We start from the raw sequence: 144,179 nt of genomic DNA on the forward strand, positions 1-144,179 counted from the left end.
TGGACTTGAGATTTATGAATTTTGGTTCCTTAGTGAGCTTCTCAAAAGTATTTTTAAGCCTCAGAATCCTCTCTCCTAAAACCTTCCCTTTTTTATAGACTTGCATTGTCGCAATGGCTCTGTTACTTGTATTCCAGGCTCGTCTAGGTCTTGGAGATCTGAGATCGGTGTCCAGGAATGGGTTAGGGTGGGACTTTGCCGACTATACGCACCTGCAATTTTTCTTATGAAGCTCCCGTTGTCATTAGTGGGGTGAGGACTCATTCACCCTGTCAAATTCCACAAACATACTGAATTTTGCCATAGATTTGAAGGTTTATCTTAGTCTTATAGGTTTTTTTAAGACAGTCTGAATTTCTGATTGATGTTGTGTAAAATTAGTTTTCTGTTTATCTGTGAGTACGAACATGAGTATGTTCTATTACTGCCTCTCTGGATGTTTCTGGTTAATGATGCTAACTCCCTTTTACTTGATTAGGGACTTAGTGTTATCTAAACAGTCATGCAGATTTTATTACAGTTGTACAGAGATGCTGTTTCATTCTATTCCTTGGACAGATTAATAGTTTTTGACACAAATCTATGCGAACACCTTTATTCCTCATTATTTTCTAAAGAGGCTACCCAGTGAGCTATTTTGGTGGAAGGGGGGGAAAAAAAGTGTTTACGTGTACCTAGGGAGGATGATTTGATGTAACAATAATAATAAAATATGCTGATGCGATCAAAATATCATTTTCATTGCATGCGGGTGGAAACTGAAACTTCTGTTACTGATGAGATACTGATGATGAATAATCAGCTTCACATCTTAGAGAGGTAAACACAATCTGTGTCTGAATGTATATCAAGGGAAATCCTTCATGTATTTTCATGAGTCTTCGTGCACCGATGATATTCTTAGCATCTTTTTCAGGATAATTATTTCTTCGTTCAGCCCACACATTTTAATTACAGCGGTTGTGTTGGAGCATCCCTTGCCATGCACAGCCCTGGTTTCACTGCTGGTCGTGAAGCTCAAAAAGAGGGAAGGTACAGGAGCAGAATCAGATGCAAAGGGGAAAATAACTGCAGAATTTCACAGTGGGGAGAGATGTAGCAAAGAGATATCCCAGCAGAGGTCATGGAGAGGCAGCTCTGCCCAGGCTGGCAAGGAACAGATACAGAAATAACGTTTGCAGCTCAATTTTTAATATTAAGAAAGCGACGTTGTGGAACTGGGCACTCAACTTCCACTTTACCCAGAAAAAGATGAGTGGCTGTAATGATGCAGATACAGGTTAAGCATCATGTCATCCCAATTTCCAACACAGGCATATTTGTGGAAAAATGGTACATCATTAATGAAACATCTTGCCATCTGATATTTTTCAATACTAACTGTTGCACTAAGCATTTAATAAATAAGGCAACTTATCTCTTTATCTCACACCTTAATATGTGCCTGAATTTTATCACTTGTGTGTAATAAATGAAATTATGTCATATTGTAGCATTACACAACAAGGTAGTATGTGTAAATAGGTATTCTGAGAACATGATAAAAGCAGTTTGAATGGTAGAAGTGAAACCTTATATAACTTTATTTTTTCCTCTCTGACTTTCTTGTGTAGGTCTTACCTTGTGTTTACCAAGCAAATCTCTCATTTTACTAGAAATCCCTAAATGAGATTTGTTGGGTTTACAGTTGGTTTATAAAAGATACCAGAAAGACAGAAGACAGACTTGAGAGTATCTCCCAAGTAAGGAGCCTACTGCTAAATCCTGCCATCAATATAGCAACTGGATTAAGTTACAATGATGTGCAAGTTAACGATGAGAAACAGAAGTCTCATAGAGCCTTACCTGGTATTGGAGAATCAGTTCTTCCAAAAGGGATTGCTCATTTTAAACCATAAGTCTCTTTCAGTTCTAGTTTAGGGATTATTAGACAGAGCTACACTGGCTTCGGAGAAAAGTAGGTCAGAATCTTAGTCACAAAAATGCTGAAAAACTGCCAAGAAATTCATATGTTAGTTTAATTTTCTGTTTCATTCTCTACCTGATAGTCCTAAGGTGCTTTTTTTATTTCAGGGCTACTATTATGCAAATAAGCATGCACTCTTTTAGTTCAAATTCATCTATATTTCTAGTATGGGAGAACTATGGAGTAATAAAAAATAAAGAGAATTATTGAGTTGTTGGTGCTGTGGGCTTCTGATTGGACTCTGGAGTTGTTGATTCCAAACAAGATTTTCTGTTTCAAATCAGTTCAGGTTTTCCTAGGTGATTGTGATATTTTCTATTTGAATTATGTATTTAACAATAACAACTTTACTTGTTGACTTACTGTAGCAATATTTGCAGCTAATAGTATTGATGCTGAAGAAATTTCTCGTGCTTTTTATCTAGTTGTTATCACAGTGTTTTGAATGTAAGTAATTAAAATGTTTATGGATTTATTTGTTTGCTTTCAGTTATCTGAAAAAATATTGAAATTTGGCCATTTTATTCTGATGCTGTTGCATAGGTTGGCTTAGAAATGAAAAAAACCCCAACTTTTACAATTATCACAGGTTTCTTTCTTGAATTACGTATTAATAAGTTAACCTCACTTGACTCGAAGACAAGGTTCTAGCACCAAGGTTGCAAAAGGACAATAGTTGAAATAAGTACTAGAATTAAGAAGATGTCAAGGATGTGTTCAGATGGTTAGTAATGGATAATTAGTGGTGTATGGGGACATTTGGAAGATACCAGATAATAAAAAGTTACTTTATTTCTTTGCCACATTGTGATTCACCATAGTCAGGATATTTTTGGGGGGTAGAGGCCAAATTCTGCAGACCTATAACTTTTAGATATATCTTGCATGAAGTTAAGCTGATAAAAGCAGCTTCACAAGGAAAACTGATATCAAGTAATTCTTCCCTTTGACAATGAGTTTTAATTTTTTGCTGGAAAAGCACAATATTATCTGGTTTTGTTTGTTTGTTTTTTAATGTACTGTGATTTCCCAAGAAAATTTAAAAATGTCATTAAAACTTTAACAAGGGCATCTGTGATATATACAACAAGTAGAGTCAACCAGTGGCGGATGACAATACTCAACAATTTCTGTAGAGCAGCTTTACCCCCAGTGATACCTCCTCCAGAAGGCAAACTGTGATCATGGAAGAGTTTGTGGTGAATGTTCATTTTCAGGCTGGCTAACAGATGGTATTTGGCTACCTATGACTAATATAGATAATTTTTTTTCTTATTGATACTGTGAGTACAACATATTCAAGAAAACCATTTTGTGTAAGAAAGTATCTGTGTTGCACGGAGAAGATGGTTTTCTGCAGACCACCAAGCAGCTGGTATGTATTGAGTACTCTGCTTTAATCTCTTTTCCAAATTATATTAATTGGTGTTTGAATCTGGCATGACTTGTTCCTCTGTCTAAAACACCTCCCTGATCATGGAGAGTCTCCCACAGCACATCCAGTTCAGCTGTGCTCAGATTTTTTAATAATAGTCAAATGAAAAATGCCACCATTAAATCCATTCACACTCATTCCTAAAAGTCAGAAAACACACCTTGAAATTGTTTTCTGATATTATTTGAGATGGTAAGTACCAACAGTGATGCTCCATATGTCTCTGTGGTGGGAAGATATGTCAGTGGATGGTGGGTGAATTTGGTTTTAACGACTTCGCAAAAAGCAAAAGGGTCATTGTTTTGGTTTAGGGAATGTCAGTGTAGGGTGTGAAACAAAATCTTCCTAACTGGAACTTCTGGGTTGATCCTTCAGGTCTACAAATGTCAAAACTGTAAAAAACTAGAATGAAATTCATAAAGGCATGAGGTCACCCTAAGCACAAAAGATTTCCTGTATTTCTAGCCAAGAATAAATGTATGCCTTACACTAAATATTAAATCTTCCACAATTGCTACAAAACTTTAGTACAGAAACAGTAGCGGACAAAAGTCATGCTGAGAAAGGAGAATCTAAAAAGTTATATTAAACCTTCAAAACTTTATCTTTTGTGCTATTGTTTGTTATCAAAATTGTTTTGAAAGGCAGAGGCTTGCAATTCACATTGTAAAAAGACCTCATTCTCCTCTTAGTGATTCTACAGCCTGGGATGGTATTGTAATGTGAGCAAAGAATTCTGTCAATACAGGATTTTTGCTCTCTTTTTTTATCCTCACTTTGTGTTTCTTTCATCAGCTTTTTTATTATTATTATTCCAGAAATAGGATTTCTGTGGAATACAGTTTGTGATTTTTTTATGGAGAGGGACATTGAGAGCTGCTTTGTTTTGGTTTTATCTTATTTACAGTTCTCAGTACAATTAAACTTTGACCAGCGAATGGGCACGCCATAAGGATATAAAAAGTTTTATTGTTAACTGCTGTTCTAACAAGGAGCAGTAACAATTGCTTCATAACAGAGTGAAAGGAGTGGGGGAGGACAGAGAATGCTTCCTACAGTAACTGCTTTAAAATGTGAGGATAATTGGCTGGAAAATGGGTAAGAAATTAAAAACAACAAAGTAGAGAAACATCCAGTTGTTGAGATCTAATAGCCAATATGCTTGAATGAGGCAATCTGTTGCCTTTTAATGGCTTCTCCTGGAGGTTCACCATTAACAGCTGGAACTCCTACCAGCCACCTGAAAAATAAAACAGGAAAATATGGAGAATTTAGATATTTGCCTCCTAGGATGGCTGCTCGTCTCTGCGGGTATTGTCCCAGTTCTTCCCATATGAGATGACTCTGTGGCCGGTGTCACCAGCCAACATCTTATCTCCCGTGTGCTCCCATGATGCCTGAAGGTGTCATAGGGTCCCTGGAACAGCCTCTGGCCGACGTGTTCTGGTCCTGCTGAAGTTAAACACTGCTCAGCTGCATTTAAGAATTATCTTCTTCATTAAATTCCTTTCCTAATTTGATCTGTAATCTCAGCTTAAAAACCTCCTGGTAAAAGCTCACAGTTGCTATCAGCTGTGAAATTACAGAATCCTTAGTTTGAATTCATTAAATAGGTATGTGGAAAGAGGAGCGAGCCATCTGTAATAAGCTAAAATTGCTGACACAGTACTCATAATAGGTTCTTTCCCAGAGGTTTTTATTGCAGTTATATAAGAAATCATTGACTTATGAAGTTCAAAGAAACTTTCAAAATAGATTTTTTTCGTTACATTTTCCAGCAATGTAGCGGGAGACCATGAAGATATTGCTCATAATAATTAGAGCTGTGAAACCTTGGGAAAACATGCCTAGGGACAAGGGAAACTTTTTTATTTACAGAAACTTTGAAGAACACTTTAAGATAGAGGAAAGCATTTAAAATCTGAGTTAAAGTAGTCACTCACTCTGGAAATCACTGTGGTTGGGTACACGCCTTTTCTTTTAACTTCTTTAATTCATGGAGTTTAACATGCAGACCTCAGCATTGAAATCCTGATGCACCTGTGAAATGCAATCTAGATTTTGGGTCCTTTCTCACATTTCTGTCATACAACAGTAGGTAAGTCTGGGATGAAACCGATGGGATTTATGATGTGGGTAACTCCAGGTTGGAAGTAAAGCACACGGAGTGGCCATCTGGGCCAGGAGTTGGCTTCCACTTCCTAGTAAATAACACAGATGACAGTTCCTCACATGTTGGAACAACAGAATTATTGTGTTTGCCATGGCTGTGAAAAAGAAATCTGGGCACAGAAGCAGCCTGGAGGGTTTATTCAAGTTCTTTCAACTCGAGATAGAGGGGAACGTTTGAAATGAGCTGGGGAAATTAGCCGTTTTCATAATTCTTTCACCTTTCTTAGGGAGCCAGCCACAGAAAAAATTCCACTCTGGGGACTTGGTGTACTTTGTTTCATTATTCTTGTTACAACAAACATTTAAATAATGTCTGTTTTTAGTTCAGCTACCTCCCTGACTTCAGGTGAGTGTTGCTTTATATTCCAGTCTGTACTTTCTAACCTCTTGCTCATACATCTATTAATATTCACACTGGACCAACGCTACAATTCAATGTGAATAAATGCACTGAGAAATTATTTCTTCCAGTCTGCACAGTACACTACAAATGACATTCTGACCTCGAGAGCCACAGATTCATTAATTTTGGCAGAAAATCGCAATTTCTACTTTGAAACTATTGATTTCCCAAGAAAACCCTGAAATGCCTTGTCATTAACACCTATTTAGACAACTATAGCAATGGTACAGCAAGGTCATTTATACAAGATTAACTAATTAATGTTGGGGTTTTATTGGTAAGAGGAGGCCCCGTGAACACATACACAAATAACCACTGAACATCATTTTTTTGTTGTTGTGGGGTTGTTGTTGTGGTTTTTTTTTTCCATAGTCATTTACCATTGCAATGTTTGAGAGGATTTAACACAGATATGTTTGTTTTTTCAGATTGGCCACTGACTTGCTGGTACCATCACCTCTGGGCAGACTCACCACAGGAGTGGCCGAGCTCCTATCAGTGCCACGTCCGTCCCATCTCCCGGCTGATGTAACCACCAACTTCAGTCTTCAAAATCAAATCACTTGGTACGTGCATCTTTTTTATCATGCTCTTTTTCACTGTCTACCACTGCAGGTTTTTAATCTGGTGTACACGTTGCCAAACTTAACAAGAATGCAGAGGCATGATGGATTTAGTCAAAAGCTGTAAACTGTTTCTACTACAAGCAGTAATGCTCAGTATTTACTATTCTGTATCAATGCATTAGTTACAGTTCCTTTCTTTCTGTAACAAAGGTGTAGGTAACTTGATTTTAACTATATTTTTTTTTTTCTTTCCCTCACCAGTTTTAGTTAGTCTTAGTCTTATCTAGTTCTAGTTAAGAAGTTAAAATTTTCAATTTTATACAATTCTGGTGTTTATGAAGTTTCGAATGTGTCATCGTTTAACCATTAGGTGATAAAGGGTGAAACCTCTGGACACATGTGCTTGTTGATTTATAATGGCATTTGTATTAAGAGTTCAATTTTAAAATTCACACAGTTGTAATCAGTGCCACAAAAATAACTTCTTTTCAATATTTTGTGTCAGTCAGTATCAAGTGCTGGAATGATTATTCTGTAGATTAAAAATTTTTGACATAAACTTTGGGACATGCTGAAGATCCAGAGATGTTAATCAGCTTGATGGTTAAGTTATGTTAGCTCTAGGCTTGCATTATTCTTAAATTAGAAAAGAAAACTATTGACGTCAGTGGGATTCTTCACAGTGCTTGACATTTGAAGAGGTGAAAAAGTCTTTGAATAATTGGAATTGCAGCTAGCAATAATGTGCATGTCCTGTCACACTTATTGATGAGCAAAAATTTGAAGGACAGTTTTCTTATCTGTGACTCCAAGGTTTATAAAGAAACTGCCATTTATTCTTTCCTTACCAACCTCTGATATTTTGGGAGACAGGGAAAGCTCTTTTTATTCCACCTGTCCCAACTCCACAGTGAGACTACTCACATATATGAAATTAGCCATGGGTTAGTTTGTCTTTCTCAGTCCTCGTACACTATTTGTACCAACTTCCCTCCTCTACAACTCAGACTTGTAAAACTGGAATGGCCACGGTGGGGATGCACAGGATTTTGAAGCACCAAAAAAATATCTGAGTCTATCTATATTAAGGCATTGCACAGTGTAGTAATTTTAGTCCTTCCCACAAGAATCTACAAGGTGTATAAAGATAACATAAAACTTCCCAAACTTACTACAGTTCTGCAAAGCAAATGTGAGAGGTCAGCAGGTCTGACTGCTGGGGAGTGTCCTACATGGCGAGGGGCAAGTGACATGATGTGAAGCATCCTTTTAATCAGAATTCAAGGGTCTTCATAATCCATCCTAACAAAGACGATCTGAATTGAGACTTTCTTGAAGAGTCATTCTAGAGAAAACTGCACCACACACTAACGTCTTTCTTTTAGCAACATATTTTTTCGAAGAGATATTTTAGGAATACTGAAGGGATTTAAATCTACTTTAGGTACCTGTGCTAACTATGTTTAACTGCCTCTGCTTGTTAAATTTCATTTCTGACAGAATGTGGAAGATAGGGGAAAAAAAGGGAAAGGATCCGTTAATTCCGTAGCACAGCTTGTGGGGAAAAAAAAAAGAACCTTTTTCATAGGCATTTCAAATTACTGAGAAAAATGTTGTCAATTTCAATATTTTTAAAAAGTTTTGGCAAAATATCCAAGAACTACCCAAAGACTGAGTGTCCTTTGTAAACTGAGAATGATATAGGTGGGAGGTCCAGTATATAAACTTGTTGGAGATGGTCAGACAAAACACAATCTGAACCTCACCAGCATCAACAGCACCAAAATATCTCCATGTGATAGAGGTCAGTAAAATCCAGCAAAATCACTTCATCATAATTTTTCTTATCTACTTTATAATCTTGACAATCTTGCTAGATCTAAAGTATTAGGAAAGAGAGATATCCCTGTTTAAGGGCTGCATAACGTAGTCTCTATGCAGGTATATAGTTATAGTATTAATGTAAAATATACTTAATGCCATTAGTTCAATTTCATCTAAATATAGTGTATTTATGCTAAAAAAAATGTGAATTCAAACAGGAATGTGTAAAGTGATAGGGAAAACAAGGAACTTTACATACCAAAATGAAAGGTAGAAAGGGGTAAAACTTTTATCTGAAAATATCTCAGGGGGTTAAGAGTTGGGAGAAAATAATGCAAGATGCTTCCACTGTCACAAGAACCAAGGGGTCACAAATAAATGATGACTGAAAAGAAGATGAATTTTAATTGCCTAAGGAGATAGATGTTGTATCTGTCTCCCAATTATTGTGCTATTGTAAAGGTCTCCATATTTTAACTGATATATTTCACAAGCTTTTGAAAGCTGTTATGTTTTGTCGGTGTAAAGCTTATGTGGGGTTGTAGATGCTGATGAGCAGTAGGCAGGTCACACCATTTGGCGAGGTGTGGAGTTTTATTTCGCATCCTGACAGCAGAAACAACCAAGTAATGGAGTGCTTATAGAAAGTCCAGCTTCTCCTGTAGTGTGTTCATAGCAGACTGAGAAGCCCAAGTCATCTGAAGAGCCACCTCAGAGAGAGCCATGTGGTGGTAGGAGCAGGCCCACATGGTCCTGGTGGGACCACTGGCCCATGGCCATTTCTTTATAGTCTTGACCTTTAGATGCATGAAAAGATTTCAGGTTTGCTGTGTTGAGCAGTTCTGTTTCTATAGGACCAGTTTCTGAATGAGCCAAGTGGGTCATCTACTCATATTCCTGGATGGTCCAGATCCTACTGCAGGTAATAGCTGTCTCAGTGCTGCAGTGACATCTTGATGCTCTATCAATCTAGAAAAAAAGATATGGCTTTATCCAGTTAGTATGGGACAATCTCTCTAAAACTGTTGTCATCTACATGGTTATCACCACTGACAATACCCCTCCTGTGGTGTCTCTTCCCTCACAGAAATATGACTTTTGCATTTTACAGGACTTGGTTTTCCATGAGGCTTTGGTATGGAAAGTGAGTCACCAAGTTCCTGGTGCGGATATGGCAGCAGTCGGCATGTAGCTGAAAAGACTGAAGCATCAGAGTGAAATAGCAGTTTCGTGCTCAAAAAATGGCTGTGCAAAAATAAAAATAGTGTCACAGCATTCTGTATGCTACTTTTTCACCACAAATGCGACCACTTTATAAATTGAAAGAGCTATTTCCCTCAGACCAGCCCTGCTAAATCAAGCTCAGATCTTTAGCTCACACTTGAATCTGAAAGTCAGAGGCTTTGCTTTCTGGTGTCCTGTCATCAGTAATAAATGTTTTGCAGCCCCTAACTTGCACCTTTTGTGGCCTCATTGCCTTCAGTGGGTTGATCAGATGTAATTAATTCACTCTGGAGTTGTTTAATGATGCATAAGAAGGAATAGATTCTAGCTCAGTCTCTGAAATCTGACAGTATTGAAGCACCATTAAAAAAAAAATCCAAATAGTTTTGCGAGCAATAAGCTAATGAAGCCAGAATTCCTATGGATTTGTGCCTCTTGATTGATTGACTGTTTAACTGATTTATATGAAGATTATGTAATCTCTGCACATACCTATAATCCCTTTCTGCTGAATATTTTGACAGTGACATGCTGGTTGCTGTAGAAATTCGCCCAGCAGTTATTAGGACACAATAATTCAAAACCTGCTCTCTATTTTTACACCTATTTTTACAAAATTGGAACAATTTAATTTTTTCTTTGCATCTTTTGCTGCTATGTTTTGTTAGGAAAAATCATGGAGATATAGTCATGAGTTTGATAAACCATGATAACATGAAATAAATAAATAAGACCAAAAAACGAGTATGGTCTTCAATATAATTTACAGGACTGTGAGAATAACAAGAAACAATCCAGACATGTCTCACACAGTGATCTTGAACACTATCAAAAGGTTGACAGTATTAGAAGAAAATGCTTATGACTAAGATAAATAAAATTGTTGGAAGTCCGATCAAGAGGTTGGGATACAAAATCACGCTTTGTTTTCCAGTTGTAAAAGTAATGTGTGTGTAATTCAGGAATATAACAAATCCTATTTTAAATTTCATTCCACTTACTACTCACTAAGTTTTAGAAAACTCCAGCTACAGCAGTTCATAACTTTTCAAACTATTATAATTTATGAAAACCGAGAAACAGGGAAGCCAGGGAAAAGTCCAATACCTGGGAATGAAGTTACTCAATTTTTCACAGTCCAGAAAAAGAATAGCAATCCTGTGTGTTCATTACAGCCTCTCTAAAAATTCTGTATATTTTTACCTTGTTAAAAGGTTTTGAGATTTTTCTGAATTTTTATTATACTTCTTAAAATAGTCCTATGCAACACTTTTCATATCTAAGAATCCCAGTTTCTGCATATTCCATAACTCACTAAAAGAGGCTCTCTAAGTGTAACCATAACTATAAAATTAATCATATTAGAATAATGTAGTTTATCGTGTATGGCATGGATATAGCTGCTGCATTGCAGTAACAGCAATCCATGCATTCAGAGTATGTACATCTGATGTAATTTGGGGAATATTACTTTTGCAATCACAGCTGATGTTAAAACAGACAACACACATTAAATTCAAAGTCATTTGTCCATTTTGCTGCTTCTGATTCTTCACTACAGGAGAAGTTTAGATTGCAGTAATGTGCTTTTTGTTCAGCTAGAGGAAAATTCGTTACAAAAGAATTCAATAGAAATGGGTAATTTTAATCGACTTGCTGTATTTCTCCTAGTCTACTGCATTATGAATCAATAGTAGTATATCCATAGTTAAGACTATAACTTGCAAATCATTACATAGGCATCCAATGACTTCTGTGTCTCAGGGTCTTGAAGAAAAATTCAGAGAAAAAGTAATGAAAGTTTAATGTCTGAAATCCTTTACATGAAAAGATATTTTCTATTTCTTTTCAAAATCTGTGATTAACACAGAAATGCTATATAGAATTTTTTACTTTAAATATTCAATGTAATTAATTTATTTATTCCTCCCTGATTAATTCTCTGCCTCTGTTTTGGTTGGCCCTTCCATGATGCAGAATAAAATGAATAGAATGTAGTGGCAGAATTCATGGACTGGAGGTGGAAGGTGACATGACTGTGAAAGGTGGTTGTATAGCTATGAATTCATGTCCTTTATCTCCCCTGCCTTGGGAAGCTGTTCATTTGGGAAGAGCAATGGGTTTCCCTGCCAGACAGAGGAGGATTTGGAGGCATCTTGCAAGATAAATGTAAATATGTAAAATGAAACATTTTATTTTATCTCCATGAGATGACTTCTGAGAGAACAAGTTGCACATATTTCTTTGGTTGATGAGAAGAATGAAACCTAAGGTGAAACTAGGAGAACAGAACTGGACTAAAATGCATCACTTCCAGAGAATTTCCCTAATTAAATTGAAAAGTTGGCACATTTGTCAGTCTTAAACGTTAAAAAGGGAATAATTTATGAATCATGGCAATCCCTGTTTAATGTTACACATTTCAGACAAAGCATTTCCTAGACTGTTTGAGACCAGCTCTCAAAAAGTAGAACTTGAAATTCTTAAAAAAAGGTAACACAAAGTTATTTTAAGGTTTGCGGCATTTAACGATGAAGATCAGGCGGTTACAAGACAGATGATTTACGTTCCGTTTGTGTCCAGGAAGCACTGGGTGATTTGGATTCATTGCTTATTGATCATGTCTTTTCCTGTGCAGATTTATACTAGTAGCTGCATTCAAGGCTGTCCTGAAAATATAGGAGAACCAGGTTTTGTATACTTTCCATACAAATAATCAAAGATAATTGTATAATGTAGAACATCCTCTAGTTTAATCCATGTACTGATTTTATTTAAAATAGAGAGAACACATGCACATGTCAGGTAGTTTAGGATTTTCTTTACTCAATTCCTTGACAATGAAGGCCAAAAGAATCGTTCTACATTTTGGTTTTGGAATAAACCTCAAAACAATTCATAGACAATAGCAGAAACTTGCTCTTGTTTCTAATTAATGAGTTCACTCAAGAGAGTGTCAAAATCAGAAGTTACTGCTGATAATTAGAAAAATAGAATAAAGAAACGTAGCGGGGGGGTGGGGGGGGTGGAGAGAGAGCAGGAAGAGGCAAAAAATAATCAAATTGAATCAATTAGACAATTGCAGTGACACTGATTTTGGTGTTACTGACTTAACTGTTTAACCAGCTTTGAGAGGAGGCACCAAAGAATCTGTCCAATCTTAAGATGAGACACTTGTTTTTCAATAGCTGGCTAATATTTATCATTGAGATTAAAATTTTGCCTTCTCGGGAGGTGAAAAAATCTTAATAGATTCAAAGATCTATCTCCCTTTGAATCCATAAAAAATAGAAAATGTTAGCTTCTCTTCTTCACCATCTATGAAAAATGTATAATCCTGGACATGAAGCTGAATTGCAGGAATAGAAATATTACTTGGCAGCTCATGGAGAAGGAAATGGTTTTGGTCCTTATTAGTGTGTCTAAATATTGTTAAAATCTTGCTTGTATTATTAACACAGTACGGAACAGGACATGTTTCTCCATAGCTGAAAGAGTAGATAATATGGGTTATCCTGAAATTATTTTTATTGAAGGCAGGGTGGTCCCACACCAAAGAATCAGATACCACCACAGCTTCAGTGTTCATCCCATCCTTTAACAAAGCCTCACTGGCCAAGATAAATTAAGACAGGCAATATTGTTTTCAGCCTAGTAAATCATTTGTGGACAAAAATGTCGAGCTCACAATTTATCAGCAGAATTAGGTAATAACACAAGTACCTACTGGTAAGTTTATCAAACGCCAAGTAATTGGAAGGAGCAGTGGTTTGATAGGTGGGTGGCAATATTTCACAGTGTCTTTGATACAAACTCAATTCTGCTGCTCGAGTGGTAGCGATTTTTGCAAGGTTTTAATAAGGAGAACATCTGTGAATGTAGCGTTAGTAGAGTTCACGTCCTTTATAGCATTAATAACTTAGGATAATTTAATGGAGAGCTGCAGAATATAAAACAATCCTAGTGGAAGATGACTTTATTGAAACCATCTTCCACGGCTGAAGATTCTTTTAAGTATCTAGTTTCAATAAAACACTAAATACATGTCCTTTATACTTTTATTATTGAGTAAGAAAGAAAGCAAGCTTGCTCAACACTCAGTGAAGGGAGTTATTACATTTCACTTGGTTTAGTGTGAAGAGAACGGTTTCTCTGGTCTGCTTCTGAAAAATTGCTATTATGACTTGAAGAGAAAAGCATTTAATAATTCACATAATATCTGTTTTAAAACGTGTGCCTAAAGAAACAGCCTGTATGTTGGTCACATAGTGTTCAGTAAAATACACAGACCCAGTTTGAATCTGGATCGCATCCTCCGTCCTCCTAAAGACACCAGAATACTCTTAGTGATTTTAATAGGATACGTTTTACAGGGCTAGAATTTGGAGCATAATCTGCCTTATCGGACAGATACAACTGAGCAAATGACATGACCGGAGGGGCAGCCTCTATATTTGAATGTCAGAATTGCTGAAAACAATGTTGAAACACCATACCTGGTTTTATCCTGCTTTCTGAAGACTTATCCAACCATTCTTTATAATTATTTGTCTCTACTTGTCTGCATGTTGACTCCCTGCCTTGAACAGTTTTGAATCTGCTTATCAATCTTGTCTCAAAGAGAGATGTATCAGTATTTCTAAAAAATAAAATCCAGATAGAGGAGTGAATTCCTTTTATAGATGTCATTATGTGAAGGCTGTGGTTGTGTTCACCCTGTATTGTCCATCAGATAAACTACATGGGGGTTCATCCTCCGACAAATGCTTGGGGAATAATTTGGTGTTATTTCTTCAGCTCTTTGCTTTACAAGTCTCTTAATTACTAGGTTTTGTGGGTTTGTTTGTTTCTTTGTTTTTTAAGAGTAATACGAGAAAACAAATAGCGAGCAAAATGTTTCCTATGGTCATATCATTCTTAGTTATTTGACTATGTTCTAATCTGCTTTGGATCTTAATCAACTTAGACAATAATTCAATTGTCTCTAGACTCTGAACCATTCTTTTGGTGTTGATTCCCTCTGAAGTCTACTGACTTTGGCTTGGGAATTCTGAAAGTTATAAACCCATCTCTGGCCTCCTGGAAATCATTCCATTATCATTGTTGTTGCAAGACTTTTTCTACTTTACCATTACATAAGTTAAATTAAGAACATATGTCTAGTCATAGTCATAATCAATTTTCTGATTATGTAGAGAAGGAAAAAATGCTGGAGCATTAACAATTTTTAAAAGTACATTTAAATCATTATTCATTTATAGGGTTGCATTAATTTCTGAATAATGCAGCACTGGAGATGGATGATTCACAGCGATGTAAAGTCTTTTGTAGTCATTTAGAGCCTCATTATATGAATCTATCACTCACTGTTTCCACCCACGGACATTTCTTGATCTGATGAGGCAAAATCATTATCATGCAGATAAAAGGGAGAGCCTGACAAAACAAATACAACAACAACTTTAATTAGGCTAATGTTTTAAAATTCCCACAAGGTTATAAAAGTACACTTCCAGCTGCTTCAAACGCAAATGGATCAGGGCTCGACTCTTCCCAGTTGGAATAAGGGACGGCATCCAACTGCGGCACCCAGTGCTGGTCACGACTCTTCCCAAAGTGGGTCAGCGGGAAAAATGGCATATCCAGGTTGACTGAAGAACATGCTGATTTAGCACAGAAGCCTGCAATAAGTCTTTAGCCACGGAAAGACATCAAAATGAAAAAAAATGAACCCAAGACCGCAAACCGCAGAGAGATGGAGATTTGGCTCCAAACTGCTGACTCTCACATTACGTTGCTTTATTTCTGTTTGATTAGCGGAAAAGTATTTTTTGTTTACTTCCTCGAATAGTGTCACTTATGCATTGATTTTTTTTTTTTCTTTGTTTTCTCTTTTGAAAATATAATCTTTTGTGAGAGGTAGGGTTGTGTTATTAATGGGAAGATGAGCCTGTTGAGGGAGGCTAAAATGCTTCATCAACCAGAAACAATGTGTTTGGTTTCATTTACCTCCCCACGGATAAGATTAGAGAGATGAACAAGTTCAGGTGAAGTACAACCAAGGTCTTTGATGAAAAGAAAGAAAAAAATGTGCTAAATTTAAGACGAACATCTTTGAGATCTTTATGAGTTATTTTATGAGCCATTTATTAAACTTATTAATTTTTGTGCAGTTATCAATTTTCACATTGAAACTATAGAAAAAAGGATTTTCTATGCAACTACCTTCAGGCAGTTCTTGTTTGGAAATAAATTTTATATTTCAGACAGATTTATTTTTTTCACATTTGTATGCATTTGCTTAATAAGTGGAAAATCTAATTCTTATTTCTGAGTTAACAATTCACGATGTCTTTGTTTCCATTTGGAATCTCTTGATGCTCAGAATCTGTCGTAGTCTCTATGGTTAGTGCTTGTTTTGTAGCTGTGATATAGCCCCTATAATTACTGGTCTGCAAGTACCTTCTGCACTTTCTCTCGAAATGGCCTTTTAAAGTACAGAAGTGCAACTGTCCTTTTTCCTTTGTTCTCCCCACAGAGAACTGAAGGATGGGAGATGCTGGTGATCAGAAGTTGTTGGGTCCCCAACCACTGAGATGAAGAGATGGGTGTGAAGAGACAGATTCTGCCAGTGCAGGTAAGGACAGAAACGTGTGTGTGTTTGTTTAAAATATTTACAGTAGCAATGAACACAAATGGTCTTGTCTGTATCTGTTGGGTATGAAAATGAATCAGATCTCTTGCTTTGAAAGTGTGTTTGTAGCTAAAGCTGCAGTCCGTGGCCAGAAGTGTAGCATTAAAGGAAATCTGATACTCTGACCATGTTCTAAAGCCTTTTCCATGTCAGGAAATGCGATGGCAATTGTGTAACTAAGGTTTCACAGCATAAATTCCTCTCTGGATCAACCTTTGCCAAACAGAAGGTCTTTCAGTGCTGTGCACTTCAGCACCTCTCTCCATTCAAAGCCTGCTTGGAGCCATAGCTTCTTAGATGAAGTCTTTGCTCCATGTATTCTCTCCAAAGGACAAAAAAAGGATACACAGTAAAGCAATATGGCAATTTGTGGCTCCTCCAAATGACTGCAAATTTACCCAAAAACCTGTTCCACAAATAGCCTGAGAACCTGCTTTACATCTGCTTGAAGTGATTACTGGAAGGACCGACTCCCATGTCCTTGGACAGTCATGAAAGGCAATGAAAGGACACATGGGTGATGTTGCACTTGCTATTAGTGTTTTGGGAAAATAAGCCCTTTGAGCCCTGCTTGCTTGATACGGTGACCTTTTAAGATCAGGAGAGATCAAGTCCACCATGTGACTATAAGATATGCAGAAGCAAACAGAGCAGGCTGACTGGAAATAGCTATTGATGCATTGCTTCTTAATGTTCTACATACAAAAAGTCCATGCTGTTTATTAATTTATTTGCTTTAGGTAACTCTGCACAAATATGGAAAGGCTGCATTTAAAGTCTTACAGTCTGGGAAGCATCAGCAGTGCTGCTGAGATCAGCACCATGTATTAATTCAGAGGTTCTCAGCAATAAATTCCCTGTATTTTTATACTTTTCCCTGGAAGTTGGATTTTTTTTAGAAAGGCAAAGAGACTTTTGATGGCTGGACCGAAATTAATATAGCACAGTTAATACGTTCAGGAGCAGAGTTGAACACTTTGTGTAATGCTGGGCAGAGCCTCCTCTTCCTTCCTAGGGTTACACCCCCAGAGTGACATTTTGGACCCCAGACAAAAAAGACAAACCCTTCTTTTTTGGCCCAAACCTTGCTGTAGCATGTCCTGTAATTCAGAGTGAGCGGGTTATTTGCTTCATCAGCAAGACTGAATGAAGAGATTACCAGCTGCTTTGCAGATCGATGTAGACCACAGAAATGCTCTCTGCTAATAACTGGGTTGGACTGGATGATCTCCAGAGGTCTCTTCCAACCCCAACCATTCCGTAATTCCTGTCCGTTAGTATCCATTAGTATCCATATATACCATTTTTTTCAGTTCAGAGCAGGAAGGGACAAGCAGTCCATATGCAAACTGACCAATTTATCATGTTTTAGCCCAAAATGGTCACTGAGTGCTACAACCTTGACATTCCTCGTTGAGATCAGGGCATATGAAGCACTTTGCAATTGCCTGTCTCTACCAATGGTCTCTCTCCTTGCTGTCATCATCTTTTAAACATTTTTTCTGGGTGGTTTATGAAATAATACTGCAGGGAGTAGCATGGCTGATAAGGTCTGTGTGGTGCTTGTACCGGTTACCTCAGATTATTGAATTTGGTCAATGTCAGTTACCATGTAAATGAGATCATTATTGCTCCTCCAAAAATAATAAAGTGTGCGCAAGTCAGAAGCGATACATGAATATGTAAATGATGCAGAAGGCCATTAATATAATAAAATTTTGCAACTTAGCGCTTTGCTTGGAAACCACAGTGGTTTTATTTTGTATGTATCCAAATGCAGGCAGCAGATCGGTTTCCCCAAGGAAAGGCAGGCTATGGAGAAGTTATATTTCTATTACCCAGCATTTGCATATAAATGATTGTTTCCTATGGGGCTTGATGTAGAAAAAGAGCAAGAGAAAGAGGAAGTGCAATGGTAAAACACCATGATACCGTGATTATTTTTTAAACTTAGAAAGGAGGACTTGTTATACCCACTTGTAGTGGTAATGATGGTATCAGTATGAGGTTCCTTTAAAGATGTAATCACCTTGAAGTAATGCATGTTGTTTGTCTGCCACTTACTAAGAACTAATAATGGCTAGTGATATATTTTAAAACAAAACAAACAAACCCCCCAAAAAACCCAAACAAACAAAATGATATTTTCTAGTTCTTATGGAAAACCCAATTTACTTTTACCTCCTCGCTGAAATGTGCAGTAGAGAAGCCAAGAACCAGGTAGGACACTCTCACACTCAAGAGCCACTTTTCTCCTGGACGTATTTTGAGATACATTAGTAAGAAAATGCTGGGTAGCTTTAAAAATGCTGCTTTTCATGTGGAATTGAAATAATGAGGCACATTTCTAACAAGGGTCGTTAAGTACAGAAATGCCATCTGGGACTGGGGACATCCTTAGTGGGACAAGGAGGCTGCAAAGTCACTTTTGGTGACTTTGTGGGCAGCCAAGCGCCCCCTTGGTGACAGCCAGAGCTGTGTCCCAGCACATCCTATCCCCGGCTCTGCGAAGGGATGGGACTGAGCTCCGGGGACCTTTGTCCAAGGGCGATCTGGGGTTTGGAGTGTTACAGAGGAAAGATAAAATCATGTTCTTCTGGTGGTTTTGTTAATGAGAATGCTTTTAATGGTGGATTTAAAAATCTCATCATTTAGATAGGCTTGCTTAGCTTTTATTTGTAATTGTCCATGCTTCTTTCCTAATTACTCCTTGCCCACTAGAGAATTTGGATGAACATTTTACAAACCAAGTGGGAAACAGGAGTGATGGCCGAGGGCAGCTGGATGATTCAGCACAGTTGTTGTAATGGAGACATGACAAGCAAAGCAATCGATCATGCGAATTTTTTGAAATGTATAATGTGCAAGCATGAATTGAATCCTTCATGGTCCTGGTACAAAAGCGTATTTTCCCTCATTGAAGAGATTTTAAAGAAGAGGAGAATATTCTCATGATAATTTTAGTCATGAGGACAGATTGCTTTCTCTTCTTTCATTCTCGTTAAAACCTCTGTCAAAAAAAGCCGGTTGGAATGCTTTATATTTCTTGTAATTCACGATGTTTAGGCTGTAAGAATCTGACCTTTCCACTAGGCTGTGATTTGACTGGCTGATTACCTCTTCTTCAAGTTACCACCCATTTTTTTTCCATATTACAAAGAGAGGTAATTAAGGAAGATTTACATGTCTGTTCATCATTTCTCTCTGTGCTGTAGGTCAGACACGTCCCATTGTTGCGTTGAAGTTAAGAGACATTAATCACTTTAGGTGAACTTACAAAGCATGCATTCCTTTTTTTTTTTCTTTGGCATTAATTGTTCTCAGGTATTCCAAATGAGAATAAAATATGCAGAACTGCTTTCTCACATGAAAAGTAACAATCAAGACAGAAATTCACTATAGCAGAGACTTTGCATGGAGCCTGGGTGTTGGCTGAGATTTCAAAATAGCTGTTTTCAACAACTTAATGATCTTTCCACTCCAACAACAGATTCCTTTTATTTGCTGAATAATTCACAGAGAAATTTAATGCATTTTATAAGAATCTTCTAAGGGAGTTTTCGTTTTATTAAAGTTGCATTTCACGATTCTCTGTTGCGGGTGTTTATATTGCCATTGTACTGGCATTAACAAAGCATCTTTGTTGACATATTGTCCCAACCTTTAAATATTGCTAAGGTGAAACCCTCTCCCTACCTGACATTTATATTAAACTATTTGCAGCATGCATTCCTGAATAAAAGTCCTGAATAAATCTATTTCTGTTTAGCTATATATTGTCTGCTTTGGAAAACACAGTATCCTAATAAAAACATATATCTAGAAAGGAGATTATCTTTTACATGCACCTATTTTTGAGCATTGTTAGATCTAAGTGCTGTAAGCTAATGTAAAACACTACCAAGAGTCTGTGCAGACAGAATTTTTATTACTATGGAGAAAAATTTATTGTGAAGCTTAGTTCAGGTGGCATTTGTCTGATATTTTGTCTCTCCAGTGCTTTTTGCTTGATAAACACTTGTTTAAAAGGGGTTCTCCTCTGTTTGAACTGCCTGCTTTCCTAGTTCACTGGCCAAAGGTATTTTAATTGCTTTCTTAGGAAGTTATGATTCTGTTAAAATCTATATAACAGAAGCAAAAGTAAGCAGAATGGTGGCATCTCTGACACCAGAAGAGGGAGAAAGCCCTGTTTACTGTTCAGCCCCAAGGCTGAGTATCAGAGCAACCTTCCCTGGTAATTACATGGGAAATGTTGGTGTGTGGGCTAGTAAATATGTCTAAAGCCATTCCAGATTTTAAAAAATAACTAAAAAAATTTGCTATAAAACTCTTGCAAGGCAACTTCTTCATATGCAGAAGTAGGAAATTCTTGTCTTCCTTCTGTAGGATCCTGATAGTTTATAAAAAGTCTGATAAAGATGAAGCTACATTTCAGTGCACTTCAGAAAGCTGCAGTTGTGACATGACATTTCTTTTTCCCTTGACAATCATTGTCACAAAAATAGCGATGTGTTATCTGCAGAGACTCACAGGGGGCATTTTCTCATGGCTGGCTGGTGACATTTTTACAGACAAAAGGTTTAATGGAGCTCGTGCCGGGTGTACACTTGGGTGGAAAAATTAATCGAATAATCATTGCGGTTTATGGACCAAATTCCTAAATGTGTCCATGTCAAGAAGGAGTCTAAACAGAAGCAGCTTTTAACTCAAGCTTTCCACTCATCGTAGAATAGTTTGGGCTGGAAGGGACCTCCAAAGATTGTCTCGTCCAAACCCCAAATCCCCTTGTGCATATGAGATGTCAGCTCCCATTTTCATTGACAGGTGTGAACTCATTCTCACCGGCACACAACCATTTTTACAGTCACCTGTTTTGCCCTCTAATGCTAAAATAATCTAAATTTAGGTCTGCTTAAATATAAAAGGAAGGGGTATAGTTAGGCATTTGTTTTGAAATTTAAATTGGTTCTTTTTTAATGTAACTTTTGTATCGCTCTGCTCTGAAACGCACAAGTAATGGCACTTCAACACCACGTGATGCTCACATCTCTACTGGTAATAGTTAGAAAAAAAGGTGAAGTGTTAAAATTTGGTCTTAAAACTGAAGATTTCTAATTGCGATCAGTTTATCTTCTGGATTTATTTCACTCTGTAACTTCTCTTCAAAATTCAGTGGAGAAGCTCTGAGACAGATAACAAGAATGATCCATCAGTTTGTCAGGTTGGGAATGAAAATACTGTTTGGGAAGCAAAAACACATTGTATATTGAGGAGAACAAATCAGAAATTATTCAAGAAACTCATGGACTTTTGTTACTGAAATGCTAAAATCCAGAAGTACTAAAAACCCAATGTTTCAACCAAAATTTTGTTTGCCTAATTTTCTCTCTGATTGTTCAGCTTCGATGATAAAATCCCTCTCTGTGTTGCCCTACTAAGTATAATAACTTGGAAGTCTAGATCATTGTATCATCTGAAAACTCAAGAAGCATTCACACAAGTGAGATATCTTGCTTCTGCATTTGCTCAGGAAATTCCCAATGAAATCTGGCTGGGGCAGGTTTGTCACCTGCACTTGTACTTAATCTTCCTGATAATGTGAGAAGCGTCAAGAGAGTTGACTTATCATTTTCATCTAAGTCTCCTGAGCATCTGAAGACTTCAGATTAAACTGCAGGGGGAAAACTCTGCTATAGGCAAGGGAAAAGCAGGAAATAGTACCTGGGAAAGGTGAATCTTTTGGCAGATGGAGGTTCAGACACTTATGAAATAGAACTGAGATTAAACTTTTGTGTAAGATCAGGTACAATATGTGCTATTCAACTCCTGCCTTGATGTAGCAGTAACTTTCTGAAAAATGAGATAAGATTTAGTGTCTTCATTGTTTTACTTGCATGTTAAAAGCAATTTATTGTTTAAATGACTATTACGTACATCTTTTCTCCTCTTGCTGATATAACTTTCTTAAATTGCTGGGTGTTTTTGGAAGTCTGTGCGTTCACATTTTTCTTTAAAGTTTGTATTTCCAATCTGCGTAGAAAATTACCTATGAACTAAAGATATTTTCTCTGGAACTTGCAAACTTGTGTCTTGCTTCCTGGAAGCAACAGCAAAGACTGTTTCCCATTTAAATGAATGAGAGAAGTCATGGTAGAAGATTTATTACTTTTGCCTCATTTTTCTTATTTATTCCCAGCATTCTGCCCATTTGCCATGAGCTTCTTCACATTTTAGAAACAGCCAGTCTTCAGCGAGAACAAATTGTGCTATTTACTTCTGTCCTCAGAGGAAACTAATGGTTTAGTGGGTGAAATGTCCAGGACAATAAGGAGAACTGGTGCTGTGTATTCCCAGCCGAAGAAATATATCTTAAGTAAATTGCTCTCAGCAGAAATCATGGGATGTCATGGAAGTAGGAACTGATTTGTATTCTGCTCTTTGTGTTTCTGAAGCATCAGAGCCTGCCCATGGGGAGGCAAAGATTGGCCTGGGCAACGCTATGCCAATAATTTGCTTTTATTTCGGGGTGGGGGGAAGAAAATGGCAAATAGATTTTTATTACATTTTTCAAATGCAATGTTTACCCTTCATCTTTAAGAGGATATATCTCTATAATGAACCAAGTGGGAAACAGCAAATTTAAAAGGTAAAAAACCAGGGTTGTTTGAAATTGCACATATGTCTGTCCTGTCAAAGGCTTAACTCCCTGGTTTGGTCCCAAGCCCCAATCCTCCACACTTATCTGCTAATATTTGTGATTTTGCTCAGAAAGGCTTGGCTTGTTTCAAAGTAAAATAAGATGCAGGTTTTTTTCCCTTCTATATTTTTATTGCCTGACTCCGGGCAGTGCTCCAAAGCTGTCCCGAGGCTCCTTGACACTTGATGCTGTTCAACCAGCATTCTGAGCCCAACTGCAGCCCAGTCCCCTTGTTTCTGGTGTATATCAAGCTGAAAAATCACAGATCCTTTTCTTAGAAACGCAAAGGAAATACATGAGCCCTAGAAATGGCCCAAGTCAGAGGCTGTGATATAGCAGATGGCTTCAAAAAAGACCTCTGAGCCCTGCTGCCTGCCCGGAGCAGAAACCTGTGCATTTGTAATGCCCATAGACATGTCACTGCTCCTATTTTAAATAGAAAATAAGGTAATAAATGGATGATGAGGCATGAATCCTAAAGGTACATGTCATATCCCAGCCTAAGAAATGTCTGTGCCGGGAACCAGTGTAATGTTGGGGTGCAGGTGGATTTGTAGAAATTCCAGTTCTGCCTCTTTTTTTAGGACTGGTCTGAAGGCAGCTGAAGGTGGAGGAGATCTCCTGTAAATGCTACTTTAATCCTGAAAAGGCAGAGATGTCATTGCTCCTCGGAGTTCATTCCACACCTCCAGAAGGGTATGTTGAGATTTACATCATTTACCCATCATTTCCAAGGCAGGTAGGTGCAGCGAGGCACTTCTCACCACGTTTCAGTAGTGCTAAAAAGGCATTTTTACAAACCTCATTAGGCACCTCCAGGCCTTTGAAATTCAGGCTTTTAGTATTGCTTTGTGCATTTAACATGATTAGTAATGTCTGCCAAATGATCTTTCCCTGCATGTACTTTGCACATTGCATAATCTCATTTGACACTTTGTTGACAGTCCCTGGTATGATCTCACACTGAGCAGGTGAATCCTGATCAGAAATTTGCCATTTCCTTTGCAAATATTCACATCTGTATGCCAACATAAAATGACTCCTGACGTCACCGATACATAAAGAATCTGATGATCAGGAAAACTGTTTCCACCATGGACAGAGTCTCCTTTTTAATTTTTTTAAACGTTTTTCTAATTGTAAGAATAAGTTTTGGAGAGACCATAGCTATGGAGGCTTTTCTTTTGAACAAATTTTATTACTTTCTATTTCCTTCAACTTGCCTTGCAAGAGGAATAACCTGTGTGGTAAAGTATAATTCTGTGCTTTCCACAGAGCAGATACCCCGTAAGCTTGATGTGGATTGCATGGATTTGAGGACAGTCTAGGCAAAATTCATTTCCTAAATCCAAATAGACTTCTGGATGACTTGTGGTATCACACTGTATCTTTGAGAGAAGTTTAAAAGTCATGGGGTTGAGTTTTGCAGCAAAAATTCAACTCACTTGCCTGGGTGGGTATTGAAAAGGGAAAAATTCCTCGGAGTTCTGCACAAAAGTGTGATTTGCTGCCAAGGCAGCGAAGCAGGAGGTTTCAGTAAATGGCTTCTGTGCAATCCGTGGTCTAGATTTTCAGTACAAGTTCTCCCATGACTTAAAGAAACTTACAGAAAACACAAATAGCAAATTCAAGTATGTTTTTTAGATTTCTATAGTGGTGTAAATCACAGGAGTTCATTACATCAGGTGCTACACTTTCCCCCCAATATTTAAAAAAGAAAAGGCTCCTCAAAAGCATCAAAACCAGAGCCTTTTAATTAAAGTTGTGAACAGTGTAATTATTTCAGTTCTCACGACATTTGGGGAGAGAGCTGAAGTGTGATATTTATACATATATATAGATACACATACACACACTCACAGATATATGATCTAGCCTCCTCAATTTTTGGGATAATTTGTCTGCATCATATGATATAAAATAGTAAAAATACCCTTCTTTAACTGATCCTGGTCTGTTTAGAAAACTGGTGGGAAACCTCCTCTGACCCAGCCAAGGTTCGTGCTCGCAGAGAAAAAAGCTTCCTACCGTGGTAGTATTGGGGTCCTGAATTCCCACCCCCACAAAGTTTGTTCTGACTTATGCACCCTGTTGGTGAGGTCCATGTTTTCCAGAAGTGCCTCTTAGGCAGTTGATAAATGGTTGGGAAGTGGTGGAGTCACCATCCCTGGAGGGGGTTTAGAAGATGAGGTTCTTAGGGACATGGTTTAGTGGTGGACTTGGCGATGCTGGGTTAACGGTTAGACTCGATGATTTTAAAGTTCTTTTCCAACCTACGTGATTCTCTGATTCTATTCTATGGTATTTTCAGTGCTCTCACTCACTGTTTTAAATATTGGAGGATGGGATACCTGATTAAGCAAAGAGGTCTCCTCTGTTACACAAACATTTCAGGGCACAGAACACCCCTCCAGGCTCTGGCTTTGCCATCCAGAGGGATGGCTGAGTCTGCTTCATTCTAGGTACGTTCAACTGATAAACCACAAAAAGAATATTCTGGTTTTTTCTACAGTGGAACCTGATTCCAGAAGGGGCAATTCTGGGATTTCAGCAAGACCCTTTTCTGTCCATCCCACTCTTGGATATCCCTGAAAGCTCCACAGCTCCACCTGCCCCATCCACTTCCATAGCTGGTGGGAATAAGGTGAAGCTTGCGGATTTTCTGGATTTTTTTTTTTAATCATCTGAGGCTTAAATGCACAATCAGATGTGCAGAGTTAGTTCTCTGTTATCTATTTGCTGCAGCTACCTCTATGTAAAGTGGCTGTAAGGAAGGGAAAGGGATCGCTTTGTTAAGCTGCCAAACCCATACTCAACACCCTCAGTTTAATCTTTTGCTCAACTGAAATATTTTTTGCCACTTTTAGGATAAGAAAAGAGCAATTCTAGTTTTTCATCACTTTTTTTATTCCCTTTCTGTTCAAATTACAAACTATTTGGAAGAAAGACTGTCATTTGTTACATGTTTGAACAGTTGTTCCTGTAATAGAGTCCGTGAACATTTTTGGGGGCTATTTAGAACATAAATCATAATAATGCATTAGGTAGAGGGAAGAGAAGGTTTTATTTAATTTTGATCATCCACAGATCTATAAAATTAAACAGATTAGAAAACAAAACCAGCGCAAGCCTTCTTGTGATGTTCCGAAGCAGTAACCGTGCCATCTGTTACCCGGCGCTCTTCTGTCTGCTCGAGTCCCACAGCAGTTTAGAAAAATGCTCTTTGTGAGACCCTCAGAGAAATCTGTCCCAGCGACTTGAGAAATTGAATCAGAATCACATCAGAATGTGAAGATTCCGCGATGGAAATCCAATTATGATCTGTTAGAGGATTTATTGTGTTGCCTCGAGAAGTCAGTAGCTCTATGGAAACACGTCCTGTCCAGGGAGCTCTTCTTGGCCTGGTTTCCTGTTCTTGATGTAAATAGAATTGAGAGTTTCAGTTTTATTTCTTTTTTTCTTTTTTGGTTGATGTGCTGATTTTCCCAGTGAGCTTTAAGGAACTCTCCATACATATGCCTGAAGTATGGTTTGAGGCTTCGATCTGTTGTAAAGACCGTGTTACTTTTTTAAGGTCTAATTCACCCATTGGACTGAATCTTACAAGCTTGCAGGAAAGTCTGCTGCTTAATTTTTTTTCCTCTCTAGTGCACTCTACTGTGAATTTTGGCTTTATTTCATTTTATGTTTTAGAGGTAATGATAGCACTCTGGAGTTTGTTTTCTCTTTTCTAGATTTGATGAGATATTTATGTATTTCTTAGGTTTTCGAGGATTTTGTTGTTGTTGGTTTGGAGTTTTGTGTGTGTGTGGGTTTGTTTGTTTGTTTGTTTGTTTTCTGGGATGGGGTTCTTCCTCCTTAACACATTTATCCTTCCTCTACCGCTGAGAAGCAGGAATGCTTTTTTCTCCCTGTTTGACTTGTGGCCAATAAAAAGAAGAGTTTGTTACAAAAAGTTGCTATTAAATCCTAATCCAGCACTGAAAACACATAAGAATCCTTTGGAGATGGTTTGGTTCTTGGGCTTTTTTCAAAGAATGTGTATGCTAAGGGACTTTTTGAGGTGGTTGAATTTTCAACCTGACCTGGGAGAAGATGTCTCTGCTCATGCAAGGGACTGGATGAGCTTTGAGGGTTGCTTCCAAACCATACTATTCTATGAATCTGTCTAATCATGTTTCCTATAATTTTGGAACACCTAGCTCTTGATAACCGAGGTTTTCCATTGCTTTTTCAATAGCTTTTCCATTGATTGCTAATTAAAGTGCAAGCAAAGCAACCTCCTCTTCCAGATTTTGTCCCAGAGCTTTACAGGGTTTGTGAGCTCTTCAAAACAAATTCCAGGTGTCGAAATTGTTGTAGGTAGTACCCTATGACATTGCTTGAGAAATTCTCTTAACGCAGATGACCGATTGAATGGTTTGTTTCTCTTATGTGAAATATAGTCATGCTGAAATCTGATATCTTTCCCAAGTATTTTTGTTTTGTGGTGCATGGCTTAAAAGTAGAGAATGACGGGATTTGTACCTCCAGGGGAAATGTTTAGAAATGACACAAAATAGAGTTTCTCATGTGCTGTCCAGCTGGGGAAAATGGTTTTACCTCCTATGACTATGGCTTTGTCCAAGTCAGACGGGTAAGCTCTTTCCTTAGCAAATAGGTCACAGAATCTTAAAAGGAGAAAAAAATATATAAAAGAAAGGAAATGAAAAAAAGAAGCAAATTCCATTTCAGCTTCAAAAATGTATAGTCATTCTCAGTAGTTTAGTGTCTTTGTATAAAAATGCTTGTGTGAAGTACATGTAAATATATACGTAATTATAGTACACATACATAATAAGAAATATGCGATAGGCATATGTATGCATATCATAGCCACATATAAATAATATACACAAGCACATCAGAAGCTCTGAATTTTCAGAATGTGCCATCAGGCTGTTGTTTGCATGGAGTCCTGTTGACCTGAGTTATTTTATATCAACTCTGTAAAAAATTAGGAAAACAAAACTTTATTAAAAGTATACTTTGACAAATGGGAAGTCACACATTATAATACAATGTGACCATTTTAATGTTTTATATTTATCAAGTGATGAGAGATAATTTCTCATAGTTTCTTATTTCTATTGAATTGTGACATTCTGAAATGAGATGATAAACTGATATTTGGTTCACGAGTGAACCAAAACCACCTCAGACAGCTACTGGCTTGTTTTATGTTAATCTAAACTATTTTCATTAGCTTCTCTAACAAAACAAAAATCTTAAAAATGTCTTTATGTTTTACTCTTGCAAAAAGAAGTACTTTGAAATGAAACTTTGAAAGCAAAAAATAGAAACTATTTTGCTTTGAAATGTTGAAACAAAATAAAACACTTTGATGTCTATTAAAACTTTTTTCCTCAGATGAGACAATCTCCCTCAGATGAGACAATCTTATGAATTAGATATAAATAGTTCTGTTGACCTGAATCTGCATTTTTCTATAAATACATCCTTAGACCAACACTTTGTCCATCATTAGCAATGTTAAGTTACCTTCTAGCCCAGAGGGAATTGCATGTAAGCTTATAAGACCCTTCATATTACTGTTGAAAGATCAAATCTTTTTATATTTGTTATTCTAAATATAGCTGAACCACTAAATCGTCATGATAACTGCTAATGAATTGGTTTGCTACCATTTCTTTGTTAGATATTAGAAGTTATTAGGATGACATGTCAGCAGGCAAATAGAATCCTGAAAACTTCTGTATGTCCAAAAGGACATCATCATTCCCAACATCAATGTTGAAAGCAAATCCATTTTTCCATTAGTTTTTCATTAACGCAAGCAAACTGTTGGATTTCTAATACAATGCTTCCAAGAGAATTATTTTCCATCATATTTCGTGCCCAAATATTTCCTTCTAACTGCAAGTCATTTCCTTTCTTGCCTGATTCTGTTGAATTCTTGCAAAGCCACCCACCAAGCTCTAATAGCAATTCTTCGTGAATTTATGCTGAAACACCTCACATGCTTGTAGTTGTATTATTCACTCATCATTAGTTGATTGTTAGATTGAATTTGGAAAATTGAATTTGGAATTTGGATTTGATTTGGATTTGATTGAATTTGGAAAAATTGTTTTTAGATGTGCAGTTTGAAATGTTCAGTTTTAATTGAAAAATATGGCAGGAAGACATGAAAACCTTTGTGGGTTTTTGTTTGTGTATTTGTTTTTAGGTTTGTTTGTTTGGGTTTGTTGGTTGGTTGTTGTTTTGTGTGTGTGTTTGTTTGCTCGTTTGTTTTTTAATTCCTGGATCCCCTAGATTAGGACTGTAGTTGAAATTAAAGGTGTTACAGCTCTGTGTGTTCTTACCAATATGGTAAAAATTTCTTCCACTTAAAAGCTGCACTAATTCAAATAGGTTTAAAAATTAATTTAGATGGATATAGAAATAAGTTTATGGGAAAAAATTATCAGATAGTGAACAAACTCATTTTGGCATGGTCTCTTCAGGCAATACTTAGTGCAGAATTGATGGCTTTTTGATTTTTTTAATTTGTTTTTTAAATAGCATATATAAATATATTGCTGCAAACAAGTCTCCACGTGTTCTGCAAAAGCAATTGCCGCTGCAGACAGTAGTTCCGTGCAGCAAAACTATTCACAGTATCACAGTATCACAGTATGTTTGGGATTGGAAGGGACCTCAAAAGATCATCTAGTCCAATCCCCCTGCTGGAGCAGGAACACCTAGGTGAGGTCGCACAGGAACATGTCCAGGCGGGTTTTGAATGTCTCCAGAGAAGGAGACTCCACTACTTCCCTGGGCAGCCTGTTCCAGTGCTCTGTCACCCTCACTGTGAAGAAGTTTCTTCTCAAATTTAAGTGGAACCTCTTGTGTTCCAGCTTGATCCCATTACCCCTTGTCCTATCATTGTTTGCCACTGAGAAGAGTCTGGCTCCATCCTCATGGCACTCACCCTTTATATATTTATAAACATTAATAAGGTCCCCCCTTAGTCTCCTCTTCTCCAAACTAAAGAGACCCAGCTCCCTCAGCCTTTCTTCATAAGGGAGGTGCTCCACTCCCTTAATCATCTTCGTTGCCCTACGCTGGACCCTCTCCAGCAGTTCCCTGTCCTTCTTAAACTGAGGGGCCCAGAACTGGACACAATATTCCAGATGTGGTCTCACCAGGGCAGAGTAGAGGGGAAGGAGGACCTCTCTCGATCTACTAACCACCCCCCTTCTAATACACCCCAGGATGCCATTGGCCTTCCTGGCCACAAGGGCACAGTGCTGGCTCATGGTCATCCTGTTGTCCACCAGGACCCCCAGGTCCCTTTCCCCTACACTGCTCTCTAATATGTAATCTCCCAACCTATACTGGAACCTGGGGTTGTTCCTGCCCAGATGCAGGACTCTACACTTGTCCTTGTTAAATTTCATCAGGTTATTCCCTGCCCAGCTCTCCAGCCTGTCCAGGTCCCGCTGGATGGCAGCACAGCCCTCCGGCGTGTCAGCCACTCCTCCTAGCTTGGTGTCATCAGCAAACTTGCTGATAGTACACTCAATTCCCTCGTCCAAGTCGTTAATGAATATATTGAATAATATTGGCCCCAGCACTGACCCTTGGGGCACTCCACTAGATACTGGCCTCCAACTAGACTCCGCACCATTGACTACCACTCTCTGGCTTCTCTCCCTAAGCCAGTTTGCAACCCACCTCACTACTCTATTGTCTAGACCACACCTCCTCAACTTAGCTGTGAGGATGCTGTGGGAGACTGTGTCAAAGGCTTTACTGAAGTCAAGGTAGACAACATCCACCGCTCTGCCACCATCCATCCACCTTGTTACATTCTCATAAAAGGCTATGAGGTTGGTCAAGCATGACCTACCCTTGGTAAAGCCATGCTGACTGCCCCTAATAACCCTCTTATCCTTGATATGCCTTGAGATGGCACCAAGGACAAGCTGTTCCATTACTTTCCCAGGGACAGAGGTGAGGCTGACCGGTCTATAATTACCTGGGTCCTCCTTCTTGCCCTTTTTGAAGACTGGAGTGACATTTGCTTTCCTCCAATCCTCGGGCACCTCTCCCGTTTCCCAAGACTTGGCAAAGATGATGGAGAGCGGTCCAGCAATGACTTCAGCCAGCTCCCTCAGCACCCGCGGATGCATCCCATCTGGACCCATGGATTTATGAATGTCCAGACTATTTAATTGCTCCCTAACCCAGTCCTCATCGACTAAAGCAAACTCCTCCATTGACCTGGCTTCATCCGGGGTCTCAGGGGTACAGGGCTCCCCAGGACAGCCTCCGGCAGAGTAGACAGAGACAAAGAAGGCATTCAGTAATTCTGCCTTCTCTGTATCTTCTGCCACCAGGGCACCCACCCCATTCATCAGTGGGCCTACATTGCCTCTGGTGTTAGTTTTATCTGCTATGTATTTGAAAAAGTTCTTTTTGCTGTCCTTGACCCCTCTCGCCAGCTGTAATTCTAAGGAGGCCTTGGCTATCCTAGCTGCCTTCCTATATCCTCTAGCAGCAGCCTTATATTCCTCCCAAGTGGCCAGCCCCTGCTTCCATGACCTGTAAACTCTCCTCTTCTGCTTGAGCATACCCAACAGCTCCCTATCCAACCACGCAGGCCTCCTGGCTCCCTTCCTTGACTTCCTACGTGTGGGGATGCTCTGATCCTGAGCGTGGAAGAAGCAATCTCTGAATGCCACCCAGCTATCTTGGGCCCCTTTTCCTTCAAGCAGTCTTGCCCATGGGATTTCCCCCAGCAATTGCTTGAAAAGGCCAAAGTTAGCCCTGCTGAAGTCCAGGGTTGCAATTCTACTTGCTATTCTGTTCCTGCCACATGAGATGCTGAACTCCACCATCTCGTGGTCACTGCAACCCAGGCAGCCTTCAACCTTTACTGCTTCGACCAGACCCTCCTTGTTAGTGAGGATGAGATCCAGCAGTGCACCTCTCCTAGTCGGCTCCTCCACCATCTGCATGAGGAAGTTATCATCAATGCACTGGAGGAACCTCCTGGACTGTGGCTGGCTGGCTGAATGGTCCTTCCAGCGAACATCAGGGAAGTTAAAATCACCCACAACAACCATGGCCTGTGACTGTGAGGCCACTCTCAGCTGCCCATAGAAGGCCTCATCAACTTCCTCAGCCTGATCTGGCGGCCTGTAGCAGACGCCCACAACAGTGTCAGCCCTGCCAGCCTGCCCCTTGATCCTGATCCATACACTCTCAACTCGCTCGTCATCCACTCCTGGGCAGAATTTAGTACATTGTAGTTGCTGTCTCACATAGAGAGCAACTCCACCACCACGCCTGGCTGGCCTGTCTTTCCTGAAAAGGGCATAGCCATCCATGACCACATTCCAGTCATGTGAACTGTCCCACCATGTTTCTGTAATTGCCACCAGATCATAATCTCCCGACCGAACATAGGATTCTAGCTCCTCCTGCTTATTCCCCATGCTGCGCGCATTGGTATACAGGCATTTCAGGGAGCGAGCAGAGCACACCAGTTTCTCCCTAGGGGCATAGGAGGCCACCCGGTCCTCATCAGTTTTAGATTGCAGCCCCACTGGGACAAGCCCAGCTACAACCCCATCCCCCTTCGAGCCTAGTTTAAAGCTCTCCAAATGAGCCCAGCTAATTCCTGCCCCAGCATCCTTTTGCCCCTACGAGATAAACCTTTCCCACGTGACAGTGTCCGGACTGGTGTCTTGTAAAACCAACCATTATCAAAAAATCCAAAGCCCTGCCTGTAGCACCAGTCTTGGAGCCAACCATTTAGAGAGTGAATTTTCCTATTCCATCCCACATCATCACTTGAAGATGGAAGGAGTGAAGAGAAGATCACTTGAGCCCCTGAGTCTTTCACCATCCTTCCCAAGACCTTGAAATCATTCTTCATCCCCCTCAGACTACGGGAAGCAGCTTCCTCCCCATCTGTCTGGAAGACCAGCAGCGGGTAGTAGTCCGTCGGGTGCACCAGTTTGGGGAGCTCTCTAGCGATGTCCTTGATCCGGGCTCCAGGGAGACTACAAACTTCCCTAAGATGAGGGTCAACTCTGCATATTGGGCCCTCTGTTCCTTTCAGAAGGGAGTTTCCTATTACAATCACCCTTCTTTCTTTCTTATCAGAGGCAGTCTTAAGTTGTGAGGTCGACTGCCTCTTCCTACGTGATCTTGTAGGCTTGTTGGCTTGTAGGCTTGGCACCACCTCCTCACCTACCTCTTCTTCAAGATCCAGGGCCTCAAACCTATTACGGAGGGGCACCTGGGGAGGCAAAGCAGGCAGGGAGGGGGGCTGCCCGCGACGCCGAACCGGAATACGCTTCCAACCCTTGTCGTCCTTTCGGTCCCCTACCTCTGCCCGAGAGCAACAAGGGTGGGGCCGTCTCAGGACTTCTGCCTCTGTCCGAGAGGGCAGGAGGTCCATCTCCTTTTGGGAGGTACCTCCCTGTGACCTTTCCGACTGGCACGTCAGGGTGTTACTCCACCAGTCGATCTCCCTTTCACACTCCCTGATGGTCCTCAGCGTCTCAACCTCCTCCTTAAGTTTGACGACCATGTCGAGCAGATCTTGCACCTGCTCACACCTGACACAGGTGGAGTGCTGGCCTCCCTGCCCCGGCAGCAGCAGGCTCTGGCACTCTCTGCAGCCGGAGACCTGAACAGCCACCGTTTGGGACAGAGCCTCAGTCTGTGTAGCCACAGTCTGTTTGAGGCAAGCTCTCCTTCTGGAGGCGACCATGGTTGTCAGCAGTCTGGGGCGCTGGCAGTAAGCTAGAAGGGCTGACAAGCAACAAGTGCTCTCTGCACCCTGCTGCACGAGCTACCACACCCGCTGCTACAGCACAGTGTGGGTGGGACTCACCCGCTACACAAGCTGGTTGCTCCTCCCTACACCAGGTGACTAGTCGCTGCCCTCCCAAAGGCTTTTTCAAGGTAAGGGGAAGGGGTGTGGTCGCCGTCACCGTGGGAACGCCCCCCGCCACGTCAGCCGCTCTCTCGCAATGGCTGCCGGGGCTTTGGCGATCGGGACCCGCCGGGAATCAGGCTGTCCCTGTACGTTTCCCTCTGAGCTTCCTAATCTCGGCTGAACCTCGTGGTCTGCTGAACCCCGCCGGCTCCGGCTCTCGCTGGGCTGGCTCCGATCAGCTGACTGAATTCAGATGTACATTGTGATCTATATTGACAGATCCTCTGTAGTTTTTGAAAAATCCTGTACCTATACAGCTAATTAAGGATACATATGCCATGATAAAAGAATCACTTGTATTTATGTATATGAAAGAGAATCTCTTCTTTCAAAGCAAGATATTTGCTTGCTTTCTATTTTTGATTTATTTATTTTCTTCTATTTTTAATACCCTTTTCTTTTGGTTTTATATAATGTATGTATCCGACAACACACTCTGGCTGAGTCTAATTTAGTGGGAAAGGCAGACATTTTTATTTTTAGATAGTTGATTTGAGTAAATGTTGAAAAATGTACCGTAGCCCAAAGTTTTCTTTTCTCTTAAAGGATTTCTATTCTTGTGCTATTTCGTAAGGTTTTTGCTTTCCTTGCTTGTTGTGAAGTCAACACACCTGGACATTTTGACATCTTATGGGGTTTTGTTGTTAAGGGGGACACCAAATGACAAAACAACACACTTAGATCTATCCTCTACTCACTCTCTATTAACCTCACAAAGCATATTTTAAATCTGTCACCTATTGTATCAGAAGATTTTGATCTGTTGGGTTGTTTTTTTCTATATGCAAAAAGATTTAAAAAACAGGTTCATCAAAATAACAAAAGCCATGCATAGCTATGCATAAAAATCTTGATTTGAACTGACAAAAGGCAAGGGATCCCAGTTAAAGCAGCTACAGATTTTCCCATTTTGTAGCACATCTGTTTCTGCAGCCATCACGTGTTTCTGGCCCCGGAATACCTGTCCCAAATTGGATAAACATAAGGTAGAATGACAGTTTTGCACAAGTGAATCCAAATGGTAAAATCTTAGTTCAGCTGAGGCCACATATTGCAACAGCTTTGAGGAATCAAATTTTGTGGAATCCTACTATGTTATCCAAGTAGTAGAGTTATTTAAAAAGATTTCCATTTACTATTTCTGTTGATATTTTTTTATACTTTCAGGGTCTTCAGCAAAACACATCTGACACTTTTTGTTGAAAAGAAGAGCAGATCATTAATATTATATACGACTTTCTATGTGCAAAAAGTTTAATTCACAACTACTTGTAAGGAGTGGACAAAAATTCTGCTGCTTTATCCAGTAACACGTTTGGTTGTTTTGGTTATTTTGGCGACTGTCATCCTATTATCCTCTTTTTCAGAATTTATAATAGAAAAGGCATCTTAAATCCATTTCAGCCCATGTCAGTGTGAACTACTCAACATCACACATTTTAGTACAAAAGTGCAGGGAAAAAGAATAAATGGGATTCCTTACCTCTATTCCTTTCTCTTACAAGTTTTTTTTTCATATGATTTTATTCAGAATATTATATAAAATTTAACAAATTGCATCCAGGCTAGATCCAGCCTATACGTTCTGCTGCTGGAGAAGCGGTGGGATGGTCTCTGAGGGATGTGGACAAGACAAGTCACCAACAAAGATTGGGCTCCATGTTATGTTTAGCTCATGATTAGTTCTAGATTCTAAAATTCTCATCGTACATGTACATGCACGGATGTACAGCATTCATGTTACTTTGTATTTGCTTTTATTTGTACAGATGTAGGTTACATGAAATAAATACATCTTTTCATATATTTAAATGAGCCATCTAATCCCAGGATTCAGCTTTTCAAGCACTTGCTGGAAAAGTTACTGGCTATGTTTTTAATTTCCTTGAAATGTCCTTTTTCCCTAACAGCAAGAATGTGCTAAAATGTTTATTAAGTCTTGCTTTTTTCCCTGAGAAACTCAAAGTATAATTACATTTCATAATTATCCGCCTTTGCCTTATAACAGTATTGTTCACCCTCTGGACCTGTTGTTCTGTTGCTATTCTGCCTTGTGCAGGGAAATTCTCTTCAGCTTACTTAAACAATATTAATCACATCAAAAGTAACTCATAATGTCATCAGCCATGACATGGTGCTCTCCAAATTTTTTTATTATGCAGTGGTGTAATGTCCTCTTAGGTGTAATTAAATCATGTCAAGAGGATTTTCTTAATGTGAATAGAAAGAGAACATTTAGATACAAGACTAAGTTTAATTTCAGCCTTGACTGCTGCCTTTAGGTGACTGTCCATCTTCACTCTGTTGTTCAGTGTCTTATGGTGGTTCTCTCCTCTTTCATTTGAAGGTGCCAATGGCTGGGACAAGGTGTCAGGACAGGGAGCAGCAGCTGGAGCCTTTTCTCACGGGGACGGAGCTGCCCCAGCTCCTGTGGGACCTGTTGTGCTCATGGAACATCGGTGCAGCCTTCCTAGAGACCTTGCCTGTCTGTTCCCATTCACAAAATCAGGTATTCTGCACAAAGGGGAAGAAGAGCATTAGGGCTTGTGTTTGGCTTTAATGGTCCAAAGTTTGACGTTGTTTTATTTACAGGAGTAGCCCCACTGATTCAGTGGGAGAACATCACCCAGTGCAACCAACAGTGTGAGTAAAAACCATAATTTGGTCATAATTTTGTTAGTATACTAAATAATATTGCAGTAACCTGTTATTTATGTAGTACTGAGGGCATTAACTGCGAGATATGTTGTGTCTAGTTGCCTCATTATCTATTTAAGATATAAAGCAAACCATTATGTTTGTTGTTATCATCTTCAAACTTGATTACTTTTGTAGTTGGCAAGAGCTTTAAATGTGTTACGCCATGTCATCTTTAGCCATAATTCTTCATGTTTTTTTCTAGTCATCTACTTTTTTTGAAATGCTGTGGAAGCATAATAGCAGCAATAGCTGCATGTACTAAACCATGAATTTGATATAAAGTATTATAGAAGGAATGTCTTCATTTTAACAAAGTCTTTGTCTTTTTACCTGTAGGCAGCTTTTGTTTAAAAGCATTTCAGAACAGAAATACTTACACATTTAGGAGAAATTAGATTTGTTTAAACTTGAGGCACTGCCAATGAAAGATGTCTTGTGCTGGTTGGCTTTAGGTGCCTCTGCTTAAACAAACGAGGCCATGAAGCCTAGATGCAATCTTGATAGATATATCCAGAATTTCAGGTGAATCTGGAGGTTGATTTCCTTCCCATCCATGTTACAGTTACTCCTTGTAAGTGAAATGAGTCTGTACCCAATGCGTTCACCTTCCCAAAGTCAACCATGATTTCTGCTGTGGGAACAAGTTTTTGAATTTGCAATGAAGGCAAATGAAAGTTCTCAGTGTGTGATAGACTGTGTCCATCTACTTTTTGAAAGAGCGTTTTTTATGCACCTAAAGTATTCAAGATCTGCCTGCACTTCTGTGGGTGGCATTTAAAAACAATGTACTCCAACCTGAAGTCAGCTTTCATCATTAATTGCCTCCCACAGAAGTTCAAGTGGGTTTTGAATTGTGTGAAGAAGGTACAAGAATATCTGAAGTGTTCTGGTATTTTAAAAAAAATATGATTGACAAATTGCATTTGTGCATCGAGAGCCCTAACATTTCTTCATCAATCATGCAGACTTGCTCTCTATTGTGCTTTTCAGAAATGGAACTTAGTTTTCAACTGCAAGTGTAATATTGCTTCATCATCTAAGACAATTCATAATTCTTTCCTTTCAGAATAGTTTATTAGAATGATGGAAAAACAGTCAAACACTTTGCATATTATGACTATGAATAGGGAGAAACTATTAATAGTTAATGATAATATTTCTGCAGTAGACCAAACAAAATTCTCTTCAAAGTGAAATAAAATGTATAATAACTGAGCCTGTAAAGGAAATGCCCTGAAGTCAGTATGCAATTGTCTTATTTTTAATAATTTGTTAAATTGTGTGATCACTATAGCAAATAATGTACATGGCAAATTTCAAAGCTCCATACATCATTTTTGGATGCAAAATATATGATCCCGTGGCCATTTTCTTAAAGGTATAAAATCATCAAAACTACTTAGGGCAGCTGTGGGCTACAGAGGTCACTGGCACAACAAGAATGTGTCGGCTTTCCCATAAATTAGGTGTATTTTATAGCATTTCTACCATAGCCATAAGGGTTGATTGTAGCTTGAGACTTAGCACCAAGTTTCCATCAGTGTATTTTGGTTTTTGTTGTTGTCTTCAAAGGTGGTAAGTTCATGTAGGATTGATTTTATGGTAGAGAGAAAGAGAAGTGGGGTAAAAAAAACCAAACATCAGATCAGTGTCGTTTCATGCAAAAGGGACATTTTTTAAGAGATCTCTCAAAAAAATAGACAAGATATTCCTGTTAATTTCAAAGGAAACAAACAGAAAAGCACAAGGACACTTGATATTTCTCCACTCGGAGTAATATACATTGAACCTTTGTCCAGAAGGAGTTACTTCAGCCGTCAGCAAACACTCCCCATTTGCCAAGTGGTTGATGATCTCATGGCAGAAACAAGTCCGGCAGCAAAGCACGACCACAAAAGTGTCCCTGTGAAGCAATCTGGTGACAGGTTTTCTGTAGCATAGATAAAAATTCAAATTTACTGATAAAAAAATTATTAGTTTCTCCCAGATTTAGTTTCCCCAGATGGTCCCCTCTTCCTTCCATCTCTTTTCTCATTATTATTTGAGAATATCTAGTAAGAGACTGCTTGTAATCTTAAATTTCTTGTAATCTGATTTGTAGTCATTTTAGCCAAAATTTGTAGCATAGCATATAAAATCTAAGGCTGTACCCTGATTGCATACAGAATGTATTCAAAGATGGTTAATAACGCTGATATTTTTCTGACTTTGTGTCATTTAGAGAAGACAAAAACTTTTGGCAGATATAATAGTGAAATTATTAAAGAGCGCTATAGCAAGCATATTAAAAAAATGCTGATTTCACAATATTGAGAAAAATAAAAAAAATATATAAATCACAATATTTAGGAGAAAAGCAGTAGGTTTTATTACTAACAAAACCAATGAGTTAGAATAATAACCCTGCACAGATCTCTTGATCACATAACCCAATGTCCCCACATTTCTTCTCGTGACGCTACTTCAAACTGTAAGTTCAACCTTTTTGTGAGATTGAATTCGGGTTTATGTTAGGAATTTGTAGACTGATTTTCTAACCCACTCAAATCTCTTGGCCGATGTCTTGCCCTTCACCGACAGGCCGGGAGAACCGCACAACTCTTGGGATCACTAACAGCCTGGGAAGCGTTTCTGCAAGAGTCACGGGGAGCTGATGGAGGATCCTCCTCACTCTGAGTGATGTTTTATCAATATTTACCTGCACATGTTAGAAACACCTGAGGACAGAGTGATGGATTTTGCTAGAGAGGCTAAGTGCAGCTCCTCTCCTGTGTGCATAAGGGATTTGAAGTTGTTCTGCAATAAGACGTGAAAGCTGTTGGGGTTTGATGTTGTTTGGTGGGCTTATGTGTGGCTCTTTTTTTTCTTCCTGTTTTTAGTCATCACAGATATTTGCAGTTATTTATTAACTCTACAGAAGATATTTGGGGAAAAATAAAGCCAGGAAGGGCTAGAGTATCTCAGGGCAGGTTACTGCTTAGCCAGTGGTCAGGAGTTATTAAAGGACGGTGCTGGAATATTTTTTTCCTCCCTCTTTGCCAGTGGAAAATACCATTAAACTAAAAGTGGAAAATTCCCACAAGAGAGAAAAGGAAGTTGTTTGAAAAAGGCTGATGGAGACAGAGGGATGTGTTGTATATAGATAGAAGCTAAACCAACTCATCGCCATCCAGCACACATGGTTTTCAGCCATTTCTGTAGAAAGCTTCATCTCTGCTCTTAAATTAGACAATCATTTTATTGTGAAACATCGTGTTAGATTGTCTTCTTTGAGCTTTTTAAAGGGTCTTATATTGTTTTCCTTCTTTCTCATTTCTGTCTTGTAGTAATAATTGATTTGTTTTGTTAATAAGTTCCAAAGTGTCAGATTTATTACATTCTTTCCCATTTTCCCTAACTTCTTAATTTTTTTATCTTTCAAAATGGGTGCAGTGCGAGGACTTGCTGAGCTGGTAGAGCTTCTTACGGTAAAACTGCTCACAATAAATGTGTTGGCTGGGGTTGATAACATTCAAAATACATGAGTTCTCACGGTTTGGGGTAGGCTTGCACCTAACATCAGCAGCACTCCATTACCTCTGATGCTGGATGGCAATTTTGGGAGACAATTTGGGAGATTCCCAGCTCTTCATTTCAACAGCCAAGAGGATATTATTTATTTTCCAATTAACAGAAATCTTTTCCTGTATTTTCTTCTAGAAGATGTCCAGCACATCCCAGCTACTCTCTGCTTTAAACATCCTTGTGCAGTGGATGTCACCGTTGTTTCGGTAAGATGAGGAAACAATTTATTGAAACTTCGCTGGGTCTAAAATGCTTGACCTCAAATGCTGGATTTCTGGATTTTTCTCCAAACACAACTCTTGGAGGTGGTTTCTGTTCTAAATTACATTGTCCTGAATCCACTGATTTGAGTGGCTGCCTGATGCTTTTAACATATTATTCTCCCAACTTCCCGTTTTATTTCCAACTTGCCTGTAATATATGCAGCCCTGCTAAGCTGTTAAATAAGAAAGAAGCTGCAGAGCACTAAAAATATTTAAATTGCTGCCTTTTCAGATTCTCTCACTGCTGTCTAATGGGCCTTCAAATGCGCCTTCATTGTTTTTCGGAGCACATTGTGCTGCGAGCCCCTTGCAGATGGATTTCTGCTGCTTCCCGAGCTCATCTCTGTGCCCTGCCTGAGATCAAAATGAACGCGTATTTCAAACTAATAAACAGGCCGCATTTTCTGACAGCCTGTATTCACTAGAGTAATATCATAATGTATTTCTTTTGATGTGTTTGTTTCCCAAGTTGTCAATTAGCTGGAGAGAAAGTGTCACTCTCCCCACCATCTTTATTTCTGTGACCAGATCTTTTTTGCTACATCGTTTGTCAAAATGTCAGCCATGTAAGCTTGCTGGGGGTTTTTATGCATCTGAAAATATTCTTAAAATATGTTCTTTCATTATCTAGTGTACGTTTAAACTAAATGCTTTTGAAGCAATGTTGTTAGGCTCTGGAAACTTCTGAAGTTGACAACAAAATAGATGACGGGGACATTGAAATTCTTTGGTTTCAACATTTATTTTTTTTTCCTCTTGTTAAAAAATGTGACTTGGAATGGATCAAAGTTTTCTTGTTTTGTTTTCTTTTGTTTTCCACAGCACTGAATGCAAACTATCCCCCCCCTGTTTGCAGCTATGGGGTGCAGGGCAGTGCTGCTCCCGTTGGGGGATGTTGGGTGCCCCTGGGATTTCGGGAAGCTCCACCTGGGATGAACCTCCTCATCTCGTATATGTTATTGTGTCCATGCTCTCCAGTAGGATGGCAATAAAAGCTTTTAATTGTACCTGGAAGTTGAACCAGGTAACCGCTTGGTTACCTTGTACTAAAAGCTTGTTTTATTCCACGGGTCCTGTTCAAATTAAATATTTATAAGGTACCTATAAAGTAACTAAGAATAAAAGCATGATACTTGCAGGGACGGGACTGAAGTTTCTCAGCAGCATTTTCTCAGCGTGTTTGGAAAGTGCTGGGGATTTGCTGCAATCCAACTGTATTTGCATTTGCAGCAGGTACCCAACACTATCTCCAGTGAACGCCTGAGCATGATGCTGATATTCTCATCCTTATTTTGTGATAAGTGCACAGCTGCTGCTTTTTACTTTTAGGTGATAGAAAAAAAATCCTTCTGTTTGTTTCACTATTTTATTAAAAAAAAAAAAAATTCAAAAGTGTTTTAAAAAATGATAAAATATCAAGCTATAGGAAATCAAGTATTTATTTTGAAGAGAATTACCAAAATATTAAGACTATACTAGTTTAAGCCGTCCTTCTAAAGATGTACTGATTTATTTAATTTCAGGGTTATTTAAAATTACCTCAAAAGCCACAGGAAGCACATCGCTTATATCCATACATCTGCATGGAAAGATCTGTATGTGAATACAGGGCATAGAGAGACCCACCCAAAAGATATGTACAAGCTCTTGAACATGTTAACTTCTTACAGAGTCACTGTACTATGAAAATAATACCCTTTATAGATGCTGGAAAGCACATTACAATATATATTTTTATTATGTGCACTATATATTAAAAAAGAGAAAAAATGGCATATCTTGTCAAGTAACTACATATTTTCCTGTTGACATAATCAGTTCTGCATAATATGTAGATGCCTGCATGTGTGTGTAAATATTTATCAGAATAGATGCATTCTGTATAGATATGTACTATATATGAATGTGAAAGCCGCATTTCCAGCAGCTGAAAATATTTCCTCTCTGGGTTGTTGTTTCTACACAACACAACAAAAAGAATATTATGATTCATTACCCAATATGTAAAGGAACTTTGATTCAATCAGTGTTGGAAATATATAGCATAAAAGTTTAAAATTTCCCATGCATAGTCATAGCTTCCTTGGGCTTTATTCCCCCTTTATTTAAGGAAAAAATAATTTCCTTTTTGACCCATCTATGTATTTGTATTCTCATAAATATGCTTTATGGTACAGTGGAAAGTATATTCCCTATCTAACATCTATTAGTAATAAATAAAAAACAATCTCATAGGAATTATCTAGCAGTAGGAAAAGAATTTCAGCTTCTATTCTCTTGCAAGAAAATATTGAATAGAAGGAAAGTATGAATTACTTCTTCAGAACTGTAATGGAAGACTCAATAAGAAATGCATTAAAATGCATTATGAGAGGCAAAAAAAAATCCTGATCCAAAATTCTTCTCATAAGATATTAATGAATGGTTCTATTTTCTAGGTACTGAGAGAGTATTTAAATAATGACTCTGGTCATGCATGTGGTGCTGCCAGAGGAAGTCTGCACTGGCTCAGGGCAAGATTCATTTTCTGAAAGTCACAAAAGCATAAAAATGTCTGAAGAAATATCAAAAACTTGAACTTGGTGCAAGGGCACAAGAAACATCGAGTAAGGGGAATGCTCATCTGAAAAGTGTTTTCAGTATACATGAGAAATAACAAACTTAGAGAAACAGTCAGAACAGTCCACTGTGAGAAAAGACACAGGCGTCTTCTTCTGGGTGGGTTTTCTCAGTGTAATTTCAGCAATTTCAATGAAATCCTATCTGACTTATACCCTACGAGAAAAACACAAGTCCTAAAAAGGTTGAGAAAATGCAGAGATATTTTTATTGATCCTATGAAATACATGTTTTTAGCTGGTCTTATATTAAAACCAGAGAAAGAACTTGCTGAGGCTTTGGGGTATCACTTTGGGTGCATTTTTGCTATATTTCCCACTGACCTTTCCCAACTCTGTGTTGCAGCCCCGGGTTCTGCCGCTTCCTTTGCCAGTGCAGACACAAGGCAAACTATTTCCACAACATTCAGTCATTTACCGTGGCAACAGGTACGTTGTATCATTGTGAAATACTTGTGTGAAGTAATAATAGTGATATATTTGCATATCAGTGTGGAATATATGTGTGTGTATATATTCATAGTATTTAAATCGTTATTTGTGTAACCACACGTTCTTTTGAGTGATACTATTAATTTGGGAGGATATGATGATACATTTGGAAGTATATGTATTCTGAAATTGAATTAATATTTGTTAACTCAAGCTCTCTGTAAGTGCCAGATGGGTAGTTTAGGGTTGATACCTACTACAACTGTTATGTGACTAAATGACAAAATAAATTGCATGTTGCCTTACTCCAGCAGTTCTGTTTAACCCTGGTTGTCATAGACATGTTGACTTTTCAGATGTAATTTGGAACAGCAATATATGATTCAGGACTTGTATATTCTTTTTCATAATACTGACTGTCATTTAAAACTCTACAGCACTATAACCCAGATATCAGTTCTGATTATATTCAAAAACAAAAGGACAAACAGAGTGACTGAAATTGTCTCTTTTTTTTTCAAAAAAAAAAAAAAGAAGTTATTTCACCTAAAAGAATTCTATTTTCATTTACAGGATGCAGTTACACAAGAGTTACAGGAGAAATGGGCCAAGGATAACAAGAATGGAGTATTTATCCAGGAGTTCAAAGGTAAGTAGCTGATCAAAGGTTAAACACAAGAAAAGGAATTATTCTATTCAAGTTAAAGATAGGACATTGTAACCTAAATAAATGTTTAGCTTCAATTAAAACTCTTGGAAAAGCCTTTTGTGCTGTGGGTAAGTTCCCAAAGTCAGGCAAACTTTTATTTTTTTAATGCTTGAAATGTTGCATGGAAAAAGAGAGCGAGATTAGGCTCTCACTGAGGGACAGGATATCTCAATTTTCATGTGAAAATGTTTCTGGTTATAAAAGGTAGAGGACAGAACTGATTAGATCCATTTAAAGCTGCAGTCTTTAGAGGTGGCATGAAAATACTTTGTTTTCTAAAGTTGCAGATGGAATAGGTAGAAGTCGTAACAGCATTTTCTAGAGGCTGATAGCAGCACAGGGCGCTGAGCAGAAGGTAGAGCCTGGCAGGGAAAATGAGCAAAGGAGGAGCCGAGGGAGAGATTAGCTCAATTGTGAGAGGTATTTCATTAAAGGAATCAGATGGAAACTTGTAGAGGAAGCAAGAGCTGCCTGGTATGAAAAATAACAAAACATGCTTTCCGAGCGTCCCTGCCTGCTTCAACGGAAAATGAATCTGGAATATTGAACAGCAACAAATTAATCTGAGAGCTTGTATATGCAGTGCAGGAAATTCCATTTTCTTTTCATTCATTATTTAATATGAGGGAAATGTATAATTTTGAAACACCAGGCAAACCTTTGACTGACACCCTGCTGTGAGAAAGACTTTACCTGTGGATGTCAGTCCTTCTGCCAACCCAGGGATGGGGTTGCCTGGTGTATAAGGCATCTGCTGACCCCATGTTTCTCAGGCTCTGCAGAGATGGGGGAGCTGGGGATGTCACAGCCCTGGGGATGAGGGATAGGCAGCTGGACCACCAGGAATGGGGATGAGGAGTCAGGAGGGGTGAGATAGCACAAGGGGGAAGGAGGGAGCTCTCCCATGGCTTGCCAGTAATGGGTCTCTGGTCAGAGTGGCCCATGGATGGTTTTCCTTTTTTAAAAGAGTGAATCATCAGTAGGTGACAGAAAAATATCCACCTTTGCAGCCCTGTGACGTGGTTTGGTGGAATTCAAATTCTGCTGCTGTCTGAAGCAAACAACCAGAAATTGTCTTAAACCAAGAGGCAGAAAACCCAGGAGTGCTGCAGGCAGTGTCCTCTTCACAGAGACGGGGGACAAGAAATGGCAAAAAAATGTGTAGATCAGAAGTAATTTCTGAACTCTTTGTGAGTTGTTGGAGAGCCATTTTGAGGGTTACTGTTCCTATGTTTCTATTCTATGCAAACATTTTTATAAAGTTATTACCCAAGGAGGTATTATCTAGTGTTCTTAATATAGAGGAAAACCTTTCCCTTTACCTACTCTGATGAGCTTTTCCCTCCGGTCATGTCTGGAGCAGCTAATTCTGGCCAAGTTCCTTTTCAGCATCGCTGGTCCCCAGTATATGGGGACAGAGAGGGACTGGAGTGTGTTAATCCCAGCTCAGTGGATCGTAGTGTCACAGCAAACCTGACTGTGTTTCCTAACAGATCTTCCTGGAGCTGTTTTTCCTGTCTGTTCTAATCCAAACATCCCAGCACAAATGATAAGATATAGATGTCGGGATGATGCGATAAATTGCATGGATCAAATAGGAGACAACAGAGAGGAGAAAAGAGATTACAGCTGTTATTGTGCAATCTTTTCAGAGGAGGCAGAAAGTTTTATTACAGAGAACATTTATTAAATCTATATCTGACAGTGTAAATATCATTAAGAAATGCTACTTATTTTCTCATTAATCCGTTAAAAATAATAACCAATAGAATTAAATAAGTTTGTGAAAGTAATAATAAAATGCATGAAGCAAAATGGTTGGGCTTGAGAAAGAGCCCAACTCTTTCTCAAATTTCCATTTGCTGGCTTCATGTTGAACATCACTACACTCAAAAGTCACAGTGTGTTACTCTCCATTAAGTTCCCATTCATGAGAAAATAACACAAGCCAGCAAAGGGCTATAATTTTTAGGTAGCTGTTCTAATGGAACTTCCCATACCAGCAAAGAAAATCACGGACCCAGAGGGACTCATCTAGACCAGGTTCTTTGCTCTCTCCTCCATCCCCATGGCATTTTTAAGAAGCAATTTATGGCAAATAATGTTTTTAACAAATACTTTTTTGGCCATCCTACATGAATGTCACTTTTATTTGCCTTTCCTGCACCAAGTGCTCAAAGCAAATTGCTTCAATTTTTAAAAATAGCTGGAATATATTAGTATCAGCTGCTTTATGGCCTGACCCTGAATATAGGGTTTATATCAGTGGGAGTAAATGGGGCATTATATCCGCCTGAAAGGTCTCATGAGATTATTGAAAGGGAACCACTGGTCAGAGAGCATTTCTAAATTGCTTATTACATAATTATTATAATATGCATAATGCCTCATATGCATTAAAAATTCAACTGAAATGACTCTGATTTTGAAAATAACCATATAGTAAGTAAAACCCCCCATACTTTAAATAGTAGAATTTAGAATATTAATAATTTAAAGTGTATATATAATGTGTGTCTGTATATACACTCACTTACGAATTATATATATGCAGGCTGTACCAAATGTGTATTTAAACACTTAACCTTTCCACATAGAATAATTTCAAGTGTTATGTCCCATTGGATTATTTTTTAAAGTTTCAATTTCAAAATTTTAATTATAATTCAAAAATTCATAGCAATTCATATTGCAACATATTCGTATTACTAATAGCAGCAAAACCACCATCAAACTTGGCTTAATTCTCAGAACAATATGAGATTAGTATTTTCAGCCTATGTGAAGAGGAATGTATGAACTCTTCATTACTGGTGTGGCTTCTTACCAAAATTTCCTGGTTGAGCTAAAGAAAACCCAAAAAGTTCATCAAATGATGATAGTACAAAAACCCCTTGCATTTTTATAAAATAGAATTAAAATATTGCTTGCCTATCACTGGATTTGGGAGAAGCTTTAAGGTGTATGACCATGCTAGTTTGCTCACCTCACGATAAATGGAATGGAAGGAAGAAAGAACGAACTTATGGTCCCAAAGGGGGGTAGAGTTGAGCTCTCTTACTTTTCAGAAGCCAGATCACGCTCCCGCTGTGTTGCCAGATGTTGCCATCCAGCTGTTACTTCCAGGCTCCAAGGAAAAATCCAATTAAGTGCACACGTGTGGCAGCTTCATTAGAACAGGCGCAGCCAAGTGTGACACGGTTTTGTCTTTTACATTGGCGAAACAGCAATTTCAGGGCCATCACTGTCTCTTTAGCACAAGGATATCTGCTCCTGTTCAACAGAGATACTCTACCCTAGACAGCCTGTCCACTCCATTGTGTACATTGTACCTGAGAAAAGCCCTTTGGAGTATGTAAGTCCATAATTTAGAAATCCTTTGGAGCCATAGTGAAGGCAAAAGTGAGTTGATTCTTTATAATTTCCTTCCCAAACCAATTAGTGGTGATTTTCCTGTGAGCTGGCATAAGTGGATGCTTCGTTTTAGCAGTGAAAGATCTGCTATCAAAATGCAATAGTTTCATGGAGGAAGATCTAAGCAAAGAGAGATGATCTTGAACTGAACACCTGGCTGGTAGTATCCTTCAGCCACAACATGAGATACAAGGAAGAACAATCAGATGGCATCATCTTCCAAAAGGCAAAAATGTGAGCATCCTGACTACATTCTAGTCCAGGAAAGCCAGAAATATATATAAAATCTACTATTTATGTAGCATATGTTATAACAAAGCTATTGCTGGAATCTGTACCTTCTGTCATATTCCTAGATAGCAGTAATATCAGGTGTGATGCCACAGGAATGAACCCTTCTGCTTGAAGCCCTGATTTCCTGACCCCAAAGCACCCTGGAAACACCCGTATTTCATTATTGTTTCCATAGGGTTTGAGTCAGAATCTGTTTAAGGTAAGTCAGCCTCTGGTTATTACAGGGTTCTCCTCTGAAAATGTCCTCCGGCTACTCATCCGGCAAGGATGTAATTTCCAGAGCTGTCACCTCGATAGTGCTCATCACGTTATTGTTACTAGAAAGAAAGCTCCCAGCTATATTTCCAGCCTCGTGCTGCGTGTGTTTTATTATTGAAGGATTCTTGGATCCTTCTACTTTCCAAGCATGAGAAAAATAATTAGATTCAAATACTACACATTTCTATAGCCACATAACCATATTTAAAATACAAAGATAAGCTACCAAACTGTGCAGGAGATGGCAGAGAGGTCTTCTATACTTACTGTTTGAGAAATAGGAAAAGGAGTGAAATGAAAACCCAACTAAGACCAAAAGGAGAGTTTTCTTAGCGGAGGACACAGATGCCAAGGTTAGAGCTACTGGAACACTAAAGTTTTTGTTTGATTGCAGCTCCTAATTACACAGCTAGGAGAGACAGTTTCATAAAGTTCATTAACCTGTTACTTGACCTTGATTTAATCTCCAGGCTGTGTTCTTAGTCTGCAACAACAGATCCAAAGGCCATTTTTGCTCTGGTAAATTAAGCTTTACCTGTGCTGGGACCTGTGCTGGGGCAGGAGATACAGGTTTTAAAAACCAAACCTAATCTTGTTAAACTATTTTACAAGTAATTTTTTTAAGTGCTAGAAAGTCAAACCACGCAGAGAGACACAGTAAGAAAAAATCCTGTCCTCAACATAAGTAGCAAGTTTGTTGCTGCTAACTTAATTCTATTGAAAACTGTCCCATTACTCTGTACAGTTTATGGACTTGAATGGCTTTTGGTGCAGCAGGAGATGTTTCACAACGTGTGTAAATATCTGACCCAAAGAGAAACATTGTATAAAGTGCTACTACCTACCTGAAAGAAATGCATGTAGCTTCTTTGGTCTCCAGCTGAGAACCTGTCCTGGTGATGCTGCCCAGATACCAACAGTGAAGTGTGGGCCAGGCTCTGCTGGGCTGCACATCTGTACCAGCTGCAGGAAGGGATGATTATTTTCTGGGTCCTTTGGAGGAGACACGGCAGGGAGCAGCTCCCGAAGGTGGCCAGTACATGTTTGAAGCTGTGATTTCTCAGTCTGTGTGAATTCCTCATGAATTATTATCTTGAGGACTTGGTAAAAGCTGTGGCTGAAGTGCAGGTAGTCCAGCTGACGTGCTGTGCCTCTCTGAGAGAAAATAGAAGAATGAGGTTCCTCAAACAAATAATAAGAAGAAAAATAATGAAAATGAACTCTTGGAAGCGTTTGTTTGTACCTAATGTTTCACACATCAGCCAGGTGAGTGCAAAACCAGAAGACATAATGTGAGAGGGAATGGGTTGAAGGCTCAGTAAGCTGCAGCGATGGGGCACATCCGTACCTCTGCTTACCCACACCATTGGTCATCACTGGCTCTGGAAAAATAGTGTAGTTCATTCCTTGAGACAAAAATATTTGTCAAAACAGCAACTTTAGTCCTAAATGATCATTTTCCCTGGATTGCCAATTTTGTTACTACTTTACAGGGAAGTTTCAGTGAACTCAGCACTATAATTACACTGATCTACCTATGAGATGTTGGCTACTTAGCTGGTTTACTACAAAATTTTAAAGCAGAGTGGAATCCTTTAAATTAATTTTAAGCACAGTCACTAGAGATTACTACTACCTCTGACAGAAGTTTATTCCTATCAAATTTAATTGTAAACATGCTTTACCAATCTGTTTAGATCGTATGCTGCACTCTTGGGATACAAAGAGTCTTTAACGTGAATTACTATTATAGTAAACATACAACAACATTTCCTTCAGTGAAATGAACACTCAGAGACCAACATTCATTAGTTAAACTTGAAAACTCAGGTTTAATTTTACAAGTTCGGATCAAAACAGTGGGGAACATAAATGTCTGGCTAAAGTAATTAAAAACAAACAAAAAAACCCCAAACAACAAAAACAAACCACCTTCATGACTTTAAGAAGTACCTTAGTATTTTATAGATTAACAACTTGGAACATCATTTCACACTTAATCAGTAATCCGAAACCTCTTACTTTGTCTAGCCTTAAATACTTCTCCATAGACTTACACAGGCATAATTAAATTAAGATGAAAGTTAAACATAGGCAGAATTATGGCCTCATATCCGTGCAAGTAACACCAACCGTGTCTTTTTTACAAAATCTGGCACGCACGAAGACAGCCAGAAATCATACTGTGAGAACACACAGAATGACAAAGTTACACTGAGGTGCCATTCTGTTTAAAATACAGATTTTTGTACCACATGGAGACATTGTAACCTTCTACAATACTGAAACACCTTCCTACGAAGGTACACATAAAACCTTCATATGAACTGACTGTACTCTTGCAATTTTATAGTAAAAAGTATTCTAAGATGATAAAGAAAATTGAAAGATAGCTCTGAAACAGTGAGAAAATTCAGTGATGTGCCCAGTGATGCTTTGCAGGCATTTTAGCTCCATTGCAAGGTGTAGTCTTGGCCTAATTGAAGTTGGAGTCTGGTGATTGTCAGGAGCTGTGGAAAAACAGACAAAATGAACAATTAGTAACTACTGTGAAGAACCACTCGGTTGTCTGTGTTCAACAGAGAACATAGAGGCTTCTCATTTAAGGTTATAAGAATTAATTCCTCTTCCTTTTCTTTTGTGTTTGTAGCACTATAAACATAGTTTAACCAGCATAGATTTTTGGATTTCTGATCATGAGGCTCTGATCCCTTCCCTTCATTCAGAGGTATTTTGGAACTGAGGTTACTTTTATTAAAAAAAAGAAAGGAAATTTTTAAAGGCAGCGAAACTTAGAAGACATCGTAATTCAACTGTGCATATGAATTCCTTTTTTTTCCATCAAAAATTCAACAGCAGAATGAGATACTTCCATCCTCTTTTAAATTTTTAACTCATCTTTTGGGTTATATACAAAACTTGTGTAGTTCTGGCTTTCTGTGAAACTATGACTTAACAGAATACTGAATTTCAAAGGCAGTAAGATTCCCAGTAACAGAAGAGTTTGGGCAATCTTCCTCTACCAAAAAACTGGCAATACAGAACGTCTCAGCAGTTCTATTCATATTTGAAAGATGCTCTACAGGAGTTCTGGCTTGAATGGCAATTCAGTTATACACATTTATTTCAGCTGCCTTTCGGAGGACTTGATTTTATTGTCCAGAAAGGCAGGAGGGGGGAAACACCCTGGACAGACACAACCCAGGCAGATGGAAAAACCTGGTGCTCTGAAGTTGGTGGAAGGAATGCCAATAATTTTAGAAGTGAGATTTGACTTATACATGTAGGAACCCCGTGTTGCAACACCTACAGCCTAAAGATGACATGACAAAAGAAGAAATGGAAATAGGCAAACAGGGCTGGGAAATTAAAATGTTGTCAGACAAGACTGACAAGTACAGGGTCAGGTAGAGACTATGAAAATGCTTGTAGCAGCTTTTCCTCCTTCAAATCTCACAGGTTGCAAGTAAGCTATTCAGGAGAGAGGAAACCAAACACAACTGAAAATCTACCACTTTTCCAGTCAGAAGTATTTTGAGTTCTTTGACAGTAATTTCTATGCTTTAAAGCTCTATCACACTTACTGTACAATATTTACTATACGTTAAACAATGTATTACAGAATCACAGAATGGGTGGGGTTGGAAGGGTCCTTTGGGGATGATCCAGTCCAACTGACCTGCTAAAGCAGGTTCGCCAGAGCAGATCACACAGGAATGTGTTCAGGAAGGTTTCAATGTCTCCAGCGAAGGAGACTCCACAACCTCTCTGGACAGCCTGTCCCAGGGCTCTGGCACCCTTACAGTAAAGAAGTTGCTCCTCATATTCAGACGGAACCTTTTGTGCTTCAGTCTGTGCCCATTACCCCTCATGCTGTCACTGGGCACCACTGAACAGAGTCTGGTCCATCCTCTTGACACCATCCTGAGATATTTATAAACATTGATGACATCCCCTCTCAGTTTCTCTTCTCCAGGCTGAACAGACCCAGCACAATTATATAATCATTACCTGATGGCAGTTTATATATCTTGCTGCAATATATTTTAAATACAGTATTGCAGCTGAATCTGCAAAGGTTTAAGTGCACATATGGGGTTGCGAAGGTGGCATTACCCTGCAAATGGCATCTCACCTGCTTGCTGGCGGTGTATTCCATGGTGTGGGGCGATGCGATGGTCACGCCGTTCTGCTGGACGGTCACCTGGCTAACGCTGCCGGGCACACCCAGGACTTTAATGTCAGTGAACATTAAGTTGTTTGGATCAGTGTAACCGCGATGCAAAACCTTGATATCTAAAACAGTCTGAAAGGAAAAGGAAAAAAAATAATATTAGAGGTTGTTATTAGACTGGTACAAATCCACCTGAGCTTTTCATCTGCTTTCCTGCCCTCCCAGAACAGCTTCTCTGCCCCATCATCTCCCTCAGCCCTCACAGGTCCCCTCTCTCATCTGCAGTTGCTGGGATTTTAAGTAGATTCTGGGCACACGGTTTCTTTGGGGCATAACCAGGTCCCGCAAGTCTCCAAAAATCAAAAGCCACGTTAAACAACCAGGGATGGTGCCAGCTGGTTCACAGCCCAAGTGTGATCCTGTGTAAATGTGCTATGATATAATTCTGCTTATTTAGTGCTCAGAGGTTATTACTATTAGTGTGAGTATTTTCCACTGTTGGCTGATTCAAGACATCTTTAATTAGTCTTTTCCTTAGCTACTTTTTCTAAGAGCAGGAAAAGGTACATTTCTTTTCTAATCTCCTTGCAACTGCAAATACTGAATATTAGCAAAACAAACTTCTCTTTCTTAACAATTAACATCCAATTATTTGATAAAGACAATTAAATGAGAAGAAAGTACAGTGTGAGTAAAATTAGAAGACATTCTGGCACCCTGGAAAACTAATGAAATAAGCATTTCTTTTAAACCAAAAATCCATATAATTACAGTGTAATTTAATTCCAGATATTCAATTGGCTACGAGGAAAAATAAAACCCAACATCCTAGAAATGGCAGTACTTAAAATAAACACTCCTGTTCACTGACTTTGTTACCTAGGCATGTATGCCAGATTCTGCTGCTTCCCCCCAGAACTAGGATTGCATACAATACATCTATTCTATGGTGAATAGGAGCAGAAATATCCTCCTTCTGAACCTGTGAACTTTTACATTTTGGAGCAGCAACATAGCTTGCACAACAAGGTAAAGAACAGCAAGGAGACGCTGAACTTGAAAGATGAACCTCCAGCTCCCTTCTCACCAGCAAGGGCTGGTTTTCCTGGTGTGTCTGTTCTGACCCATCGACGTGCTCCAGATGTTCTGCTGTGATATGTGCTTTCACTTCACAGAAACGTTTATGAAATTAACTTATGCTTTCAGAATGATAATTACAGTGCCATAAATGTACACTCTGTTCAACAATATACTATAATTGATAACGTCTGAATCATTCTGAAATTTGTTCTTATCACAGTCTAATCATATTATTGTAGTCTATTCAATCATGAGCACAACATAATGTTAGGGTGGGATAGATATTAGATATTAGGAAGCCCCAAATTAAAATACCTACAGTTAATAATACAATAATAATAACCTAAAGTGATTATTCAGAAAATGTGAGATATTGTGACTTACCTGATTAGCAGTAAATGATGTAAGCAGATATACACCATCTTCATATGCATCTGTTAAAAATTAAAAAGAAAATAAAATATATTTGCTATTCATCTTCTTATTTAATACTTTATCAAAATTTCAGTTCAAAAACTGTGTCCATGTACTATATACAAATATAAGGTATGTCTACCTATACATAAATAAATGTTTTGTATTTCCAGAAGACCTATGTTTTTATACATACTTTATTGTTGGACTGCATGCTATTAATATGAGGCAAAAATAAGAGCATTTTAGAGGTGAGATACAAAAGAAGGCAAATAAATGGCATTAGGAAGATCAGGGGTCTTAAGATCAGCAAGACATAAATGTTTCTTGAAGGAATGGGGGTTGTTTCCCACACCCACTTCTATTCACTGTGCAATTCCACATGACCACGACAGACATTGATGTTTCTTTGAAATCAGTGTTGGGTAATTTATCAATCCTATTATTAAGCACTAAATGAACTCATAGTAGTGCTGATAATCACGGGCATTGTAGGTTTTTGCCTTTCTGCATGACTGAAAACAGATCCCAAGCATCCTGGTGAGATGCACCTTGTACATCTATGCTAATTTCATTTATCATCAGACTGCCATAAAAACAACCATCATTTCTAAATTCCAGTGCTAACAGGCAATGATATATGTGAAGTACTTCAAAATACACTGACACCATCCTGCAAATTTCCCTACAAAATAACACCATTTTCTGCATTACTTGCAGTAATCTCAGGTGATAGCTTCTTGCTATTACAAGGGCAATACCCTCTGGATGGAAAGGATAAATTACATTTAGTATCTCTTACCTGAAGACAATTCAAATTTACTAGTGTCTAAGAAATTAATTAAAGCTTCCCACATATTCTATGGTTATGGTTCTTACAGGTTTAAGAACAAATCTTTGTTAATGCACATGGCCTTAGGTCCAGGGCACAATTTCATTTATACACCATATTAATTCTATAAATTATAACATTATTCTGTTTCAATCAGGAAAAATCATTTTGCTACAATGCTTATCTGGAGGTTTAATTTCAGTTTTGTGTCTGAAGGCATGTTCAGATATGTTCTCCAGAAATATGGTTGCTTTGGCCAGACTCCCATCATTTCCATCTGCTCCTAATGCTCCCCCTCCAACACCCCACACTACACTGAGAACTTATAGGGCAGAAGCAACCACCAGCACTTCTCCAAAGCAATACAGAGCTACACAGCCTCTCTGGACAACCTGCTGCAGTGTTTGACCATCCTCAAAGCAAAAAAAAAAGGCTTTTATGAAGGCGAGACGCATCATACATACCAATGCGAACCCCATCATCCCAATAGAGCTGTCCTTCTGCAAACAGAGCCTCACTCAAAGCAACAGTGAGTCCCATCGTGTTTTTTCGGCTATGGGAAACAAAATAATGTTTACTCAATTTCCTCAGCTAGTCACAATTCGTATTTATCAAATATTAGAAAAAAATTTTGAAATACTTTATGCCACTCAATTGGTCTCCCATAGTCATCATTCTAGAGCCCATCCTATTAAATTTAAAGGAGGTCATTAAGAGGAAACCAAAACAAAAAACAGCTATAAAGATCCAGTGCTACCATACATGTAGCTTCTCTGAGGACTGATAGTATTTCTATGTAATTGTGCAAAACTAAATTCTTAATTTTCAATTAATCTTACCTGTAAAAAGTTGAATTAGCAGGTCTCTGCCAAGGGAGGATGTGTCCACCTCGGATATGCAGGTTGATGTGTTCCAAAGGAGCTGTTAAATCTCTGAATTCTCCCCTAGCACCAATATTCTCATCCTATTTATGAAAAAATAAAGAAGACTTTTACTGAATTGCCCTTATTTTAGAGCATTTTTCGAATTAAATTATTTGCTATACAGATTAATTAGGAGTTGTTACTGCAGGATTAGCTATATAACGCTTTTAAGAGAAACTCTGAAATTTCATATCTATAAAAGACTGTAGCTGATGGCAGCTGAACTGATGGGGTCAGCAGGTGATTTTTGATGCCTGTTCTTCCTACTACAAAATCTTTTCTTATTTTCTGTGAATAAGATGATGTGGCTAAACCTGTTGTGCCTTTCTCCATTCTAGCATTCCTTAACAAAAAAAAACAAACCCCTCATTTGAGGTTAAAGTCAATAGAAAGACTTCAAATTAAAGGCATTATTTCACTTTAATACATCCTAACTGGGATCATGTTATACATTATTATACAGGAATTATTATCAGCTAAGTGATGTTATTTTGCTAAGAACTGATACTTAATGCAAGTTTGTAAAAGAGCAAGAGTGTCCACACCTCACCAACGCTCAGCACATCCTGCTGCTGTCTGAACAGCACTATGAAGAAGACATATAACATATAATTTTAAAAACTACTTACTGTGTGGTAATCATACCAGCGGGCATCGGGGAAGTATGCTTTCACCGTTCGAGCATCCTGGAATTGAACATACACATTTTAGGTCAGTTAAATCAAGAAGCAAAGTTTAGCTAGAGTGACTTTGATATTTTCCTAAAAGTGCTTAAGAATGTACCTCTTGCATCACAGGGCTGATGAGCAGCGCAGGTCCCCAGAGGAACTGCTCATATATTTCCCAGGTTGTTCTGTCTTCCACAAACCTGCAAGTTAATAGAATAACGATTAGATATTGGGTGCTGAATGTTTCCAAAGTGTTCCTTCTGCAAGACATTTTTGTCAGTAATTGAATCAACTATTGCTAGTATCTACTATTTCCTCGTCTTTATTCTAGTATTAATAATTCATTGATCAATTAGTTCTTGCCAAGAATGCATGGAGATCATTATATGAAACTTATTAGAGAAATGCAAGCTGTTATTTAGCTTGCTTTTTTTTTTTTTTTTTTTTTTTTCCCCAATTTCTTTGCATTTGCTTTTCACTGTATTTAGATCACAAAACTCAGGTCTGTTGTGCTTGGCCAGCACTAGTAATACCATTAGCTAGTGGACAGACTGGGAACCACTTTCTAATTTATGCCACTATTTTCTTAGACACTTGCTTTAAAAAACAGCAAGTCAATGCATGCAAACAAATCAATGTTTCTCTGCCAAGACATACATGTGGACTCTAGACCACATCTGAATTGTCCCCTAAAGCAAATATCTTCATGCTATTTATGAAAAAAATAAAGAAGTCTTCAACAGAATTGCCCTCAGTTTTTCTTTTTAAAATTAAATGGTTATTTTTTCTACAACTCCACAACAGAAGGAGTTAAAGCTTTTGTAGGTACTGCCCCACCTGACAAGGAACAAAGGTGGGTTTATTATTATTATTATTATTATTATTATTATTATTATTATTATTATTATTATTATTTTATTTTGGGGGAGTTTCTTTTGGGTTTTTGTTGGTTTTGGGTTTTTTGTTTGTGTTTATTTTAATCTACTATATCAGCTTGGACAGGTCCCCCCAAAAAAGCCACTTCTACCTGCAAAACTCTCATGGCTTGCAGCAGAATTCCTTCTTTTTTCCTTGAAGATTTTGTCCAGCTGTTTTTGCAACATTTGTTCTTTTGATTCTCTATAAGCCTGAAGAGGCTAAAGGTGAGCTTTAACATTTAAATATTACTCCTAGAGAAGCAAATGTTCAATTTTGCATAGTAAAAAATGGAGAACTAGTGTTGTTTAAATGAGACTTCATATTGAAAGCTCATATTCTCAATCTCTTTCTTTTTTTTTCTTAAATAAATTTTTTCTCTTAGATATAGCAATTTTTATTTTAAGGACTGTCCTAACTACAGAATTTCTAGTGGAAAGTCCTGCTGAGTAGAGCAAAGGAGTCGCACTTACTCATGGAGTACGGGGCGAATCACGGTGCTGCCATGGGCATGGGCATCATACATCAATGTATACAAGTAGGGTAACAGGGTGTATCTTATATTTAGCACATGCCTGGAAATCTCCACAAATGTTGAGTTCCAGGAAACAGGATCTTGCCTCTGAAAGAGAAGAGGCCATCATTAGTCAAGCTGGATTTTTTTTGTTCAGAAAACCTAAAACAAAAAAATTCAACATAGCAAGACAAAGCCGAGGAAATTGCTCTGCTCAACTAAAGCACCTTCATTTATTGATCCTTCAATTAAGGAGTAAGTGACACTAAAATCAACAGGTATCACTCTCAGCACTAAGAGGGGAACTGGAGAGAAGGAAGGTGAGAAAAACACGGGAGGGGTGCTGTTTAATGCAAAGTGTCCCAAAGACGCGACACCTCCCAGTGTGTATAATTTATTATCCCTCTTTTCTACAGGGCACCACTCAGGACTTGCAAGAAGAGACCCAAGCGCTAATGACTGACGTCAGGGAGCACTTCCCATCTTTATTAAATGGACTGAACAATAACTTGGCAAATTGGGTAAGACTGGAAGCAACACGATAACCCTGAATCTACATTTTTAAAGGCTTTAAAAGTCCTATCGAAAGGTGTGCCGCTGCAAGATAAAGCACACAGGTTTTGAAAAGGAGACTTTAATCCATTAGATATATGCCATAAAAATAGCTTTACTCTGCTAGACATGAAGCTTTCAGTGGAATAGAAGTGCTGTTTCCATTTTTCCTTGATTTTTCCAGTTATCTTGTTTTACAGCTCTCTACAATATAGTCCTTAGCCAGCACAGGCCAACATTTAGGCAATTATTTTCCTTTACTCTTAAAAGAAATACAATATCTGATGGCGGCAAATGTGCAAAGCACTGAAATTGCCGAGCCTGACTCCAGAATCTTATTACACTGTCCCATTCTCTCATTTCTTCCATAATTATGGACAATTAGGGCTGAGAGCACCAAGGTCAGCTTAGCTCCTTTAAGTGTGTTTGCCATAAAAGTGCTCTATTTTAATCTTGCTGGTGTGGTGTGTTTAAAAAAATGTGTTTAAAAATGGCATGCAGGGAAAAAACAAGTCAGAATTTGATTCAGTAAAGGAAACTTGGAATATTCTTCTTTCAAATGGCCCAAATCCCAGAGCAGCCGCTCTGTGGGTATAAATTCTCCCAGGTGAGAGGGAGGCTTACAGCAGATTGAGTGCATAAATAAAGACAATTTTTATTTGATAATGAGCCAAATATGTTATTGTCTTGTCCGTTTTGCTTGGAATGTACTTTTTTTTGTTGGCAGACCAGTTTGTGTGATGTCCTGGCTGGTCTCTACATGTTCATTACAAAAGACCAGTTATTAGCAACCATTAAAAAATTGCAACTCACCCGTGTTCCTTTCTCATTGTGATTCCTTGAATATGGATAAAATGCACCCAGCTGCATCCAGCGAACACACAGCTCGTACTGCGAGTCTCTGAAGAAGCCACAGATATCAGCTCCTGTCTGGAAGTTTAAAAATAATCCTATTGGAGTACAACAAATTCATGTACATCATCAAGATAATCAAATGTAAGGTAATAAGTCATTAGCTTACGTAAGATATTCCAAAGAGACTGAACTCCATCATACCTGAAAGGAAGAATAATTCAAAATTATTAACTGGTTGGTTTTTTTTTCCCTTTCTTTGGTATGCTATTGGTTACACAGGTAATACCCACAGTAATACTGAATGAGAAGGAAAAAGAACAAAACCAAAACACAAACCCCATGATTTCTCTAATGTGTCATGTTTTTCTCATACAGAAAGAGATGGGAGCTTGTTGGTCAAGAGTAAGCAAACAGGGTGGGAAGGTGGCTGGTCCCAAGGGAATAAAAGAGTTCTCAGTACCCGGTGCAGAAGTGAAGGAGTATAAAAGGAATTGAGTATGAATTCTGTTTGCTGAACTGGGGGGTTCAGCTAAAACAACATGAATACTAATAGCAAGTATATGAAGGAAAAAAAAGAACTGCTGTGGTGGGGTGACCTTGGCTGGACGTCAGCCAAGCTCTGTCACTCCCTCCTCAGCAGGACTGGGGGGGAGAAATTAAGATGGAATAAAATCTCATGGGTCAAGATGCAGTTAAATAAAGCAAAAGCTGCACACAGAAGCAATGGAAAACAGAAGATTCATTCTCTACTTCACATCAGCAGATGATGACCAGCCACTTCCCAGGAAATAAGGCTTCAGTACATGTAGCAGTCGCTCCAGATGACAAATGTTCTAATAACAAATGCTCCCCCTCCTTCTACTTTGGTCAGTTGGGGTCAGCTGTCCTGGCTGTGGTCCCTCCAAAAATCTTGCCCATCCCCAGAGTACTGGTGAGGGGGCATGTTGGAGAGACAGCCTTGGTGCAGCCGCCAAACCATTGGTGTGTTACCAACACCAGGACCATGAGGCCTATTAACCAGAAAATGAACTATCTCAGCCATACCTGAAACAACTGCACACAGAATATTTTCCTTTTACGTACCAATAATAGATTTAGCCAGCTGATCCCAAGCCGCAGTGTTATCGCCGAGCCAGTGTCCTGCCCATTTTCCACTACTGGGATACGTGGAACGGGTGATAACAATCCCACGCTCGTTGGTGGCGCTCTGCAAACCCCTGATATTGAAAATAGACAAAAACAAAACAAAATATTGAGAAATATTACATGGGAAATATTACATAAGATCCTCCTTGAAAATAAACAGTAGGGCTTATATTTTCATAGCGTAAGGCAGCGTTGTTGTGTGCATGAATATGCACACATCCAATCCAGATGTGGTTTTTGTGGCAATTTGCTGTGATTCATGCAAAACACAGCAGTGTCAGCCAACCTGCAGCTGGAAAGAGAAGTGGCAAAACAAGGAGGTGCTGAAAGGAGATTTCTTGCTCGGGTGGGAAAATATGAATGTAGCCCAATTTGCTCGTTTTCTAAGGGCTCCACGATGTATTCCAGGGCACATCATTCCTTTCTTAAAGTACCTGAAAACTTGCAGCAACATAGTTTAAAAATAATTTAACGGAGCTCATACCAAAAAGGTAATAAGGGGAAAAAAAAATAGAAGTGCTGGGAATATTGGACCTGTCACTATATCTCTAGTTGACAAAAAGAGATTGGAACAGAAAAAAATAAAAGTCATGGATCTGTAGTCACTTCAGAAGCACCCAAGGTGACATGATATCAATATAAGATGACCACCATGGCTTTGTCTAGAAGCAAACATTAAACCCGTGTGTTTCTGCTTGGGGCTGGTAACAGGTCTTACAGCTGAGGAGTGATTCCCAATGTGTGCAACCACCTTGGCCATAGCTGGCCTATTGGTCTGATCACATTTGGCTTCCTCATAAGCAGAAATTTCGACCAGAGGTTAGAAACCTTTTGAGGATGGTGTGACTTATTTCCCTTTCCCAAACTAGAGGTACAAGCCTACGGGGCAGGAAAGTTACAAGCACTTGACTTTAGGGCACAGAAGGAACCATCACACTGGGCAAGGACTGTCACGGACTTCTCAGGGTGCTCCAGCACTGCAACCTTGTGGCCTTGCTCAGGGTCATTACTACGGGGAGACTGTGGCTTGAAATGACTCCAGAGACAAGCTCCTGAGTCTCCTGGGGTGTGAGTGTGAACCAGCTGAATGGAGAACCGATGCACCAATTAACTTCATTATCTCAAATAATTTCAAAAGAAAAATCAAATCAAATAAAGCCTTGGTCATTGCCACACTGTACCTCCAAAGGTACCCAAGAAAGCTTTAGCAAAAGAAATTAAAATTGCTGCGTTAATGGGAATTTAGGCTTCCTAGTTGCTCCGCCAAGGATCCATACAACTTTCTCTGCAGCGCAAGCTGTTGGTCTTTGCTATGTGACCATCACAGATGCATCACTGCTCCCCTTCCTCAGAACAATTCCTCTATAGCCGTGCACACATGCTGGGACTCATTACAGCAAATCACTAAACCGCAATACTAGTGAGAAAGCTGCCCTGATTAAATGGCGCTGCTCTCCAATGCCAGCACCACAATAATTGCCTAAACAGCTACTTCAATAAGGCACTATTTATTTATTTTTGTACAGAATTTGCAGCTTCAGTGACACTATAATTACAGCAAAAATACACAAGTCACTTAAATTACCGTAGTAATTAAACTAAACTAATGTGCTGTAATTATTTCTTCCAAGACAAACAGTAAGTTTTCTAGTATCTTTTATTTCTTTGCAATGTACTATCAAACATTTTCAGCCTCTGCTTGGCTTACCCTACTTCAACAATGCTTTGGAAACTGCAGTTAAATTGCAAATGTAAAGCAAGTGTACGTTGCACACAGAACTGCTCAAGGATGAGCACGGCCGAGTGTTTTGCTGACTCGAGGTGCCAGCTCTGTGCTCCAGGACCGAGCGAAAGCTTCTCCATGAAAAGCAATTTCTCATATCACAAAGCCCAAATTTACCTCCAACCCATTACTGTATTCACTAGTGAGGGTTCTGGTTTCCAAGTCTACGCAAAACCCTCATCATGAAAGAAGAGTGTTAAGCCAGTATCCAGGAGCTCTCTCTGTCTAATGGCTGGAGAACTAAAATGACACTGATATATAAAGAAACTGCTGTTCACTTTTAAATTATAGGCTTTTGTGAGTTTTGTGTGTGAGCTATCGTCTTGTTTGAATGGTTTAGCGTCAGAATAAATTACTATTACAACATGCCTTCAGTTGCACAATTATTCCTTCAGTTAGTACCAAAGACCAAATTGGAAACTGAGAGCTGACATACAGACAAATATTTAATTTAAAAAACAAAACAAAACAACCCCCACAAACATAACCTCACATTTTTCTGTTAATTTGAAGTGCAGGAACATCTGTATAAACTGTGTAATTTATTGCAGTCGTTTCTGTAGTCCTCAAAATAGAAGAAAATAATATTTCACAACATTTCGGTTCTTACTTGAAACAAAGGAAGGATTGTAAAGTTCCTCTTACTGTTCAATTATTGTCTGTTTACAATGTCCAAATCACCTGTGGCTTGGCCGACAGCAGGGGATCAGACGTTCCTTTCTGTCCTGTCAGCAGTTTCTCTCCTGCCTTGACTGGCAGTGCTGCACTGGCTGCCTGAGCCAGCAGTCAAAAATTCCAGCAGCCTTTACATTTGCTTGCGTTATGGTAAAATCAAAGTTACCAAGGGCTTTAAGGTCGTTAAGACCTATAAAGAAACATTGTTCCTTGCTTACTCCTTGAATTGGAAATGAAACAACACAGCTATATTATCACTAGATCAGACGTTATCTCAAGCAGGCTGGGGTGCTATTCAGAAACGAACTGATAACGACGACTGCCTTGAAGTGAGAAAATAAATTCTTAAAAGTAAAGCCTCACGCACACACTTTGCATTTTAAAAGTCACTCTTTCCTCTTTTCATTACTACTCAATTTGTTTTTAATAGAGGACGTTATTGAGCCCTTCTCAAAGTAACATTGTTAAAAAACTATATTAATTTTCTCTTACTAGAAATATAGTGCAAGGAAAAAAAAAACTATCAACCCCAGGAGTGAACCAGGCTGTCCTAGCAAAACCTAGAAACAAAAAGTATTTTCTATTTAAATTACGTTAATTATGTGAGACTATCACTGAGTAATTACTGTTCCAACAGCTGATGACAATGTTCAGTCCTGTTTCCTGTTCTACCTCTGCTGGAAAGGCAACTGTTGCATTTAAATGTGTTGGGACAAAGAAATGCTCCATGTCAAGTAATTATATCCAAATTAAATTATATGAGAAACTGCACCATGGCCATCTTATTTCATAATACAGGTCAGCAATTCAGCTCACACAACACAACATCTCTGTGGATGAAGCCATCAGAACTGGAATACAAAGAATTCCTCCCCAGTGAGGTGAGCAATAAGTTTCTTTAGTATTAGACATGGGTAAACTGTCTTTAAAACGTACCTTGAAAATTGTGTCTGCTCGGGATCAGTGATTTTAAAGCTGCTAAGCTCAAAGACTTTGCCTGCTCTGCCCAAGACAGCGATGCAGCTGCAGGTCTTCACATGCTTAAGCAGGTGGTTGGGTTGTTCTCTTTTATCTCACCCCAGGTGCAGAAGGTGTTTATCACAGTGAAACCATATTATGGAGACAACAAAAAAATATGGAAAATTCACTTACTCTAGGGTAGGCTCTGTTTGTGACCATCCATAAAGACTGTGGACATCGTAATGTCTGACTGGGGTACCGTCCGGAAGATATTGTTGACCTTCCATGCATGGAGTTTTCACAATTAATCCGTCTGACCGAAATCCCAAATCTAATGGAAAGGCAACAAAAATATTTTTTTTAATAATCAACATTCAATAATGATTCAATTTACTTTGCTTTAATTTTCCTAATCTCTTAGGCATTCAGTCTCTTTTAGGCAGATGTACTGTCATTTATTTATTTATAATTATAAAAATAGCATTTTCAAAATGGAATATTTCTAAAATTTCTGATCAGGCATCTAGGATTGTAAATGTTTTAATGGCTTAATTGCAGATGCTCTTGCTGAAGGGGATAAAAGAGTAAACAGAATATACCCAAATGCAAAAGATACTGCAAATCTTTGTAAAACACTTTCAAATCAGCCATATAAACAGAAAAATGGGTGTAGTGGAGGGTATGGTCAGTGTCTGAATATTAACTTCTTGACAATTCCTGAGGAACCATTCATAATAACTGAAGACAACACTAAGCAACAGGAGTATGCTAATAAATCATTAATAAATAATTACTAATTAGTAGCTCTTTATACCAGTATTTAAGTAAAGCCAAGCTAAGAAAGATAAAGATTTCAAGTATTTGACTGTATAGATAGATGGCAATGACAAGAGACACAAGGACATTTGTTCTAAAATCTTAATTAATTGCATTATTCATCTGAGAAAAGGGCAAAACAGAGCACTACATTCTCTACCATGCCTAAAGCCAAGCACCTAGACATGAAACAGGTATCAAAACCCACATGCAGGCAAGTAGCTGAAAATAACTTTATTTTTAAAAAGTGCCATGCAGTTACTGCTCTCACTGAAATAGATGGGGTGGACGTGTGCCCACAATCTCAGAAATAAAGGGCCAGTTTCAATTAGGATTTACAATTTTATACACCTGACTTTAGGCGTTTACACCACATATACCGTATAAGAAATTATATAGTAACCAGAATGACCTAAAAGTGTTTTAAGGAATGATCAAACTTACGAGGTATATATGGAGGCATATTTAGCAGTTCATTTCTACAGCCGCCAATGGCGCCATTCATAAAAGCTGCTGGTTCATTCATATCCTAAAAACACAGAGCAAAACCTGATTGTATTTGCTTTAAAGCTACAAAACACAATAAATTCTAAGTTACAAACAAGCAGCATTGTAGAAATCCTTTATTTTAACTAATGGTATTTTAATGCCAGATACCCTCTGAGCTTCAACAGCAGGACATATACAGTGAAATGTGGTGCTCTCTGCCAGAGCCTGGGAGAGGAAAATTATCCAGAAATTAAATGTTTTTCTCCACTTACAATCCACAGGCCATCAAACTTGACGCTTCTGGAGGGGTCGGTGGGATGGTTGTAGAACTCCAGGATTTCTCTCTTCCACCACTCCCTTGTGGAATTGCGGAAGAAATCTGGGAAAGCTGCATGTGCTCCGTAGATCTGTAAAAATAGCAAGAAAACAAAACAGATTGAGGAGGGAAGCATCCCACTGTCAAAGTATTGGAATTGGTTCAAACAAACTTCTTTGGCTCTGTTAGGAACTCTAGCCAGTTTCTATATATTATTCCTTCCATGAGACTGATCAACTAGTTTGCTGCCATTTTCCTTAATTAATGTGCTGCTCTGTCTATGTTTGAGTCCTCAACCAAACTGTATCAACATTTACCTGTATTTGGGTTTGCTCAGGCAGTGACTCATTGACTATTACACCGGGAAGAAACGGCCAGACCTAATAGGACAAAGGACATTTAAAAATTGTTAAACCACACTGAATATAAACTGAGCATCAGCAACAGACAGATATAACCATTTTTCACTGATATCTATATGCATGACAACAGAGAAGATAATTCAGTTTGTAGTATTGATTCAATATATCATTTATAGCCAGGTAAAAATATACAATTAGCAGAGTTTCTCCCTATGGATAGCACTGAATTCTAGGCTGACATGTTGCTCACTTGGATACATCAAGCCTCTACTGTCATCAGTTTTTTTTAAGAACAGTACCTTGGAATATATAATGTCATTGGTATTGGGCCATTTTATGAAGACATCGTCCTGCACACCTCTTGAGAAAGGAGGATAGTTGGTTTCATTTCCAGAGATGGTTGGATCCTACAATTAGAAACACATTTACCCCTGTGCTCAAGAAAGTAGTTTAGAAATGCTGTTGAATATATTCTGCATTCTGCAATGATATACTGAAATTCAAAAGCAGAATTTAAAACTGACCAGGATGATGATAAATCTCATTCCTTGTGCTTTTATTCTGTTAACCAGAGCTGGTAATCCATCAAAGCGTGCGCCAATGGTGAAGTCCAGTTGTCTTTCCATATAGTCAATATCCGCATATTGGACATCCTGCAGTTCAGAAAAACAATTAATGTAAAATGATTCTTTTTTTTTCTTTTTTTTTTTTTTTTTGGCTAAATACATATTTATTGAAAATCTGCCAAAATAAGTAAACTACTGAACTTCTGAACCACAAAACTGGAAGCAGCTGTAACTTTAAGCTATAGCTATTAAATGAATATTACCCAGCCTATCAGCAAGTCCAATACAAAATAAAACTTTCACTACTGCATCTAGTCTGAGGGTAGAAATTAATACATGATAGAGAAAAAAAGTCCTGTATTTGTACTTATGTTACCATATCTAGAATAAAACAGCAGAAACTGTTGTTTTGTATTGAAATAGTGATATTAATTATATTTAAAATGAAGAGTCACATTCTATTGACAGTACAATTTTGTTAGATCTATGTGCTATTCCAACTTTCACAACAACTACCTGTGCCAAATCAGAGCTGACTTGACCCCAAACAATATACCATTGAAATGACGCTGCTTCATTTTTTTCCTCTTTGTTTTTCTTGTTGATCATTGTTCCTTCATAGCCAGCATGGCAAGAGTCCACAATTGATTAAGGCATCTGAGTGCTTCTTTTGTATGAATTATAAGAAAAATAAAGCATGCTGACGCCTACATTTAACATGGCCCAGAGTGTGCAGAGATGTTCAGCTCTGGCTCTGCTCTACCATGCTGGTGGTTTTTTTGGTTGGTTTTCAATTTTGTGTTTAAATGGTCTTAGTTAATACTCTGAAGCTACACATTCAGGCATGAGCTCAAAAGTCCACTGCTACCAACGTACATAGGGAATCTCAGCTGCCTGCATTTCATTCACCAGCTGGGAGATTTCTGAGTCATTCCTGTATCCGTAGCGGCACAACTGGAATCCCAAAGACCAGTAGGGTGGCATGACCGGTCGTCCAATCAGCTAAAAATAAAAAAAGGAATGTTTGTGGTGAGTAGGTGAAAATAAAACAAATCAACCAAGCAAACAAAAACCAGCATTAGTTTGTAGTAGAGTAAGAATCCTACTGCAGTGTACTCCTGAACAACAAGTTCTGGTGTTGGGCCCAAAACCATGTAGAAGTCGAGAATTCCTCCAATGGTGCGGTACGTCAGGGCAGGGGTTGGCTGGAACGTCACATCTGGGAATGGGGAAAGAGAAAAGGATATTTGCAAAACAGTGGCCATAAAAATAAAATACATTGAGAAAATAAAGTGAAGATTTTCTTACCCATTGCATTGCTGTTAAGCAGGAGAACTCCATGGGCATTGCCATCTTCTTCAAGAGCCATGTAAAATGGCTGATAACCATAGGAATTCAACTTGTACTGCAAACAAAATACAATGCATTCTACTGAGGAAACATCTCAAGGATTCATTTGTTTACATTTATTAATTAATTTCATAAAAGATGAGGCACAAAGCTGACAAACATACAACAAATGAACTCCAAAAGTATATGCTTAGGCTCACATACCTACAAAACATAACTACCGATGATCACTTCCAGCTTCACAATTTGAGTCTGTCCTGTTCAGCCTGACCAGGCAGGAGAAAGCAAAGTTATTGCTGCTTTTAAAACTTGCTAACGAGAAATTCCTTCCCCAGGAGCAAACTGTCTCTTATTTTCAAACAGTAACAGGTTTTTATATGATTAGGAGATGCTAGTGACGTTCTGTTAGCTTTGATTTACTCAAAAATATATTGAAACCTAAACTGGAAATTAAAGCTATAATCAGCCATCACTATTTCATTGGTCATTCCTTGCAAATAGCAAACATTGTGCTGTCTCGCAGGAAATAACACAAGTATACGCGTAGAAATAAGATTTCTGATTTACCTCTGTAAGAGCTAATTTAATCCCAAAGTGGGGGGAATTGCCCTGACTCATGTCTAGCTTTCAGAATAATTAGCTGAGAATAATTAAAAAAAGGAGGAATGTGCTGTTATTTCTTAGCCCTTTGTTGTCTTCTGACATCTGAGCTCCACACGTTGGTCTCGCTGGTCACAAGGAATAGGTTTAGAGAAGACCGTTGCCATTGAGACAGCATCCAAATTAGAAGCCATGATAAATATGACCAAAGTCAATAATTGTGTCCTGTACCAGTGGACATCCACTGGACTTTAAAGTCCTGCCGAACACTTTTGCACTTTAGGCTTATTGGTCCAAAAGCTACGTTTGCTTCTACTTACAGTAGGAGCCTGATCCCTTGTGAACATTCCCCAGGTGTTCCAGCTCATGTTACGGCGAAACATGGTGTGCTCAGTTTCTCCAAATCCGTATATATACTGGGATGCTAAGCGGGTAGAAATCTGAATGAACATGTCACTGAACGTGAACGTGGGCAGCTGTGAGTTCCAGCTAAAAGGGGAAGGAAAAAAACATAATTAAGAACATGGTGTCTTCAGTGTCGTGTTTAGCTGGCAGATACTTATTTTAGACTACTCTTTTTCTCTGAAAATCTCACTCTTCAGTGAAGGTGGAATAAAACTTCCAGTTATTGAGGAAACTTAGAGCACATGAAATGGGGATATCTAAGAATCTGATACACAGTTTAGAGACAAAAAGTCCTCTGTGTCTTGCAGAGAGATATATATTATGCGCAGGTATCATGCATGGTAAGCGTATCGTATTTTGGCAATTTAGTGAGAAAATGTGTTTAGGAGAGTATCATCTTATTTTCCTCCCAGACTGATCCTTGGTGATACATGGAATACAGTAAATAAGGTTTTTTTACAGTTCACCGAACTTTTTGTGCCAGTTACACTGAAACTGTATTTATAGGTCTCATTTGTTGCAAATCGGCATCTTTACAGTCAGAAACCAAACTGCAGACTGATGGTTCTCTGCCAAAGAATTCCATCGTTCCAGCAGGCTGAACCACAGTTTGAATGATTACTCTGGCGGGCAAAAAGAAACTCAGCTAGCAGTTAACTTATGAGTACTTTAAAATATGACATGAGAATGTTATTTTGAATAAAAAATGCAACTGTTTTCTAGCTCTGACTTAAGCTTAATCAAAGAAAGAAATGAAACTCCTGTCAGAGTAATTATGTTACCAAAATCCATCTGCAAGTTAGTTGAGATGCTAATTTCTTCCTTTTCCTAACCATTCCCCAAAGGTGAACCAAATTATGAGTGCTGTGGTCACCTAAGGAAAATTTTAGAAAGTGTAGAAAATCATTGTGCTTCCCAGGGACTTGGGAAAAACATAAGAAAAAGCCTTTGGAGTTGTCTACGTTCCACACGTCAACATGTTGTAGGGGACTTTTAGCAAGAGTCAGATTACGAAGTGACAGGAAAATCCTAAATAATCAAGAGAAAAAATAAGATATTGCTCAGGGCATCTTCTCCATCCCCCATGGGTCAGTGCTCCCATACAATGCAATGGTGAACCATCTCCACTGGAGCAGCATCTGGTGTTTGGCAGATGGAGCCATTTCATGGGAAGGATACAAAAGCCAGCCTTGCTGTATTTAAAATGTAGTACACAAGAAAATGATTTGGCTTGAAAAGAGCTAATAAAAGCAAGTGAATTGAAAGAAAATTATTATCGCTTACATGACGGTTCCTGTGCTTTTGCGCCGAACCTGGATACCAAATGGCCTTTTCTGAACTGATACTTCATAGAGTCGTTCCGCATCCGTGCTCGTTGGGGTCGTCGGGAGGTTTAGTGGTACCGGAACCTCATATCGTGCATTTTGATAGTCATAAATCTATGAAGTAAAAATCAATTCATTTCGATGAATTAGTTGTTTTGAAATCTTACCAATAGTGATAGAAATCTGAATTAGTTCAAATGAATACAGAAAATCGTTGAAAATACCTGCTGAGATGAACATTCTCTTCCAATACACATTAGTTAACCAGTTCTTTCACAGTATTTGGTTTGGGAAACAAAAACCAAACAAAAAAACCCCAAAACCACCACCACCACCAAAAACCAACCAACCAACACAAACACACAAACAAAACCATCCCACATCTTAAGGATTTATTTTAGATCAGGAATGACTTGCTGAATCATTTACATATATGAATTTAAAATATTAATATGTACTTATATTTAAAATAGATTTACAGATATATAAATATGGTAAATAACTTTGATTAATCTTTTAGGCAACTTTGAAAAATTCTTTTTAAAGTTTTCTGTATTCTGAAAGCGGACAGAAGTTAGTTTCTGATGCCTGACCATTTTAAGGTATCCTGCTTATTTCATTATTATTAGATGCACAGTAATAAATTGTAGCCTAAACAGTAGTGTATTAAAAATTCTAAAAATAGAATGATTAATGTAAAAATAAACGGTACAGTCAGGACATTGACCTGCATACTAATAAATTGTAGTTAGTTCCAGAGTTAATGGTTGACATTACACATATACGTTGACATTTGATTCATATAGTTTCATTCTATAACCAAGTACAGAATTATAGGATAAAAAAGTTGTGAGCTAAGAACAATAACAACTTCTCTGTTAGAAGGATAAACATATTTAGGCAAGGGTGCTAATAATATAAAATTGATTATAAAAAGCCCTTATAATTTCCATGAATAAGACTATTTTTAACAATGGGACATTACACACTCATAGAAATTCTGGAATGACATTACCTTAAATTGCAGCATGTTGTTGAGATGATATTTCACCTCCAAGCGTAGTGTGCTAATTGGTGTAGTGAATTCCTCATTAGCTCTGGTGTTGGCACTGTTTAAGGTGAGGTTGGCTGTCAGACCTGATGAGGTATACTCTACATTTTCTATAGAATAGGCATTGTCAGAGCTGTAATAGCAGGGTGGAATATCCAAGTTTGATGTTACTGGCTGCAAACAGAAATAAGTCACAGGTTAGTGGCCTACACTGGCCTGTTGTATTTTTTGTTAGTTATTAAATGTATCTGTCAAATGCAGAATTTGGAGAAAAACTTGAAGCAACTAATGAACAATAACGAAGTAATACAGAACCCATTAATCTCTACACTAAATCAGATATAATCAAACAATCCAGTTAAGGCTGTACAATTAGGTCAGTCAGGAAACTGAATCCTCACACAGTGAAGGTGGATTTAATTTCCCTGTATCTATGATCTTCAGCTCAATTCCACAACATGGCTTAGTCTTGGCCTGTTGAAATTACTAAAACTTCCTTCTTTTTAATCCCATTGCTCTCTGGTCTCTGGCTCACATGATGGAACGTACCTAATATTCATTAGATATTCATGCACCATCAGATGAGATCGTTCCATTTGCTTTATTCACATGAGTTATCCTTAAAATATCCACTGATAATTACATCGTATTTATCTAAGATCTCCTGACAGCAAGATCAAAATTACTTTTAGAACATCAACACTCAAACTAGATATTATGAGGTTAGATGAGCTGATGTGGGTTAATGCATTAACCTTCCACCTCTGGATACTCATCATCAATCCTGCCTAGTTGTTCAAATGAAGCTGTGCCTACTCTGCACATCTTAATTGCTAATGAATATTTATTCATCTATGGTTATCAAATTCAAAGCGCCTTTCAACTTGAACAAGTGTTCAAAACATAGCCAGTCCATAATAGGACCAGAGCTCACTATCACAGGGAAAGCCATTTTCAAATGTCCAAAATACAAAAAAAATATTCCTAATGGCACAACAAAATCAGAACAGTCCATTCACCACTTCAGCTGTTGCTGGTTACAGAGAATTTTGGACTTCATGCCCAGGATATATGATCAAATGTTAATATTCAGATTTAGAGGAGCATGGAGGAGTAATTCAGTTGGAGTGACCTTCTAAGGTTCAGCCCTTCCAAGACACACTGCTCCCATATTTTTATAACCATGGGATATTAATAAATAAAACTATATGGTAAAGAGCTGGATGTCAGGGATTATGATTTGAAAATACCTCCTTGAAATTGATATAAACAATTAAGTTCACATACAAATCAAAATTTCAGGGGAATTCAAGGATTTCTTCTTAAACTGAGATCTAGAAGAATCATTTTGACTTAAAATGTGCTTCAGTGACCATGAAGGTGAGACAAAGGGGATCAGTCTTGCAGGCTGTGAGGACAGTAAGGAAGGAGCTGAAGATGCTGATCTCAAGACTATTCCAGTTTTACAGAACTCTAATACTATTTCTTTACACCTTTCAAAAAATACACATTTTCCCTAAATTTCTGGTGTACTTTGGAAGAACTTCAATGGTTGCTGACTACCTTGGTTTTAGTGAGGTGAATAAAATCTGCCAATGCGGGGCAGCTGATGCCTGTGCCCCCATTTCGTTTAAATCTGACAGCATTGCCAGACTATTTCTTTCACTGGAACAACCATAAGGACAAAGATATGATCCTGGAAATGTTTCTGTCATTAGTTTAGAGTAATAATTTTTGCTTACTTCCCAAATACAGCCAAGTTGTTCACATTTTGCTTGTGTTGGATCGGGACTGGGATAACAATCAAATCTTCCATTGACATTTGGTTCTTGAGTCCATCTTAATGTGTAAGATTTTCCCAGTTCAAGCTGAAGTCCTGTTATATGAGCAACCTATAAATATTAAACAATAAACAGTTATTAAATCCCACATCACACCCATCTTCAGTCAGCAGAGATGCTGGTCCTCAGGTATAATAAATTCTTCCTCTTAGAAATTAAATTTTACTACATGAACAACTGCATCACTAAACTTTTTGTTGCACTGAAGGTCTGAGAGTAAAACTTAGATGCACTTTCTATGCAGCTAAGTCGAATGCAGCTGTACTTTTGTTCTGTAATAAAATACATAATGCATTCTCTTGAAACCACATTAGTACTGAATACTGTCCTTAGCAATACATAAAACAGAGCTGATTCAATTTTGAAGGTGTTTTCTTCTAATTTTCCTGTTATTGTTTTACCTTTTCTATAGGATTATAGGTGATGTTACGCGTAGAACTTTCTTCACCATTGTTCTGAGATACATTAACTAACGTTATTTCCTGGAGTGCTCCCAATATCTTGATTTCCTCAAATTTCAAGTTGTTTGGATCAGCATAATTGCTGTTTATAGCATTTATTTGTAGAACATTCTGAAAAATGAGAAGTGATCACATTCTTATTAAAAAATTCTGCCAAAAATCCTCTTGATTTAACATTTTTTTCTAATTAAATCTTCATAATGTAAGATAAGGTAAGCCTATACATTTTTCCCAACACATTAATTATTGCCCTGCTTGTTGTTCTCACAATATGCTTTTCTAACATATAGATAACATGCTTCATAGCTATGTTTCAGCAAGTGAAGGTTCATATTCACTTTTACCAATATAAAATACCAGTTCCTATTCAATTGCACTAGCTATTATTAGCTTCAGAGTCCAAAGAGCAGAAATGTGCCATGGTTGTTGCATATGCCAGTGTATAATTTTCCTATAAACTCTATGGGAAAGTTTATGTTCATTTAAATTCAACATCTCCACAGTCAACTCATGATTTGGCTAAAAGGCTTTCAAACTCCAATAGTAACTGAGATTCCATATCTACAAATGAATATATGATTACCTATGATTAAAAAAAATAATGCATATGCTTCCACTTTCTATTCCTTTGCTTCCACTCCCATGTTTCTATCCATTCTCCATCAGTTGTTGCCCTGCTGTTTCACCATGATGATGGAAAGAATACCTTTAGAATATTTTAATATTATTATACAAAAAAATATGTTTTCATATTATTTGGAATCCTTCTCATATGGTATCTCTGTCAATAATGGACAGAAACACTATCTGGACTTCATTCTGCCATGAATTAACCCTCTCAAGGTAGTTTGAGTTTAAAAAAAAAAAAAGAAAAATGAAAACCTAGTCTTGAAGTAGATTTTCTGGGTTCAGAAAAGGCACAGCTTTCCCTCTCACTCTTTAGAGAAATTCAGCTATATTTTTAGAGTATACAAAGATTTTCAAATTTCCAGTATTTGAAGATCCAAACGACTCCATTCACCTCCTTTTTGGCTGTTTTAACTGCCACTGATGTTTTACTGTTCTCTTACTCAATAGCTACTGCTGCTGAGTTGTGTGAAGGGAAACAGGAGTTCTTTATATACATTTAGTGGGAAAATAAGACAAATAGCAGACCTTCACCTCAGCTAAATTACAGTAATTTGAACATGACTCTGCTTTGACTTTGTCAAATATTTTGCTTCTCGGTAAATCTTACAGGAGAATAAAGAGGGAGAAGAGAATGCCCTTTGATGATAATATTGCTAAAAGTCAAAAATGAAAATAAGATCATTGCAACTAAAATACTTACATTGGAAACTGTAAACTCATAGTAAATGTAGTTGTTACTCTCCACTGTGCCTAAAAGGTAAAAGAGAGAAATTACACTTTCAGTGCAGAAGGGAACAGCGCTAAAGACAGGACTGTGCCAGCGCTAGACACCCAGAATTTGCCAATTATTAACATTACTGCATTCAGAGCCTGCACGGAGCAACTCAAATATTTACTAATGTTTCTTCGAGGAACAGAAATTTCTTTCTTTTCCTTAGGCCAGTCTCCCAGCAGATCTAATCTTTCAATTTTTTCCAAAAATTCATTAAAATCAGCTTTTCTAAAGTGTACTAATTTTTTTATTTTACTATTAGTCCTTAGCTTCCATTAAGTGTAGATGACTGGCTCAAAGTTAATCCTTTAAACTACCCTACATAAGCACTTTTCATGCAAAAACAACAAAAATAATAATAACATGTGGCATGGAATGATAAGAGAGGAAGTAACAGGCCACTGGGAAAAAGAAATAGAAAAGTTGAGTCAATCTGGCTTTTTATTTTTCCCCATGTGCGAAAAGAAAATATGGTCATTGCAATCAAAATGTAAAGAGTTTCCCTGAAAAGACTGCAACCTGTAAGTTTTGGGCAAGAAATAACATCATCAGATGTTTTATTGTTTTGTTTCTCAACAGAAGTGAGTACAATAATAGCTTTGCTATTTTAGACCTTGACAAAGGGAACATAGAGCTGTCATATCAGCAACCACCCAAGGCCTTCAGTATTTATGGCAGCAATAATCAGCCAAATCAAAGCTCTATTTCTTAAAAGCATCCCAAAACTTCCACAAAACGTTAAGAAACTAGAATCTTGAGTGTTTTTCTGAGGGATATAGCTGTTATGGTTAAAATAACAAAAGGGAGTTATACAGGTTGAATGCAGAATGTAGAGGACAAGGCAGCTTTGCAATTAGGAAAGGGGAGACTAATTTTTTAATTCCAAGAGCTGCTTTAATGGAAATTTAGGCAGAGCCCTGAGACCTGCACGAGTGAAACAAATAGATTGTGACTAAGGATACAGGTAAGTTTTAGCAACAGGAGGATAAGGCTTAAGTACCTAGAAGAAGGTGGTTAGGTGTATCAAAAGAGAGACGTGAGAACACACCAACTCAGATACTGCCTGTGGATGGACACTGGTGGGGTTAATTCACATGAGAACATCTCTGTCATCTCCCAAACATTTAATGATCTTTCCTGAACACATGCATGCATAGTTAGACACCTTGTGTATAAAATACCTCCATGAATCGCTGTCTGAAGGATATCTACCTAATTTTCAGAAATATTAACGAAACCTGCACATCATATTATAGCGGTGTTTGTTTTTACCTTGATACTATTACTACATCTTCATTGTTATCTGTACATTCTTACTATTGCAGATTTTCCTATTTTCTAACCTACATTTTATTCCAGTGTAGCTAAGAAAGTTCTGACACATCTATCATTGACAACGTCTATGGATACAGTAGGACAAGAATTAGAGAAGATTTGGTCTAATTGAAATGCAACAGTAGTAACTGGTCTATGCCATAAACCGAGGTCCTTAGCTCTGAAAGCTATGGTTCATTGCAAATAAAACAATAAAATCTATGAAATACAAGTCCTGAAATAATTTTAATACAACCCTGAGTATTTTGTAAAAGTTCTTAAAAAAATCATTTGAGAAGAATACTTTGAACTGCTTTCTGACTTTTTAGAAAAGTGCGTAATGAAGGACAAAGGCTGCAAAAGCATCGTAAAGGATTTAAGTGCCCTAAACTCTCTTAGTTTAATGGAAACAGGATGCTTAAGTAAAACCTCAGAATTCCCACAGTTCAAGACACTTAATTTTTCAAAATGCAGAAAATATCCAATTTTTGTAAGATTTCCATTGTTTTAGAATGAATTCTGCTTTCTTTACACATAATGTGTTCCAAAAGCAGATTTAACCTTAAATTAGATGGGGGGTGGGGTTCACAGAATCACAGAATGTTAGGGATTGGAAGGGACCTCAAGAAATCATCTAGTCCAATCCCCCTGCTGGAGCAGGGTTTGTTCATTCATTTTCTTTGAACTTTTGTTTAATCAAACTGTGACCTTAGTATTACTGTAAGCAAAATGGTAGGTGTTGTAAATAGACAAAAAAACCTGCTGAGGTAAGTAGTACCAGTGCGAGTGCATAGTGACCATCCCAGAGGGAAACATATTCTCCGGCAGCTTTACTAAAGGCGAGGTTGGTAACATGACAAATACAGCCCCTACACGCTTACTCCTATGCTTACACACCAGTATGTGGTGGAAACCAGATGGAAAAAAAAATGGGTTCCAATTTCATAATTTTGAGTTAAGAAAATTTCTTCTGTTTTCAGAAACAACTTAAATCATTCCAAACAGCTAATAACAGTGAAAGTTTTCCATCTTCTACCAATTCTTAGTGTCAAACACTAATTATGTGCATTCTTGCGCCCGTTGAAACTAATTTGGATATATACCAGAATACATATCAATCTTGACAGCATGGTTTAACAGTCAGCATGCTAATATACCAAAGCTTAACATACCTAGGGCTATAGTGAAACCCGAGCAAGAAAATATTACATTAATAGTAGTTACAGCTTTCCACTTAAGAGTTGTAAAAGTTATTGACATACAAGCAAGTATTAATAGTGTTATAACTTCTCGTTCTTGCTCTATGAAATCAGCACAAATAGTTAAACTTTTTGAAGTGTTAATTCCTTGTTAAGAATACTGTCACTATTGATAACTCCTCACCTGTAGATTCTCCATCATCCCAGAACAAGTCCCCAGAAGCTGCGTTGTTGTCATCCAGAGCAATTATAAGTCCCATTGGATTCCTGCGGCTGAGGAAAGAGACATTTTCTGTCTTATGTGTATATCAAATATCAAATCAGTCTTAACACACCCTTCATGTTCACGTTAAGAATGTGACACTCAACAGGGTTGTAATACTTTGAGAACTTCCTTAGATTAGTCCTTGGTTGCCTTTCGTTTTCATATAAACAGATTAAAGTACCTGGCAAGTTTACAAAACGCTATGCAAATAAACCTGTAATTAATCACTGAACCTCTAATTGAAGGAGTTGTGGAAGGGAAGTACAGCTCACAGTTATTCCTATATTTCAAGGTGAAAATGATAAATGCAGTAGACTGCTAATGATTTAAAGTCCTCAGCCCAGTCTTGGAAAAAAATACCCACAAAAGCACGTGGTTTGGAAGCGTACCTTGCAACTGTCGTGCTTCCTGGCTCTTGAGTAGGGTAAATGTAACCTCCTCTCAAATGGAGTCCCAGTTTGTCTGCTGGCAGGTACAAGTCAGTCCATTGTTTTCTCACATTGAGTTTTGCCCCCTTATTGACAGAGATGGAAAAGAGAACGGGTACTTTGCGTTACTCACTGCTGCGAATGTTTTCTAAGCCCTGAGTTTCATCTTAATGCTTCCTTTTAGAAAAGCCTCAAGTTACATAAATATCTGTGTGCCAATGGGCACATCATAGGCATAAAAAAAAAATGCATAACAATAGGACCTAATGTCATAAATCAACTCATAAGTCAGCATGTCTCTCTATTTAGTTTTGGTTAAGAATGCAGAGAGCAAGTCCTGTTGGGACTCTGGTATAATCTGGGAGTCTGACATGAACAATGTCCTTTTCCACCCATCAAAAGGATTGTCATAGCAGCAGTAAACTTATTGGCAGAAATCAGATTATTTACAATAATTGCAGACTCTAGTGTATTATAATTGGAATTATTCTATTTTATTTTTATTTTAAACATGGTCTTTGCCAAGGTTTCCATTCAATCGGTGTCCTGTGCTGTACCACACACCTCTGTGTCCTTTCTCAAAGTGTTCATTCATGCAGTTACCTCCCCGCACTTCATCCCCTGTCTCACCATTTCCTACTTGTGGGCTTTATTTTAGGCCTCTGTCACCAAAGCAGGGCTGACAATCTTATTTCATCAGCCATTTAGAAAATCTCCCCATAGTATCCTCTGCATTTACTTACCGTTTCATACTCATACCATACTGCATCAGGAATATATGCCTGAATTTCATCCACACCCTGAAAGAAGAACAAAGAAAAAGCTTAGATATTTGAAGGCAACTTAACCAAATAAACAAGATCTCCCAATAAAACTAAAATTCATTGAGAAAATCAGTGATACTTCTCTTCTTTGCTGTTTTCTTTAATGGTTTTTATGACAATGTCCAGAAAGGAGGGCAGAAATTTAAGAACAGTATCTGCAAAGCTATTAGGAGACAACTGGATCACTATAATGTGTCAGCTCATCATTAACAGTCTAAAGTCACAATGCTTCAAATCTAGTGGCTGAGATGACATCTAGAAATATCTTCTTTATTTTCATTTTTTTTTTCTGGGCTGGCACCTTTCACGCTTTTGCTTTTATTTTATGTATTTAACAAATGTTTGGTGTTTCTCCACGGCATATGTGTTACTGGCATTAACAAACATTATTTACAAGATTCTGCCAGAACAAGCCATGATTTATTTGTTTTCTTGTTGCGTCTCAGACAAGCTGAAATGCAGTAAGAAAAACTGATCCTGAATGAAATGCAAAGGCGATACGAAGTTGAGCTGATTCAGAATATCAAAGCAGATGACTTTGACTCCCTAGTGAACTTGAGAACAAGAGTGGGATTGAACAGCACAAAGTGCAAGGTTTTCCATTTTGGCAGTGATAAAAATATGCTGTGGTATTTCTCATCGGCTAAGTCTAGGCTTGTTAGGAATCTATTAACAAGTGACGTAGCCATGAAAAAAATAAATATTATCTAAGGATCTAGCAAAACATATTTGTACTGGAAATAGGGTTGTGTTAATGCTACTAAACAAGGCCCTCTGCAGTCTCCTTGCCAATAGATTGTATAGGTCTGGTTGAGGCAGAAGAGTTCAGACTAGAATAGGATCAGAACAAATTCCCTGAGATCCTCAGCGAAATGGCAAAGCCTATTTTTGTGGTTTAGCTTGTTCAGCATAAAAAAGGAGGGAGAGTGTGACTTCAGCAGGAAATACAGATATAGCAGAGGAGCTACAACCTTTAAGCTGAATAACAGAATTGTCACAAGACTGAACAACAAAGGCTCAGAATTGTAAGTTGGTTTCTAATCAGAGCAATACAGGAGTGACAAGAATAGTGTAACTTGGGGTTTTTATGCTGCAGTCACCTGCCAGAGAAAAGAGCTGGAACTGGTGACTCGACTTGTTCCTGTGCACCATGAAGTGGTTATGAGATAAGATACCAAACCCATAGATATGAAATCAGTCAGACCTACCGGGTCAAGTACAGGGGAAATAAGCAGCCCAGGACCCCACAGGAACTGCCTGTCGACATTCCATGTCACTTCATCTGTGTAGAACCTGGGAATGTGAGAAGGATATAGCAGTAATTGGGTTTTTTTAATGAAATACACCATTACCAGCAAACCCAATATTTCAGGGTACTGACTATCTAGAATCATGACTGAAGAGACGCAGATCAAAACTGCATTTTTTTGAGAAGGTAAACTCTTACTAGTTTGGTTACTATTCTCTACACGTCTGCAAGTATAGGTGTCTGTGTGTTCTTGACACAGCTTATTCAAGATTTTCCAGGCAAAGAAACATATATTCTAGCACAGATATACATGTGACGGTGGAGAATAATTTGATTAGCTAACAACAACATCTCATAGCAACTCATAAGTGTGACTGACAATACAAGTGTACATGCAGAAACTACCGATGCTTTCTGATTATTCTTCTGATTAATCTAAAATGGTATTTCATGAGTTGAGTAGTTGTACATATGTATTTCAATGTGCATTTTCATATTTGTTTAGATAGACCCTAAAAACACTTAGTGTGTCTGGTTTTTTTTATTCCTCAAAAATATTACAAAGGCTGGTAAGTAAACTTACTCATGCAAAACTGGCCGTACAACCGTGTCTCCTTGAGTGTGAGCTTTATAAAAGAGTGTATACAGGTAGGGCAGCAAAGTGTAGCGAATGTTCAAGTAATACTTGGAGGTTTTCACCAAGGCTGAATCAGCTCCAAAGACAGCTGGATCCTGAGGCTGCAAACAAATATCAGATATTGTTATTTTCACCATGAAGAAAACACTTGTGAAGCTGAACCTCTCAGGTTTAGGATTTCATAAAGAGAGCTTAAGGTTCTGCCATTTTCAAACTGGTCAGCTACATAATCATCAGTGACAGTAATGATTGCTAGTGATACTCTTAAAGGGGAGGTGGTAGTGCAACACAAAGAATTTTGTAAGACAAAGCACAACTTACTATGAATCCTTCAGCATTGTGATTCCTGGAAAATGGGTAAAATGCTCCTACTTGCATCCATCGTCTGCAAAGTTCTTCTGTGGTGTCGTCGAAGAAACCACAAATATCTGCTCCGATCTTGAAAGAAAACCAGAATGTGTTGGATGTACAGTATGTTGCACCTCTAGTCTCTACACAAAGTTTCTGGTTTTCAGAGATGAATAAATTCAACCTTAATTGCCAGCCAGAGTGACCAAGCTATTTAACAAATCTGTACCTTTCTTCTTTCAAATTCAACTATGTTGTACAAAAAATTAACTGATTACTAGCTAACACTGCTTATTGTTCTATTTCTTCCAAACCTTTACCTTCCTGTTTGGTGCTAATATTGCACACATTAGGAAAAAAGCTCAAGAGTCACACAAATTTAAAACATGGAAAGGAATTTGGCTTTTTCCCTTACAAATGGATGTCTCTATTTAATTTGAAATAAGAAAAACAGCAAAGCATTTCACATCAATCACTAGTGTTTAAAAATTACTAGAATTAACAGGTATCTTGGGATTTATAAGATAATATGTTTGTTGCCCACATTTATCTCAACATACACACACAGCTGCAGTAATCAAAATGTGGCCTAAACCAAAAATCAATAATTGGAAAAAAATAAATGTTAAAACAGGATCCCTAAAGGGGATTAATTTGGAGCTGAAAATGTAAAATGGTTCTCTAGATAGAATTTGATTAGATAGAGATAGAGGTAGAGTTATTGTTCATCCATATGTTTTGAAAGAATGTCGCAAACTAATGTCATACATATGGAATTCCAAAGAGGTTGAAGTCCAGCATTCCAGGTATTGCCCATTTTATGTGATCCCATGTTGCTGCATTATCTCCCAGCCAGTGTCCTGTGTGCTTTCCTGATCCAACAAAAGTAGACCTCGAAATAAGGTAGCTTCGTTTTCCAGGGAACACTTCCTCGATGACTCTTAAAAGCAAATAAGACTGGCATTAGGCAAAGGAAAAAAGACAACTTGATTTTATATAGTTTTATATAAGGCAGATTTACACTGACTGATTTACAATAATTATTCATCCTGGCGATGTGGACTCCTTTACAGGTGTCTTTTAGCAAAGTTTGAAACATTAATTTTAAATAATCTTTCTACACAGCTTTGACAAGTAACGTGTGGCTTTTACTGCCAACTTCGGTTAGTAGATGTTGCCTTAGCTGCATTGGGTTAAATAGGACAGAATATTTTCCAGGAATTGGGTTTCTTCAGAAGTGAAATCTCTTGCTGTTTTTGAAAGTGCAGACTGTTCCTTACTTCTTTGTTGATATGGCCATGGAATATCCATAGAGACTGTGGACATCATAATGTTTCCCCCACTTCTGCACTGCATCCATGCAAAGCGTCTTGGAAAACATAAGCCTGTCAAGAATACCTTCAAAAAAGGAATACAAATATCGCTTTTATAGTACATTTTAATTGTTAATATTTCCAATATTTTCTTTAATGTACATTTATGAAATTCAGGTCTTTTTCTTTAATGTTTGCACTAAGGCCAGTATTACTACTATGAAACCAAAATGCTACTCTTGGCTGCTGGTTTGATTCATCTTTGCTGTGACCTTTTCCACTCTTGAGCTTTGTACCCATGCAAGGAATAACTGAGAACCATGCTCTAAAATTCCGCATCATTATCTCACAACATGTTGTCAACCTATTACTTAATACAAACTATGAACCCCATTTAATTTCTGCATACATCTCAAAAACTACTGATAGTGAAGGAAGATCATTTTATTACCAGAAATAATGAAGGCAACGACAATATCCAGTAATTCAAAAAAGGCAAAAAGTCAGTTATATAAACCACGCTTTTGATGGGGGTCAAAGTATACTGGTATTTTCTGTCAATAGTAATGTTCAAACCCCACCTACAAGAGCTGCACTAAAATCACTTTGCATCCTTGTAGCCAATTGCACAATAATTCATGAGCCTTTTGATATTTTGTTTTCTGGTTAAAGTAGATGGACTTACTGGGAGTGTAAGGAGGATAGTTTAAATCATTCGTTGCACAACCATCTTTTGAGCCTTGAACGAAGTTGGATACTTCATTCATATCCTGAAAAGATAAGATGCAGAATAAAACAAAGTTTCCTCAAGTATATTTTCTTTCCTAACAAAGTCTTACATTCTATTATCTTATCCTTTAAGGAATAATGACTTAGAACTAATACCATACAATTTAGTCTAAACACATAAAGTGATTAGATATTCTTAAACATCTACTTTATAATTCTTCCCAAGCAAGTATACTTTGAAACTTTACTGTCTCCTTCCATTAATATTTTATTTGGCAGTACTGTAAGTGCATTTCTATGTACATCCCTGTGCAGGAAAAACACCCATGGAAGAAGAGACCAAATTAATTGTGGAGACTCTGTAGTTTAGTGACCAATTTGCTTCACTCAAATTATTTGATCTCTGTGCAGTCTCATATGTCATAACTTGACCTGATGGAACCACGTTCAGACTAAATAAGTGAGAAAAACTCATTGCATCACATAGCAGCTCAAGGGCCATATTTTGCTGTACAGATTAATTTAAAATTCTTACAGCTTTATAAAACACATGGCAAAATATTCAGTAGATTCTTGTTTTCTTTCAAAATGTTGGGCTTAAAGTAGGAAAAACACAAGAAGAATAAAGGGAAGAAAGTGCTGAGACAGGATGGATTTCCTTCAGGCACACACTTTTAGAAGCTTAATTATAGGATATTCCTTTAAAAAAAAAAAACTAATCTGGTCAGTCAAAACAGTTCTTAATCTCATCTGATTTCTATGAACTGTATCCAAAATCCACTGTGTCAGAGTCTATTTTAGTCCTTTTGTGGGAGAACCTGTCTAGAGAGCCTGATTTTTCCAAATCCTTATCTGGAATAGCAAGTGCAGATTCACTAACCAGAAATTCCATGAGCTACTTGGAGCATAGATACATAGGTCATATGTATCATATATAATAAATTATATTATGTTATGTTATGCTATGTTATATTACATTGCAATATTATACCCTAAGTTAAGGGCCTCTTTAGGATATCACTGAGCAGGTACGTAGGTCTCCAAATTTGCCATTCTGAGTACAATGATGCATCAGCTGAAGAATTTTAAAGTGTCACTAAACATCCAAAACCCAGCACACCGATCATTTAAATGCCACAATTAATGATTGAAATTAAAATTTAAAATTCAAATTTGAATTGCAAATTCAACACCAGGAGACATACACATCCTGCACTGATTTCAGATTTGTAATAGTAAATATCTCTTTCAAATTTGTAATAGTAAGCATCTCTTTCAAATTCAATGCAAATTGAATTTGATAAACTTTTATCCTTGCCTGTTTTAAAAAATAAAAATGAAAATGGAAGTCCTGAATTACTTACAATCCAGATCCCATCATACGGCACTTGGTTATAAAACAGTTTGAATTCCTCCACCCACCAGCTGGTGCAGTCCGGGTTGGTGAAGTCTGGGAACACAGTTTCCCCTGGCCACACCTGCAATATTAAACCGGAAAGAAATAATTACACTTTCAATAGTATTAAAAAGAGTTCATAGAATCATAGAACAGCCCAGGTTGGAAGGGACCTTGAAAAATCATCTGGTCCCACATTTCACGGGAAAAGAAACCCAGATGAGATCATCCAGGATCCTGTTCAATCACATCTTGAAAACCTCCAGTGATGGGGACTCTACCATGTCCCAGGAGAGGTTGTTCCAGTGATCTGATTGTTCTCACTGTAAAAAATTCCCAGTACAACTTGTACCCCTTGCCCCTCATATTCTTCATGTGGCTCATTGTGAAGATAAAGCCTCCTCTGTGTAGCTGCAATGATGTGATGAAACCCGCCCTGAGCCTTCTCTAGGGAGAAAATACATAACTCCTTCCGTCTGTCCTAATAGAGCAGGAAAAATGCATAAAAGAAACATTTCTCAATAGAAGTTAAAATTATAAATTAAAAGGATAATGTGGGAGCTGATTCTTCAGTTACTACTGCAAATAGATAGGGGCTGGATGATTAAATGTCCCTCTTGGCTCTTCAAACTGCTTTAGTTTTCCTTTTTGTTTAGTGTAAAAAATTACCAAAAAAACACCAAAAATCAAGGAAGGTTGAGAAGTATCATATCCTAAGTAAGACCTTATAAACTCAGTCCTCACTGGCAGGTAATTTTACTGAAAGAAGCAATTTAGAAAATGAGAGCTTAAAAGGAGCACCCTGACCTAAATTAAGCCATAGCAGTGACAACAGACCAAGTTCAAATTCATTTAAAAAAAATATTACCTCCCCAATTAATGCTGTTACTCCATCTGATTCATTAACCCAGACTTTTTTGCTCTCTCCCCTGACGTAGCTTCCATATGGACTACCATCAGCTAGATTCTGTGTGCTAATAGCAGGATCCTAAAAAATAAACGTTGAAAATGAAAAATAAGAAGCAACCAGGATACACTGTATCAATTATTACAGTCTACTAGAACGTTAGGCAATAAATGCAATAGTTACATAGAATAAGCAAAGAATAATAATAAATAATTGCAATAGTAGTATTTACAAGGAAAATAAATAATAAAATGCTTACCAATATGATGATATATTTTTGGCCATATTCATGCATATAAGCTGCAAATTGAGGGAGATCTCGAAAATTCACTCTGTCATAAGTAAAATCTTTCCTTGCCTCCATATAGTCAATGTCCGTGACCTGAGCATCCTGAAAGTGAATGGAGTGCAGCTTTAACATGAGAAGTGATATGTAAAGATTTTGTATACTAGTCCAACACAATTTCTTCTGACAATTCCCGTTTGTCCTATAGTGAATTTACTGCAGCCTGGCAGAAAGTTTGCTGTCAGGACCATTTGCTAACAATGTGCATCTCATCTCATGCTTACAGCCCTAATTAATCGTACTGACAGATCTTCTGTGCCTAAAAAGACCAGCATCTAACATTGACAGAATTTAAATGAATATGTATATTGGTATCCTTTCTAGTAGCCCCTGGATGTGTTGCTATTTCATTGCAGTTGCCTGGCTTCAAGAGATATCCCCTTAAATCTAAATATTTCTTCCTCAACTCTTAGCTTAATATTAGGGTATTTTTATTATATTTAAGCCATCGGGCTAATGTAATCTGAAATCTAATTTTAAAAGTTAATTATGCTTTACCTTTGGCTGTCAATTAAGAATAATACATGGTTCTGTAATTGTCCACAAGATAGTTAAAAAAAAAAAAAATTCCATGGATTAGGAAAAATGAGAAGGTAACTGTATATAGTTGGAAAGTAGACCTTAAAATATATCACAATAAAGTTCTCAATTATAATGTATTATAATTAAGCCCCAATATGTCCCACATTTTGACAACAGGTCTACCATAAAAATGCATAAAAACCTTTGCCACCAGAAACCTATCTATTAGAACTTTACTGATTTAAACTGATGTGAAATGAACCAGTTGTGGAACAATCTGGTCAGGATGTCTGGGTCATTGCTCCTGCAGAACTCTGCCTTCGCAGCATTTCTGCCCTCCTCCAAGCCCATACTTACATACGGAAGACCAATCTCCCTGTTCCTCTCCACGACGCTTTTCACCTCAACCAGAGACCCGTAATTCCAGCGGCTGAGCTGGAAGCCCAGGCTCCAGTAGGAAGGCAATGCCGGCAATCCCACGAACTGCAAGTCAAGAGCAAAAATCTCACGCACTGTCAGGGGACACTGCGTGTGTCCCCTTGGTGCCCATTTGCCTAGATCCACACTCGTCAAATCTATTTGAATAATATACGTTAAGCTTGACCATTCTTTAAGCCCATTCTTTAAGGTGTCACTGAAACATAAGCAAAACTCAACAAGTACAAAAGATGCCAGTGATACAACCATAAAATCATGATTTACCTGTAAGCACATTATCTACTCTACAATATTGCCATATGCACAGAAATTATATCCAGAGTGAGCCCCAGCAAGGAAGCATAGCTTATTCCATGTGGACCATTGCTAGTTCTAAATCCACTGTGTAAATCAATCAGGCTGCACAGACAGATGAATTTATTAATAGCAGCTACAAACTTCTTCGGCCTCAAGCTGCTGCGTGGTCTTTGCTCCAGCACATCCAGCAAAAGTAATGCTTAAGTTTCAACTGCCCATCAGAGACCAGCTAAAAACATCTGCATCCCAGCTTAATGCCAGCTAGATATTGCTAACTGCAGCAGTCATATTAGGGATATACTAACAATTATGCTTAGCTAAATATATTTTAATTAATAGATAACACAGTGAGGACATACTGTCACATAAAGTAGTAAACACAAACAGACCAAAAAAAACCCCAACAAAAAAATCCCAAGCACTTTTAAAAATCTGTTCAATGCACAGCCTTAGGTAAAGGTACCTTGACGTATTCCTGGACTACTTGCTCTGGAGTGTTCCCCAAGAAGATGAAGAAATCAAGGATTCCACCAATGGTTCTATAGGTCACTGCGGGAGCAGGCTGCACCACGAACTCTGCCAGACAAGAGTATACAAAATCAGTTCTGGATACCAGCTAATTCTAAAATCACTTTGTAATTTTCTAATTTGTAATTAGAAAATTTATCTAAGAAAAAAATATACAAAACAAAAATACTTAAGAAACCCCAAACCATTAATTGAACCTGCAATGAAGAAGAAATGTATTCAGAAGACAATTTTAAATGTCCATATTTCCATTCCTCTACATCCTACAGAGAAGAGAATCACAAGAAATCAAATGTCTCAACCTTTATCTTGAAATTTTTAACTTTCCAGCCTCAAGAGATGTGAAGATCTCTGAAAAGCGCACACATATGGATGCTTATCTAAAGAAACTAAGGACCATTTCCTTTCAAGTATAGCTCACTCCAAATTTCAGCTCCTATTTCAGTGTCCTGCGCATCTGCACAGGCATCGGAGAGTTTTCTGACCCTCAGGTTTCCAGTTCAATCTTCATGTTAACTGCGCACTACTTACTGCTAAACACTACAGTTTTGATTCTAGTCCCACAGATCATTTAAAAAGGTATTTATCCGCAATGCTTAGAGCTCCAGAGAAAGTTTCCTTACCCATGGCATTGCTGTTCATTAGGAAAACACCAAAGGAGGCTCCAGTGCTGTCTTCCAAACACAGGAAGAAAGTTTGAACTCCATATAAGTTATGCATTTGCTTTAAGGATAAAATGGAAAAGTAAGCTGATTAAAATCTAATAACAGTATCTGTTCTGGAATATTTCAAAGTATATCACAGGTAGAACTTGAAACTTCTCAAAATGTAGTAAGCAACAAAAATTAAAATCCTGACATTTTCCTGCAGTTCTCTTTTCTCTTTCCTGGCATTATTCACTTTTATGAGAACATTCTCCACTAAAACAAAAGTTTCCTTAGATATATACATAACAAATGCAGGCAGATATGATGGAACTTTGGGCAAGCCTGTATATATTGCAGTACTATTTCTGGGTAACATATGCACATCGAGCAAACAACAGAAATTAAAAGGGGTTTTCATCACCTTTCAACATATAGTAGATTTTACATCCAATCTATATTACTATTAATCCTGCGAGGCAATCATTTTTGCATCTAATCTATGGAAATAAGAGGGTGCCTTGTTAGCTTTTAATTTCCTTTCTAATGTTTGTTTTGTTTTCCCCTGTTTTTATTAGCAACAAAAAGCTTAGAAATTATAACAGTTGTTTTCATGGTTGTGGTTCTTCCCCTACAAATCAAAACTCAGAACAAATTAACAAGAAACAAAACTGGAGGAATTTGAAATTAGACTAACTGGATTCTGTTCATTGTTAGATTGACTTAATGAGTCAACACTCAATAGAGCCATTCAGGTAAACCTGGGAACATAGTGAGAAGGTGTCTCAAGGCAAGAGGAACAAATTCCAAATTATTAATTAATTAGATATAGTGATTTCACCCTCTATTTTCTGTTAGTGTATCTTCTATTTGAGCACAACACTGAAGTGCTCTCTTAAAGTAAAGCAAATGGGTTGTTTTTTAAATGAAACTGAAGGCATAGTGACAAATAGTCTTACAATTATAGAAAAATGGGTACTCTGGAAATCTTTTCATAAAGCAGCAGCCATACAGACTATAGAAATAAGTAACTGCTGACAAACATATTTTATCTTGTAAAGAGACAGCAGTTAAAGAGAACTTTGCCATCACTTGCTGAGCTACAAGGATGTTAACTGAACAAGCGCGTGTCATCTGTACTGAATGCTGCACACAGCAACGCATTAGGACATATTGTTATTTATTTTGGTTATCCGTAGAAAGCGAAGACTCTCATATATTAATGTTTATCAACTGGTTTTCAACTGCATGTCAGCATAAAAATCAAAATATTTATAAAATGCTATTCCTCAGGGAACTTTCATCAGTATCATCCTGCTTTTAGTAATAACATGCAGTGCCTGAAAAGTCTTTGGGGAAAACAACTCAATGGATATTATTAATGTGTCTACTGCATAATAGGCTTGGATTCCAGAAATCATCTGCAAATAATAAAAACCAGTCCTTACTGCAGAGGGGCCAATATCCCTGCTGAACAAGGGCCAGGTTTTCCAGTTCACATCATGCCGGTACTGCTTATGCACGTGCTCTCCCACACCATAAATGTTGATGCTGGGTAGTTGGATTGACAGCTGTAAGAACTGGTCAGCATACTGCAGTGGTCCTATGGTGGTATCAAACCTGAAGAAACAAGTTAAAATATATATATATTTCATCAAGAACTGTTGCAATAATTGTTTCTACTCCTTTTAGTTAGAGCTGGGCAGCAGGTCCAGGTCTCCATCCAGAGACCTGGAGGAGCGGGAGGTGTGATCGTGTGGGGCTGGAGCAGAGTGACCCTTGCACAGGTGACAAGGTGACCAGTGCCTATAGATCCTATAGGAACCCCTCACACAAGTGGCCCATCGATTTTCAGGGGTACATTTGTGCTCCTCTCTTCCACCAAAGCTTCCCACCCTGCATCTGTTGTACTGAATCTCTGTGGCTACTCATGGTAACGGGACAGATGGAAAAGTTCTGTGGGTGGACAGAAGTACAAAAATAATCCACTCCATCAGATTTTGCAAATCAATCACAGCTTTTTCTTGACGGAGAAGATGAACAAGACCCGCTCTTGAGTCCTGCAAGGCCAGGGACTACAGGGAAAGGCAGACCATGGCTATGTGCAAACCTTCCAGCAAACCGAGCATAGATGAGCACAGATTAAAGTGATAACGTGATACTTTGCATGGCTTAAATCCCATTTGATGGCTATCAGATCTCCTGTGGCAAATTCTGCATAAAGTAACTGCTAAGCTTTTTAAGGAATGTGAAGTTGATGGCATTGAAAATAGAGACTGCTGTATACATCTGTACAAACACAACAAGCTGGAGATCAATATTTCTCCATTACATCTATTAGCAAAACACACAGTAAAAGTCAATTTCATTAATAAAGTTTCTCCTGTTAATTTAACTTTGCATCTTTCACTGTTCCCTTTCATCAGAGACAAAAAAGTTCACCTTCTTAACAAGGATTACGAGAGCTTCAAAGACTTAAGCAAAACCTAATTTCACTCCCTGTCTCTATGAGAGGGACTTGAGGAAATCTGAGCAGTGCTGAAGCACAGAGAACCATCAAAATGTGGTCATGTTCTATCATGTAACAAGAATGCTGGTATTTTGGTCACATTTGTCTTAATGATATAATTAAATATCTCCCTAAGAAGCCAAGTACACCAGAATGGTTGAACCACTTTACATTTCCCTAAAAACACCAAATCGCATTCTGGCTAAGGATCTCCCACAATTCATCAAAACAGTTAATTTCATTCCTTTTGAACTTAATCATGTTAATTTTCCTCTTTAATTTCTCTAAGACTTGGAATATTTGGCAAATGTATCAAAATTGACCCCAAACCAGGAGTAGTTTGAGTTTCCCTCAGGCTTCACTTTTTAAAGGCAACAATCATAAACAGAATGTAATTGTGAGTCAAACCAAATTTAAAGCAGAGAGCAACTGGAATGAAGCTGATCCTCGGATTTGAAGGTTATCTTTGGCTTCATTAAACCAAGAGCTTACAGGGATCTGCAGAAACACAGTTTTTCCCCGAAAGCAGAGAAAATTATGTACTTTTAGACAGCAAACTACTTCAATATGTATTAACATCATATAAAATTTCAAAATAATATGCCTTTCTCCTCACTTCAGATGTCTTAGTACACTATATTTATCACTTTCAGTTTATCGTTATCAGTAAATTCTTTTACACGTAAAGAGGTCCTTAAACTACTAAATAAATACACAGTGCATTAGCGATCACAAATACTGTAAAAACAAGCAACAAAAACCTTGCTACACTTTTAATCTGCTCCTTTACCTTTCTTTTTTTTTTTTTTTAAGTTAAAACTACTAACACTTGAGAGAGACTTCATAGGTCAAGTCCTCAGCTGATATATTTCTGTCCAGTTTTAATGATTCCAAGGACTATCTTGCCCATCTGCTCAAAACCTGTACTGAAACTAGCTTTTTGGGGAGGGTAAACTTTGTGTTTCCAATGAAACTACTACAATCTTTCAAGTTGTCTTGCAAATGAAGAATATGGTGACCAGAACTCTCTTTTGGGTGGCTCAAGTGTAACAAATGATGATGGAAGGTCGTAGGCTTTAGAACTATCTGGATAATTACGAAATTTATAATGAACTGCAATAACACATTAATCCCCACTCCCCCTTTTCCAAAGAGACCTCCCTTTCATTTGGTTGTTTAAGAGTCGGGAGAAAGCACTCATCTTGTCTAAACAGATTTATTAAAGATTAATCTTTGAGGGGCTGCCTTTATCCCATGCTAACAACAACTTTCTTTGAGACACTCAAACTCAGAGTCAAGCATTGCTGTATTTTTTTTTCCTTAGAGACAGAAAATGCATCCACTTTTATCAAATTAAACAAAAGCCTCTGGAAAATATAGACAATCTTGCAGAGCACTGTGTCAACATGGTTCTATTGGACCAGGCTTCTTATTCCCCCTCCATATACCTGATTAATCAGTCAGGCACTACTGAATACCAAGTCCACCTTTGTGCTCTCTATAATTGCAAATCAATCATTATAGAGGACTCTGAGCAAGAAAACAATACTAGTAAGAGCACAAAAGTAGTTGGTAATTAATTAGACTTGAAGCATTGATAACCCAACTGGCCTAGCACTCTGGCAGGTGATCATTCTTGGACAGGTTTAATAAGCATGTTCATCCTGACACTTCCCCCTTCTAATGGGTCTTAAGGCCATGCCATCAGGTTTGTAGGTTTGTTTTATTTACTTATTTTAGAATCTAAATGAGATGAGAGCATCTAATATACAAGTCCATCAACTATTTTGTAATACTTACAGCATTACACGACCAGCTTATCAGTGGCTTGCACCAGCTGTTCTTGGGTATCATAGGTCTAAAGGACAACCTGGTTTTGGTGATTCAGGTTTTCAGCATGATTGCAACACTGGCAAGGAGTCCTTCAGATAACAAAATTCCCTGAGATGATGGAACAAAGTAGCTGTAGAGATTTCCCTAGTATTGGGTGAAAGTGAACAGAGAGCCAAAGAGAAATCTGTTCTGACAGACCTCTCCATATCACAGAATTTATTTCCAAAGGCCTCGCAAAAGCCCTTGCAGAACATCCATCAGTCAAAAGAAGAGAAGTAGTTTATATGTCCGAGAAGGCACCTCACACATGGCATCTCGGACATGCATTGTTTGTGTGGCAACATGGGCTCTCAGAGAAAACCAACGACATCTGTGTTATTCAGGAAAAGCACCGATGTTACTTACAGCACTCTGCCATTGCTCACTCTGGTCACCACGATGCCAAAGGGGTTCTGCTTCACTTCCACTCTGTAGTTTAAATTGGAGGCTGCGGATCCAGTGAAAGGTTGCACATGCTCATGAGGGACTTCAAATCTTTGCGTGTTAGGATCAGTGATCTGCACATATTCAAACAACAGAACTGTTGGGCCTCTGTAAACTAATGCCTAATTCAAACATTTTCCAGCATTAACACACAGTTCTGACTTGGGATATTCCCACCCCTATCCCAATCTATCTTCATCTTCATTGTTATTCACTTCCAACTTTCATCAGTTATTTTCAGCCATTTCCCTCATCATACTTGACTCTGTGTTTCCTTGTCTCAGCAGGAACCCACAACAAGAGGAAGGTCTCCCCCAGAAGAAACCCCACTCAACACCAGAACCCACCGATACCCCACATTCACGGCACAAACTGTGGAGTTTTCCATAGAAAACAGAAATCATTGGAAGACCTAATGTTGGCTGTCAAAGTGACTGAGAGATACAGCCAGGCTGTAAATAAAAATTAAGTAAATACATTTATCCCCAAAATGTTCCTATAATGAGGAGAAGAGGTAGATAACATAAAAACTGAGGTTTTCAAAGACCTCAGTAATTTTTCATGCAGAAATCTCACTGCGCTAGACCTTCATTAACCTGATGCATTGCAACACTGGAGAGGACAAAGAAAGGAGGAGCCGAGCACATCAGTGGGAGTCGTGAGAGTCCATTAGAGAGATTAATCCAGCCCTCCTAACCTCACCACCAGTCTAAAATCGAGCACAGAACGTGAACCTTAAAACAGCATAGAGAAAAGATTAACCTTGAACCTGAAGCGATTTGCTGTCTGATACTCTCCCGTGAGGAGAACAGTGTCAATATCATTTCCAAAGAGAGAAGGTGATGGCAGCCTTTTTAACGTAGCCTCGAACCCTTGGAAATAAATAAAAAAGTCATAATGTTATTGTGTTTAATTGACCATTGGCACATGCATAAATTGGGGAGCTCAGCACACAGCTCACCTGCCTGAGTTGATCGTGTCGACCCATCCACTCTGTAGCCGTGGTTTGAGCCAAAAAAACACCAGGGCACACTGGTGTCGCTCTGGGGACTCCAGCAGCAGCCACGCAGGTTGCAGGTGCTCTGATCCAAGGACATAAGGGGCACAAATGAGCTGATTTCACACAAATAAAACCTCTACGCTAAAACCATTAAAATGCACGTAGAGTGGATTTTACCCCAAACACCAGAAACCTTAATAATATCTGTGATTAGATGAACTCCTTATCTGAAAAAAATCTATCAGTTGAATTCAATGGCACAGAATATATTAAATAGAAAGGATTTTCTTCTGGATTCAGAGTAGAAATCTGCATACTAGACATTCATTCTTTCTTATAGCTGCAAGATATGCAGGCAAAATTAACATTTAAAAAGAATTGTTGAAAGATTTAAGCCGTGACAGATGCAGTATAGTCTGACCAAAAGTCATACACTGGAGAGGCGGTAGAAGTTACTATTGGTTTAATACCTGGTAACCATCTGAGTGGTAAACTTCTACATATGCACAACAGATCATCATGTATAATATCTACATTTTAATGTCATTTTCCAGTATCAGAAATGCTCAGATTGTTTCTGCAGAACCTTAAATTAAGTCAACTTTTTTTTTAAAAAAAACACAAGCAAATAAATTATTTAAAGCATATATCTCAGCATAGTGGCACCAACCTTTACACTACCTTTCAGTAGTCCAACAAGCTACAGTACCTTTGCTTTACTGTTAGGAATTAACTTATCCACGTGCTGTTTGCGTGAGTTTTAATGTTTGAAGATAAGATTTGGGTAATACATCACTAAGTTCCCACACATTTTTCTCTCATTAAAAACTCAACTCGTTACTTAGGGCAAAGGGCAGCAGTAACACAAGCAGTTTCACTGAGGGCAAAGAGCAGCATCCATAAGCGATCCCAGGTATCCAAATCCAACATGCAGATCTTTAAGTCCTTCCCCTCCACCTGCTCACTAAGAGAAGCTGTTTCTGCCTTCATCTGACAGTGCTCAAATGTTTTTGGTATTTATGCCATGCTTATTTAAAATATTCTGCAGCTTGGAATGGGCGGAGTTGATCCAAAAATCTCTATTGCTGCTGTCCTGGGTGGCACTTGGTTTAGGGTTGTAGAGCCCAAGGTGGTTGGTTGCAGGTCAAATGCTTTTCTCAGCCTCTGAACGGAGCAAAGATAAAACAAGTCCAGCCCAGAAATCATGCAAGGGCTGGAGGAAGGTACAGAGGGAGCTCACAGACCCAGTGCCATGGGAAGACTTAGGACATTTATTCGGTAGCAATTGCACAGAGCACAGAAATCTCTGCAAAACCACCCAAGATAAAACGCAGATTCATCAAATAGAAAAATATTTGTCTGTCTGTCATGAACTCATCACATCAGAAAACATGTCTGCTGTCATCTTGATTAGTTTCCAAGCAAAAAACATGGTTGCAGGAGAGATACAGTGACTCTTTTCCCCCCACATCGATCCACAAATCTCTGCACTTTCTAAGGCTGTCAAAAACTCATGCTCATTTTCCACCTTCCCGGCTCCCACCACAAGAACTCCCTATTTCCCATTTTATAAACTATTTTAGAGTAAATTAGAAGCAGCACCAATCCCCCCCAAGACTGCAGAGATCCCAGCTTTGCTCCCTTACTTCATTTCGTTCATAGATAGGGGAATATCCTAAATACCTAAGAACAGAGTCGCTACCTCCATCCTCTTATCCCTTCCTAGACCCACGACTATCCCATGAAATGCAGAATAGCTTGAAGAACACATTTTCCTAAAGCCTGGTAGCTCAAGCATCTGCATTCCCAACTTCATAAGCACACTTTTCTTTTTCCCCAGCCGCTTTTCATGAATACTTATTGACTATTTTCAGCAGTTACTTTACAGTCCAGTGATACTCTTCTAGCTAGAGCTTATTCTAGAGGATTTGTAAGCTATAGCTCTGTGTTTTTTGGGGCACATTGATCTTGCTGCATAAGGCAGTAAATACAGAAGTGCAAAATCAGTTACACTTAACACGGGGAAAGGAGCAGAGTTCATCCAAAGACATTGGAGACGCTTTTATAAAAGCTATACTTTGGTGTAAATAAAACTGCGAGCTGATCAGAGCCTCTGAGCTATAAACCCAACAGAATAGATACCAATACCCGATAAAGCCAAAGAGAAAGTCAAAGCTTAATTAGAAATGATCCTAGATATGAGGAAGCAGTTTATGCTGGGGTACAATGTGAGATGGCTTCTTAACACTGAGCAGAGCACTAAGGATTAAAATAATTGTTTAAGTGCTGAACTAAAATGTTTCTCTTATGTGCACCCAAACAAACCTCTACCAGCAGAGTATTTTGAGAAAAAAAAAACAAACCCAAACAAAACCAACAATACAACCCCCAAGCCTTCAGAGGTCTCAGTCCAATGATGAACTGCAATAGCTCTGCTCAAGATAATTCATTTTTTATTGGTGCATTCTTCTTATCTAATCAAGCTTCATGACACTTTTTTACAGCAGTGAATAGTTAATAAATATCTACTTTCTTTCAGCATGTCCATCTTCGTCAACCCACTCGTTTTCTAGATTCATCTAGGACATTTTCAGCAAATAAAGAAATCAGGACAGGAACTAACCTGCTATATGAGTTTAGGCAAATAATGATTTTCCCAGGTGCTGTTTATTCTGAAAACCAATGATAAGAACCACTGCAGGAAAGTCATGTTGTTCTAAGCAGGTATCTGTAGTTTTACAGCTCTGCTGGCTGCTGTAATAGAATAGCCTGAGGAAGGAAAACTAAAATGGTTCCAGGAGAAAATCTATACAGGAATGAATGGACACACCAGGCTGGGACTCTGGCTTGTGTCAGGCGTGCACCTAATAGCTTCTATCAGGGCACGGGTTAAAGGTGATATTTATCTCTAATCATGAGAAATCTGCTGCCTGGTCTTCAATAAAGAAAGAACAGACTCAGGAATAATTTATTTTACCTCTAATTCCACATCAGGTACCTCAGTGGTCACACCTGCATCTGGATCTACTTCTCTGCTAGTATCTATAACTTGATTATTTTTAATTCTTTCTAATCAGTGATGGTAAAAAGAAAGGGCAGACTTACAATGAGGCTTACAGTTGCAACCAGAGCAAAACCATTTCCCTCGCTGTATGATGAGTGCAGCACTTAATTTGGGGTGACTGATTCAAAGGTAGTAATTAAAGATTAAAGTGATCTGTATGACTGTTCCTACCATGGTGTTCTTGCTCCCGGGGGTGGTGAGGGACCCAAAAGAGCAGAGGCTGTGATTCGAGTCTTTACTAACCTGTTCACCTGCAGGACTTTATTGAAATATATATATGATAACAAACCCCAAGGCATGACAGAAGCTTTAACAACTGTCATATCTGGAATTAGACTGGGAATTTCCTCAGAGACTGAGACAGCTGCTTCACAAATTTTTATACTGCTGCGAATCACATAAACATCACACATCATAATATATTGACTATTTTTTCTCCTAAGCTGCCCACCCAAACCAAAGAAAGATGTCGAGCATCCACCAGTTTCCATCAGAAAATGACAACATCACAGAATGTCAGGGATTGGAAGGGACCACAAAGATCATCCAGTCCAATCCCCCTGCCGGAGCAGGAACACTTAGATGGGGCTACACAGGAAGGTGCCCAGGCGGGTTTTGAATGTTCATAGTAAAGACAAAAAATATTAACAATAATAAAAATAATAATAATAGCCTTTCAAGACCAACACCTACAAAAATGTTCTGTTTGAATGTTCATAGTAAAGACAAAAAATATTAACAATAATAAAAATAATAATAACAGCCTTTCAAGACCAACACCTACAAAAATGTTCTGAATGTGATAGCACTGAAAAATTAAGATAATACTTTTCATTGGGAATCTTAATTCATAGATTCTTAAGCCAAAAGGTGATTTCTAAACTCTGTGCTCTCCTAGATAAGAGACACCACAACCAAGGCAGAAAAACACTGAGATTCAAACTGGTGCTGAAAGAAAACTGTGACCATATTTCTCATATTATAAAAGTCTGGCACATCTGAGTAAAGTGCATCTTCACCTGCTCTTTCTGAACTATTACAAATACTAGTACTAATTTTGTTTCCACCTATCTCCGAACCAAACCGCTGGGTAGTACTTCGGCAGTGATCTTCAACCTTAGACAGAAAATTGCTACAGTGGTTACAAAAACCAGAGCTTCTGTCAATGGGCTGAAAGGGTTCTAGACTTCCCTGCAAAGCATTCAGGCAACCACAGATTAAAAAAAGGTTAAGAAAACAAATTATATAGTAGAGACAAGTTAAATTTATCATCAAGCATGAGGCTTTATGGGATAAAGCCTGTTCTGTAATTTTTTCCTAGAATGTTTTCAGACCTTTGTTGCTATTTGATCCGGGATGCAGTCAATCCTCTCCTCTATTAAGATGTTTGGACAATTCGCTGAAAATTCTGTTAGGGACAAAAAGGAATGGGTTATTACCAGGATTTCAAAAATGTAGGAATAACTTGATTATCTCTTAACTCAGTAACTGCTTCTGCTGGCTATTTCTCACCATCCTGAAACTCTAACAATTATAGATGCAAATGAGTGTAAACTGTTGCCAATGTGATTTATTTTTACCTTTGAAAAATTGTACACAACTATTTCAGATAAAGGTAGGATAATATGGGTGACATTGAAAATTTCATTTCTTAAGATATCCATTAATCCAGTTTTCAGTAAGTCCTGTAGCTCAATATGCATTGCTTCGCATGAAAATACATGCCGAATTAAAAGTGGAATGACTTTTCTTTGTCTTAAACAGTACATATGCTGCTCTCATAGGTTCTCCATCCCGTGCAATATTGTTATTCCATAGGAGCCTGAATTACAGCATCAGGTAAAAGCACCTTAAAGCTCCATTAAGATCTTCCACTAGATTTCAGGTTTGTCAACTCCAGCTGACAAAAGCATACCCAATGGTTGTTTTCAGATTCTCCCAACACTGATGGAGCACTGTCTATGTTTGGAATGAGAACTCTGAAGTGCAGAAATCTTGTCTCAGGCTGAGATGCACACAAATGAAGACACTCATCTGTTTGCATTATCTGCAACACACGCACTTGTACTTTCTGCCTAGGGAGACTCATACTCACCTTGTGACAGAAACAGGCAGAGAATAGGCAGATAATAGCCTGTATGGGGAGTTTCTCAAAACACCAGATGTTTGTTGTGTATTAGCAATTATTTTTATTTTGCTGGCATATTCACCTCCCAGATTTTTTGCTTCAGTCTCCGTGTGTAAATGGGGCCACTCACACAAAAGGGAACTGTATGTAAAGCAGGGTGCTCTGTATCACATCGCCATAAGAAAAGCGGTTTCTAATGTACCAATACTAAGTTTTTAGTATTACAATGTATGTTCCACATAATTTGGCTGCTCCCACATAGTCTCCCTGACGCCTTTTCTTTTTTTCAGTGCTGTGTTTTTTATCCTAAAATTTTTTGGAATCATACAACTTCTGTGCTTATAAAACAAGTCCAGTCTTGGCAGGAAAGGATGAAAGTTTTTTCACGACAATAAATTCTGAACCACTCTATTTATTATGATGTTAATGACTGCTGACTTTACTCCTATTATCGGTAGGAAGAACCGAACATGATATGCATTTGGAAAATGATAAGAACATAACTGTAACATTGAGAGTCAGTACTTCACTTTTTTTGCCTTTAACAACGCGTACGGTGTTTTTTCCTTTTTTCCCTTCAGTTGAATGTCCATGTTCTTGAAAAGTCTGAATCAAACAGTGACAGAATTTATGTCGATGTTTAATTCCTGAAGCTTGGTGGCATTTACACCAGTCTCAGCAAGCAGAGATGAGCAGCTCCCACTGGGCTTTTTTGCTCTGGACCTACAGCAGCAATGGGAAGCACTTACCTGGAGTTTTGACTCCGGATTGTCCTGATGCTAAAAGCCCAATGAGGACACAGGCTACACAGACCACCAGGCAGAAGAGGGCGATCAGGGTGACTTCCAGCCCACTGAATTTCCTCTTGCCCATCTAGATCCAGAGAAACACCGTTGGTATAAGGAAAACAGAAGTAACAGCTTTCAAAACTCTAGAAATTGCATTACTAATTTAATAAATTAGTGAAAATTAGAAATTATTCCGGTTTTAAACCATGTACCCTAATCCCAGGGCTTGAGTAACACTCTTAAAGGACTATGTGCAATAAATCTCCAATTCAGGGTAATTCACACAGCACGGATTACTGCATTATTACACTAGCGGGCAATCACTGAGAAATGTATTTTGTTCCCTGCAAACCACTTTACATAGAAACCACAATTTTCTCCTGAGATTAACTATGGGGTTTCTTATGTTACTGAAATTCCTGAAACAGAAAACAAACAAAATCTCCTTACTTTTTTTTTCTTTTTTTTTTTTTTAAATTTTTTTTGCAAGCTTTCTTTCCTTCTTTAGAACAAACACAAGCTATATCCTGTTTTATATAGGAGTATGTTGATTTGTTAAAAACGTACTTGACAAAAACCTCTAATGAGCTCTGATTGCGTGCTCATTACACGTGGGAAAGGCAAGACATAGGTTACAGGGTAAGTTACTTATTTGTAAAGTGGAAGAACACAGCACGTGTGTCAGCCCGTGGGATTTCACTGGGCCTGCAGTTCAGTGAAAGCAGAAGAAACCGGTGCGGGAGCTACACTGGTTGCTGCTGAAATCACAGCTGAAAGGAGGGAGGGTATGTAAGTGAAGTCAGTGCCTTAAACTGCTGTGTAAAACCTGTGTTTTTCTCACTATTGCTTTTTCATGAGGCACAGAGGGGCAAGACGTGCTGGCTGCAGAGACGAAGAACAATACCGTACCATTAGCACTGCACTATGCACCAGCAATGAAACTAATTAAAACTAATCTCTAGCATGCAGATCAATACCCATTGGCAGCTGCTACTGCATTTAACATTTGGTTAAGAACATTTAACCTTATGAAACAGCCTTAAATACAGAGAAATTGGTTCTTTCTAGTTAAGGTAAGAAACTGTAGGAATATGTGTGCATTGCACTGGTATATCTAAACATGTTCACATGTTTTAGTGATGACCCAAAGGAATAAAAAATAGCTTAGAAGAAGCTTTTATTTCTGTGAAATATACAATACATACAATATATATACAAAATATACAATAGGTTTAAGCCTATTGTATATACTTGCCTCCCATTTCGTCCTATTAATAGTATATCCTATCATCCCACCTGTGCCCCTATTCATGGAGATCCCGCAGCCATGGGAATGAATGAAGAGTTAAAGCAATACTGGTCCAACACGAGTCCTCAGCAGAGTAAAGCAACTGTTTAGATAACTAAGTGCTTTTCAGTATGGTGATTAATAAAGAAATATTTATAAATAGCATAGTGCTATTCATATTTTCTCCATTAATATCAAAGTTTGTAGCCAGTTTTAATATTCTATTTATTGTTACCCCCCAGGGAATATTGTATTTATAGTCTGCAACTCCACTGTATATAGAAAAGCATACATTTTTAAGGCCTGTTGTTTACAATGAAGAAATGACACTCCAGCAGTTCCTGTCCTGAATTCCTTTAACACTGCCTCAATACATGTTGACTAGGAGTCCTAAAAAGTAACATTCCTTTTTCTGAAAACTAGAATTTTACTAAAGTTCTTGTCATCAAGCCCTACCCTCCCCATTCCACCTCCAACTATAACATTACATTTCAGTTCTTTCCTCCTTATGGTCTCCTCCAAGACCTGAGACATTGAAAATAAGGCTTTATAATTTATAAATGTAAGCTCTGTTGCATGATGTCTATTCAGCAGTGAAGTAAAGGTCTCCAGAAACCTGGATGCAATAGAAGACACAACATACCTTAAAGCGTCTGTGCCTCCTTCATCTGCTGCTCTTGCTTGTAAAGCTCAACATCAAAACCGATGCTTTATCCTTTGCTGTTATCAGCTCATTGCATTGTTTGCTGACCAAGCTACCAAGGGCAGGTACATACATAATTACAGTCAGATTGCAGAAACTCTTTGGACTAAACTGTGTTACTGGGATTATTGCAGCCAAGGAATGGCTGGTTAATTAATAATATTTTGGTTCATTATGACGCATCAGGTTCTGCAAATGAGAGAAAAGCAGCAATAAAATTCCAGTAAGTTTATCCAAGTTGCATGACTAAAGTTTTTATTCTCTTATTTTTCCGTATCTTTGTTACTAGGGAACCTTCACACGGAGTCATGAACTGTTCTCAAGTGAGGAAAAAGTGCTATTAAAATAGTTGCAGGAGATAATTGCATTTATGACCATTAGAACTTCTTTTAGGAATGAACTATAAAGTATTAATTTTAATATGAATATAAACAGATTTCATGAGATACTAACAATAAATGTCAAAGTGGAAAAAAAAGACGAAAGACTAACGTAAAAGACTTTATAAGGAAGAATCTTCAATCATAATCTTAATGTGAAATATTAAAACATAACTGGGTTTTGTCTTTTTCTCATGACAGATAGATAAAATCTTAACATTAAACATTTATTTTTCAAAGGAAAGCTTTCAATTCATACTACCAAAGTATTTACAAGTTATTTTTCAGTAATGTAGAAATGGCTCAGAAGTGCCACTTGTATTTTTGAACTGTTCTCAAACTTATTCAGTTTTCTGAATAACTCACCTCCTACTGTGAAGTGCAGGAATGAGATGTGTCCTTTCGGAGCACAAAGGGAATAGTCCTCTCTTCCTTAGTCAGCACTTAAAAGAAAGAAAATCAATCATATATATAGAGCACTGGGGCTCTCCTGCAACCATTCATCTTTACACAAATCAATGCCACTGCTCTCAATGCCTCTGTTTTTGAAATGCAGCCTGTTATTTAACTATCTCACCCGGTCCACTCCATTGTATGTCTGCATGTGTGTAAGCAAGCTCTGGAAATGTAATTCTAGCATCCCTTTCAATATTGCTAATATACTGCTTTATGAGGTCATGTTGAGAAATAATGGTTTCACATGGATTATGAAGCTATCAATGGTCTGGGAGGCCTGGGGGTTTTGTTTGATGTATATCTGTTTTCCAAGGTTTATATCTTCATTTAACTGTTCCAGGGAAGTAGTCAGTCTGGCAAAGCATATGGTGTTTTAGTTAAACCTGTCTACAATCACCCTGCCATCAATATAACCATTTGCTTAAGTGCTTTCCTTAATTCACAGTGCTGTGAACTTCTATTATCAATCACCTGGTGAACTTTTTCTATGCAACTTGAGACCATAAAAGCACTGAACAAAAAGGTCTCACAAGAGGGTTAACCAGCAGGTTTCCTTGCTGAGTGTATTTTCAGTAGTCTACAAAGGGTACCAACAATGGGGCTTTCAGGTCAAGATGCGATATTGAACTCCAAGGAGGAATGGGGAAGGCTTGTCAGTCAGGGACACTGGGAGACCATAATTACAACCAAGACCTCTATTAAGTCACGAGCTGGAACAACGCGGTCTCTGCTGTGTCTTGCTTTGGTTTCCAGAAATTAAGAGCTGATTCATTTCTGACAGCTGGTAAGCAGAATTACTAGAAGCCCAGGAGTATAGGCTGGACTGTGGAGAATCATGTAGGAACTAGGAAATTAGGTACTGCTAAAAATGTAGTCATTTAAAAAGAGACATTTATCTCTTAGTTTTTAACTAAATCACATACAACTTGAAAAAGTTGTTAGCTGGTCATAATTAACTTCCTGGCTGTAGTAATTCAGACAGTTATGCTAATAATTGAGTTTTCAGCTAAGCAACCATGTTAAGAAAAATAAATATCTTATTCTATTTCTACGGTTTCACAAGATTTCATTTTTTTTCACTGTTTCTGTATCAAACATTTACTTTAAGTTACAGTTTGGAACTCTTAATTTGTGCCAGAAGTGGCTTGCAGATTACCATCTTAGTCAGAAACGTAATCATTAACCACCATGGAAGGACATCTATCAGAGATCCAACAGGAGAACACTCCTGTACTCCCCACATGTGATTTTAACATGGCTGAAAACACTCTAATCCCAGTCCAGCAAACTGAGAACCCTTCAGTGCAGCTATGGTCATATTCAAGGAAAGAAGAAGGCTGAGCATTTTCTGGAGGCAGCAATAAGGAACCCCATGTTCAAAGACTCATTCCTCAATGGGAAGAATAAATTATCTTGATTTTCCTTCTGCACGTGACAAGGCAGCTGCCAGCTGAGGTTGCCTCCTTCTTTAAACACTGGTTACAGCTCTTGTTCCTTCAGAAGGAGATACCAGCCCTTATCACCTTTTTGTGTACTGAAGTGCAAGTGACTGATCAGTGCAAGGAACCACAGGTCTGTGCTCCACTCCCAGGTCAGCTGCCAATCATCATGCGCTCATTGCCTGCTTGCTTCGTGACTTTTCCATTTGGTAATGAAAATAGTTCTGTGGATGTTTCTGAGGTCATTAGACGACAGGCACTGTGTGAACGTGGAATAATGGTCTTATTAAACCACAACCTGAGATAAAATCAGGCAAAGATGGGAGAGCTTCAATGAGAGCTGTGAGAAGATTCTGCTCTAATGACTTACATAGTTCAAATTTGAACAGATTTGCATTACTCTGGTGTGAACAGAATATTGCAGGGCCTCAACAAAACATATATGTCACTGTGAGGTCACATTAAGTGAATTATGGTTTGATTAGTGACATATAGAGCTTTGTACCAAGAGAACAGAAGAGGTACAGGGGCAGGGGCCCATGCACAAGTTCCCCCACCGGCAATACAGTCATAATTGTACTACCATTTATATCTAAATATATCTGCATATATCCGAACATTACAAATCCTGCATACATTGAGTAATAACTTACTTTTAGTAAGATAAAACAAGCATCATAGTTAGGCAAAAGTTAAATAATTGGGTCAAATCAACATTTTGTCGAGAGTCTCAGATTCTACATGATACAATTGAACAGGTTGTTGGCAGGAGACTCAGTCTGTTCCTGCTGTAACTCTGCTGCTGAAAGACGGTTTATTCTGGTGATGAATTTGCTCCCAAGAATATCAGGACGTGTTGGCAAACTAATGAGGCAGATGCACACAAGCAGAAAACTGGTCCAAATTCAGCACGGCTCTTAGAGGGCTCACAGGAAACCCTCGATAAAATTCCGCTATCAAATAACAAGCAGGTTGCGTGGATGTTATTCCTGTCCCCAGAATCTTGCTCTTTGACATTGAAATCACAGAAGATTTGCTCCAGTGCTCAACTGAAAAGCAAAACAAAACAACTTTGAAAATAGGGGCACAGCTCCTCTTCACACTGAAAAAGATCAGGTTTTAGAAACTCAGAACTATAACTACACTTTTCCCGCACTTTTAAAGAAAAGACTGGGTGCTTTCAGGGTTATTTCTCTTTTTACACAAACAGTGAATAAAATACTCAGAGCTGAAGCAGAGGCTGAAGACTAGAACTCCTTAATTTGAAAAGAGTATCTTGGCCTTTCAGCTGAAGTCATTGCATGTTCTCTCTGGCTTAATCAGCATTGAATTATTAAACTACCCTGGCACTGCTAAACAGGAGCAAAGGAAAATTTAGTTTGATACCTCTTCCCTTTCATTTTTTATAGATTGTACCTAATTTTTTATAGATTGTACCTTATTTTCTTTATCATATGAGTCAATGGAAACCTGAAAAAAAGTCCTCAGACCTTTGCAGAACACCATCAGGCAATGCAAGCTATAATGAGTTAGGTGAAATTCAACCTGAAGAAGGTTCAGCACGCACCTTAACCAGTTCTTCAGCACTTTTCAAAGATTGCAGTGAAAATGTAAATGGTCTCCACACAACAGGCATCTTTTTCCTCTTTTAAGCTTCAATAACCAGTGTTCAGCAGAGAGCTTTGAAAACCAGCGTGAGGCAGCTCTTTTATGGAGATTTCTAGATGGAAGCTTTACCAGAGTTCCCTGGGAAATTCTCATCGCAGCTCCAAATCTGAGTGTGTAAGCGACACTGTTGTTCAGCTTTGCAACATATTACACGCTGCTGAAGAGAACACAGAAGATTCCTATGTTTAGGAAATAAAAACAACAACAACTGTGATTCAGCTTTATGGAGAAAACGAGCAAGAAAACTCCTAATGAAAAATAAATTTTAAAAATGTACCTGTCCTGCAGTCTCCTTCAGATATCAAACTGAGGTTAATGCAAATCTGGCCAAACAAGACAAAGAACTGGGAAAGCCTCACGAATGCATTGGAAACATCTTTTCCCCCAAAGAGACTCTGGAGAGAATGAATTAATTCAAAGTAATCTCATTTTCCCAAAGACCCTCACAGTTCAACATTGGATACCCTGAGTTTGGTCTCAGACAACAGCAGCATTCAGTTTATAGCAACTGACAGCCAAAAGATTTTGATTTTGTTTACTCACCAGATGCAGAAATAATGTCAATTGAACAATTTCTTTGGCATGGAAAAGTAGAACATGTTTGCAGTTCATTTTCAAACTATGTGTAGTTCTTCTAAAAGAAATGCAATTAGACATTTTATAAACTGTATCATTTGTAGATAAATAGGTTTCTGTGTGTCTAAACCATGGGCCTTTATCCTAATTCAAAAACCACTTGTAAGCCAACAAAATATGGTAGAAGTAATGAACATAGTCTGAAATTCAATCCCAGTGCATTATATTAATTTTTATTAGGTCAAGTTAGAGACCAGTACAAGCCATAACAGTGATTGCAAAGATAAGAATTCCAACTGAACATGCAGAAATTTTGCAGCTCTTAGTACAAATGAGGAAATGACTTGTTGCTAATCTCTAAAATACAGCAATAATTGCTGAAAGTCTTACTGTATTTACTGCAGTATGTGTTTCTCAGGAGCTTGTGATGATTCAGTTCTTAAGAGACTAAATCTGAGAAAAAAACTGCTATAACAAGGCTTCTAAAAAAAAAAACCAACCCAAACCTCTCATTCATTTTTATAGCTAGTGAGCACAAAAAGCAGGAACTGAGGAGGAGTCTGATGTAGAAGGAACAAGTGTCATGATAGTTTGAATGATAATCATGAATATAAATCACTTGATTATGTCTGTAAATTAATAACTGGTGTTCTTCAAGATAGCAAATGGTAGGTCTTAATAGAACCAAAGCTTATGTACTGTCACTATTTATTATCTATCCTTTCAGCTGAGAAAGAAATTACAAGATTGCACAGAAAAGGTACATTTTCTCTTCGCCTGTTCATGCTTCAGGATATTGAAGTATCAGTAAGTGTTTAAGAGCGTTACTTGATCAAAATCTATTGTTTGCTTCTTTATTGTTCAAGCTGTAATGAGATAGCATTAGGAATATTCAAAGATTTAAAGTGTCCTACAAGGAAGTGATTTCAACCTGTCATTTGTAGCTGACAATGTTAATTTTAGGATTGACTTCACTGCCTAGAAATAAAGGGGGAAAAGGAGAACTAATATTTGTTTCCAGCTAATTACTGGCTCATGATAGTACATATAATTCATACAAGTATAGCACCAACTCTCAGCTACATCCTCACAGCTCTGCTCTGCCATCTCAAGGATGCTCCAAAGGGTTTCGTATTGTCCGTGTCCTTAAGGAAACTTTGGGTTGCTGCAGCACGTTCACACTGAAGCCTACTGAGGGCTCTGCAGGTCCATAAGGTGCAACAGCTGCCTCTGCGTCACCCTCTTCACATTTTTTTGTGTCCTCCCCTCCTTCACCTTTACCTTGTTGAGAATCTGACAGTCTCTTTAGCAGCGACCCTGATCTTCCTGTGCTGCTTTGGGCAATGTGCAGAGCATGGAAAGGCGTTTTGATTTGCAGTTTGATGAAAACCCCCTGAAAAAGCTGAAAAAACCCCCAAAGAGCAAGAAACTTGATTAATTAATAACTATTCCTCCTCAAATATCTGAATTCCTGGTTTGAATCAGCTAGCAAAATTAAGGGAGCTCAGATGCTTTTTCAAGAAAAGTTGACTTTTCAGAAGATGAAGGCTTTGTTGAAGGGTGGGACTTGGTAGTGTGTTAAATCTGAATTATTTGTTCATGAGGCCTGTCATAAGCCCATTCTGGAGTCTTATTAGTGGGAAAAACTGTTAGGTTTTAGTCTCAAGTCTTCAATCTCTCAAGTTCTTCAGCCTTACATGATTTTTTTTCTTTTCGTGGTGTTCCTTTCTATCTGAAATGTACCAGCAGGAAGGAATTTGCACTTCTGCGAGCAGATCCACAGACATCAGAGTCATTTTCTGAACACAGGCATGTCAAGGTTAACATTCAAGTTACAGTTCATTGCTCTGATTTAAAAAAATAAAATAAAAATTAAAAGGAGTGTATCGCTTCATATGAAACCTAATTGGTGGAGAATTGAAGAATTGGTTTCAGGACACAGAAATGCATGTATTAGGTATTTAAGATCTTTAAAAAGAGAGTCCTCCTCTCCCTCTTTTGAGTCCTTCCAAATGACGGAAAACTGTTTCTTAAACCTCCCAAGGAATTTTGCCTTCTAGAAATGGATAAATTCACATTTACGCTTAACTGAAGCACATACAGTCTGATCATTCAACTAAGGGCAAAACAGAGCCTGGGATTTAAGAGCCCAAATCTGCCCGGTCTGTATTTAGGCTGTCAAAATGCACATTAACATAAAATAAATACTTATATAACTACCTACTTGTGTTGGTTTGAAGACACATACGCACAGAGCACTAGGAAGTCCAAGAGTCTGCCCACTCCAAGGATTCTTGACTTATACATCAGGCAGACCCAAAATAGCAACACCTTATTAAGTCCTAACTTCGTTATCCACAATTTCTAACCTACCACATTTTTTTTCAGGTCACTTTTGGACAAAAGCTGAAATGACAGATTGTCTCCCAGCTTTTGGAGTGAGGAAAAGATAATTCTGCAAGTAGCTGCTTAATGAAATCACTGTTTTGACCCTTTGCATGTTTTTGTCAGAGCTCGACTGCTGGCTGGTTCTATGACTTTCCTCGTCCTTGCTACAGATGGTCTTCCAGCCAGCACCGCACTTCTTGCTGCTACCAAGCAGGAAACAAAGCAAAGCCACCATTATTATAGACTGATTCCTCACCAGCTTTTTACTTATTACAATGTAATGTTCGGCTTTGCATTTTTCTCCAATAAAAATAATAGATGCTCATTGTGAGGAAACAAAACGATTACAGGGATCAGCTCATATTTACACCACTCAAGACATGAGAAACCTCGAAGTTCCAAGATATAACCTCTCCATTAGACAGTCCCTTCCTTGTAATTTAACCTACACAGTGACTGCTAAACTGTAGCTTTGCACCTAGTGGTAATATTTGCATCATTATGATGAAGGATTATAATCCTGAAGTGTTAAATAATCCCCTTAGATGCTTCTGTTTTTACACATGCACAAGGATTTGTAAAATCCTTAAAGGTTCCGATCATACTTGTTTCAAGGTTTTTTCTCCAAATACAACAGCTGGAAGCTTTGAAAGCAAAAACAAAAAACAAACAAAAACCAACCAAACAAACATAACCCAAACACAACAGCAAACCTAACACTTGATATTATTACAGTCACTTGTAAACTCGAGTGGGAGTCTGAATGAAAACACCAAATAGTGCCAGACTTTGAACAAAGCTTTGGGGGCCAGAAATGCTGGAAGTGAAGCAGTGGAACAGGCTGCCCAGGGCAGTGGTGGAGTCACCATCCCCATAGGTGTTTCAAAGATGCGTAGATGAGGTTTTTAGGGACATGGTTTAGCACCAGTGTTAGGTTATGATTGGACTCTATGATCTTAGGGGTCTCTTCCAACCAAAATGATTTGATGATTCTACAATTCTATAAGTGATGTTGTGTAGTTCACACCTTCCACAAACAATGATACAGACAGAGTTGTATTTACACCCAGTGCAGAGAAACCTCAGCCTTCCTCTTGTACAAATCCATACATATTGAAGGTTACAACTTGTTTTCCATCCTGCAGACGTCAGGATGAGAATATGTGATCCTTTTCTTCAGCCCAACGGATCTTCATCTGCAAGCTCTACACCTACGCTTAACCTTTCTCGAGTCCTAAGTGGGTGCAGAGACAGAAGCAGCAAACAACACAAAGGTACTCGGTGTGGAGCATTTGCTGGGCTGTCATATCTCTGACTCTGGTGTACAGCAAACACCACAACAACCCAGTCAAGCTACAGTAGCTCAAAACTATTAGAAGTGGTTCCAAAATCAGCAGGTACCATCTTTACACATTCAAGGAAGACATAAAGGCTTTCCCTCTACACCCTGAGGTTTTAACACGATCATTCATTAACCAGAAGACTTACGTATCCTGCAGCTCATTTGAGGTTCTTTAATACCTCTGTCACCGCAAGGCTCAACACCATAAATTTCTGCATTGCTCTGTTCCATTAATATAGGTTGTTTTCTACCTTGTCCTTAAGATGTGTTTATACTCTCCATATGACAAATCTCCCAGCACAAGTATATCTCCTTGTGGCCACTTCATTTCCATTCTAAGACACGGTCCCGTACAACCTCCTCTCCTTTAAACACCACCACAAAATTATGAGTCCAAACTACATTGTTTGCATAGCAAATCACTTTAACACTGAATTCCTTGACTCAAGCACAGCAGGGGAGGCACGGAGAGAGAATGGAAAGACAAGAGCAGGGAACTAGCCAAACCAAAGAAAAACACTTGATCCCAACACTTTTGCAGTCTAAAATTGTTGTCTCTACAGGATGCAAAAGTGGCCATGGACCATATTGGTAATGTTTTTTTCCTGAGAGCTGGATAACTTTTATGATAGGTGCTTATGTGCTTCTCATAAGGAGCCAAGGTTGCTACACTGTCAGGAGTGCCTGCATCATCCTTGGGTGAAGAGGAAAGCCATGGGTTCTGCCAGGGCCAAGATGAGTTGGCAACTATTTTTATAGAGGCCAGCATACAAGAAGCACCCTAAGAAATTAAATTACCAAGACATCAGCAGCAGCTCTGCAGGACCTTGGTAAATACTTATCCTTACACTTAATATTGAATGGCGTTATTAAGGAAGTATTGATAAAGAACAGATCTTTTATTAACTCTACAGTTTTTAAGATGCATCACCCACCCTAGGAAAACTTTGCTCTGAGGAAGGAATAATTTGACTACCGGCATGCGCAAACCAAAATATTGGTTTGCACAAGGGCATATACAAGTGCACCTAATATATTAACAAGAGTTTAAAAAAAAATAATGGTAAAAAAAAAAAATCTCCAAATATGAATTTCTTGCCTTTAAATCCATGAAATCCAGAAATACCTCAAAATCTTTCCAAATGTACTAATTTCAGAGTTCTGCTTGTAAGGATCACTGTATCCTCCAGGGACATCTCCACTTAGAAGAACGGTCTCCTTTGCTTACTGACTTTCCCTCTCCAGGAACCAGGCTACCAGGACCTGAACATAGTGCTGCACCTCAGGCTGAACTTTGTTTCTCCCCAGATTTCCTCTGGGGATGCTCCTCCTTCCCTTTTATTCCAGCCCAATGATCCCTACTGAAATCTTCCCAGTCTCATTGCTGTAAACACCAGCTCATGTCTAAATTCAGTTGTAAAAGACTAGAAGGTCAGGAACGGATCCTCTCTGTAGCCTTACTAATATTTCAACTGGAAAGGATATACACAAGTGATATTGTAGGCGGATTAAAAAATCCTATTAACTACACAGCCACAGTGGGATCACAGTATAGTTATAACAGGAATGCATGTCCAGTAGTGATGGAGGGATATGTGTTACAGATGGTTAGATCTATATTAGTATTGAATAAGGAACTGTTATATGAAAGATTTTTCTGTGTGAATTGCAAGAAGTGTAGCTGGTGGCACTTTTCCAAAGGGAATGGAAGGCAATCTCAATGGCAAAATAATATCTAAAACGCCAAAACTGGTGTGACACTCTTGACAGCAAAATTATTGTTCACCCACAGGAAAGCAGCTCAGGATCATTGAAAATGAGCTGAGTATTTGCAGCCACAAGTGTTCGGGTGGAGACTCGGAGGTGATAAATATGAGAAAGAAAGACAGGAAAAAAGAATATTGTGGAAAAAAGAGGTCTTATATAGACATAAAAATCTCAAAGAGTTGATGAAGAAGGTTACGTAATGCCATTAAAAAGTGGAAATATAACAAAGCAAAGGGCAAACGGATAGTGTTAGACAATGATGACTCATAGGCAATAGGAATTTTTTGTCCCACTTTGCTAGAACAGGTCTACTTGCTTTAGAACATCTAATTTGAAATGTTGTCTAGTGTATGTATTTGTACCAGTTGGAAGCAATACAGTGTTAACCACTTTAAAACAAGTTTAATGTCTGAGTCAAAAACTTGAGGTATCAACCAATCAATATTACTGCCTAGGCGATTATTGCAATTAGAATGGGGTAAAATATGAAAACAGAAGGTCTAGAAACTTGTGCAACAAATCACAAAAGGGTAAGACTAGCTCAGGAATTATATATGTGTTTGTGGAGACATTTGTGAAACCATCGGATAAATTACTCTTGCGCATTTGAACCAAGTTCTCTTTAGAAAGTGGAGGATATTACAGTATCTGTTGTTTGAACAGTGGCATTACTTAAAAAGCATTCCTGATGAAATATTATACTAATATGTGAAGAGACATATTTCTGTAAAGTGGTCCTAGAATATTGACTATATTCCTTGAGGGCTATATTTCAGGAAACATATGACTCCATACTCAGTTTTTCATTGGAAAAGTATCTGTTTTCCAAAATGTACTGGCAGCCCATCAGTTACAATGATTTTTTAAAAAGTTATTAAGAGTAAACATAATTAAGTTGCTATGTAAATTAGCTTATTTATAGCTTTATCAGAACCAAACACTTCCAAAATTGTTAGTCATTCAATTCACATGTATTTAATAGCAAAATTTCATGTGTCTGCAGAGGTTTGACTACATAATATGAAATCCCTGTGGTTTGGCACACACAAAAAAAGACTGTTTGGCTGTGCTTACTTAAGAAAAACATACCAAAGCAAGAATTACCTTTGAACTCAGAACCAAACCACTCAGGATTATCCAAGTTGATCACTCATGCCTGATGGCAGCCAGCATGAGACGGGTCCTGAAACAAAGAAATGATGGGCAGAATTATGGCCCCAAATCCATGTATCTTTTTTTACAAAATTCATCATGCATGAAGTTGGGCAGAAATTCCACAGTGAGACAACATGTCATTTTACATTCAGCTTTTGGTTTTGAATGACGAAGTTACGCTGAGGTGCCATTCTGTTAAATACACATTAAAATATTCATTTTGCACCACATGGAGAACTTGTAACCTTCAACAATACTGAAATGAGAGTATTTTATACACATAATACCTTCATAGGAACTGAATGTACTCATATGATTTTAGAATAAAAGTATTCTAAGACAATATTGAGGAATTTGAAAATTGAAAAATTGAGGGAGAGTTGTAAAACAATAAGAAAATTCAGTTGTGTGCCTGATGTTACTTTGCAGGCGTTTTAGCTCCATTGCAAGGTGTAGTCTTTGCCTAATTCAACAATTAATAACTCTGCCCTGCAGATCCACTGCTTTGTCTGTGTTCAAAGAGAATACAGTGCCTTCTCATTTCAGCTTACAAGAATTTGTTCCTCTTCCTTTGCTTTTGTGTTAGTAATTACCAAACATGCATTAAAATCAACAAAGCAAGACAAAGCCGAGCAAATTTCTCTGCCCAACTAGAGCACCTTCATTTATTTATCCTTCAATTAAAGAGTAAGTGACACTAAAATCAGGGCGTATCACTTTCAGCACCAAGAGGGGAACTAGAGAGAAGGAACGTGAGAAGAACGTTGGGGGAGTGCTGTAAAAAATGTTTAATGCAAAGTGTCCCAAAGATGCGACACATCCCAGTGTGTATAATTTATTATCCCTCTTTTCTACAGGGCACCACTCAGGACTTGCAAGAAGAGACCCAAGCGCTAATGACTGACGTCAGGGAGCACTTCCCATCTTTATTAAATGGACTGAACAATACCTTGGCAAATTGGGTAAGACTGGAAGCAACACGATAACCCTGAATCTGCATTTTTAAAGGCTTTAAAAGTCCTATCGAAAGGTGTGCCGCTGCAAGATAAAGCACACAGGTTTTGAAAAGGAGACTTTAATCCATTAGATATATGCCATATAAATAGCTTTACTCTGCTAGACATGAAGCTTTCAGTGGAATAGAAGTGCTGTTTCCATTTTCCTTGATTTTTCCAGTTATCTTGTTTTACAGCTCTCTACAATATAGTCCTTAGCCAGCACAGGCCAACATTTAGGCAATTATTTTCCTTTACTCTTAAAAGAAATACAATATCTGATGGTGGCAAATGTGCAAAGCACTGAAATTGCCGAGCATGACTCCAGAATCTTATTACACTGTCCCATTCTCTCATTTCTTCCATAATTATGGACAATTAGGGCTGAGAGCACCAAGGTCAGCTTAGCTCCTTCAAGTGTGTTTGCCATAAAAGTGCTCTATTTTAATCTTGCTGGTGTGGTGTGTTTAAAAAAATGTGTTTAAAAATGGCATGCAGGGAAAAAACAAGTCAGAATTTGATTCAGTAAAGGAAACTTGGAATATTCTTCTTTCAAATGGCCCAAATCCCAGAGCAGCCGCTCTGTGGGTATAAATTCTCCCAGGTGAGAGGGAGGCTTACAGCAGATTGAGTGCATAAATAAAGACAATTTTTATTTGATAATGAGCCAAATGTGTTCTTGCCTTGTCCATTTTGCTTGGAATGTACATTTTTTGTTGGCAGGCCAGCTTGTGTGATGTCCTGGCTGGTCTCTATATGTTCATTGCAAACGAACAGCCATTAACAACCATTAAAAAATTGCAACTCACCCTTGTTCTTTCCTGATTGTGATTCCTCGAATACAGGTAATAACAAGCCCAGCTGCATCCAGCGAACACACAGCTCATACTCCAAGTCTTTGAAGAAGCCACAGATATCAGCTCCTGTCTGGAAGTTTAAAAATAATCCTATTGGAGTACAATAAATTCATGTACATCATCAAGATAATTAAATGTAAGGTAAAACTCATTTGTTTACATAAGATATCCTAAAAAGATTGAACTCCATCGTACCTCAAAGGAAAAAAAAAATCATTACATTTTCACCCCTTTGGTATGTTAGAGGTTACATAGACAGCACACACTCAAGAATTAACCCCATTCCACACAATCTTTAAAACAAATCTTGGCCATTTCCACACAGTGCCTTGAAATGTAACAAAGTAAACTTTAGGAAAAATATAAAAGAAATTAGCTGAGTTCAGGGGAATTCCTAGGGTTTCCTAGTTGTTCCACCAAGGATCTGCACCCCCTTCCCTGCAGCACAAGCTGTTGGTCTTTGCTATATGACCATCACAGATGCATCACTGCTCCCCTTCCGCAGAACAATTCCTCTATAGCCGTGCACACATGCTGGGAATCATTACAGCAAAACACTAAACCGCAATACTAGTGAGAAAACTGCCCTGATTAAATGGCGCTGCTCTCCAATGCCAGCGCCACAATAATTGCCTAAACAGCTGCTTCAATAACGCACTATTTATTTATTTTTGTACAGGATTTGCAGCTTCAGTGACACTATAATTACAGCAAAAATACACAAGTCACTTAAATTACCGTAGTAATTAAACTAAACTAATGTGCTGTAACTACTTATTCTAAGACAAACAGTAAGTTTTCTAGTATCTTTTATTTCTTTGTAATATACAAGCATTTTCAGCCTCTGCTTGGTTTATCCTACTTCAGTGGTGTTTTGGAAACTCTAGCGAGAATTGCACAGGTAAAGCAAGTGTATGTTGCACACAGAACTGCTCAAGGATGAGCACGGCCGAGTGTTTTGCTGACTTGAGGTGCCAGCTCTGTGCTCCAGGACCGAGCCAAATCTGCGTTCAGTTACCGGTGTCACAAAGCCCAAATTTACCTCCAAACCATCACTGTATTCACTAGTTCTGTTTTTCAAGTCAGCACAAGTACCCCATCATGAAAGAAGAGTGTTAGGCCGGTACTCAGAAGCTCCCTTTGCCTAACAGATAGAGAACCAAAACTACACTGTTACATTTTAAAAAAAATTCTGTTCACTTTTGACTTGTAGGCTTTTGTGAGTTTTGCATGCAAATGATCTTGATTGGATGGTTTAGCATTAGAAAAAGATCACTATTAAATGTGTCTTCAGTTACACCAAAGAATAAATTTGGAACTGCGAGATATATATTTTTGTAAATAACGTTGATAACAGTCTATACATTTCAAGTGTGAGGGTCTGTGCATGAGCTGTGTAATTTATTTCTGTTACAGTACCCCTCGAAACAGAAGAAAATATTTCACAACATTTCAGTTCTTACTTGAAACAAAGGAAGGATTGTAAAGTTCCTCTTACTGTTCAATTATTGTCTGTTTACAATGCCCAAATCACCTGTGGCTTGGCCGACAGCAGAGGATCAGACGTTCCTTTCTGTCCTGTCAGCAGTTTCTCTCCTGCCTTGACTGGCAGTGCTGCACTGGCTGCCCGAGCCAACAGTCAAAAATTCCAGCAGCCTTTACATTTGCTTGTGTTATGGTAAGATCAAAGTTACCAAGGGCTTTAAGGTCGTTAAGACCTACAAAGAAACATTGTTCCTTGCTTACTCCTTGAATTGGAAATGAAACAACACAGCTATATTATCATTAGATCAGACTTTATCTCAAGCAGGCTGGGGTGCTATTCAGAAACGAACTGATAACGACGACTGCCTTGAAGTGAGAAAATAAATTCTTAAAAGGAAAGCCTCATGCACACACTTTGCATTTTAAAAGTCACTCTTTCCCCTTTTCACTATTACTCAATATGGTTTTAATAGAGGACGTTATTGAGCCCTTCTCGAAGTAACATTGCTAAAATCTGTATTCGTCTTCCCTCACTAGAAATATAGTGCAAGGATAAAACAGTATCAACCTCAGGAGTGAACCAGGCTGTCCTAGCAAAGCCTAGAAACAAAAAAAGTATTTTCTATTTTAATTACAGTAATTATGGGATTCTATCACTGATCAATTACTGTTCCAACAGCCGATGACAATGTTCAGTCCTGCTCTCTGTTCTGCCCGTGGACGAACACCTGAGCGGTGTGTTCAACCGACTGCTCTTGTTCGCACAGCAGAGCATCAACCTGGGACAGCCTCGGTGGCTGCCTCGGAACAGAAACCTCTGCTGGAAAGCCAGCTGTTGTGTTTGAAAGTGTTGGGACAAAGAAACGCGCAATGGTGAGTAATTACATCCAACTTAAATGATAAGTGAAACAGCACCATGTCCATCTTACTTCATAACACAGGTCAGCCATTCAGCTTGCGCAACACAACATCTATACGGACAAAGCCCTTAGAACTGGAATACAAAGAATTGCTCCACAGTGAGGTGAGCGGTAAGTTTCTTTAGTATTACACATGGGTAAACTGTCTTTAAAATGTACCTCGAAAATTGTGTCTGCTTGGGGTCAGTGATTTTAAAGCTGCTAAGCTCAAAGTCTTTGCCTGCTTTGCCTGAGACAGTCAGTGATGCAGCTGCAGGTGTCCACGTGCCTTAAGCAGGTGGTTGGGTTTTGTCTCTTTTATCTCACCGCAGTTGCAGAAGATATTTACCCCAGTGAAACTGTGGGAGCAGAGCCCCAGCTCAGCCCTGCACAGACCCCCTCACCTTCTCCTGCACATCCAGCAGCTCAGGTTGGTACCACCCTGCTGGCCGCATGGGTCAGATCCTGCGCCGAGCAGTGACGGGACTGAAATCCACCCGCTACAGCTCTGCTGCTCAACCTTCTCAACATCAAGATCCATGTCTAGCTGTTAAGTAGAATTGAACCAGAATTGAAGATTTCAGAATGAAAAGAAAGGTATGTTAAATAAATGGAAGTTTTGGCCATGACAATGTAGACACAGGATATTCATTTGCCACATACTTTGAAAATATCAAAACTATATACACAGAATATATGTTAATTCAGAAGATAGTGCAAATCTTCGTAAATGCTGCCACATCATCAATATAAAGAAAAAAAAATGAGTGAGGAGGGGAAACAAAAAATCTTTGTATTAACTGAATATTAACTTCTGACAGTTCTTGAGAAACCATTCATTACAAATAAATACAACAGTAGGAAACAGAAGTACTTTAATAAACCATTAGTAAATAATTACTAATTAGTACTACTTTACACCAGTACTTAAATAAAGCCAAGCTAAGAAATTTAAGTATTTTACCGTCTAGATAAATACTAATGAGAGGACAATAAAGGGATGTACCCAAAACTACTCATTAGATATTCAGGCACCATCAGATGAGACCATTCCATTGGCTTTATTCACATGAATTATCCTTAAAATATCCACTGAGCATTACATCCTGTTTATCTAAGATCTCCGGACAGCAAGATCAAAATTACTTTTAGAACATCAACACTCAAACTAGATATTATGAGGTTAGATGAGCTGATGTGGGTTAATGCATTAACCTTCCACCTCTGGATACTCACCATCAATCCTGCCTAGTTGTTCAAATGAAGCTGTGCCTTCTCTGCACATCTTAATTGCTAATGAATATTTATTCATCTGTGGTTATCAAATTCAAAGCATCTTTCAACTTGAACAAGTGTTCAAAACATAGCCAGTCCATAAAGACCTTGATATTGCAGGAAAAGCCATTTCCAAATGTCCAAAATTAAAAAAACCTTATTCCTAATAGTGCAACAAAATCAGGACAGTCCATTTACCACTTCAGCTGTTGCTGGTTCAAGAGTAACTAACAGAGAATTTTGGTCTTCATGCCCAGGATATATGATCAAATGGTAATACTCAGATTTAGAGGAACATGGAGGAGTAATTCAGTTGGAGGAACCTTGTAAGGTTCAGCCCTTCCAAGACACACTATTACCATATTTTTATAACCATGAGATATTAATAAATAAAATTATATGGTAAAGAGCTGCATGTCAGGGATTATGATTTGGAAATACCTTCTCAAAATGGATATCAACAATTAAGTTCACATACAAATCAAAATTTCAGGGGAATTCAAGGATTTCTTCTTAAACTGAGATCCAGAGGAATCATTTTGACTTAAAATGTGCTTCAGTGACCATGAAGGTGAGACAAAGGGGATCAGCCTTGCAGGCTGTGGGGACAGTGAGGAAGGAGCTGAAAACACTGATCCCAAGACTAGTCTAGTTTTCATAAGTCTAGTATTATTTCTTTCCATCTTTCAAAAAAATACACATTTTCTCTCAATTTCTGGCAGAACTTCAATGGTTGCCAACTACCTTGGTTTTAGTGAGGTGAATAAAATCTGACAATGCGGGGCAGCTGATGCCTGTGCCCCCATTGTACTTAAATCTGACAAATCTGCCTGACTACTTCTTACACTGCAACAACCATAAGGACAAAGCTATGATTCTGGAAATATTTGTGTCTCATTAGTTTAGAGAAATATTTTTGTCTACCTTCCAGACACAGCCAAGTTGTTCACATTTTGCTTGTGTTGGATCGGGACTGGGATAACAATTGACACTCGGTTCTTGAGTCCATCTTAACGTGTAAGATTTTCCTAGCTCAAGCTCGAGTCCTGTTATGCAAGCAACCTATAAATATTAAGCAATAAACCATTATTAAACCCCACATTACATCCATCTCTCCTTCAGTGAGCAGAGATGTCAGTCCTCAGGAGCAATGAAATTTGCTATGTGTCAACTCTAAGAAATCCAGTCCTGTAATATTTGGTATAGTCTCACTTTTACAAATACACACCACTGATATTCTTGCAGATAAAAATCTGAAAAATTAAGAATCTTAAAAAATCACTTCCACTTCCCTGCTATTCATTGTCTCTCAGTTGTTGACCCTGCTGTTTCACCATGGCAAGGGAAAGAATATCTTTAGCGTATTATTATTATTACTACTACTACTACTACTACTATTATCATAAAAAATAGATTTTCATATTACTGGGAATCCTTGTCATATGGTATCTCTGGTCAATATTGGACATAAACACTATCTGGAATTCATTGTGTCATAAATTAACCCTGACAAGGCAGCTTTGATTTAAAAAAAATAGAAAATTAAAACTGTGGGTGCAGACAAAGCACAGGTTTTCTTCTCACTCTTTGGAGACATTCAGCTATACTTTTCAGAGTAACAGTGATTTGGCGTTTTTTAAATTCTAATATTTTGAAGATTCCAAACACTACATTCACCTCCTTTTTCACTCTATTTTAGCTGCCACTGCTGCTTTACAGTTCTCTTGTTGAATAGCTATTGATGCTGAGTTTGCTAAGTGAAAGGAAACAGTTCTTTAGACACTGAAGTTAACTGGGAGAAGAAAAGACAAATAGCAGACTTCCATCTCAGCTAAATTACAGTAATTTGAACATGACTCTGCTTTGACTTTGTCAAATATTTTGCTTCTCAGTAAATCTTACAAGAGAATAAGGAGGGAGAAAAGAATGCCCTTTGAGGATAATATTGCTAAAAGTCAAAAATGAAAATAAGATCATTGCAACTAAAATACTTACATTGGAAACTGTAAACTCATAGTAAAGGTAGTTGTTACTCTCCACTGTGCCTAAAAGGTAAAAGAGAGAAATTACATTTGCAGTGCAGAAGGGAACAGCGCTAAAGACAGGACTGTGCCACTGTTAGAGACCCAGAATTTGCCAATTATTAACATTACCGCATTCAGAGCCTGCACGGAGCAACTCAAATATTTACTAATGTTTCTTCGAGGAACAGAAATTTGTCTTTTTCTTTATTTCCTTAGGCCAGTCTCCCAGGAGATCTACCTCCCCCCGCCCCCCCCCCCAAAAAAAATAATTAAAAGCAACTATTTCTATAATGTACTAATTTTTAATTTTACTGTTATTCCTTCTTACCTTAAGTGTAGACGACTGGCTCAAAGTTAATCCTTTAAAGTACCCTACATAAGCACTTTTCATGCAAAAATGACAAAAATATTAAATTCTGTGTCACAGAACGATAAGAAAGGAAATAACAGGCCACCAGGAAGAAGAAATACAAAAGTTGAGTCAATCTGGATTGTTTGTTTTCCATGTACGAAAAGAAAATATTGTCATTATGTGCGAAAGGTAAAGAGTTTCCCTGAAAAGACTGCAACCTGTAAGTTTTGGGCAAGAAATAACATCATCAGATGTTTTATTGTTTTGTTTCTCAACAGAAGTGAGTACAATAATAGCTTCGTTATTTTAGACCTTGACAAAGGGAACATAGAGCTGTCATATCAGCAACCACCCAAGGCCTTCAGTATTTATGGCAGCAATAATCAGCCAAATCACAGCTCTATTTCTTAAACACATCCCAAACTTCCACAAAACGTTAAGAAACTAGAAGCTTGAGTGTTTTTCTGAGGGATATGGCTTTTATGGTTAAAATAACAAAAGGGAGTTATACAGGTTGAATGCAGAATGTGGAGGACAAGGCAGCTTTGCAATTAGGAAAGAGGAGATGCAATTTTGAACCCCAAGAGCTGCTTTAATGGAAGCCCTGCACACGTGAAACAAATAGATTGTGACTAAGGATAAAAGAAGCTTTTAGCAACTGGAGGATAAGCCAGAGAAACGGGACTGCTTAAGGACCTAGAAGAAGGTGGTTGGGTGTATGAGAAGATAGAGGTGAGAACACACCAACTCAGATACCACCTGTGGATGGACAGTGGTGGGGTTAATTCACATGAGAACATCTCTGTCATCTCCCAGACATCTAACAATCTCTCCTGAACACATGCATGCATAGCTAGATGGCTTGTGCATAAAAAACCTCCATGAATCGCTGTCTGAATGATCTCTACCTAATTTTCAGAAATATAAATTCTGATATTTCTTACTACATTCAGAAGCTGCACTGAGTGGATTCTGTACTAACTCCAAAATGATATAAAATTATTGTTTTCATTGGAAGGAAAAAAAAATAATTGTATTTAACATGCTTCCAACTCAAATATTTCGTTTATCCAGTTTTACTGGTGGTTTCACTTTGTTCTCAATCTCGATTCTTATTTTATATTATTCTAAATCTCAGAATTTAAGATTCATTATCTTAACCCTTTGTGGTAGAGGATTTCCTATTTCTTACTGGGAGAAATTAAAGCCTTTTCTTTTTCCTTATTCATTGGGAATGTGGGAGGTCATTTGCCGTTTAACAACTTTTTACATCTTGGAAATCTCTTTAGTATTTCCTCTCGTCTCTTGCAGTTTAGATAACACAACTTTTTCCCATGAGACACATTTTCTGGACCTGTAACTGTTCTTGCTGCTCTCTTCTGGTCCCCTATTTATCTAAATCTGTGCAGAGGAGGGGAATTTGTAAGCAGATTAATCCCTTTAGCTAAGGCGCACCAAATTTAAGAGGAACAACTACTCATTATTTTTTCCAGTATAAACCTAAGAACAGATTTTCAGGCCAGAAACCCACTTTCCACAGAAATCAAGGAATATACACTGCTGTATTTTAAGACTAAGTATATGCCATAGTAACTTGAATTGTTTTGCTCTCTCTGTATATTTTCTTCTTCAGGCCAAAGACAAGCTCCTGATTTAGCCACGTTAAGCATTCGGTACAATTTCCATCTGAAAATCTTGTTTTGCTCTTACCATTTTTGCTATGAGGAACTGAGAGTTCTCTTACACTTCTTTTCTTCTTAGGCTAGCTCCAAATTTTCCAAAGTTTTGAAAACATTTATCGATATAAAGTTTTCTAAAACATTTTGGTTTTTTTATTTTACAGTTACTCCTTCTTATCTTGTCTTGAATGTAAAAAGTTAAGTCTTAAATGGCTCAAAGTTAATCTTTTGAAATACCCTACATGAGCACTTTTAATGCAAAAATGACAACAGTATTAAAAATCTATGCCATGGAACCATAAGAGAGGAAATAACACATCACCAGGAAAAAGAGATACAAAAGTTGAGTTAAAGCAATCCGACACTTTTTTTCCACACACAAAAACCAAACCACTTTCATCAGAAGCAAATTGCAAACAGTTTCTCTGAAAAGACTGCAACCTCTAAGTTTGAGGCAGGAAATAAAATCATAAGATGTTTTATTGTTTTGTTTCTCAACAGAAGTGAGTAGAATAATAGCTTCGTTATTTTAGGTCGTGACAAAGGAGTACATATAGCTGTCACCCATCCATATAGCAGCCACCCAAGGTCTTCAGTATTTATGGCAGCAATAATCAGCCAAATCGCAGCTCTATTTTCTAAAAGCATCCCAAACTTCCACAAAATTTAAAAAAGTAGAGGCTCGAAAGTTTTTCTGGGCAGAGCCCTGGGCCCTGCACAAGTGAATCAAATAGATTGTGACTGAGGATAAAGACAGCTTTTAGCAACTGAAGGAAAAGCCAGAGAAACTGGACCACTTAAGTACCTAGAAGATGATTAGTTGTATTCAGAGACAGAGAATGCATCGATTTGGCTACTACATGTAGACCTGTATGATAAAACCAAGTACCTTCATAAACAACTATCTGTAGGATGTGGACTTAATTTTCCTAATTTTTCTTTCCTTTTCCTCCTTTTCATTTGGTTGTTTAAGAGTCGGGAGAAAGCACTCGTCTTGTCTAAACAGATTTATTAAAGATTAATCTTTGAGAGGCTGCCTTTATCCCGTGCTAACAATAGCTTTCTTCGAGACACTCAAACTCAGAGTCAAGCATCACTGTATTTTTTTCCTTAGAGACAGAAAATGCATCCACTTTTATCAAATTAAACAAAAGCCTCTGGAAAATATAGACAATCTTGCAGAGCACTGTGTCAACATGGTTCTATTGGACCAGGCTTCTTATTCCCCCTCCATATACCTGATTAATCAGTCAGGCACTACTGAATACCAAGTCCACCTTTTGTGCTCTCTATAATTGTAAATCAATCATTATAGAGGATTCTGAGCAAGAAAACAATACTAGTAAGAGCACAAAAGTAGTTGGTAATTAATTAGACTTGAAGCATTGATAACCCAACTGGCCTAGCACTCTGGCAGGTGATCATTCTTGGACAGGTTTAATAAGCATGTTCATCCTGACACTTCCCCCTTCTAATGGGTCTTAAGGCCATGCCATCAGGTTTGTAGGTTTGTTTTATTTACTTATTTTAGAATCTAAATGGGATGAAAGCATCCAATACACAAGTCTGTCAAATATTGTACTTGCAGCATTACACGACCAGCTTATCAGTGGCTTGCACCAGCTGTACTTGGGTATCATAGGTCTAAAGGGCAACCTGGTTTTGGCGATTCAGGGTTTCAGCATGATTGCAACAAATAGGATAAAAGATGCAATGAAGAGTGTTCCCATGCAATATGAAGCACTGGCAAGGAGTCCTTCAGATAATAAAAATTCCCTGAATTGATGGAACAAAGTAGCTGTAGAGATTTCCCTAGTGTTGGGTGAAAGTGAACACAGCCTTACTGACAATTACAGTTCACTGAAAGCAGAAGAAACAGGCACGAGAGGTACACTGGTTGCTGCTGAAATCACAATTGAAAGGAGGGAGGATATGTAAGTGAAGTCAGCGGCTTAAACTGCTGTGTAAAACCTGTGTTTTTCTCACTATTGCTTTTTCGTGAGGCACAGAGGGGCAAGACGTGCTCGCTGCAGAGATGAAGAACAACACCATACCATTAACACTGCACTATGCACCAGCAACGAAACTAATTAAAACTAATCTCTAGCACGCAGATCAATACTCATTGGCAGCTGCTACTGCATTTAACATTTGATTAAGAACATTTAACCTTATTAAACAGCCTTAAATGCTGAGAAATTAGTTCTTTCTATGTAAGGCAAGAAACTGGGGGAATACATGTGCTTTGCACTGGTATATCTAAACATGTTCACATATTTGTACCGGGTTTATGTAGCAAGGTGTTTGCAGCAGGAGGCTGTAGAGGCATCTTCTTTGAGAAGAGACCAAGGGCTGCCCCATGTTAGACAGAGCCAGTTCCAGCCAGCTCCAAAATGGACCCACGGTTGGCCAAAGATGAGCCCAGAAGTGATGCCAGTGGCAAAAATAGCTGCACAGCAGCTGTGGGAGAGAGATTTGTGAGGGAAAGATGTTAGAGAAACAGCCCTGCAGACACCGGGGTCAGTGAAGTGTTGCCCAGAGAGGTGGTGGATGCCCCATCCCTGGAGACATCCCAGGCCAGGCTGGACGGGGCTCTGAGCAACCTGAGCTGGTGAAGATGTCCCTGCTCATGGCAGGTGTGGACTGGATGAGCTTTGAAGGTCCCTTCAACTCAAACTATTCTGTGATTCTAAGTGTATCTTGTCACCCCACCTGCACCCCTACTCATGAAGGTCCCACAGCCACAGGAATGGACAACGAATAAAAGCAATACCAGTCCAACAAGAGTCCTCAGAAGAGTAAAGCTACTGCTGAGACAAAAGTGCTTTTCATTACAGAGATTAATAAAGAAGCTTTTATAAATAACAGTGCTACTCGTATTTTCTCCATTAATATCAAATTTTGTAGCCATTTTTAATCTTCTATTTATTGTTACTCGCCCCAGGGAATACTGTATTTATAGTCTGCAACTCCACTGTATATCAAAAAGCATACATTTTTAAGGCCTGTTCTTTACAATGAGGAAAAGATACTCCAGCAGTTCCTGTCCTGAATTCCTTTTAACACTGCCTCAATACATGTTGACCAGTAGACTTAAAATGTAACTTGGATGCAACAGAAGGAATGACATACCTTAAATCCCCTTTATCTGCTGCTCTTGAGAGTAAAGCTCAACATCAAAACTGATACTTTATCCTTTGCTGTTATCAGTTCATTGTACTCTTTGCTGACCCATTTACCAACGGCAGGTACATACACGATTACAGAACCATTGCCTTCCCAGAGATGGAGGTGAGGCTGACTGGTCTGTAGTTCTCTGCTTCTTCCTTCTTGCCCTTTCTGAAGATAGGAGTGACATTTGCTTTCTCTAGTCTTTGGGCACTTCTCCACAGTAAGACGCCATTTTGTTGATTTTGGGATCCCTCCTTGTCACGTCCCCCCAGGCCTCTGCTTGGTGACCCCCCTCTCTGGGACTCCTTCACGGGGTTCCTTCCCGCTCTCTCCCTCTCCGGCACTCTTAGTTTAAAGCCACCCTCTTGGAAAACTGCTCTGCATCACGTCACCATCAAACCCAAGACATTTAATGGTGGCACAAATCCAGCTGAGACCCCTTTACACAATCTGGCTCCCGTGTCAGCCTCTCCTGGGCCTGACACTGCCCAGAATCACTAAACATTACTAAATGAGCAAGATATCTATTAAAAGAGCTGTAAAATAATCAAATTTATGACAAAGGAATGAATGATAAGTTGTTAATTTTAACGTTTATTGAACAGATTTCATGGTATTCTCACAATAAATGTCAAAAGCATAGGAAAAATATGAAAGATTACCATGGAAAAGAGTTTATAGGGAAAAAGTTTCAGGAATAATACTAAGATGGTATCTTCATATGTAACTGCGTTTTCACTTTTCCTCACAACCGATCTAATCTTAAATCTTTATTTTCCAAAGTGAAGTTATGGAGTAACCATGTATGCCATGTCTCTACATAGTTACCTCTAAACTGTAGCCTTGCACCTGGTGATAATGTTCATATCACTACAACAAAGGATTAAAATGTTACAACTCATTTTCCCTCTTGCACATCCAGATGCAAAAACATGATCCTATTCTTAAGCCCATTGGATCTTCCTCTGCAACTCCACAGCTACGCTTAACCCTTCTCGAGTCCCAAGTGGGTGCAGAGACAGAAGCAGCAAACAACACAAAGGTACTTGGTGCGGAGCATTTGCTGGGCTGCCATATCTCTGTCAATAATGCTTATTTCTTGACACTCTGGTCACATCGGGGTACAGCAAACACCACAACAACCCAGTCAAGCTACAGTAGCTCAAAACTATTAGAAGTGGTTCCAAAATCAGCAGGTACCATCTTTACACATTCAAGGAAGACACAAAGACCCTTCCCTCTACACCCTGAGGTTTTAACACCATCATTCATTAACCAAAAGACTTACATATCCTGCAGCTCATTTAAGGTTCTTTCATACCACTGTCACCACAAGACTCAACACCATAAATTTCTGCATTGCTCTGTCCCATTAATATAGGTTGTTTTCTACCTTGTCCTTAAGATGTGTCTACACTCCCCACATGACAAATCTCCCAGCACAAGTATATTACCTTGTGGTTACTTTCCATTCTAAGATGCACTTTCATACAGCCTCCTCTCCTTTAAACACGACCACAAAATCATGAGTCCAAACTACAGTATTTGCATAGCAAATCACTTTAATACCAAATTCCTTGACTCAGGCTCTTGTCACTACTTAATATAATCAAACAGGGAGTAAACTACCTTAGTGACTCCGTCTGAGGTAGAAAGTTAGTAGGACCAGGAATTCCTGTTCTCTTTGATGGCTGCTAGAAGAGCAAAGCTCTCAGTATAGCCTGCAGCTAAATGATCTTGCAACTTGAGTGAGCCCACAGTGCACAGGAGGGTCTGGACCGAGCCATGTCTGCGTGGAGAAAAAATGGAGGACAAGGTATATCATCATTCTAAATAGATGTTTGCTGTGCATGGTAAAGTTTTGATATCTTTACTACAAGTACAGGATAGCTTTAAATGACAAAAATCCATAATATAGTCAATAAGAATGAATTATTGCACAACCTTCCCATTCTCTAAAGAGAATCCAAATTCTGATTTGGATCACAAAGATATAAAAAAGGTAAACAAGTTAACCCACATCTTTCTTCACTTTTCAAATCAATTAAAATACTGAAGTAGGAGAATATTTTTGTTGACAGCAAAGACCCAGAGGGATTTACTCAACCAGACATGATTGTCACATTGTCACAAAAGAATCTGAAGACAGTTTTATTGTTTATACCAAATAAGCCTTACCCCTGTACTTTCCTGGTGATCACCTAAGAGTGAACACATCTGGATTTTAGGTGTTTGTTTTGTTAATATAAGTTCCTAAAATGCCAGAACTCTCTTCCCACACAACAGCAGTCTTCATGTGTTACCCAGGGGACAGTGGTGAAACCATCAGCATTATTAGAAACCTTCACATCATAGCGAAGCTCGTGCTGGAACAGCTCATCAGTCTGTGGCTGCCACAACAATCTTCAGTCTCTGCACCTACCTCCATGTTGAAGGGTGGGCATTGCTAGTTGACTCAGCACAGGGCACTACATGGAGGACCTGATCAGAGATTCATAGAATAATTTTGGTTGGAAAAGGCCTTAAAGATCCTTGAGTCCAATTGTTAACCCAATACTGCCAAGTCTACCTCTAAACCATGTCCCTAAGAACCTCATCCACATGTCTTTTAAACACCTCCAGGGATGGTGATTTAACTGCTTCCCTGGGCAGCCTGTTCCAATGCCTGACAGCCCTTTCTGTGAATAAATTTTTCCTAATATCCAATCTAAAATCACACACTTCCATCACCCAGTAGTGGAAAGAGATCACTGGGAGGAACAACATAGCTCACAGAATGTATTTTCCAAAACTGCAGCACATGTGTAATAACTCAAAAATAAACATCCACAAAATATTTCTAATTTAAGACCTTGCAAAACCACAGTGTGCCACAGGTAGAGACCTCAGAGCTGTACTCAATATCCAGGTCCTACAGCAGCAAGGAACGTGTTGGGTTGAATAGCCCATGTGAGCTCACTGAGCACCCCAGTGCCTTTAGTACCTTCTTATGTCAGTAGAAACCAGGAGCTCATGGACCTCACACCAGGACACCTGTTGGTCAAGAGACAATGTGGAGCATGCCCTGTTGGTGGGTGTTTATGTGTATGCTGATTGGCTGGCCAGGCAGCCTATGCAATCTGATTGGTTGGGAACAAGGTGTGTTTTAATTTGCTGGTGACCTGCAGCTTCTGTAGATCAGAAGCCCAGAATAAGGTCTGGGGGTTTTGCTTGTTATCAAGCCAAACTTGTGGTTTTGGGGAGCCACAGAGGCAGCTACACCAGCTTTGCTCACCTGAGAAGAGGCAGATGCAGATCCAGCACCTACAGAGGTTCAAACACATCCACATGTTTCCATATAAGAGGTAACGGGGAAGAAAGATTTAGAGATGCTTTCCAAACCCTTAAGGGATGTGGGCAGTCATGAAAATACAGTGAAATAAGCAACGAGGGTAAAAATGTCTTGTGTTGTGCAGAGTATGAAAGCAAGCTTAAAAAAAAGAAAAAAATATAAAGTAAATTATGCTGAGTATCTTTCACCTCTAAAGTGTATTGCTTAAACAAGACACAGAAGAAAGGACAAGAAAATATTAAATATTTCATCTGACCTAGTTATTTACTGGGTTGGTGTTTGAAAAGACTATTGGGAGGAAAAATTATTCCCTTCACTTGTAATTCCTGACTTGTTTTGTCACTTGTTTCGCACAGGATTGCAAGTCAGGAACCAGAAGCTGCAGCCCACAGCGGCTGGCAATATAATGACAAACGGATTATTTCTTAGGCACTCCAGTGACCTGTGTTTCTATATCTCTTCTTCCTGGGAAGATAAGGTAAGTGGTTCCTGTCACCTGTGCTGCCACTAGCCCATGGTGCTCCTGACACCACATGAGGCTTCTTGATTTTCAGAGCTGCTGTCATTCCTTTCTGCGGCCAAGGGCTTACTGCTGCAGCTTAGTCCCTACAGAGACAACCTGGTGTCAGAAATGTTCTGGTGTGATGTGAGACTAAACGAGACATGTCAGTGACCTCCTCATCCTCCCCACCTCTTGCACAAAGAGGGTTTAGCCTTGTTTTCAGATTTGTCATTTGCTCCAGGTAAGGATTCAGACATTTCTCATACCTTCAGCTCCCACTGAAGCTCTCAGGTGTCTCACAGCTCTCAGAAAGCTGCTTTTCACACACCCAGGGAGCAGCTACACTTTGTAGTATCAAACCCGCAGGCACTGGAGTGACCTGACCCTGAGCTGGTGACATTGAGGGATCTTTTATTTTTCTTTAGTTGCTGCTTTCTCATCCTTTTCTTCCTTCTACGGTAAAAGAATCAAGTGAAAAATTGGCTTCCTGAGGGTGAGGTGAAATCACAACTCCAAGTTTACTGGTAGCTTGCTCAGCCAAAACCCCCTGATGTTCATGGTGCTTGGAGAAAAAGCGCTTGTAGCCTGTCCTGCTGGCACCCCTTCTGGAAGGCTGTGACCACTGGAGGCAACTGCACAACCCACTTCTTTCAAAGGGAAATGGTAGCATTTAAAAAGATTTGAAAACTTAATTGTTTGTCTTGAAGCTACTTTAATTAAAAAAAAGAAATAAAAAAAAAAATTTAATTCCTTATTGTTATGTTTCTGTAGCCCAGCAGGCTGAGATTTGGCATTTGCAGAAGTCATAAAGCACAGCAGAGGCACCAGGCGCCTGAGCCCAGCTTTAGAAAAGCTGCTCTGAAAAAGCAGAGACTCTTCAGGTGCTGTTTCCACCTTAGGCCTCTGCAATCACTGCCAAAAGGCATCCATTAACACCAAATATTGATGGTACTGTAGGTACTTGGAAAGGAGGAATTTGACCAAAGCAAACTACTCTGTTCACATAGAGAAAGAACCAGAACTATTTTTTGAACAATCCTAAACTAAATTTAAACTCCAAAAATGTGTTAAAAGGACTAATTAACATGGATATTGCTCTGAAAGCGTAAAGTACTATGTAATTGCAAATTATTTTAGACACTTGTTGGTTCTTAACATATTTTTTTCTATCTGAAGACTAAAACAGGCACTTTTTTCTAACTTTCTGAAATAAATCCTATCCCAAGAGTGAAATTGAAGCTGGTTAAATGCACTGTAAGAGAGGAGAGAGAGCATGACTGATCCGTGTAGATTTCTTGAATTTACCTTGCAAGTACCAGCAACTGAGGTGGAGAAGCACTGGGGTCATGGGACAAACTCCATCTGTTTTTATTCTCATTTTTCTGAAATGACATCCAGGAGACAGTGACAAACCTTTTCCTCAGCAACCCTCATCTTAGTTGCTTTTCTTTTCCATGGGTCTTCCCCATAACTCATATTTTCAGCTTTTACAGCGATAACCTCTTGACGGGTTTTGGTGTTTTATACATACTTAATCCAGGACTGTGTGGCCTGTGTTTAAGTTGTTCTTGTTCCTTGATGAGTAAAAGGCTGGCATTGCTTTGTCCTATCTGACAGCTGGCGGAACATCCTCAAGCGTGGTTGTTGTCACCACGTGCAGGAGCTGCATCTTCTGGCTCTACCAGAAGCTCTTGTGGCATTGCAGCAATTGCTGGAGAAGGAAGAGTTTCCTCACCCCAACTGCTTGTGTGTGTGGTTTGCAACACAGTCCTATTTCTTCCCCTGAAGGAGTTGCTGTTGGTATCAAGGCGTTTGTACTTAAATACAAAATATGCTTTTTAAACCATATTTAGAACTAAGGTATTTCCTACAAGTGTATTGTAATCCACATGCCCAAACTCAAGGCTAGATCCCTGTCATATTTCAAGTTTGTGCTAAACCCTCTGTTTAATTAAAAATCTGGTTTCTATTATGTTTTATGCAGGTTTATCTCACATGCAAACTAGAGCTTTTGGAGTGTCATTTACTTAAGAGTGGAAAGGGAAAAAGATAATTTGACAATAAATAATGCCCAAATAATTTCAATCTGGAGACTGAAGAAAAAAGGGCTTCTTGTATTGTAACTGCTGTACACTTTTGGTTTCATTTGGGAAACATATAGTTGGAAAATGTCACATATTCCTGACCTTTGGTTCATAATAAAGCATATCTCTACCTCACATACTCCAGAAAATATAGGAGGTCTTCACCAAAAGAAAAGGAATGATCAGGGACCATGGGGGTGAGATCTGCTGAAAACCTGAGATTGCAGTTAGTTCCACCAGCAATAACAGGAATAAAACACAGTGGAGAAAAGGCTCAGGTTTTAATGTGTGCTAATACTGTCTTAAGAGCAACATCACCAGTAGAAGATTAAGCACACAGTTTCCTTAGTATAATTTTCAAGTGGGGGATTAGATTTTCTTCTAACTCTTATCTATTTCTGGCTAAACACAGTTGAACATATGCTTATTTCCAAGAAAAAAATGTTAAACAATACAAGTGTGTAAATGCAGAGAGCATTTGATAGAACAAATGCCTGTTTAAAAAACAAGACTGTATGCTGGGAATTTTCTCCTGACAGTGCAGTGCTTTGCATCAAATTTACATCTTCTGAAAATTAACAAAGTAATTCAGCTGTTTATGATGGTGTTTCAGTGCAGACAGTCTGCCACATCGCTGTAAATAAAACCTGAATAACTGATATAGATTTTGTATTGATTGTATTACGATTACATTGTAAAATGTGCGATCCAAAGTAGAGAAATGCTTAAGGAGATGTAAAAGACGTCTGTCTTAAAAATACAAGACTTTGGTTTTACTTTCTTATTATGATATTTTGCACATAATTAAACTACCATAAGTAAAGCACTTTAGGGACAGAATCCACAGTCTGGTCCTGAAGACAGTAACACAGGACTTAATTGGTACCATACAGTGGTTTTTTTAGTTAGACGAAATTCCCAGGCAGGGACTTAATGAAACAGTGACAATTTTATAAGTAGATAATGAACAGAATTTGGTGTTCTGTAGTTTCTATGACTCAGATTGTAATTTTAAAAGATTTTGATCTATCTGGAGAAGAGTTCAAGCCCCATGGATGTTTTGAGGACATCTGTGAAATTATTGCAATATATAGGTTCTACATATAGCTATGTATATATAAATAAAACTGTTAGGGTTTTTTAATACATAGTTCACACATAAAAATTAGTGAATTTTGAGAAATGACTAGCTTTTTATTCGACTAAAAACTGCTTCAGTGCTGCTGAAATGGTCTGGGACTTTCGTGGTTTCTTTTCCTGAAATATCACGTGATTTTTTTGTGGTTTTTTTTTTCAGTTTCGTTTCAAAAGTCCATCATTTAGCAAGAGTTATCCATCGATACTAGTGCAGATTCTCATGCAGCAAGATACTACTGACTCATAACCTTCGTCTCACAGCAACAGCCTTGATTTGGCCATTGCATAATCTTGTACTTATTTTACGATTTGAAAAATCAATGTAAAACGGTAAACATATGCATGACTCACTTTATAGGCATTATCTCCAAAAGATGCTTACCCCGTATTTCTAAATGCTTGCTACTATAGACTTCTATTTCCTTGAGATATTTAGATAAATAATTAGAACTAGGAAGATGCAAAGCTACTATTTGTATTAATAATGCAAGAAATTGTGATATCCAACAACCTGTACACGGCTACTTAGAGCATCCAAATGCTCCAAAAGTACTTTAGAGGTTTTACATGAATATTATTTTCTTGAAAGCTTTAATATTCTGGATTTTCAGTCAGTCAAATTCTCTCAAATTATTACTATAAACTTAGATAAATAATTAACAAATGTGTAAACTTTGCACAAACTACAGAGGGTTTTTTTCTACTCTATTTTGTGTGCGTCTATGAATTTTGCTGTTGAGTATATGCTTTGCATTACAGTACATACTTTATCCTAATCACTGAATATAACCTTCGTGATTGGTCTTTTAGTCACTCCGACTGCTTAGTTACCTTCATTGGAAATTTGAATACACACAAATCCACACCATCCACTGAGGTTTTCCAGCCTTGCAGATGCTAAATTCTATTGAATGATACTAAATACTATTACAAGAGACAAAACCAACTAAAACCTGACCTTTAGGATTACAAGAGTTTAAAACACAGCTAGTAATTTGGAGCTTTTTTTTTTTTTTTTTTTTCCTACAGAACTTTAGGGAATTTTTACATTTTTATGACTAACATGCACAATCTGGCACAATATGATAAAATGGTGAGTCCACCAGGAAATCATTTCAGGGATTTTTCTGAATGTTACAAACTGGCTGTAAAGGAACTTATTTCATTGAAAGGATTCTTCCTACATCCTGTTTCCATGAATTGCTATGCAGTAGTCAGACCTCACTTTGCTGGAGCTTTGTGTGTCCACAGGGATGTTCCCATGTGAGGAACTGTGCCCTAGAAAAGCAATTATCTGGAGAAAGTCTTTCTGCTTGTGACCCTACTGTTAAGTGGTTATTGTTTCTCAAATAAACACAAGAAGAGGAAATGCATCACATCTTTGCTCTTCTCTCTAAGGACTGTTCCGCAATCTTCAGTTCAAATTTGCTCGTACAAAATATTTAAAATAAGCCACTATTATCCACAATACCTTCTAGCCTAATTTCAGTCGGTGTTTACTGCTGATGCAAGCTGACATTCACAGTAACCGAGGACTAAGTTTAGCCTCCAAACATGCATGTTGCATGTCTTTTCATCAGTATTCCCTGCAGACATGTATTTGTCTTGACTCAGAGGGATGTAATCTGTTCAGGCTGGCTGAGATGTACATGCAGTTTCTATGATACTGGAACAAAGAAGATCATCTGTGGCAGCACCTCTGGGCTGCTGAGCAGATCTGCGTGGGCAGTGATGCTGATGCTGCCAGCCCTGCTCCTGCACCCCGGGCACAGCAGGTGCTTATGCTAATCCTAGCCTTTCTGTGCTAGTCCTAGCCTTTCTGTGCAAGCCCTAGCCCTTCTCTTTGCATCTAGAAACTGTAATGTTGCTTCACAGATACGTCCCATATCTTCTCTCACAGGTGGGAAAGCTAATGCAGAAACGTTGGCCTACATACAAATTTCACCCAAGGTGGGAGGGAATCATTTTCACGTTGATTTAATTTTGGGCTGAAGAACAAGGATTTTTCATCTCTGACTATTACATGTGAACACAATGCAGGCATGATTTCAAACCCCTGAAGACAGGCTAAGTTCTTAATCAGATCCAAGACATTCTTCCCTTTTTAATTTCTTCTCACTCCAGCTGGCAACACACTGTTTTGAATAGAAAACCTGTCATGGAGGCACTCCAAAACAACCCCAACAAAATATTAATAATAAGCTTAAACCCACTTTAATTCCAAACTGAAACCAAACAACAGAAACCAATGCAAGCAGGGAAGTAATTGAAAATCAATTAGCACTCCGGGAATATTTAATAACCCACAGGTTGGATGTACCTGTCGGGATGTTGTTTCCACCCAATCACACCAGGATGGTGTCCCCAGCCGCACTCACAAGACGAGGCCACTCTCACCTGGGGGGACCCAGCAGAAATAATTACTTGTCCCGTGGGGGCAAGGGCTCACTCCAGGGTATTCCCAGTACCGAGGGGCAGGGGGGCTCAGCCCCAGGAAGTCTCCTTAGTTGGTACCTGGTCTCCGGGGGGTCCCGCTCACACCCGCTGCTCCCACAGGCCCCTCCATGGGGGCTCCGGAGGGGACACCGTTTGTATCCCAGTCGGGTCTGGCTGTGGCCATGACCTTCCGTGGGTCTGGGCACCTCCTTGGCTGAGGAACCATCTGTTGACTTGGGGGTCCTGTCTATCGACCAGGGTCCCGACCTTCCTGCCCCCCAGCTGGGAGAGGTACAGGCGGAGGTCACCAGTGAGGACAGAGACAGTGGGGTGCAAAAGGTGCTAAAGAGCCATCAACTGCCAGCTTTAGTGTTATCCTTCCTAGACACTGATTTGTGCTTTAAAAAAGATGTTAATGACACTCTGTAGATGAGGAGAGGGTGGCATGCAAAAGTTACAGGATGTTTCCAAGTGGCTGATACAGGCTGAGAAGCAGATCTCCAAAACTCAAGTACTTGGGCCAATCTCCTATCTCACTGTTTTCCTTCTTGCAAAACATCTTTATTCCTATTTGCAGACTTAATGCAAAGTGATGAGCTATTGACTACAAGAAAGCCAGTGGCTGGGATAGTGAATAAATCTTCCATGCCATATTGCTGCCTCTGAAATGAGAAACTAAGGATGACATGTCTCTCATTACTGTGTGTTGCTTCTTATATAATTTATGAATCTGCATGTGTTTTGAGTCGTAAATGTGATCTGCATCTGTATGTGACAAAAGGCACGCAAAGGACAGTTCCCAATAATGCTGTTAGTTGTTTATGTGCAGAGTTACAGTAGGTAACATTTAATGTGAAATATGTAGTGTCATAATAAACACGATGGTGGAGTAAGGATACTTATAATGAGGATGCTGAGCCTGCTGGAAATGAGGTGCACAGATAAGGAGCTACATCAGGGACTGGGGACCAGGGTTCATGGGTTCTTTGTGAACTCCCAACTTCTTGCTATTACTAAAAGGACACACTTTAAGGTAAACCACTACAATAAAATTGTTTTGATACTTCTGTTACAATAAATTGCAAGAGCTCTGTCTAGATAAAATAATATCTGGTCTTCACTCCATTAAAGCTACTCAGAAGCAGCTCCAGGTAGTCCAAGCCAATTAATCCATGAAAATGTAGATGCATCTCACACACTGGGAAATATAAACCCAACGTCTCAACCCAGGGCTATTTTTCACTGGATTCAGAGATTGACCTCAGCTTTCTCTCTAACTGCCTCCTTAAACGCAAACAGGAACACTAAGCAAGAGCCTGATCTTTCAGACTGTACTCATGGATCAAGGTATGTGGGATACCAACTACTACAGGATGAAATTCTCTCTCTGTAAGGTGTCCATCATACCACAGAGCCTCACCACGGTTCTGAACTGTAGAAGCCACAGGAATCAATTTTCACTCTTAAACCATAACTGAAATGCTACTTTTTAATTGCTAAAAACCAGCATAGATAAATTCTGCTTTAAATCACACTCACATGAATCTACAGAAATTCAAGGGCTGATCAGGCAGTTTCTGGTATTTGCTGAGGTCCATTGGGCATCTCCTCTATACAGAGCTGTGCCAGTGCCCAGCAAAGGTACTATTTATTTCCAATGCCACACAAGATGTGTTTAAAAGGTCATCTGAAAGTGAAAATACCTGGATGTGACTTCTCCAGTGCCGCTCACAATATTTATCAGTACTTGATCAAGGTATTGCCCAAATTTTCTCCAGTGCTAACCTTTCTACAAGTGCACAACCAGTCTAAGGTTTGTGTATGTTGGGATTTCATTGCAAACATTTAGCTCAGTCTATGATGTATTATAAATATTTCTCAACACAGAGAGCAACACTGTATATTTCCTCCCTGGTACAAAGATAAGCATTCTATGGAGAAGTGAACTACAAACGCAATATTAAAAGATTTTTCTAGTTGCACACAGCAAACCAGTTTGAAGGGCTGGTAAGAAAGCAGGAGGTTCCAGGTGCCAGCTCCTCACTTACTTGACCTGCTCAACAGCAAGCACTTGTCTATCACTTTTTATGTAATTATGGAAAAACCATTGCAGCAATCTTTGATATTGTCTATAGTTGCTGTTCTAGTAACAGTATCCACCAGGTAAGGAATATATTGTTCTAGACATAGCATCTCCTCTTAATACACCCAGCCTCAGTCATCCATATTTCAGCCATAATACATGACCAAATTATATCTAATTTCTAATCACAGTTTTCAAAGCTGACTTTAATGACTTGTGTTGACATGTCACATTTCACAAGATCTTTAGAAGACGGATAATCAGAAATGTGTACCAAGTTAGGCATCAAAAACCTACTCATGTCCCAAAGTAGTTAGATTTAAAAATCTTGGCTTCTGATCGTAGTTTAATATTGTCAGCCTATTATTCAGCCTTCTTTGCAAAGCATGTGGGAATCACCTAGAGGCATCAAATCCAATCTATGCACATCACTTTGAATCTATCTTTTATTTTTTCTGCCATCCTCCAAATGAGGCCACCGGCCAGGCTCATTACTGGAGGTATAATACATCTCTTATGAGTTAAAAAAAAAAATCCACAAAACTAATAGAAATGGATTAATACGTTTTTCCCCCCAGAACTTCTCTGTCTATTAGCAGTTTCTTTTTTCCTGCCTTTCTTGAGCCTGTATTTAATCCAGTTTAGCACTTTTTGACAATTAAGCATTTTTTTCTTCAAAAAAACCTCGGTTTTGATGCAAAAAAGTAATTGATAGCCTCCTCTGAAAAGATTGCTGGAGGATTTAGTATATACCCTCTCCGCCAAACATAATAAACTGCAATCTTGTCTTATTGCTCTGCTATGTGCATGTCCAGGCTACTGGAAGGGTTCTGGAGCAGAGATTAAACACTATAGATATATATTTAGTTACATGCAAGAGGGAATAGTCTTTAAAAGCCTGTACTTGGCTCCCACTTTTCTACTCAAGAAGTGCTGTAGAAGTACTTGTTCTTTTCAGTTTAATTTTAAAATAGTGTTTTCTAGGGTATATAATAATAACAAAGAAATAGAAAATTTGATTTGTATTTTCCAGAAATATCTGATTTGGGGAACTCAGCTTGAGAAGTGATGAAGACATCTAGTGATTTCAGAGTTAGATTTTTAATGAGTTAAGAATTAAGCAAAACCAGCCACCAGCATCGCGTGGGCCACCAGTTGGCTTTCAGCTTTCATTTACTCACCAGTCACTCAAGCACAAGAGAACCTAAAAGCCTTAAAATGTTACTAAATTCTCCTTGAAGAAGCTAGACGCTGCCTTCTGACAAATACACAGCACTCACTTGTTTATCTCCAAAATCTGAATGACAGCGTTTGAATTTTTTCTGTAATCAAGTCACTGTGCCCGTTTAGGTGACCCCGACCGACCCAGAGAGCTCTTCTGTTCTTTGGACCAGCTCCAGCTCCCGTCCACAGTGACTCTACATTTTACCGGTGTCATCTTCTTCCAGAACTCAACAAATCATCCGATTTGACAGGGCTGTGTCTTCACCACTCACCTCACGCCTGTCTGCTCAGATTCTGCAGTATATTGTTTTATCTGTGACTGTCGCCCTCTGTCCAGCTTTATGTTTCCAGCATCAGACTATTCTTTAGTGATTTATGCTCTTGGCACTTTCGCTCACCAGATTTAAGGATTTTTGTGACATTTATGTTGCAATGAACTAAGGCTATAAAGATACACATTTCTAAATTAATGTTGGGGTTGATCTAGCAGAGGCTTGATCCTCTGAAGTCATTAAGAAACTAGGAAAATTTCCAGTGACTTCCTCATGTATCAGATCACAGGCGGGGAAGTATTTTTGTCCCCTTCTTATCTGATGGGAATTTTACTTTACAAATGTAGATTGCATCTTAATCTCAGCAGTTTCATTTTGAGATAACCAGAGAATTTACACCTCTATCAGCTGCAATCTGCCACAGCAACCAGTGATCACCGAATCAAAGTCCACCACTGTGACAGTAACCAGCTGCTGGAGCTTTGGGATATTGTTTAAATGAACAATGTCACGATATTGAGAGAAAACTAAACAAACCCATCTATACTCCATCAGAAGCAATATTCTTCAAGCACAGCCACAAAAGCCAACAACTTCCAACTCTTAGAATATGTTCTATGTGTGAAACATGATTCCAAAGGATTAATTCCATGGTGAATGGGACATGCATTTATTCAGACACTGGACATGGATATCTGCTATGAATCTGTGGACCAATAAATTGGCTTTCTAAGCTTTTTTTAAGCTTAGGCAGATAAAAAAAGGCTGTGTTATTTCAGACTATCACTGTAAAAAAATAATACTGCTATTTTTGCAGGAGGGATAATGGTGAGTTATTCTATTAGATATAGTAATGGACATTGCTTTCCAGAAGGATACATTTGAAGTTAAGGTTGCCTTTACTGGTACTCACCTGTGAATAAACACAGCCCATTCACATTTGAGCACTGACTCCCTGTCAGCTGCCAATAATGCCAATGCTAATGTGTGAATTGCTGCAGGAATGCAATACACTTTAAACCTTTAAATGTTATAATGCTCACACAATATCTGATTCAAATGTTAGCTCTCCTAAACACTATATATCTAGAAGGTTATAACCCATTTGAGAGGTGCCAAACTTACTGCATATCAGCTGCGTATCTCCGGAGTTTGGAACTTCCTCAATGTTTGAGTTTTCTTTCCTTATTGCAAGAAGTTGCAAAGTTAAGAATTGGAAACGAGTACAAAATGCAAGCAACTTTTAATTTGGAAGGTTTCAGCATTGCGGCTTTATCTCAAACATCTATTTATCTCCAGTGGTGCCTGTCCCTGCTTGGGTTCTCTCCTCCCAGCCCACCATGGCACCAGGAAACTTAGAAAACATTTTGCAGAAAATTGTAATTTTAAGTTTTTCCTGTTCCCTGTTTTAGCTGTGAAAAGAAACAGGCACACGTAAAGAGATCCACCCACTCCAAGCACATTAATTATAGGTGCTGCAAACCAACCAATAATGAAGGTAAGAAAGAAATTCAATGCATTATCAGCTTAACAGTGTTAATTCTTCTAACATTTACCCACACCTGCAAGTGTGTACAGCACAAGTTTTGTTTTGCAGTGGCTAATTTGAGCACACTAAGCCCATGGCTTTGCCAGCAAGTGTTCATTTATATATGTATATTATGCTGCCATACCTCTCCTGTGCACGTACAGATTTTCAGCCTGTATGCACGTTTTATGTTTCATGCACAAAGAAACAGATGGAAATCTGTTTGTGTGCAGTCTTTCAAGGACCATTATGTTGTTCAGGACTATAGATGCTGCACAAAACCTGAAAAAAAAATAGGTCATTGAGACTGTTCTCCTGATATTGCAGTGACATTCTTCCTGTGGGGAAAAAAAAGGAACTGTAAAAGAGTCAAACTTCAGAAAAATCATCTTATTTCTGGTGTGAACCAGTCCCAGCAGCCAAGGACCTGCCTATCCACAGGTGAACACGGGCAGGACCTCTGCGGATTGGGAATGTAAATTTTGGGGAAAGGCTGAACAGCAAGGGACCTCTGGACGGCTTGGGAGAGACACCGTGAAAGAAGCAGCAGATGTTCCCATCAAAATGCCGGCAATAGTCATAATGAGAGTATCTTTGCTTTCTGTCCTGGTCATAAAACCGCCACAGCTGCCCTGACGGCTGCTGTCTCTGCTCATTGCGTCCCTTATAACCATTGCAATTGCAGCTTCTCCAGCCCAGCCACATTTAACATTATATATATATATTTTTTTTTTTGTTAACATCAGTACTCAGCTGCAAAGCTGCTCAGTCATTAAGTGCTTTATACCAGGTAATCATTTCTTGGAAACGGCCCTTGAGACATCTTGTTTTCTCATGAACTGTAGGAGCCTAATTCCTGTAAATTCATAGTGTATGCTAGTGGTGTACCACTGTCCTTTTCACTTAACCATTACTTTAAAGATTGGTTTAAGCAGGGTTTGGTATTTGGGAATTTATGTTTGTTTAGAGTTTTTTGTCAACACACAAGAATAGGAGCAGGTGTTCAACAGGCATAGAAGCTCATGCAGAAGTTGGATGGGAGCCTGGGGAACTCTACTCCTTGTGAGCCCTCCCACAAGTGACACAAGCACCACCATGGATCATCACATAGCGATGGCTTTAGCTCTTTGCGTTCCGCCAGGAAGAAAATCATCAGCTGGGTGAAAAGGGAGAAGGTTATCACATATAGAGTCAAGCTCCTCACCAGCACCACGTAGACCAAGCATTTATCTGGGCTGACACCAGCTCAGAAGCTGGGTTTTACTCATCTTCATTTTTAAACTTATTTAACCAAATACTAACAGCTGCATGGAAAGCTCTCCAGAGAAACTGCAAACAGTGGGTACCAAACATCTTTGAATTATCACCCTAGCACAAGGATCTGAGCAGCACTGAGCTGAGAGCGATGAAGCTGCAGTGATTTACACCAGTGGAGCCTTGGGCACCTACGTACTTCAGGTCATGTCATCTATTTGGACATCTATTTGTCTATTGCAACAACATCATTTTTGTGTGTCTGATCCTCAAACCACACTGTTCCTCTCCTAAATATAAAGTCATATAGCAAAATTCAACTATATAGAAGGCAGGGTTGGTTTGTTGTTTCTTTAGAGCAACAGCACAAGTAGCCCAGGTTCATTATAAATTAAATTCATCCTGCAAGGATGAGATTGCTACAGAGAATGAGGATATTTGCAGACTTCATCTTTACTGGCTTTAGCTTGTGGGCTTCTTGTGTGAATGGCTGCTTCCCCGGGGACACGGACATCCAGGCATCTTCTTTAACAAGCGACATCAGACAAACTTCTTTCCCAAAGTCTCCAGATGCTCAGCAAAGCAGCGGCCCTCTGAGCTTTGTGATACACTGTGCTCAGATTCTGATGCTTCTTGCTTAAAAAAATGAGCCATTTGAGGCTGATGTTCCTGCGCCTTTCTCAGAGACGTTATGTTCAAGTGGTTAGCCTGACATTAGGCCTGCATGAGTTAATTAAAAAATAATAATTTTTTTTTTCCTGCTCCCCTTCTTGATCACCTTCATTTAGGCAAATATGCTGAAACCACAAAACCAGCAAAGGGATTGCTTTAACCAAAAGATAGTATATGAATTCAGCATATTTTCTGCATAAAAATATGACATTTGTATGGAAATGACCTATTTTCTTGAACAGGCAGCTATATATCACACAAAGTTTCACTGTAACCTTTATGCAAAAGAGATTGGGAAGCACTTTCCCATAAGGTGCTTATTTCCTTCAGATGAAATAATAAAGCAAAGCAAAATCAAGAAGCTTAAAAGAAATATTTAACTCAATAATATCTATTTTAAGCCGCGGGGTATTTGTTTTGATTTCTGTGATTAATTGGTGTTTGTTTGTCTTTTACCTTAAAGGATGCAAAGGGCTTAGAAAGAAAAAATCCCTTCTCCACCATTGCTTTTCTAATCACATTACAGTTTGCAAACGAGGGCAGATTGGCAGCATGACAGATCCACGCTGCTCTAATAACCATGAAAGCTCCAGCCTGTTCGGTGTCGGAGGCAAAAAGGCATTTTACTGCAGCGGCACCAGCCCCGAGCACATCGTCCCTGTCCCCATGTGGGGTCAGAGGGGGACACGGGCTCTGCCGCACGAGAGCCCAAATCATCGCGACAAATCCACGTTACTGTGACCTACATTGATTCCAGCACAACGCACGTGGCAGCTCAGCGATCGGCCGTTGTGCCGGGCAGGCGGCTCAGGGGATGCTCGTAGAGATCATCGCTTTGCAGCTTTTCATTGGAACCACAGCATATTATCATGTGTTATTCCAGGGGCTGAGCTGGTTCCAGCTCACATCAGGGGCAAAACTCACAGTAACCATCAGCAGCACAAAACCGAAACCCTTGCCAACACCCAACAACTGCACGAGGGTCTTATCAATAGAAAGATGCTATAATCATAGAATACATAACTAGCAAATTGCTTTTAGGCTCGCTTTTATTACAAAATTACAATTTCAGTTAATAGTTGCACAACTACAAGATTGTTTTAATGTCAGTGCTTAATGAAAGATTTTAATCTGATTCAACCCCACTGAAGTCAAGTGCAAAATTCACCCTGGTATGAATGGGTTTCCAGCTGAGAAATTCTTCAAGCTTATCATGAATTAAGGTATAGCTTGTTCTGACGATGAACCAAAATTATTTAAAATCAATTCTAACATAAAAGTCACATCCTGAACTAGATGTTCGCTGAGCTAAGATTCTTGATTTATAGCCCAACATCCTAACCCTAAATGGAAATCCATACATCACCGAGTCAAAGTAATAAGACTTCAGATAACTTACGCTAGAGCAGGAAATTAATCTCTTTTCCTCTCTTCAGAAGCCATTAGCATGAGCTGGGACACTAACTGCAACCAGAATAATTACTGGTGCAGCTATTTCATCATCAAAACTCTGTAAGCATAACAGAGATTTCCAAAGCACAAACAGTCAACAACCACCTCCCTTTGCCTTTAAAACCAGCCCTGAGTCATTTCGGCCACCACTTGATTTCACAAATGTAGAACAGCTGTGGAGCAGCTAATGACTTATTTGGAGTCCTCTAGAATAGTAAAAACCTTCCAGGCTTGTGCTCAACCACTAAGCAATGCTCCTTTCTACACAGAAAAGATAACTTCAGACATTTGTGCCAACGTGTTATTGATGGAAGCAGCTTTTTGTTGGGTTTTAAAGAAAAGGACACGCTGTTGAAATGTTATTTCCCACAGTTGCATGAATATTTATATAGAGAAATATAAATTTATA

At 38.5% G+C, this 144,179-nt stretch overlaps 1 protein-coding gene and 1 long non-coding RNA gene across 2 annotated transcripts; one reads left to right on the forward strand and one right to left on the reverse strand.

The window, feature by feature from the left end:
* Window positions 1–3,276: 3,276 nt before the first annotated feature.
* On the forward strand, window positions 3,277–36,451 carry LOC309441196. Its single transcript, XR_014184345.1, has 4 exons — window positions 3,277–3,341; window positions 6,405–6,542; window positions 16,129–16,227; window positions 36,328–36,451. It is a non-coding gene; the product is annotated as an uncharacterized lncRNA (long non-coding RNA).
* A 14,160-nt stretch (window positions 36,452–50,611) lies between these two features.
* SI (sucrase-isomaltase) lies at window positions 50,612–99,981 on the reverse strand (the record flags this gene model as incomplete). Its single annotated transcript, XM_082056653.1, has 47 exons — window positions 50,612–50,742; window positions 52,368–52,538; window positions 53,871–53,920; window positions 55,197–55,285; window positions 55,572–55,696; window positions 56,285–56,341; window positions 56,439–56,523; window positions 57,712–57,860; window positions 59,118–59,234; window positions 59,326–59,360; window positions 60,243–60,376; window positions 63,916–64,054; window positions 64,984–65,068; window positions 65,301–65,435; window positions 65,662–65,724; window positions 66,006–66,113; window positions 66,231–66,359; window positions 67,149–67,274; window positions 67,379–67,491; window positions 67,581–67,677; window positions 68,543–68,711; window positions 69,912–70,066; window positions 70,968–71,177; window positions 72,746–72,895; window positions 73,246–73,416; window positions 74,636–74,685; window positions 77,405–77,493; window positions 77,875–77,999; window positions 78,657–78,713; window positions 79,946–80,030; window positions 80,570–80,724; window positions 80,945–81,061; window positions 81,740–81,911; window positions 82,252–82,369; window positions 82,970–83,054; window positions 84,378–84,491; window positions 85,278–85,397; window positions 85,576–85,707; window positions 86,542–86,667; window positions 87,383–87,495; window positions 88,071–88,170; window positions 89,540–89,711; window positions 92,839–92,990; window positions 93,679–93,788; window positions 93,878–93,998; window positions 98,315–98,388; window positions 99,858–99,981. 47 exons carry the CDS (start codon window positions 99,979–99,981, stop codon window positions 50,680–50,682), a joined length of 5,436 nt encoding a protein of 1,811 aa, XP_081912779.1. The 3' UTR covers window positions 50,612–50,679.
* Between the last annotated feature and the right edge of the window lie 44,198 nt (window positions 99,982–144,179).

The sequence above is a fragment of the Streptopelia decaocto genome (genome assembly GCF_964273445.1).
Source record: "Streptopelia decaocto genome assembly, chromosome: 6".
Classification (NCBI taxonomy): Eukaryota; Metazoa; Chordata; class Aves; order Columbiformes; family Columbidae; genus Streptopelia; species Streptopelia decaocto.